The sequence below is a fragment of the Gracilinanus agilis genome, chromosome 3, assembly GCF_016433145.1.
Source record: "Gracilinanus agilis isolate LMUSP501 chromosome 3, AgileGrace, whole genome shotgun sequence".
Lineage (NCBI taxonomy): Eukaryota > Metazoa > Chordata > Mammalia > Didelphimorphia > Didelphidae > Gracilinanus > Gracilinanus agilis.
The window spans coordinates 339,807,038-339,915,045 of record NC_058132.1 but is presented as its reverse complement, the minus strand read 5'-3'; the positions used below and the strand labels follow the sequence as shown (position 1 = coordinate 339,915,045).

At 37.4% G+C, this 108,008-nt stretch overlaps 2 protein-coding genes across 2 annotated transcripts; both read right to left on the bottom strand.

The window, feature by feature from the left end:
• Positions 1-20,196: 20,196 nt before the first annotated feature.
• On the bottom strand, positions 20,197-59,960 carry CCDC14 (coiled-coil domain containing 14). The gene is made up of 13 exons (XM_044669163.1): positions 59,913-59,960; positions 55,389-55,444; positions 53,467-53,542; positions 50,114-50,180; positions 49,880-50,014; positions 46,784-46,984; positions 46,594-46,676; positions 45,045-45,567; positions 43,058-43,199; positions 36,276-36,358; positions 25,276-25,494; positions 25,070-25,202; positions 20,197-21,424 (listed from the first exon to the last, which is right to left on the bottom strand). The coding sequence occupies exons 1-13, from the start codon at positions 59,940-59,942 to the stop codon at positions 20,461-20,463; spliced, it is 2,712 nt and encodes a 903-aa protein (XP_044525098.1). The 5' UTR covers positions 59,943-59,960; the 3' UTR covers positions 20,197-20,460.
• Positions 59,961-67,386: 7,426 nt separating this feature from the next.
• On the bottom strand, positions 67,387-80,881 carry ROPN1 (rhophilin associated tail protein 1). Its single transcript, XM_044666732.1, has 5 exons — positions 80,766-80,881; positions 77,800-77,917; positions 72,206-72,367; positions 67,878-68,053; positions 67,387-67,564 (listed from the first exon to the last, which is right to left on the bottom strand). The coding sequence occupies exons 1-5, from the start codon at positions 80,879-80,881 to the stop codon at positions 67,498-67,500; spliced, it is 639 nt and encodes a 212-aa protein (XP_044522667.1). The 3' UTR covers positions 67,387-67,497.
• Positions 80,882-108,008: the final 27,127 nt, after the last annotated feature.

Below are 108,008 nucleotides of genomic sequence, written 5' to 3'. Positions count from 1 at the left end.
GGCCTCAGCCACTTCCCAGCTGTGTGACCCTGGGCAAGTCACTTGACCCCCATTGCCCACCCTTACCAATCTTCCACCTATGAGACAATACACCGAAGTACAAGGGTTTAAAAAAAAACAAACTCTATCCTATTAATAAAACAAAAAACAAAACTTTTGTAACAAATATCTATAGGCAAACCAAACAAATTTCCACATTGGTCACATCTGAAAATGTTTCATTCTACAACTAAGTCCATCATCTTTCTGGCTGGGATGGGGATAGAAGGTGAGTAATAGGTTTTATTATCTGTCTTGTGGAGTGTTGTTTTATAGATGAGGAGAGGTTCAGATGATAAATGATTTGCTCGGGATCATACAGTCTGGTAAGCCTTTGGAGCTGGATTTGGATCTAGGTCCTCCTGACTCCCAGTCCAGTGAACTATTGACCACACTATGATGCCTTAATAACCTTATGAACATGTGAGAATATGAATGGGGAGCCTTACATATAGAGAGGGGTCCCATGGGTGATAAGGTGGCTATAGGGAAGCAGAAGGAGACTCATTCCTTCCAGGAGGGGAAGCAGGAAGTTGGACCCTTGGGCTACCACTTGAGCTCTCTTCAGGGAGATGGAGTACCAGGCTAGAAGTATATCTATCTGCTCCCTTAAATATTATAAGTCTAGGGCAGTGATGGGCAAACTACAGCTACGGGCCAGATACTGCCCCCCTGAAATATTCTATCTGGCCCCACAACATTATTCCTAATCTGACGAATACAATGAGTAGGATACAATACAATGAAACTTCGAAAGAGCTGCCTTAGAAACAGCATTTCCTTTCCTTTGGCCCCCTCTTTAAAAAGTTTGCCCATCACTGGCCTAGGGAATATGATTGGTTTTGTCTAATTTTTGATTGCTTTGTCATTCTGGTGGGGAAGGGAACCCCAAGCACTATATCCTTCTCCATGAATACCAGTTCTACAATGAGCACAAATAGCAAATAAATCCATTTATACAAATCATAACAAAACAGAAATCAGAGAAGGTAATACACAGGAGAACAGGAAAACAAACCCCATGCTAGACAAAGTGAAGGGACTCTGCAATTGGAAGCAAGGTAAGAGTTCAATCAAGAGAGAGTTCTAGATGTCACCCATGGGGAAACTCCCCACTGTCTGTAGTGTAACAAAAGGGGAATAGCGGCATGATGGGGACCGCTGGGTCCTCTCTTGTTGGCTTTTCCCCAGAATCTTTTTCATCAGCAATCTGAAGCAATCTTTTCCCTCAATGCTAGAAGCCACCTTGACCCTCCATTGGAAGAAGACTCTCTTTTGGAGATCCTCGAAAGGAGATTCCCATTTGAAGGATCCTCCAGGTGTGGACTGCCTGAGAACTGAAGCTCTCCTCATCAACTCTATGCCACCTGTCCTGCAGAGAACATGGCCTTTCTCTCCACCTTACCAATGTCTTTGGGGCAGGAATTACAAATATAATTTATGTGTTTGTTTGTAAATGAGGGATTTCCTCCTTATTAGACTGCATTTTATCCAAAGTCATTCTGGTCTTATGCCACTGTTGTGAAATAACTTCTCGACTTCTTTTCACTATCTTTGCTTCATAAGAGCAAGTCATTGAATCAGTATAGGTGAAGGAGCTTAGTTTTCCAAAGTGGAATTTTACTTTCTTATTTTACTAGCTTTTCTGGCATAGTGAATAGTTGTTGTTCTTGTTCTTCAGTCATTCCAGTTGTGTCTGATTCTTCATGACCCCAGTAGGGATTATTCTTGGCAAAGATACTGAAGTTGGTTTCTAGTTCCTTCTCCAGCTCATTTTACAGATGAGGAGGTAGAGGCAAAGAGAGGTTAAATGAAAAGATCAGGGTCACAAAACTAATAAATGTCTGAGACCAAATTTGAACCCAAGTCCTTTGGACTCCAGGCCCAGCACTCTATCGGATGTACCATCTAGCTGTCAGTGATTGCTAAAATTCTGACTTTAGAAATGAGAGGCAGGATTTAAAACCTAGAGTTCCTGACATGTGTTTGACCTGACACGTATTCTGGACTTCCGTGATCTCATCTGCAAAATGGGAATAATCATATCTGAGAGCTGGTGTGACTACTCTCATCAGATAACTATGAAAAATACTTAATAAACTAGTTATATGACCGCAGTTATCATTTCTTGTTAGGAGCCTGACGTGCCTCAGTTCTTAATCATTTACTTCTGACTTTTTTGAGCTGTGAGCAGATGGCCGTGGTATGTGAGCAACCAATTATGAAGACTGAGCATATGTGAACAGTTTAGCGTTTTAATCAAATGAAACTTACAAGGCTCAATCCAACGTTTAATGAGAGGCTTAATGGTTCTTGTGCTGTTGGTGATAATGCACAAATAGTTAGCAGCTCACGTAAATGATTGCAATTACGGTTAGGTTACATAGTCAAATAGCACTTCTGGGGTCAGCTAAGGAGAAAGGAGGAGCAACCTAAGCCAATCCCTCTGACTGCTTTCGGAGCCTCCAGCTGAGATTTATTGAGGGATCCTTCAGCTCACAATGTGTGTGGGGGCTTAGGACAAGCGAGGCTCGGCCTTACCTCTTGGCTTTTGTTCCTGAAGAGCCATTAGGAAAATAAATACTCAGTATATACGGCATTTGTGCATTTTAGCATCTGCTCCTCATCCTCTTGAATAATCAATAGAGAAAAGGATCATAGATTTAGCACCAAAAGGGACCTTCACATGCCACCCTTTTGTTTTACAGATGGGTAAATAGAGGCTCTGAGAAGGGATTGACTTGCCTTTTATCATATGGGAAGTAAGCAATAAAGGGGAGATATAGGGGCACAGCTAGAAGGACTCATCTTCCTGGCCTCAAATCTGGCCTCAGACACCTACTAGCTGTGTTACCCTGAGCAAGTCGTTCAACTTTGTCTCAGCTTCCCCATCTATTCTTCTGAGCCAATGAGACAAAACCCCATCTCTTTTTATAATGCTCAGCCTTTTTCTGCATCCTCATATATAGAGTGACAATGGACTTGGGGGTTTGGACTAGGAGCTTGGTATAAGGATACACCAAATCAAGGGGAATGATACCTTCTCTGCAGTTTAAGGTTTTGAGAGTTGTCTAGAGCAGTAAGAGGTTAAGTGATCTGTGTGCGATTATTTAAAACAAAACAAAAAACTATGGTTTCTTCTCATTTCCATTTCAAATGTTCTCACTTCAGATATTATTCCCATTTAAATTACATATACAATAATGAATATTTTTCTCATGTCCCACACAGAGCTATAATGTGCCTTTCCAGGTCAGTTGAGTTAGCCAATGTGATAAATTCCAACTAATTTCTTAGAAACGCCTAAAAGGTAGATTATCTTGTGTGATGGTTCAGAATGGAGAGTGGCTTAAAGTAGGTTTCTCGCTGACCTTACTACACTAACTTCAATATTACAGACTAATGAATTGTAAATACACGAATGAGCCTTTGACTAATCTGATAAACCTTGATCGTGGATTTTGGACTATTCAGTCCAATCCCATGACTAACCCTGAGGATAATTTCCTCATCTGTAAAATGAGCTGGAGAAGGAAATGGCAAACCACTCTAATATCTTTGTCAAGAAAACCCCAAATGGGGTCATGCAGAGTCAGACATAACTAAAAGGACTGAACAAGAGTAGGCAATAAAGTTGGGGGCCAAGTCTTCTTTACCGGGTCTTTTCCAGGACTTCAGAGGCTGTTCCTGGATCAAAGGCACCTACCTCCTGTCCCATACTCCCCTGGGCTGTACCTCTGTCTGCTCCAGCTTGTTGGGAGTGGAATCTTCTGGACCTTATAAAACCCCTTGTTGGTTAACATATTTCCACTCTATCAAGATTCTCTCCATCCCAGAAACCACTGGCTGTCATTGCACAAACTCCATTCCTCATTCCCCACTGTGTACTCCTTTAGTGCCATTCCACCCTCCACTCTCCACTCCCCCTCCTCAATTAATTCAGTGTTGGCTCCTGGTCTTCCCTCCTCCCCAACTCTTTCCCTTATCCTAAAGGTTTTCATCACATATAATAGCAGTCCTTCAAGTACCTGAGCCTCCCAGGTGGTCCTTAATTTACTCATTTCCTCTGATCTTCACTCTACCTCAGCTACACATAGAGGTGGTCATACCCTTGATCAGACCATCACCCACAAGTATTCCACTCACACATTCATGAACTCTGCAATTCCTTTACGCCATCACAGACTTTTCTCATCCTATTTCTCCCTCTCTGCCTTATAGTCCCTAATCTTTTTCTTCACCCTAGATATACACTTCAGTCCCTCCAACCCTAGTTCTTTCCTTTGCACTGGCTACATAATCTGAACTGGCTCCTGCCTGGAGCAGTGATCATTTCATACCTCCCCTACTGATTGGCTACTCCCTCAGCACAGTGATTTCCTCCAAACTTTCGACTCTTCAAATCTCTCTCTGGCTCTGGTTCCCCTTTTCTCAGCCAACAGCCTTGCTTGATCCTTCTCTCAAAACTGAGGCAAGGGGATCTGGGTTAAGATGGCGGCAGAGTAAAAAGCAGCGCTTAACCTCTCCTGACCAAAACATACAGGACTTTTCAAGGGGGCATAAAAACAAACCCAGTCGATCAGAGGGATCCCACAACAGGGTGCAACCTGAGAGCAGCAAGATTTAGGACCCCAAAAAGCTGAGGAACGCACACGGACTCTAAGCGCGGACGTGGAGCACAGGCGCAGGTGGAGACGCGGGTGGAGGTGGACACAGGCGGGAGCGAAGGCTCTGAAACCCTGAGTGGGGAACCAGTGCAGACTGGTATACGACTGTGGAAGCAGCGCCCTGAGACTTGTAAAGGAGCCTCCTGCAGAGGATCAAGCAAGAGGGTCCCCCAGGGGGCTTGACCTTGGAAAAAAACAGACTTCAGACCTCAGGAGCCAAAAAACCGCAGACAGACCCTGAGGGCGAGGATAAAGCTGAGAAGCTGCTGGGCTAACAATGGCTACCCAGATCCAGGAAGTCCAGAAGAATGAAAGAAAGATTAACAACAAGAAGAAGAAATCTTTAACACTCGACAACTTTTACACAGAGAAAATCCAGACTACCGAGCAATCAGAAGAGGAGAAAAAACAAGCAATCATATCCGAACCATCCCAAGATAATCAAAACTGGTCACAAGCTCTTGAAATGTTCAAAACTGAGATGATGAGAAAGTTGGAAAAGATTTGATCAGAGAAATGGGAAGTAGCTCAAAAGGAAATCAGGCAAGAAAATAACAGTTTAAAAGGCAGAATTTCACAATTGGAAAGTGAGGCAAGTCAACTGAAGACCAGAAATGACCAGATTGAAAAGGAAAACCAGTCCTTAAAGGCTAGAATTGAACAATTAGAAGCTAATAATCTCTCAAGACAACAAGAACAAATAAAACAAAGTCAAAAGACTGAAAAAATAGAAGGAAACATGAAATATCTCAATGAGGAAGTGACAGACCAAGAAAACCGGTCTAAAAGAGACAATTTGAGAATCATTGGTCTCCCTGAAAAGGGAGAAATTAATAGAAATTTGGACTCCATACTAAAAGAAATTATTGAGCAAAATTTCCCTGAACTTCTACAACAAGAGGGCAATATAGACATTGAAAGGATCCATAGATCACCATCGACATTCGATCCAGACAAGAAAACGCCCAGGAATATAATTGCCAAATTCAAGAGCTTCCAAGTAAAAGAAAAAATCTTACAAGAAGCCAGAAAGAGACAATTCAAATATCAAGGAGCACCAATCAGGATCACACAGGATCTGGCAGCCTCCATGATAAAAGACCACAAAGCTTGGAATATGATATTCAGAAAGGCAAGAGAGCTGGGCCTGCAACCACGGATCAACTACCCATCAAAATTGACTATATACTTCCAGGGGAAAGTATGGGCATTCAACAAAATTGAATATTTCCAGGTATTTGCACAGAAAAGACCAGGGCTAAATGGAAAGTTTGATATCCAACCACAAAAATCGAGAGAAACATGAAAAGGTAAATAAGAAACAGAGGGGAAAGAAAGGAAACTCGTAATTTTTTAAATTTGCCTTTTTAAGGGCCTCAGTAAGATCTAATTATCTGTATTCCTATGTGGAGAAATGCTATGTATAATTCTCTGTAGTGAACTCCATTCACTATTAAGTATTCACTATTATAGTGGTCGAAAGAATGATTTATGGGGAGAGGGTGGAGTGCTGAATGGTCTAAGATGATATGGGGGGTGGGAAAGAGGAGGGTGAATGGAGGGGGACATGAGGAGAAACTTGAGAGAATAAGAAAAATAGGATAATCTATGACACAAAAAGAGGGCATGGGATGGGAAGGGGACAAATACTATTATAAGAAGGAGAGGAAGAGAGCATCAAGAGGTAATTTTTAAACCTTACTCTCAGCATAATCAACACGGAGAGGGAAGAGTAGCTATACTATCCATTGGGATATAAAACTCTATCTAACCCTACTGAGAAAATCAGAAGGGATAAACCAAGGGGAGCAGGGGAGAGGGGAGGTCAAAAAAGGGAGGGGAGAAGAAGGGGGAGGGAATTTATTAGGCCTTCAAAACAAAAATAGGGAATAACAAGGGAGGGGGTAGAAAGGGAAGTCAATCAAGGGAGGGGATAAGGGATAGGGTCTTAATAGCAAACCACTGGTTTAAAAGGAAATAGGTTAAGAAGAAGGGGTAGGAATAGGGGAGAATACAAAAATGTCAGTGAATGCACAGCTGATAATTATAACTCTGATTGTGAATGGGATGAACTCTCACATAAAACTGAAGCAAATAGTAGAGTGGATTAGAAACCAAAATCCCACCATATGTTGTCTATAAGAAACACATATGAGGCAGGTGGACATACACAAGTTTAAAGTTCAGGGCTTGAACAAAATCTTTTGCGCATCAAATAAGAAAAAGAAGGCAGGAGTGGCTATTGTGATTTCTGACAAAGCCAAAGTAAAAATAGATATGATTAAAAAAAACAGGGAAGGTCATTACATCCTGATTAAAGGCAGTATAAACAATGAGGAAATAACACTGCTCAATATGTATGCACCAAGTGGCATAGCATCCAAATTCATAAAGGAGAAACTGGCAGAGCTCAAGAAGGAAATAGATAGTAAAACCGTAATAGTGGGAGATCTAAATATTCCTCTTTCAGATCTAGATAAATCAAACCAAAAAATAAATAAGAAAGAGGTAAGAGAGGTGAATGAAGTCCTAGAAAAATTGGATTTAATTGACATGTGGAGAAAAATAAATAGGGACAAAAAGGAATACACCTTCTTTTCAGCTGCACATGGTACATTTACAAAGATTGACCATATTATAGGGCATAGAATCATTGCAAACAAATGCAAAAGAGCAGAAATAATAAATGTAACCTTCTCAGATCACAATGCAATAAAAATAATAATTGGTAAGGGCACATGGACAGGCAAATCAAAAACTAATTGGAAATTAAATATGATTCTCCAAAACCAATTTGTCAAAGAAGGAATCAACAATTTCATTGAAGAAAATGACAATGATGAGACATCCTACCAAACTCTGTGGGATGCAGCCAAGGCAGTACTCAGGGGAAAATTTATATCCTTGAGTGCATATATTAACAAATTAAGGAGGGCAGAGATCAATGAATTGGGCATGCAACTCAAAAAATTAGAAAGTGAGCAAATTAAAAATCCCCAGATGAAAACTAAATTAGAAATACTAAAAACCAAGGGAGAAATTAATAAAATCGAAAGTAAAAGAACTATTGAATTAATAAATAAGACTAGAAGCTGGTACTTTGAAAAAACAGATAAAATAGACAAAGTACTGGTCAATCTATTAAAAAAAAGGAAAGAAGAAAACCAAATTGACAGTATCAAAGATGAAAAGGGAGACCTCACCTCTAATGAAGGGGAAATTAAGGCAATCATTAAAAACTATTTTGCCCAATTATATGGCAATAAATATAACAATTTAGGAGATATGGATGAATATTTACAAAAACATAAACTGCCTAGATTAACAGCAGAAGAAATAGAATACCTAAATAATCCTATATCAGAAAAAGAAATTGAACAAGCCATCAAAGAACTCCCCAAGAAAAAATCGCCAGGGCCTGATGGATTCACAAGTGAATTCTATCAGACATTCAAAGAGCAACTAATCCCAATACTATACAAATTATTTGATATGATAAGCAAAGAAGGAATCCTACCAAATTCCTTTTATGACACAAATATGGTACTGATTCCAAAGCCAAGGAGATCAAAAACAGAGAAAGAAAACTGCAGACCAATCTCCCTAATGAACATAGATGCAAAAATCTTAAATAGAATACTAGCAAAGAGACTCCAGCATGTAATTAAGAAGATCATCCACCATGATCAGGTGGGATTTATACCAGGAATGCAAAGATGGTTCAACAATAGGAAAACCATCCGCATAATTGACCATATCAATAGTCTATCAAACAAAAATCACATGATTATCTCAATAGATGCTGAAAAAGACTTTGACAAAATACAGCATCCATTCCTATTGAAAACACTGAAAAGTATAGGAATAGAAGGACCTTTCCTAAAAATAATAAACAGTACATACCTAAAACCATCAACAAGCATTATATGCAATGGGGATAAATTAGAAGCCTTCCCAATAAGATCAGGTGTGAAACAAGGATGTCCATTATCACCTCTTTATTCAACATAGTACTAGAAACACTAGCAGTAGCAATTAGAGAAGAAAAAGAAATCAAAGGTATCAAAATAGGCAAGGAGGAGACTAAGCTATCATTCTTTGCAGACAATATGATGGTATACTTAAAAAATCCTAGAGAATCAACTAAGAGGCTTGTAGAAATAATCAAAAACTTTAGCAAAGTTGCAGGATACAAAATAAATGCACATAAATCATCAGCATTTCTATATATTTCCAACACATTAGAGCAGCAAGAGGTAGAAAGAGAAACACCATTTAAAATTACCCTAGACAATATAAAATACTTGGGAATCTATCTACCAAAACAAACACAGCTATTATATGAAAACAACTACAAAACACTTTCCAAACAAATAAAACTGGATCTAAACAACTGGAAAGCCATTGGTTGCTCATGGGTAGGACGAGCTAACATAGTAAAAATGACCATTCTACCCAAATTAATTTACCTATTTAGCACCATACCTATCAAACTACCAAAAAACTTCTTTACTGAATTAGAAAAAACTATAACAAATTTCATTTGGAATAACAAAAGATCAAGAATATCAAGGGAAATAATGAAAAAAAATGTGAAGGAAGGGGGCCTAGCAGTACCAGATATTAAACTATACTATAAAGCAGCAGTCATAAAAACAATATGGTACTGGCTAAGAGACAGAGAGGAGGATCAGTGGAATAGACTTGGGGTAAATGACATCAGCAAGACAGTGTATGATAAACCCACAGAGCTCAACTTTTGGGACCTGAATCCACTATTTGACAAAAATTGCTGGGAAATTTGGAAAACAATATTGGGAGAGATTAAGTTTAGATCAACATCTCACACCCTACACCAAGATAAATTCAGAATGAGTGAATGACTTGAATATAAAGAGGGAAACTATAAATAAGTTAAGTGAACACAGAATAATATACTTATCAGATCTTTGAGAAAGGAAAGAATTTAAAACCAAGCAAGAGTTAGAGAAAATTACAAAATGTAAATTAAATGGTTTTGATTATATTAAACTAAAAAGCTTTTGTATAAACAAAAACAATGTAGTCAAAATCAGAAGGGAAACAACAAATTGGGAAAAATATAACGAAAAACTCTGACAGGGGTCTAATTACTCAAATATACAAGGAGTTAAATCAATTGTATACAAAATCAAGCCATTCTCCAATTGATAAATGGGCAAGAGACATGAATAGGCAATTTTCAGGTAAAGAAATCAAAAGTATCAAAAAGCACATGAGAAAGTGCTCTAAATCTCTAATAATTAGAGAAATGCAAATCAAAACAACTCTGAGGTATCACCTCACACCTAGCAGATTGGCTAAAATGAAAGAAGGGGAGAGTAATGAATGCTGGAGGGGATGTGGCAAAATTGGGACATTAATGCATTGCTGGTGGAGTTGTGAACTGATCCAACCATTCTGGCTGGCAATTTGGAATCATGCTCAAAGGGCTATAAAAGAATGCCTGTCCTTTGATCCAGCTATACCATTGTTGGGTTTGTACCCCAAAGAGATCATAGATAAACAGACTTGTACGAAAATATTTATAGCTGAGCTTTTTGTGGTGGCAAAAAACTGGAAAAAGAGGGTATGCCCTTCAATTGGGGAATGGCTGAACAAATTATGGTATATGCTGGTGATGGAATACTATTGTGCTAAAAGGAATAACAAACTGGAAAAATTCCAGGTGAACTGGAAAGACCTCCAGGAACTGATGCAGAGCGATAGGAGCAGAGCCAAAAGAACATTGTACACAGACACTGATATACTATGGTAAAATCGAACGTAATGGACCTCTGTACCAGCAGCAATACAAAACCCCAGGACAATTCTGAGGGATTTATGGTAAAGATGCTACCCACATCCAGAGGAAGGACTGCAGGAGAGGAAACATATAAGAAAAGCAGCTGCTTGAACGCATGGGCTGGGGTGGACATGATTGGGGATGTAGACTCGAAACTACCACACCAATGCAACTACCAACAATTTGGAAATAGATCTTGATCAAGGACACATGATAAAACCAGTGGAAATGTGTGTCCGCCATGGGTGGGGGGGATGCGGGGGGTGAAGGGGAAAGTAGGAGCATGAATCATGTAACCATGTTAAAAATGAATATTAATAAATGTTTAAAATTAAAAAAAAAACAAAAAAACAAAAAACAAAAACTGAGGCAGAAGCAGCTAGGTAGCTCAGTGGATTGGGAACCAGGCTTAGAGATGGGAGGTTCTAGGTTCAAATCTGGCCTCAGACACCTCCCAGGTATGTGACCCTGGGCAAGTCACTTAACTCCTATTGCCAGCCCTTACTGGTCTTCTGCCTTGGAACCCATAAAAGTGTTAAAAAAAAAAAAATTTGAGGGCATTTGCTGAGAATACCCTCTTATCTCTTCCTTTTCCTTTTTATCTCCCATTATTCAGAGACCACTATCACCTTCTCTTCCCTTCTGTCTCATTCTCTGGTCTGATCCACCTTCCTACCAAGTGCCTTGAATTCCTGTAGCTGGCTCTAGCCTGATGACCACACAAAAAGTGCTCAATCCTGGTCTGGAACTGCCATATCTTGAGAAGCTTCAGCCACTTTGCTTTCTTCACTTCTGGTTTACTCTCTAATCTTCTCCGGCTCCATAATAGCTGCTTTCCTCTTTTCTTTTATGTATCTCTAGTACTTAGCATAATGCCTGGCATATTAAGTGCTTAATAAAGGCTTTCTTTCTCTCTCTTCCCCGCCTCCCTCTCTCTCCTTTTCCTGTCTGTTTTTTGACACCTAGATAGCACAGTGAGGAGATTTCCTGGAGTCAGGTAGACTTGAGTTCAAATATGGCCTTAGATATTTACTAGCTCTGTAACCCTGGGCAATTCACTTAACCCTGTTTGCCTCAGTTTCCTCATCTGTAACATGACATAGAGAAGGAAATGGTAAACCTTTCCAGGATCTTTGCCAGGAATACTTCAAAGGGGGTTATGAAGAGTTGAACACAACTGAAAAACTCTCTTCTCTAATCTAATATTATCCATCTACCATTTATTTTATCTATCTGTCTGTCCATCTGTCCATCCATCTGTCTATCTCTCTGTCTGTCTATATTCCTTTACCTTTGTTTCACAGAAGAGATGGATCTTCTCCTTACCAAGCCACATCTTGTACTCTTGATTCTTCCCATCCTATCTGCAGCAGATTGCTTCTTTATCATTCCATTTTCTCACTAATCTTTAGTCTTTCCCTATGTAATGGCTGCTTCCTTGTTGCCTACATATTCATGTCTCTTTATCCTAAAAAAAACCCTCTTGCTTGATTCATCTATCTGTGCTAGCTATCATCCTATAGCTCTCCTCTCTTTGTGACTAAAGTCATTAAGAAAGCTATCTTCAGTTGGGGACTCTCCTCTCACTAATTTCTCAGTCTTTTGTAGTCTGCTCCCCACCTCATCACTCAATTGAGACTGGTCACTCTAATGTTATCGATGATCTATTAATTGCCAACTTTAATGGCCATACCCTTCAGTCCCTTCAACCACAATTCTTTCCCCTATCATAATTATCATAATTACCTTCTTGTCCTCCAGTTATCAGATCTGTGGTTTTATTTTACCTGAGAATTCTCTCCTCCAGACCTCATCTGGAATATTATGTTCGATTCTGGGTGCCTCAGTTTCAGAAGGACCTTGATAAAGGAGAGAGTTTCCAGAAGAGGACAGCCAGGACAGGGAAAGGCTTTAAGTCCATGTCATATGAAGATATGTCATATGAAGATCAGTCACAGGAATTGAGTATGTATAGCTTGGAAAAGAGAGATTGAGGAAGAATATGATGGTAGCTGCCTTCAGGTGTTTGAAGAACTGTTATGAATGAAATGTTCAAAAACATTTATTAAGCATTTATTATATACCAAGTGCTATGCTAAGCACTAGAGATACAGATACAAAAGCAAAGAGCCTCTGCCCTCAAGGAGATTATATTCTAAGAGGTGAAGACAACACCTAAAAGGGACTAGTGCCAGAGAGGAACATTTTTAAATTACGCTGATGTGCGTTGGCTAAGGGGGGTTAGGGGAAATTGGGAGAGAGGGAAAGAACATTAAATATGTAACTAGGAGAAAATATTCAAAATAAAAAGTAATTAAAATAAAAAATAAAAAAATGACACTGAATAGAGATATAAGGGAGTAGGAGGGCATACCCTTTCCTGCAGCAAAGTTCAAGTTGCTTAGATGATGGTTCCAGAACTGAAGGGGAAGGTAGGGTATATTTAGTGGCAAGTGGATGATAAGATGGCCAGGAAAATGTGGAGTAAAGTGAAGCATGGCTACTGCCTGAAGTAGTGGGACAGGAGAAACACTTACTAATCAGAACAGCAGGGTCCAGGGTAGAAACTCTGGAGATGAAAGGATTAAAACCTCCAGCACATAGTCTCTTGTACCAGCGGTGAGGCATCTTGTGAGAAGATGGCCCTTGGAGTCATGTATGTAGAAGGAAATTAAATCTGTTCTGTTTGGCCTAGAACAGTGATGGTAAACCTTTTAAAGACTGAGTGCCCAAACGACAACCCTCACATTGCATGTGAACTCCCTGCTTTACCCAAGCAGGGGAGGGAGAAAGCACTCCCATTGGGCTGTTGGGTAGAAGGGCAGGTGAGGGGAGAAATGTCATCAGGTGTGCGTGGAGAGGGGGAAGGGAGCAGCCCCCTCAGGCACATGTGCCAGGTTCACCAACATAGGCCTAGAGTATAGAATCATAAGTGATGGGTAGAAATTGCAGAGTCAGATTTGGACTTGAGCTAGCAAAAATGCTCTAACAATTATGGCTGTACAGAAATGGAACAGGCTACCTTGAGAATTGGTGGTGGATTCCTCCTGGGCCCCTGGAGGTCTTCAAGCATAAGCCAGTTAATTAATGTATATTATTGTGAAGATTCCATTTATGCTTGGATTTAACTAGATGGCCACTGAATTCCCTTCTAATTCTCCAATTCTACAATTCTGTGATGTTCACATCAGCCTATCTGCTACAGGTGGCGAAACAATTTTTGGAAAGAATTTTAAAAGTTGAGACCTAAGAATATGGGAGAAAGTGACTTAGTGGAGAATATATTCTCTTTGATACTTCAGTGATTCTGCAATCTCTTACATTTGGGGACTGATTCTTTCTCCTACCACAATTTTGGCAGTCCCTACTATCTACCTTGTGTTTTATTCACATCATCTTGTGAATCCTCTATAGGGGATGTGCTCAACACACTGGAGATTTTTGTTGTTGTTGATAACTATTTAAAACCACTTTTGGTGATTTTTTTTCTTCCCCCCTTTTTTTCTCTCTTCATTTTTAGTTAGGATTTGAACCCCTGTCACTTGATTCTGATAGAGTTCCAAGTCTTGCTTTCTATATTCTATGTGACCTAGTCCTTTCCCCCAAGTCTCTTTAAATCATTAAATCTGTATTATCCCTCCACTCAGGATACAATTATGTCTTCCTGGGTGACTTTTAGCCCTTGGCACAAGTTACTTCCTCTTCACTTCTATACCTCCCATCAACCTCAGTGACTTCAGCAAGCACTTGAAAAACTCTTCAGGCTATTAAGAATTATTTTTTCTTGCACTCAATTGACCTCCTTCTTCATTCTATGTCAAATTGGCTATATCCTAGATATCTATTACAACTCACTACTTTACCTGAGATTTTTTTTTTTTTGGCCCTCCCTATCTTCTAATGTAACACCTTTTCCCTGTCCCTCACCATACCCAGTTTCAATTCATCAAAATTATATTGAGCCTATATGCTAGGTCTGTCAAATAGCTCATTCAACTTTTTGATAGCTCTGATTTTTAGGAAGTCAGGAAGTTGCTCCTCGTTTTGACTTCTGGGGATTAGCAGAATAAATCTTAAACTCCTAAACATAATAGCTCTTCAAAGGTTTGAAGACAGGTATGTGTTTCCCCATAAGGTTCAACACCCCTGGTGACTTCTGTTGTCTATTTCTTCTTAATTTCAATTATATATTTACTACTTACTTCATTTCTATGGTGCCTTTACACATTAATTTAGCTTCCCCACTTATCCTTTCTAACCATGTTTATTTTTACTTTTTCTTTGTCTGAGATGATTATTTCAGCTTTTTTTTGGTTCACTAAAGGCATAATAAATTTTATTCCATATCTTCATTTCAACTATGTGTAAATATTTTTGCTTCAAATGTAATTCTTGCAAACAACATACTGATTAATTCTTCTTTCTAATGCATTCTGCCACCCTACTTCATTTAATGGGTGAGTTAATCTCATTCATGATTATGATTACTACTATAAGTTGTATATCTTAACCTCTATCATTATCTCTTATAATTAATGATTTTGAGCATCAAATTATTTGAATCTTTTATTTTCAGACCCACTTTTCCTAAAAATACCAACATCCTAGATTAAAAATGTATTCGATATTTTCTTATTTAGCCAATAATATTGCAACAGTTTTGTTTTCTAGTTTTCAATACTAATTTATAATGTTTCAACTCTTTATCAGTTAAGCAAGTTTTAAGGGTATCCTGCATATTCATTTATTATTTATAGGTGTTTCTTGGGGAAAAAAACAATTGGCAAAATAAATGTAAGTCGTAATTCACAGAGGCAAGCTTGAAAAATATAAATTGTATGTAACTCACAAAAGAGGTAATATTTTATGACAGAATGTCTGAATATATTCCCTTCTCTCTCCACTTTTACAAACACCATCATAGTTCAGACCCTCATTACCTCTTGCCTGTACTACTGCAACAGTGTTTTGCAGTTGATCTCCTCTCAAATCCCTTTCTACTCCAAACCGTTCTTCATTCAGCTGCCAAAGTGATTCCTGAAGCCCATCTTTGGCATGGAGGAGTTGCAATCTACAATAGCAGAATTAAGTGTTTGACTAACAAAATCACAGACCCTTGAAGTAGGGAAGAAATACATACACATGCATATGTATATGTATATATGTATGTATGTATGTATGTATGTACATACGTACGTACGTAGGGAGCTTATGTGAGACTTTAAAAGTCATTGACAACTTATTTAAAGCTCTTGAATGTTTAAGCTTTAGGTGGTAACAACCTGAGACTATTTTTCTCAGAAGCATAAGTCTATTTAAAAATATTATTCATTTTTATGTCACATATTTTATGACATATTCCTCCCTGTCCCTTATAATATAAAAAGAGAAAAGAAATGCTATTTTCATCAAAACTGACCAATGTATCAACCAAGGTGGGTACTTATGTATTTTTCTAGACTCATAGACTTTTCCTTCTGCAAAGAAAGAAAGGATGAATTTTCAAATCTTTTATTTGAGGCCTGACTTAGTTTCTATAGTTTCATTTAGCATTGAGTTTCAATTGCTATTATTAATCTTTTCATTTACATTTTTGTAATCATTGTGTTTATTGTTTTCCTGGTTCTGACTACTTTACATCAGTTTATAAGTTTTCACATGCTCTTCTGCATGGATCACATTTTTTTTTTTACAATGTGGCAATATTATATACAACTATAAAACACAACTTGTTCAGTCATTTTCCAATTGTTGGGCATCTGCTCTGTTTCCATTTCTTGGCTGCTACAGAAAGTCTTACTATATTTGGTATATATAGTATCTTCTTTTTTCATAATTTATATTTTTATATATTTATAATTTACTTCCAAAGCCTCCCTTTAAATAGTAAACCTTCTAAATTACTCAAAATTGCTACTTGCCTTAAAAAGAAAACCCACAATATTTCTTTATAGGTATATACAGGGTAACTCAAAAATCTTAGTGCATTTTAAAGCCTTAATAGTATGAAGCTGTTCTTTATCCTTTGTTTTTTAAGATCAATAACATCTTGGCTTGCTCAGGAATTGGATTTAAGTGAAACAGAGCTGTAGTGTTGTCAGTCTCACTTTCTTCTAGTCATTTAAGTCTAGTGGCAACACAAAAGTCAGGATGACGGGCAATAGTCCAGGATACAGTAGGTGACCTTGGCATCTTCAGTGTCTGACCAAGTCTAAGTAATCCATAGCACCTTGTTTTTAGCTGCCTTCATGGCCATTGGAAAACATTCTCATTTGCTTCAAGTTCTTAAGACTGCTGGGAGGTCTTCACATGCTTGGGGTAGACATCCATCTAACTCACTGACGGGTTTGAGGCTTGTCTGTTACCCTCAACCTAGTTTAGCTCATCTGCTGGGATGGTTTCATTGGAGTGTCGCCACTGTGCATGTTAGTTTCTTTGAGCCACAGGTAAAAGTTGGACACCAAAGATGGATGAGCATCCCTGAAAAGGGCTTGGAAAGCCCTCACACCAGAGATTCTTGTCCTCCCCAAACACCCCCTCTTATATCGTATACTACTCAAAGAGTTGGAGGTGTTTCTTTTGTAACTAACAAAAAACAGCTTTAGGGTCTGGACTTGAACTACCAAACTTCAAGTCTTTTCCACAGTCCTGCTTAGTTCTAGCTTCTATTCTGATTGCCCTCTCTGATCTGAGCAGGGAGAGCCATTAAAGGGTCTACTTTTGTATTGTCACTTCTGTCTTTCCTTACACACCAATGCTAGGACCTGAATCAAGAGGGAGAAATAGATAAGAAAGTGACAGAGGAGAGAGAGAGAGAGAGAGAGAGAGAGAGAGAGAGAGAGACAGAGAGAGAGAGAGAGAGAGAGAGAGAGAGAGAGAGAGACAGAGACAGAGACAGAGACAGAGAGACAGAGAGAGAGAGAGAGAGAACTATGGAGAGATGGAGAGGTAGATACTGGGCTAATTACTGGAGATGTAAATACAAGCAAATATGTGCTAGCAAAACAGTCCCTGACTTTAAGGAGCTTACTTTCTAATGGAGGGAGACAACGTATATAGGAAAGTGGTGGCCAAAGAAGGGAGTTTTGCTTTGAGAAACCACAGAGATAATTTTAATTTGATTTACTCTGCCTAGAGCATGAGGCAGAAAGGGGATATGAGCATGGCAGCAGAGCATGTGGCAAAGTGAGGATAGCTGGATAGAATATGATGCATTTGAAGCACTCAGATTTAATACTCTAGCTACAAACTGTCATCAATAGAGGAAGTTCAGTCCCAGGGCATGAGCTTCCAAATAAAGTGGGTCAAGTCCTTTGGGAACATGGGATATGGTTTCTAGAGCAGTGCTTAGATCTGTTAGGAAATCTATCCCAATATTCCAATAGTCAGTGACAGTAAAGACCATTACTAAGTGGTAATGGGAAGAGAAGGAATGTATAAGACCTTAAAGGTGAGGAACCAGACAACCTGATTAATACACAAATCTGGTAATGAGTGCATAAAAATGCATTTTTATACGGATTATATGGTATTCCACTTCGTGGATAGCTCACAATGTACTGGAATCTAACCAGCAGGGGGAGTTCAGACCACATACCCTGACTAAAGCAATCAGCTGTTGGTTGTACCTAACAGTCAAAAGGCATTAATGCTCTCTGTATGAATGATTGACCTTAAATCAGAGACTCCCAAATTCTATTATACTGATGGACCAACCTTCTTTTGAAAAATACTAGGCTAAATAAACATTTCACAAAATACATGCCCTGCCTGCCCTTTTATCCAGCCATACCGCTGCTGGTCATAGATCCTAAGGAAAAAGATTTGTACAAAAATATTTATAGCCACGCTCTTTGTGCTGGCAAAAAATTAGAAAACGAGAGAATGCCCTTCGATTGGGGAAGTGGCTGAACAAATTGTGGTATCTTTGGTGATGGAATACTATTGTGCTAAAAGAAATAATGAACTGGAGGAATTCCATGTGAACTGGAAAGACCTCCAGGAATTGATGCAGAGTGAAAGGAGCAGAGCCAGAAGAACATTGTACACAGAGATTATACATTGTGGTACAATCAAATGTAATGGACTTTTCTCCTAGCAGCAATGCAATGATCAAGGACAATTCTGAGGGACTTATGAGAAAGAACGCTACCCACATTCAGAGGAAGAACTGTGGGAGTAGAAACACAGAACCAAATACATGGTATTGATTCTACAACGGGAGGTAAGGGCTTAAAAAAATCTAATCAAATGAGGGGACAAAGGACCAGCCTAGAGCTGGGAATGAATACCTGAGCTCAAATATGACCTCAGACACTTTCCAGCTACATGATCTTGAGCAAGTAATTTAACCCCAATTGCCTAGCTCTTGCTGCTTTTCTTAGAATGGATTCTAAGACAGAAAGTGATGGTTAAAAAAAAATTAATCAAATGTGACAGTGAAAATGACTTTGAAAATCTGGAAGTTCTGTATCCATAGCAATTATTTATATTCTACATGGAATTATTTTAATCAGATCCTAATCAAATAACATCTCAGTAAGGAAAACCTCTTATAAAAAAGATTATGGAAATACAGTATGCATATGTAAAGGTGTCATGGTGGGTGAGCAGTGATGGTGTAGAGAGGTGGGAACACTCAAATGACTCTTTTCTTCAGTTTGATCTAGGGTACTGCTTATTTTTTTCTTCTGGTGGTCCCTTGTCTCATCACTTTTCCCTTTTCTTCTGCCCACCTAAGCTTCTTTTCCACTCTTCAACTAAACATATATTCCACTGTGGAATATTCATTCTGTTCTTCAGTTATGTTCTTCCTCAGAAATGATTGTTTGTAATCATTTCTCCCCTTCTAGTAGTCTACATTGCTCAGTTGTCCTTTGGATACCTGAGCTCCACATCTTATATCTTGCCTTCTTCTTTCTTAGACTACAGAACCAGAGTAGGACTGCATGAGGAGCTCACCCAATTTGATAGCCATGAGTGGGAGAGGAGATGTAGTACAGTGACTGTCCATCATCTGTAGGATTTTACTTAGTACTTTCTTCTTCACCTTACTTTAGATACCCCTCTTTTCTCTTCCCTTCCATCACAACCGTTTGTGGTTTCCTTTGGTAACTTGTAGCCCAATTTCAATTCCATACTACTTTACTTGGAACCCTAGTCAATTGAGTTCTTCCTTTTAAGCTATTTTCTCACACTGTGATGAGTATAACATGTGGCTCCATTTCTATTCATCCTTTATTAATGATGGAGGGTTGGTCAGTTTATATCTTTAAACACTGAAACATGTAAGAGAGGTAGTCTAGAATTGTCACACTCTAAGAGGACGAGTCATTTTACATATGTAGCATTAAACATCTGAACAATGGAAGAATCATTATCAAATTTCCCAGAGGGGCAGTCTTATTTCCATTTCTCTGTCAAATATAAAGACCTGCTATCATTTCCTCACAAGCTCGAACTCTCCTTCACTCTATGAAACCTGGCTGCTACCTCCATCATGACTGAAAGTATATTCTTAAAGGTCACCAATGACATGTGTATCAAGTTCAATGGAATTTTTTCAGTTCTCTTTTTTCTGGGTCTCCCCACACTATCTGATAGCACTAACTATATCCAAATCACAGGGTAAATTTGAATTTAATAATTTAATAGATAAGTGTTGGACACAATTTACAAATCTCTCCTAGATAATTAGGATACTTGTTCCCTTAAATATTAATCCTGGAAGATGACTAGACTTTATAAATTTCAGTGTCAAATTAATACAATAAAAAATTTAGTTTATTCCATTGATAAATTAATTCCACCCATAATTTAAACTAATATAAAACACTCATTATAAAGACACTACATAAACAGGGCACAAAGTATCAAAATATTCTGTAACAAATGAAGAATGGACACACTCAGTTTTGTTTCCTTTTAGATTCATTTCTTCAGCAGACCAGTCTGTAAAGTTTTTTGTAGCCTAGTTATATTGGCATCCAATGCTGCAAGGCCATTTCTGAAGTCTTGTTCATCATGTGAAGTGAATGATGAGAGGGAAGACACACTCCAGCAGTTAGACATTCTTGACATTAAATCGGTATTTAAAAAGCTGTAATCACAGAGAGTACTGTTTTTCAACAGAGAGCTAGCATCTTGATATGTCACGGTACTCTGTTGACCTGAAGGATTATCCCCAAAGTCACTGGGGATCTTACTGATTACCTCCTTTATTTTCATCAGCAGTTGCTCATCATCTGTATTAACTTCCCTCACCTTTTCGGATACAACTTCTGTTTCCCTTTTCAGAGTGGAAGTACCAGGAAACATTTCGAAACCAGCCTTTGTATCATCTGAGGATGCAAATAAAGAGATGGACTTTTCCGAAGCAGAGATTCCATTGTTGTTAGATAGTTTGGAGTTAGCAACATTGTTCTGTGGCAATGGACTTGCTCTTTCAGGAGTGGATTTCTTTTTAGAGGAGCTTACAGCAAAGGGAAGGTAAATTGTCTCATCATTCAGTCTGGATTCATCATCTAGTAACGTGTCAGTCTCACTCCCTGTTTCTGAAAGGGCTTTTGAATGATAAGGTAGAGTCCCTAATTCATGATCTAAATCTAGGAGTTTATGTTTACAGACTTCGGGGTTTAGGAAATTTTCATAAGGTGTAGCTGGCACTCTCCCTTTTCCATCTTCTTTTAAAAATGGTGATTCTGTGTGAGTATAAATTTGGTTGTTTTCTAAACTTTTAAGGTAATTCATGGGAAGTGGAGATGGAGACTGTTCACACTGTAGGTGTTCTTCATGAATGTCTAGAAGGGATCTGGTAAGCATTGTTTCAGGCTTATAAAGAGCATTGTCCACACTGAAGTCTGTGAGGAATTGTGTCATGTTGTTCTGCAAAGTTCTGTTGGGAGAAATTTGGTATATGTGTTAGTTTTTCTGGCCACTGTATATTTTTCTTTTGGCAATAGCTCACTTCCATTTTGAATAAAATGTCACAGATGGCTTAGATTTAATTTTGACCACATGGAATGATTTATACCAGAGATTCCAACCACCTGCACAGGTTAAAAGTATAAAGGAAAACACTGTATTTCTGGAATGTGTTTGACCTTGCTGGAGAAAGTAGTACAGAAAGTGACTTTAAGCCAATAGAACCCCAAATGTAATATTTTCATGTACAAAAAAAAGTTCAGAAAACATTCTTCTGAAAACGTTAACAGAAATTTTATATATTTATTTACTTATATATGTATATTGGGAGAAAGAGTGGGGAGAGGGAGGAAAGAGGGAGAGAGAGGAAGGAGGAAGGAAGGAAGGGGAAAGGAAGAGAAGGAAGAAAGGGAAGAAGGGAGGGACGGTGCAAGCTAGTTAGAAGAGAATCCTTAGAGGTTATCTTGTTCAACCTTCTCCTTTTACACATGAGGAAACAGAAGCTCAGAGAAGTTAATCGATTTGCCCAAGGTCACACAGATGCTAAGTGGCTGGAATGGGATTTAAACTTAGGTCTTGGATTTACAGTTCAGTGACTGGTTTGTAATGACATATTTGGTTAAAATACAGAAAGTGGGAGGCTAGATGACAACTAGTCAGGTATAAGATGGAATTTATGCTTTAGGTAGAGGTACACTAAGGTAGCTTTCACTTCTAGGATACTATATATAGTACTAATTTTTTCACAGCACCTCAAACTGAAAGCGAGTTATTTCTTTCCACTAGAAGTATACATACAAAAAATGTATTGCCCTCTAGTGGTTATTATCAGAACAGCATGGCTAGGGATTATATGCAGGTGGCCATGGTTTTAAGAAACAGATTCCTATAAAAGTTTTTTACAAATCAATCTTATTTAAATTGAAATATTTCCTACTTGGTCTATATTATAATTTCAAAAATGCCTTTTCTTTATTCCTGATCTATTTCTTTTTTTAAAAAAAGCGTTACTTTCCAGCATATAATGAATACTATGTATTGGTTCCAAGGCAGAAGAGTATTAAGGGCTAGGCAATGGGGGTTAAGTGACTTGCCCAGGGTCACACAGCTAGGAAGTGTCTGAGGTCAATTTTGAACCTGGGATCTCCTGTTTCTGGACATGTCTATCTATCCACTGAGCTACCTAGGTGCCTCCCATTTTTAAGTAATAGTAATAATTTTTTTGCTCACCTCACACCAAGTGGTTAAAAAGTTGTAAAAATGTAAATAAATTAGAGAAGCATATCTTTAAGGAACCTTCTAACTAAAAAGGTTGGGAGTTTTGTACTACCCTGCTGGATTTTCTCAAAATAGGAAATGCCTATTGTATATTGCCTACTAGTAGTCAAACAGTGTGAAACGATAGTTTTATAAACTTAAGAATCAGGAAGAGAGCAAGACACAATCCTATCACTGAAAATAATTTATTGAAATAAAATTTAATGGAAATCAGTAAAATTTTCTAATGTGTAAGGTAACAAGAAAGACATTTAAAGTAAAAAAATTCTATGTATTTAAAATGAAAGTCTCTAAATAATTCTAGTGAAGATATTTGTATTTTGATCTACAGAAAAAGCTACAGATTTCTAAATTTAAAACAAACAACAAATGGATAGTGGTCTGGAAAAAAAAAAAAGCTCTTTCCATAATAAATCAATCAAGATCTTCCCTCCCCCACTTATAAGAAGTATTGCCATATAAATATCCACCAACTGGTACAGTATTCAAGTGCTTTGAAGAACACTTTCTATTCCTATTGCTCCATTTCTTATTCCTTTTTGCATAATTTTAAACCACAGATTACATTAAAATCTAAAAAGAGTGACCATTATATCTGTAATCATTCAAAAGGTTATGCAGCATGGGGATGAATGAAATATGAAAAAGTTCATGGCATGTGCCAGCCTTCACAGGTCAGTTTCTGATCACTGCAGACAAAGCTATGTGGTATCGCCCTCTATAGGTTAGTAAAAACAGAACACCTATCTACTTGGGGTCAGTTCTGACCAGAGGGATGAATGGAGGCTCAAGAAAGGGTTTATACACTTATTTTATTTGACATACTTATTGCTGTTGTTCTGCCCATTTTTAATGTCTCTTAATTTCAAAAAGTAAAACTGAAAAAAAAAAAAATCCTGATCATCAGTGTTTAAAAACACTGAATCATATAACCAAGTTAAAAATGAATATTAATAAACGACCAAAAAACAAACAAACAAACAAACAAACAAATAAATAAATAAATAAATAATGAAAATAAATAAACAACTGGGGGTGCGGGTGGGTGGGGGGTTTGCAGTTGGATAGCTCAGTGGATTCAGAGCTAGGCCTAGGGGTGGGAGATCCTGGGCTCAAATATGGCCTTGGACACTTCCTAGCTGTGTGATCCTGGACAAGTCACTTAACCCCCTTGGCCTAGGCCTAGCCCTTACCACTCTTCTGCCTTGAAACCAACACATAGTATTGATTTTAAAGAGGAAGGTAAGGGCTCAAAATAAATAAACAAAAATACAAGTGGGGCCAGTTCCAGGATACTTTGCAATTTTTAAAAAAACAGAGCAAGGGGGCAGCTGGGTAGCTCAGTGGATTGAGAGCCAGGGCCAGAGACAGGAGGTCCTAGATTCAAATCTGTCCTCAGACACTTCCCAGCTGTGTGACCCTGGGCAAGTCACTTAACCCTCATTGCCTCACCATTCTTCTGCCTTGAAACCAATACACAATATTGATTCTAAGGCAGAAGGTAAGGGTTTAAAAAACAAAACAAAAAACTATTTGTAGATTCAAGCCTCTTACCAAGATGACACTATAAAGTCACTTGACAGTGTTTTGAAATTAACATGAATTAACCAAGACTCAAAAACAAAAAAAGCTTCTGAGACCCCAAATAATGACAATACCTGCATTCAGGAACCTATCATTGTACTGGGAGTTGTGCCAAATCCTATGCATACCTGTACCTAAACAGGTCTACCAGTCCCTTTGAGTTATTAAAATGCCCAATTAATCAAATTAACATAGATTAACCTGAAGTCATGAGGTATATTTCATTAAAAGCAAAGTGCAAAGGGTTATTAAATATGAGGAAAAATAATCAAGACAAGCTCTGGAATCTTTTTGAGGTCTTAAAAAACTCACAGGTTGGCTACAGCTCAGGATAGAGTGAGAAGGATAGACAGATGGTGCCAAGATAGTTCTTGTGAAAAGGAAGGCCACTAAAGTGGGAATAAAGCAAGGTTGTCTTTACTAATATTACTTGCTACTCTTATGGGAAAGAAGATTGAGCAGGCAGACACTGATTTAGGAAGAATTCTAGAAGATCTCACCTCCTTTTCTCAATGACAATACATAAAAAATGTAGAGGGCAGATATCAAAAATAACCTTGGATAGACTGAAGAGAAGGGGTAGGAAATAAAATACACGGAATTGAATGACAGAAGGATGCTGGAGATAGGAAAAGATATGCTATAGGTATGAGACAGTCAAGATTTGAGATCCTCCTGAACTCTTAAAATTTTGATATAATTAGTAGACAGGCATCACAACTTTTGGGTTAATTGGAATGTGGATGAAGATTACCTGGTAAGTTCTTTTAGCCGGGTGATTTCAGCATCACGCTGATGTACTGTTAACTCCAAGATTTTATTTTCTTTTCTAGATGTTTCCAGTTTAAAATGGTAGGTTTTCACACTGGCCAAGGCTTCCTCCAATTCTAAAATGTAAAAAGAGTTTTAGTTTTCCTTTTTAACAGAAATATGATCATTTCCTATAGTTTAAATACACACCCATTTTAATTTTTGTGGTCTCCATCTCAAAGTGCTGCTTATTTTCAAGTACTTTTTTATCTTGCTCTTGAAACAGTTTGATACACTTTTTGTACTCTTCCTTCTGGTTTTCAATCACTTTTAAGAGCTTCTCGTTCTTAGTCTTCATTAACTTCTGATTCCTTAATGACTCCTTCAACTGGGTTTGCAGGGACATATTCAGTGACTGAATGGAAATTACTGTAAAGACAGAGACCAAACTGTATTTCTAAAGCTTAAACTACATATAGTTAGATATTTAAGTAGAATCTAAAGTTTTAATCATAACGACCTTATGTTGGGCAATTTTGTATAAACTCACCACATACTGAAAAAAATTTAACAAGTCAAGTCTTTCAATGGCAGATATTTTCAAGTGGTAGTCTTATTAATTTAAAAATAATATATTTCAAGGATGACCAACTTGACTATATGTGGAGATTAGAATTTATATCTTTTCTGGATTTTGCCAAAATTATAATAAAACTTTAATAAAATTGTTTTTATTCTTCACTAGAGGGAACCCTTATATCCTTACTTTTGGTCTTTTAAAATATATAATGCTACTTAAATTAAAAAAGAATCCTTCTACTGATGCCTTTTTTAAATGTCACATTCAGTTCTGAATATATCCTTCCCACACACCAACTTGTTTCCCCTCCCTTGTAATAAAGATTAAAAGCAACTGGTCTGTAAACCAACATCGACCTAGTCTAAATTATTATAAACTTTCTGTATGTTATTCTTTTGGTTCTTACTTTTTTCTGTATTAGTTCATGATTCTTCCCATGTTACTCCAAATTTCCTCAGGTTCATTCTCTTACTGCACAAAAATATTCCAATATATTTATGCACCGCAATTTGTTTTGCTATTCCTCAATCAATAGGCAGATTCTGGTTTGTTTCTAGTTGCTATCACCTGAAATACTAACTTTTAAAAAGATTCCCCCCCCCCCAATAATATGGTTTTAAAAAAAGTTATAGTGAAGGCCTTTTAAAAACCTCAGTCATTTCAAAATATACTCCCATATCACCATCTCTCCAATGAGCCCTTTCTTTTAACAAAGAAAAACAGTTAAGCAAAACAACTGATAAAAGTGACCTTATCTGAGAGCATAGGTGATGTTTCACAGACTTAGCAACCCTCTCCCCAGTCTCCAAAAAGGAGATGCATTTCTTCCAAACTTTTCAAACTTGACAAACAACAAATTAGAATATTTTGATATATAAATAAGAGGATTATATAGAAAACCATGAATCTCCACTATACATGGTTTTAATATATATGTACATATAAAAACATGTATAAACACAAGTCTTGCTTATACGTATCCCATTCTAAACTGCCTTCTGCTCTCATCTGTATATTTTTAATATTTCATTGATGTGCTTCCCTTTTTAAAAAGTGGTCAATATCATTACCTTTCCACTTCCCTCTGCAAATAAAGCTTTTCTTTATAAAGACAAAAAAATAAGTTCACATATTTTTTGTCCAGAAATGTATGTCATATTTTGCACCTCTCATCTATTGTCTATTACCTCTCTGCCAAGAGATTGTAAACATTTCAACAGTCATTTGGAATCCTCATTGGTTATTGCACTGATCAAAGATCTTAAGGCTTTCAAAGTTATTTGATCATTATAATATCATATTATGCATTTATTTATACAAATCTTCCCAGGTTTCTCTGAATTGATATCCCTTTCATCATTTCTGAGAGCAAAAATATCCCAGTATATTTATGTACTATATTGTTCAGTTGTTCCCCAACAAATTTTGTTTCTTTTTTTTTGCTAAAGAAAAAGTGCTGCCTTAATTATTTTGTACATATGGGTCCTTTGCCTTTGACCTTTCTGGAGTGTATGCCTAGTAGTATCTCTGGGTCAAAATGTATGAGTATTTGGTGATAGACTGTTCCATCTCTTCTCAAGGGTGGCTGGTTATTATAAGTATTCAGTGTCTGGCTTTGTCTTTTTATTTACTTTACTGTAGTTCTTGTGTTTTTTATTCTTCTGTTTTATCTTCCTCTGTATCCTTTCATATGAATCTTCCTATGGTTCTCTGATGCCAAAAATTTGTTGTTTCTCATAACATGATAATATTTCATTTCCATTAGTTTATTCATCATTTCCCAATAACCACTGTTTATTTTTTTCTGGTACCACAAAAGTCTATTCTAACTTTTTTTTTTTTTTAAACCCTTGTACTTCGGTGTATTGTCTCATAGGTGGAAGATTGGTAAGGGTGGGCAATGGGGGTCAAGTGACTTGCCCAGGGTCACACAGCTGGGAAGTGGCTGAAAAAAAAAAAAAAAAAAAAAACTCCTGTCTCTAGGCCTGACTCTCACTCCACTGAGCTACCCAGCTGCCCCCTATTCTAACTTTTTTAAGAAACACCTAACAAAAGTTTTATTTTTTTAAATTATGTAAAATAAAGGAAGTGATTATGGATAAATTGGTATTCCTGGAATAAATTCAGGGTTTTTATTGACTACAACATTTATCAACTTTGGGGGGATGTTTTTCATCTGTATTTTTTTAGGACAGAAAAAAATCATATGAAATATGTACTCAAGAGATTAATATATTCAAGTCACACATGGATAGTTATTACCATTAGAATACTTGGATTTCATTTCTTATGAATTGAAGACAATTCTTTTCTTTCAAAATCTTGACTCAGGCTTTAAGTTTGGTCACAGAAGCAATAGCCTTATCCAAACTCTTTTATACTATCCAGGGCTCTACTATAAACAGGCTAGTGAGGATCTTGATACAGATAAGACACAGAAAGCACAGGGGTATTCCCTATAATTCAATATAGTTGGCCAATCACTGCCTAATATTGCCAAGGTATATATAGTATTAAAAGACTAAAAAAAAAAAAAGGAAAATGAGAATATATACACATATGCATACAACTTTGTCCTCAGAAAATTTACAATCTAGTAAAGGAGAAGACACATATGCAAATAACTGTTCAACTGAGAATGTAATAAGTACATAGTAAATGTCAAATAGGCATGAAGGATTTGAGGAAGTGACTTCTGGCTGAAAGAACTAGGTTAACTGGTTCATTGAAGAGGGAGCATTAGGACTAGGCCTTGAAAGAAGGGAATGATTTCAATAGGTAGATATGTGAGGAAGGGGAACAGTGAGCAAGCATAAATGAAAAGGCAGAAGAGTATGTCATGTTTAGGATCAGGAAAGGATAAAAGTTAAGGCCAGCAGCAAAAATTATATAACAGCAGGTAATAAAAAATTGTTTTACTTCAGTCCTGATTTCATTGGTGTGAGGAATTGCTAGTAATGGAAATTCCCTCCACTGATTTAGATCAGCAACCTGTTTGTTTAAACTTACAGACTTGTTTTGGGCCCTGAGAAATTAAGTAATTTGCCGTGGTCACAGAACAAGTATGTATCAAGTATGTATCAAGAAATAGGACTTAAGTTGAGGTTTTCCTCCCTCATTTCTAGTCCTCTATCTTCTATGCCATTAAAAAAAACCTCTCAGACATGATCTTAAAAATAGGAGCAATTTCAAAAATATCTTCTGTTCAAAAATTTATGTAATATTTTATCTAACAAATTATATTTGATTTAATTGTGAACTTAGAAGAGTAAAAATGAGAAGATATGTACAAGTGATGCAATCTATACCATAGCTATATCAAACAAACTGGTTTTGTGAAAAATTAGAAATTAAATAAAACAGATGTCATTAATATTTCCTTAGGAAGTTTAACCCATGTACTACATAACACAGAGAGTGTAAAAACTATCTTAACTAGCATCTATCTCCTTGACAAATGGAGAGAAATGGTAGTCAAAGACAATCTTTTATTTAGAATATAAAATGTCAAATCTTACAGATGGAGAAAGCAGGTGATTATCTGTAGCAACACTTTGTAAAACAGCAAGAAGCAGTAGAAATAATATCAAGAAAGTAAATTAAGGCAGATTGTCCCTTAAGGCATTTAAGATGGAAACTGGGAGGACAATAGAGATAAAATGAAAAATCTGCAGAAATTTTAAATCCTTTGATGGATCTGCCAATAGTAGAGATCCCAACCCATCCATACCTTCTCATTCTGTGTGAGGTTAACACCCAACATCAGGGGGCACAGCGTGGATAGCAAGGGAATAGGCAGACTGTTGGTTGATCACCCTCTGATCTCTATATGTTACTGTAAGATTGAGCCCATTTCCTTTTCCAATTATACAAAATCATTACCTTCTAAGTATGAATTCTAAGACAAAAGAGCAGCAAGGACTAGGTAATTGGAGTTAAATAACTTGCTCAGGGTCACACTGCTAGGGAGTGTCTGACTCCAGGCCTAGTACTCTATCCACTGTGGTACCTACCTACCCATTTAATTATATTCTTTATAACATTGTTCCTGTGTAAATTTTCTGATGGTAGTATGTTATACCCTAATATCCATGTCCACTATGCACTTCTCTATTACCAAATGATTAAAATAATTAAAAATGTGAGAAATATAAATGGGAAAAAAACCTAAGAAGAATAATTAGATTCTGAGAGTCACTGTGAACAGTAGATATTCAAATTTTAGGGCTGTTTTAATAGTTTTGGATCATATGTAAACAAGTGATTCTATTACAAAAAGTGGTTTGCAAGCAACACTTTGGAAATGATAACTATTTGAAAAATGATCCTATTAGCATGGATTAAATATTCAAGTTTGCAAAAGTATTACATCTTAAAATTTAAATAGACAATTCATACCTACAAAGGATTTATCCAAGTGGTTATTTGAATGATAACAACATTGGTTTAATGACTTTTTTCTAAAGAGCCCAAAGGGTGTCAATCATCAGTTACAATTAAATTTCAGTGTTGACATTTGTACTTTCTTTTATATATCGCCCAACTTCTGAGTGGAAAGGAAAGGATATATACCAGTGGTGTGAAAGTTCAAATGACTAGATTCCATAAGAATGTATGGGGTTAGTAAGGGGAGTCAAGGATAACACTGAAGCTGTGCACCTTGGGGACTAGCAGGATGATAGTACCTTTGACAGTAACAGGAAAATTTAGAAGGAATGGCTTGGGAGAAAGAATTTCCAGTTTCTGTCTACTTTTCCAGAATTAATTAAACCAGTTTGTATGCATTTACTTGTAAGAATATATATATATATTCAATTGGGGAATGGCTGAACAAATTGTGGTATATGCTGGTGATGGAATACTATTGCTCAAAGGAATAAGAAACTGGAGGAATTCCATGTGAACTGGAAAGACTTCCAGGAATTGATGCAGAGTGAAAGGAGCAGAGCTGGAAGAACATTGTACACAGAAACTGATACACTGTGGCAAAAATAGAATGTAATGGACTTCTGTACTGGCAGCGAAGCAATGATCCAGGACAATTCTGAGGGATTTATGGAAAAGAACACTATCCACATTCAGAGGAAGAACTGCAGGAGTGGAAACACAGAAGAAAAACAACCGCTTGAACACATGGGTTGATGCAGACATGGTTGGGGATGTAGACACTACAGGACCACACCAATGCAACTATCAAAAATCTGTAAATAAGTCTTGATTGATCACACATGTTAAAACCAGTGGAAATGTGCGTTGGATATGGGGGTGGTGGTGAAGGGGAAAGTAAAAACAAGAATCATGTAACCATGGAAAATTTTTCTAAAAAAATAATTTAAAACCCGGCCTCAGCCACTTCCCAGCTGTGTGACCCTGGGCAAGTCACTTGACCCCCATTGCCCACCCTTACCAATCTTCCACCTATGAGACAATACACCGAAGTACAAGGGTTTAAAAAAAAAAAAAGCAAAAAAAATAATTAAAAAAAAAAAAAGAATACACACACGTATATATGTACTTTGTCCTTATAGAAATGCAAAGGGAAGCAGTGCTGGCCAATGGGTAATAACAAGATATGTTGCTAACACCATTTTTAAAGAAATCTAGAAAAGAAAGCAAGAGTTATTTTGCATTTGCCATAAAAAAGCTATTTTTAGAGGAAAAAAGAAAAACATTTAGTGGTCAATAGATCCCACTAGCCTGTTAGAGTGAAAGACTAATAAATTTGAGGATTTATAATCTTAAAAACTCAGAAATTTGGTGGATGAAATATAATAACCTTAGGGGAACATCTAATATGGGCCTTTGAATATGAGAAGTAAAATTCCACACCTTGGTTAAGTTTTTCTAAACAAGAACTTTCTAATTAAGACAAGCAGAAAGAATATTGTAGGTATGAGTGAAAGCTAGAGGCTTAACTTTATTTGGGAATCATTAATAACAACAATAGTAATAGGTAACATCGATATACTCATTATATAGCAGGCGTTGTTAATCACTTTAAATCTATGATCAAATTTGATTCTCCCAACCACCCTGGGAAGTTAAATATCCCCATTTTACAGATGAGGAAACTGAAGCCAACAGAGGTTAAGTGATTTGCCCAGACAGCTAATGAGTGTCTGAAGCTAAATTTGAATGCAGGTCCTTTTGACTGTGGCTATGTAGTATTCTATCCACTGTTCCACTTCACTGTCATATACACCTATTACTGCAATTATCTTAACTTAGCCTACAATTAATTTTTCTTACATGGATTTTTGGTTTGGATGATAGCATTAGGACATGGTATGTTGTACATGGATGAAAAGAGGACTCAATGCTTAAAGAGGAAAGTCAGAATATGAAAGGATACTGATATCACTTTGCTTACCTTTAGCTGATTGAAATAATATGATTACTGAGAATATAATCGACAATATATACTAATTTTAGCTCCAAATAATCTTCTGATTTGATGGCTTTTTGTTGCAATTAGTAATAGAGGAACATGGAAATTTATTGATCTAAAAAAGAATTTCTCTGAAGAGGGAATTTATGTATTCATAGAACTTTATGTGTTTCTTTTGTTTGTATAGGCCAATGAGATACTATGTATATAGCTCCAATGTACTATTGATTATTGTAAGAGGAATTACCCTTAATGAAATAAAAATTCTTAACACCTAATGAGAATCAAAAGACTATGGAGGGATAGCTAGGTGGCTCAGTAGATTACGAGCTAGACGTAGAGATGAGAGATCCTGGGTTCAAATCTGGTTTCAGACACTTCTTAGCTATGTGACCCTGGGCAAGTCACTTAACCCCAATTGCCTACCCTTTGCCACTCTTCTGCCTTGGAACCAATACTTAGTATTGATTCCAAGATGGAAAGTGAGGGTTTAAAAGGAAATTATGGTAGCAGAGATAGTTATGCTCTGACATTTATCTCCAAGTATCTCCAACGACCTTTATGATATTTGGAATAGAGGGAAATGAAACAAGTGGCCTTGCAAAAACTAGAACACAATCCCTGTTACAAATTTTTACCTTAAAGGTGGGAAACAATAATATTAATGCTGAGTTCAACAGTTTTCACATGATGATAGGGCAAAGAAAGACAATATGGGGAAATGATAGACTATGGAAAATCCATGGTCCAGTCAAGAAACAATGAGGCCTGTTGGAAAGCTACACTCTAAATTTTTTGAGAACAAATGATATTTTAAAAAAAGAATTTTCTTTTTTAATTTTTATTTTTATTAAGGGAAAGCTTAGAAGATTGCACCAACTAGAGCTAGTCATTACTACCATCATTTATATAATGCTTTATGGTTTGCAAAGTGTTTTATATTTATCATTTGAATGTAAACATGACAACCTTGCAAAGGTGAGGCTATTATTTCTATTTTACAGATAAGGAAATTAAGACTAAGACAAGTTAAATGACTTACCCAAAGTCAAACAGCTAGTGTTTTTTGTTTTTTTTTTAAAGAATTCTTACCTTCCCTCTTAAAATCAGTACTGTGTATTGGTTCCAAGGCAGAAGAGTGGTAAGGGCTAGGCAATGGGGGTTAAGTGTCTTGCCCAGGGTCACACAGTTGGAAAGTGTCTGAGGCCAGATTTGAACCCAGGACCTCCTGTCTCTAGGCCTGACTCTCAATCCACTGAGCTACCCAGCTGCCCCCCAGCTAATAAGTATTTTAGGCCAAATTTAGACTTGAGTAAAATCCTGACTCCATGTTTAGCACTCTATTCACTGCCAACTTTACTACATGCATATATTACCTTCATCTCAAAAGCAAATTATACACATACCTCTGCAACTTTTAGGGATGTGTTTTCAGGTCTATTAATTCTTCTTGTTTTAAAACCCTTATTATATATCTCAGAATCAATACTAAGTATCATTTAAAGAAGAGTGTTAAGGGCTAGGCAATTGGGATTAGGTGATTTGTCTATGGTCACATAGCTAAGAAGTATTTGAGGCTAAATTCGAAGCCAGGACTCTCTGACTCCAGGCCTGGCTCTCTAACCATTGAGCCACTTAGCTGCACCCAGGTCTTTTAAATTTTGGGGGCTGTTTGTCACATGATGTCTAGTGAGAAGGGAGCTATAGATCTAGACCTAAGAAAAAGGGATCATACCTCTGATGTGAGACTTAGGTAATTAAAATACTTAAGTAACTATATTCACACATAAGAAAAAGTGTCAATCATGTTTCCTTTCTTCACTAAAAATCGGGACAGAAATATAAGAAATGGGATTTGCCTAGTTTTTGTTTCAAAAAGGTTTCATAGTCTTTAGGTCAATTAAATAAATGTGGGGGAAAAAAGGGAAAAAAATAGGATGGCATGTTTCTTGCATAGTATAAATTTCCTCTTCATTGTTAGCCCTTTTTTCTACTCATAGAGTTATCTTATTAGGTTAGTACTTTGCCTAGATTATGCAATAGTCCCCTAATTGGTCTCTCTGGTTTTAAGTCTCTCCCCACTCCAATTCACTCACTGCATTGCTGTTAAATTGATTTTTCTTAAGTGCAGACCTCTCCAGTGAACTTAAGGGGCTTCCTAATTCCTCTAAGAAAAAACACAAACTTCTCTATTTAACTTTTAAATAGGCCAGGCTTTTACAATCTGGCCCTAGCCTTTTTTCTTTCTTTTTTTGTTTTTTAATGAAAACATTTTCAAGGGAAAAAAAATAATTCACCTTCTCCATCTTTCATTGGGAAGAAAAAAGACAAACAGAACCCTTTAACAAATATGTAAACAAGCAAATATTCTCATTGGCCTCATTCAAAACATGTTTTATTCTTCACCCTAAGTCCATCACTTTTCTGTCAATAGGCAAGTAGCACGTTTTATCCAGAATCCTCTGGAATCGTGGTGGTCAAGAGTTCCTAAAGTTTTACAAAGCTATTTGTCTTCGAACAATGGTTTTTATTTTATTTTTTTTAAACCCTTTCATTCCATCTTAGAATCAATACTGTGTATTGGTTTCAAGCAGAAGATTGGTAAGGGATAGACAATGGGGGTCAAGTGACTTACCCAGGGCCACACAGCTGGGAAGTGTCTGAGGACAGATATGAACCTGAGACCTCCCATCTTTGGGCCTGGCTCTCAATCCACTGAGCCACCTACCTGCCCTCCATGATCTCACTTTTAAAAGCATTTAGATTTGATATCTCTTGAAGGATATGCACGGTTTATTAACTTTTGAGATATAGTTCCAAATTACTTTCCACAGTGACTGGACCAGTGTACACATTTTTCCACAGCCCTTCTAGTATTTTCCATTTTTTGGTCACCTTTGTTAGTCTAATGGGTACAAGGTAAAACCTCAGAATGGCTTAAATTTGCTTCTTCTCTAATTAATGATGTGGAACATTTTTTTCAAATGACTGATACCTTGAATTTCTTCCTCTGAAAATTGACTGTTCATATCCTTTGATCATTTATAAATTGGGGAATATCTTTCATTCTTCTTTATTGGAATCAGTTCTTGGAAATGAGATCTTTATGAGAAATTTGTTGCCAAGATTTTTTTCCAATTTATCTGCTTCCCTCCTAAATTTAGGTGCATTTGGTTTTGCGTGAAGTTTTATATTTTCTGCATTCAAAATTGTCCAATTTCTCTTTGGTCTCAAACTATCTTTTCATCCTAACTATAAATTTTATTTCTACCCTGCAATATAGCCAAACTGGTCTCTTCTCTGTTCTTCACCCCTCACAGGATCTTTCTCTTCAAGACATAACTACTACATGAAACCTTTCCTAATACCTTCTATCTGAATTGCTAGTGCCCTTTCTCCCAAACCATCTGTATTTCACTACTCTGTATTTGTTTTGTTGTCTTTAATTTTACTTTCCATAAAATAGTATGTACTTGCTGTTTCCTTTATGAGAACCTAAGTTTCTTTCAAATGGGCAATGTTTCATTCCTTGTATTTGTATTTCTGGTATTTAGCACAGTGCCTGACACTTATTAGGTACTTTGTAATACTGACTAGTTTCATTTAATCTATTTATAAGGCTGTATGTATATATAGCTGAGTTTTACAAATGATTATTGAAAAATATTCTTCCAACCACTAGCTACATTTTTTTTAATGTTAGGAAGCAATAAAAGTTAAAAATTATATAGTGCTTTAAAGTCTAAAATATGCTTTACATATTACCTCATTTGTTCTTCACAACAACCCTACAAGGCAAATATTATTATTATCCCCATTTTATAGATGAAAAAACCAAAGCACAGAATATTTAAGTGATTTTCCTAATTCCAAATCTGGCATTCTATCTAGTCATACTCCTGATGGTACTGTTAATCTATGTACTACACAACTTTATTTATTACAAATTTTTGCTGAGTGTGGGATATTTTGTAGTAAATATATGATGTAACTTTTGAAATACAATTATACAATCTGCTCTTGTTATTTTGTATCTTCTCAAATTTGGTCAAATAAAACCTACCATTTTATTAAGAAATTAAACATATTCAAAGCACTGAGAAAAGCTACTAAAAGAAGCCATTCCACCCCCCCCCTCCACCCACTTTCTTCCCCTGTAAATGAGGTCACTTTTAATTCTTCAACACATCTAGAGACATACATATATCATTGGACACAATTTCTTAACATCACACCACTTACATTCAAAGTTGCAGTCCAGGCAATTGGATGACTTCATTGTCTTTTCTTGTTCTCTGAGTTGCTGGCTTAAAGCTTTCAATTTTCTAGGTGAAATAATGAAAAAACATTTTTAAGAAGTCTAGGCTGCTTAATGGAATGTATGTATGGAAAGTAAATGGAGAAATGTATTTTTAAAAAAGAAATGAAATACATCTAGGAATATATGCAAGGCTGTATACATCAACCCAGATCTACCTGGTTCGCTTCTAAGTCAGTCAGCCAGCCAACTGGTCAAAAAACAGTCATGGAGGTCCTGATAGATGCTAAGCCCTATGATAAATAATGAGGATACAATGAAAAGCCAAAATAGTCCCTATCTTTGGGGAGATCCCATTCTAAAGGGCATGAAAATATGTGACTACATAGGCATATGTAAGATATATACAGAACCCATAGAAAGTAATCTCAGAAAGAAAGGCACTCACTAGCAGCTCCAGGAAACAGCTACTATGGAGGGTGGGGTCAGAGCTAAAGCTTGAAGGAATTGAAGAAAACTGGGGGCAAAGTGAGAAGGGAGAATGTCTCAAGCTTGGAGGGCAGTGACTGCAAAGGCAAGAGATGGGAGATGGAGGATTGTGTGTAAAGAACACCAAAGTAGCCAGTGTAGCTGCATTAAAGGGAATAAAATTTAAGAAAAGGGGCATGTTAGGAAGAGCTTTAAATGCCAAATGAGAGTAGGCACATAGTAGGTGGTCTAACAATGCTGAAAGTCACCAGAATTTATTGAATTGGAGATGTCAAAGTCATATCTGCATTTTAGAAATGTCTTTAGTACTTGAGAGGAGAGATAGTCAAGGAGAGACCATTTAGGAGATTGCAGAAGTCCAGGCAAGAGGTTCGGAAGGCCTGAGCGAAGGTAGTAGCCATGAAGATGGAGATTGCAGAGGTCCAGGCAAGAGGTGTGGAAGGCCTGAGCGAAGGTGGTAGCCATGAAGATGGAGATTGCAGAGGTCCAGGCAAGAGGTGTGGAAGGCCTGAGCGAAGGTGGTAGCCATGAAGATGGAGAAAAGGGAATATGTAAAAGGTGTTAGGAAGGAAGGTGCAAATAAAAAAATCTCACAGGAGACTGTTGAATGAACATGAGGAGACAAAGATGAGACTAAAGTTGGGAGCCTGAGTGATGAGAGAATGACACTGCCACTCAACAGTAAAAAGAGAATTTTTGGAAGAGGAGAGTTTCAGGGGAAAGAAAATGAGATGTTTTGAACATGCTGAGTTTGAATTACTGGAACATATACTTTGAGATGCTGAAAAGATGCTACAGGCCTGGAGCTCAGAGACAAAAACTTCAGAGAGATCTGAGAATCATATGCACCTTTTGCCTCTTTCTGTATCCTCAGTACAGAAGATACAAAATACACTGTTAGCATAGTGCCTGGCACATGGGTGATATTTAATAAATGTCTACTGATTGATACTTTAATAGGATTATCTCAAAACTTATGTTCTGATAGTATAGCCTTCAAGAAGTTTGGGTCACTTCCAAGGATGAGATATCAAGGGCTTTTGATTCAGAAATCATTGTTATGCAGCAATTCTCCCTATTGGCAGTTTTGCTTTCTAGGGTTTTATTTACCTCAGCATGCTGAGAGGTCAGCCAGAGGTGGCAAGACTCAATCTTTCCCCACTAGTTCTTCTGTTTACACTTTCACTTTTTCAGAAAGGTTTTTCTTTAAGGGGATTAAGGGGGTAGTAAGAAGCTATAGTAGCCAAGGGGGGAGAAGGGGAGAAAGACGGAGAGAGAAAGAGGGGGAGAGAGAGAGAGAGAGAGAGAGAGAGAGAGAGAGAGAGAGAGAGAGAGAAAGAGAGAACACGCACAGTTATATGGGGTCAACAGGTATTTGCTTATATCCAGAGCTTCAGCCATCCATGACAGGTTCCCTCCAGGTATGCTGTATTCAAATGGAAGTTGTTTGAAACTTGCTCCAAAGTATATAATACAAACAGAGGTACTTACTAATTGTTCACTATTTTAAATAAGAATAGTGAATTATTTTAGCTAACATTTATAGAATGCTTTTGAAGATTGCAAAGTGCTTCACAAACTTTTCATTTGATCCTCATGACAACTCTAGGAGGTAGGTGCTATTATCACTTCTATTTTATAGATAAGGAAATTGAGGCAGATGGCAGTTAATCAACTTGTCCCAGAATCACACAACCTGTATATATCTGAGGCAGGCTTTGAACTCAGGTCTTTTTAACTCCAGATCCAGCACTAGATCATTGCTCAACCAAACTCTGGTTTATATTAGGCATGAGAAAAGCACAACTCTCAAGTCTTCTAGAAATGTGTTACTTCTTTTCTGTCTTCCCTTTTGTTTTTCCTTCACCTATCCCTTCTGTTTCTTCCTCCTCTTTTCCCTTTTTCAATACTTCCTTCTCCTGTTTTACTTTTTTTGCTTCTTTCCTCAATATTAGCTTTCTTTTCTTTCCCTTCTTTCTTTTTGCTGTGTTAGTAATTATATTTTATTATGCTCTTTGAAGGCTCATCATTCTTCTATCCCCAATAGCACCACCTCCTGAGCATGGAACATAATTCACATGCTTCATATGTCACAAATAATTCAGAATTCAGACGTGTAACATAGAAGGAAAGAGGACAGGGAACAATGACTCAGACTTTTTACATTTCTTTTCTGAAAAGGAAAGTCATTGCTTAATAACAATATGGTCTTTTAGAACAGAAATACTCTGAATATTCCACTTGAGGAAAAACATAGTACATTTCTCTAGGAATCTTTCCTGAATTACTTATTCCCTGGCAACTTAATTATGTAAGTAAAAGAATTGATGTTTGCTACTGAATTAAACATTTAGCCAAAAGGTCTCTCATATCTGAGAAGTTCTGTTATTCTGTTATAGTTGTTCCTTTTAAAACAAATGCTCCCAAGTATGGCACAGAGAACAGAGACAGTTTTTGGTCAGTGAGTGACCTTGTTTGGTCACTTCATCACTGCTTTTTTTTGTTACTTCTTGAAGAAGTAGGTGTAGGGGAAAGAAAGTTCAACTGGGGATTGAGTTCTAAAGGGCCTCAGACATTTACTAGCTATGTGTCCTTGGGCATGTGACAAATTCTCTGGATCTCAATTTGTCATCTGTAAAAGACAAGGGATTGGTAAAGATGAAGAGTAAGGTCCCTTCCATAGCAGGACCTGTGTGTTTGAACTCTAGCCTTGCCACTTATTATTTGTGTAAAATTATTTTTCTTCTGTTTCCTCATCTCTAAAATGAGAGAAATTGGACTTGATGGCACCTCTGAGGACCCTTCCAGTTCTATATGTCTGATCCTATGGGCCCCAGGAATGGAGGGACAGTATTATCAGCTGAGACCTAGGCTACCTGCTCCCTTAGATTTTTTTCTATTCTAAAATATCTACATGCCAGTTATTCTGGGGTTAATAATTCCTTTGTGACTGGCGATTCCCATTCCTGCTGTGGTTCTTTAAGCTTGAAGCCGCTGGCTACCAGTGAGGTAGAAACAAACCCGGGGCCAAAAGGTCAGAGAATGTTAAATAAAAGAGTCTCCTTTTAACTATATGAATTTCACCATCTTTAAACTTTGGTATCTTACTTTGCTTTATACTTTGGCATGTAAAGTTTTCCAACTTTAGGGTATGTCACCAGGTCAGGCATTTATTGGTGGCAGGAAAGACAGAGTGGTTTCCATGATGCCTCCAGCCTAACCTGGACCTCTCTTCTACTATAGAATAAGCTGCTGCCACCAAAGCCCTAATGCTTCTGCAACAAAACCCCTCAACTCACACCATGGCTATTCCACCTTGTACAAAAGGTTTGGGAATTTGGAGTAAAGGACCGATTAATGCAATTTTAATTACAACATGGATTTTTGTGGATTGTCCTGGGAACTTAAAACTTCATTTATATCCTTAGCTACAAGAAAATGCATTCTAAGTCTCAGATCACCATTTTATAAACAAACTTCTACAATACAACCTAGTTGTTAAATTGGAAAAAACTACTGACAGACTATTCTGAAGTTACTGGTCACAAGACAGCCATTCCATATAACAGCACTTTCACTAAATTGATATGGTGCCTAAACAGTTGTTTTTCATTATGTAAAAAGTTCAAATGAATTATATGCTGCTCTCTATTATTTTTATATTCACATGTAATTGTCTAAAATCTAATGCAATAAAAATTGCTATGCAATGAAATCATAAGACTAGCTATATAAGAAAGCTTGTTTTTAAAAATTTACATATTTGAAAACAGGCTTTCTTTTTGGATTTGACATAATCAAGTTGTATTTTCATGCTCATAAGTTTCCTACCATGGATGAGGTCTAATTATTCCTCCCTTCTCAACTGAATTGTGAATTCTATTTCAATAAGAAGTTAAAAAAAAAAGAAGTCTAATTTGGAAAGCAATGTTAAGAACAAAAAACCAGAGAAGTTGGAGTCAAAGGACTTGAGTTCAAATGCTTGCTCTACCACTTCCCATTGGTGTGATCTTGGCTAAGGAAGTTAACCTTGCTAGGCCTTGGTTTCTCATTTCCTAAAATGAGTGTGGGATAAAATGACCTCTAAGGTTCCTTCCAGTTCTAAATTTGTGATTCTGTAATCCAATAGACAATATATATACATATATATATATACTTGGAATCCACAATTTTATTGGGGAGGGAGGTCCTTTCACCAATGAGACTGCAATACCCTTATGCCTTAGCAAACAATATTTCTGAGTTACCATAATCAAAAAAAATTCATCAACTTGGGTCAAGCCTTTTGGTGATGAACATCTCTGAACTTAGCTATTCCTTGAAGATGGGAGGAAAAAACACATACGTATACAAACACATAAGTGTCTTTGGGCTGATAGTTTGCTTGTCAAACTAAGTATGACCAACTCGAATTTATGTTCCTTTGACACTATTTTTTATTACTTTACTCAGAATGAGAGAATTTGTAAACATAGAATATTAAGAAAAAACTGTTTTAAAGTTTTCAAATATAAGCTCTAGTTCAAACTTCTAATGAATTATTTTTAAGGAGGATTTCTGGAAGTTGGCTTTCTGAATTAGGATTTGTAATTAATAGTATCCACTTGTAATCAATGATTATTCCAGCATCTCAAGTATTTAGGCAAGTTGCATTTGTGTGGTCTTGCCCTCTTGTATCTATAGCTGTATTCTAGCACAGAGTAGAAGAACTGCTATTTATAGAGACCCCCAAGGGCTAACACTTTAAGGAAGACAATTTAATTTTAGACAGTCATAAAAAACACACTCAAAAGTTTTGACACTTAAGTTGTTAACCCTCTGTTTTATTTAACTTTTTTTATAAACTGGCCTATCTAAAGGCACCTCCCAAGGCTAAATAACCAGGGCTTTCTTGCAATGAAGTTCTGACTGCATTCTGGAAACACTAATAAATCACTACAGAAAAAAGTCATCTTTCCTATTACATAATTAAGAAAAGTCTAAATGTGGGTCAATTATTTTGCTAAAAAAATAGGATCTATAGTTTGTTTTACTTAAAAAATTATCATTTCCCATAAACTATAAAAGAAGGGGAAAAAAAACTCTCTTAAATGCAGGTTCTTTATTACTTCAAATGCTCCATTTTAAATTAGTAATGTCAGCTTTAAAGATGGAGAGGCCATTAGTAGAGACCATCAAATCATCCAATGCTAGAAACAGAAGGAAGCCTCTCAAAGAGAATATAATGCAACTCCTAGATTTTAAAGATAGGAAATTTAGTGAGATAAAATCTAGTCACTAAAACCTAATGAGGTAAAGTCACATGTTTAAAATTCCTGATTTTTGGAATTTGGTGGCAAAACTAGGCCTGGTTAGGCCTTACTCTTCTAAGTTTCTTCAATAAAGTCATTAAGTCAACATACATATATTAAGCACCTTCTAAGTGCCAAAGGCAGGAAAGGCCAAGTCCTGGGATTACCAAGGAAGATAAAGGATAGTCCTTGTCCTCAAGGAGCTCACAGTCTGGTGGGGAAGACAATATGCAAACAATTCTGTATAAACAAACCATAGGCTGCGTAAATTGTAAATTTGTACAGTGGAGACACACTCAGAAGAGAGGCACTAAGATGGAGGAGGACTGGCAAAGGCTTTGTGCAGAAGGTAGGATGTTGGCTAAAACAGGAAGGAAGCCAAGAATTAGAAGAGGAGAGAGGGAATTCCAGTCATGGGCAACAGTCAGTGAACATCGCAGAGTTGGAAGCCTTAGAATTTACAGGACACATTCTTTGAATAGTCTCATTAGTTGCAAATCTTTGGCTTTTGAGGGTATTTTCATTTTTATTTTTTAATTTTTAGAAGTAGCCAAAAGAAATATGAAAATCAAGCTAGTGGAAAAGGCAAATCATTAAAATGAGAAATAATTTTTTAAAAGATAAAAAAAGTTAGGTATGACCATAAAGGATTTATTCTATCTGGAATGTTCTTTCCCCATTTCATCTTGTCCAAATTATACTCTTCTTCAAGGCCTAGTTCAAATATGAGCCTTCTGTGATGCCCACAAAAGGAATTTCTTCTTTCTCTGAACACCCATATCATTTTGTTTTTTGATTATAATAATTGCTGTGTGTTGGAATTATCTATATACATTTTATCTCCCCTACTACTTAATGCCCTACTAGGCATTAAGCTCTTTGAGGCAGGGATTATGTTATTGTACTCATCTTTGTGGCTTCCTGTCTCTTCCTCACTACAGTGTTTTATTCAATAAATGTTTGGTGAGTCAAAGAAACCCACTAACCTGCGTAACTGAGTATTTTCATGCCTTAGGGTCTGCAAAGTTAAAGTTATTTCACTTTCCATGTGAGTGTTTTCGGTTATGTCTGGGAGCAGGGATATGCACTCTCCCACTTCTTTAATCAATCTTTGAATTTCAGAATCCCCTATAAAAGAAGTAAAGCAGAAAAAGTAATATTATGCCTACCCTACTAAGATATTTTGAAAATGAGTACTTGTCCCTAAAACAGGACATTTCATAAATATACACAAAAGTGAGATACATAAATGGAACTCAATTATTCCAGGGCTAACTATCCAGGACTACTATTCCCCCTCCCTTTTGGGGCTTATATGTGTCCTCCCATCAGAACTTTTATAAGGTGTTAAGCAGTGTCGGAGGAAGGAGATGACACTTAAATAAATATATCTTGATCTTTGTGATCACCTTAGATAAAAACTATGGTAGGTGTTTCACTGGAAGGGGCCCATTTCTTTTTAAATGGTTTTATTTTGCATTCTTTTATTTTCAGTTTTTCAATAAAACTACTTGGGAAAAAGTCTGGTAGGAAACTTATACTAAACCTTTTCCCATTTACACCTTTGAGAAATGACTATACTGAATAAGGGTCGGAGTATATTTACCTTTACTCTATATTACTGATTCACAAAGCATCCTTCAAATAGTCCACAGTCTAGTCTCTTATACAATTCATAATTATGTCATAATGACAACTTTTGTTTCTGGTATGAATTAATAGTTTACTCTAGATGATCTCAAAGGCCCCTTTTAGCTTTAAAATTCTATGATTCTATGATTTAATAAAAACCAGCCATCACCTCACTGGTATGTCATCAAAAGCAGCACCATTTCCCCCACTAATTCTGTTGCCCTTTTTATTCCAACTCATTCATTATCACCCATGGTATCTGTGAACTGAAAAAATATGAGAGCCGGTACACTAACCATCCAAAGTCTGTTAAGAAGTAGGAAATATATCTTAAGCATCAAACAATTCTGAAAAGCTGAGGGGATTTTACAATAGTCATTCTAAGCAGACACAACTAGATAACTGTGCTATATTAGCAGTACCTACTGGTTGCTTCAGTTTAAGAGAAATATGAACTGATATAATTTTGCCACACTGCAACATGCAGAGATTATAGACATTATTCTGTGTTTTCTGAGATCATGATTGTTAGCACTAAGCAAAAAGGACTATCTGAGAAAAAAAACAAAAGAACTAAACATACGACAGCAACTGAACACAGCCTCATTGAAATAACAAATCTCTCTAAGCCCAACCTCATTAGATGTGAATGAAAAATATTTAAAAAGATATTTTAGGTGAGGAAGTCCTTTTGGCACCAGAATTCAATAAACAACTTCTGGGACTTAAAAATAGCATAGAGAACAAACTAGTTTTGTCTGGGAGATAGCGGCAGAAATTCTTCCTTTATCAAATTTTTTTGGAAGGGGGCCTGAGAGTTTTTAAAGTTATGGAATCATAGAATTTAAGAACTGTAAGAGAAGAATCATTAGGTACCTAATAAGTATTTGTTGATGAATCATATAATTCTAAATGCTATGTGGTCCTAAAACATTTGAAATTAGTAGAAATAATATTAAGATTTAATTTCTTTAAAAATAAAAGTTTCTGTGATACTGTATAACATATCTTGTCATGATGGCTAAAGACATATTTCTACCAATATCTTATTCAGAGTTAATCATTTTAACTTTAAATAATTACTAATGCTAACAACAACATGAAACTGACATTTAGCCTTGTATATGCTGTACCTGTTGCCTTAGAATTATACTAAGTTATCAGTTCCAAGGCAGAAGAATGGTCAGGGCTAGACAACTGGGGTTAAATGACTTGGCCAGGGTCATGCATCTGAAGCCAATTTGAACCCAGGTCCTCCAGACTCTAGCCCTGATGCTCTAACCATTATGCCACTTCACTGTCCCTTGAACAATAAAGTTCTAAAAGAAAGGCAGTACCTACCTTGTTCTGCTACCAGTGCCTTGAGTTCTCCCAACAAGTACTTGAGCATTCTAAATTTTGGTGATGCTTCTTCTAGACTCATACTTTTTGCTTTCTGCATGTTCTTGACAGAGCTTAGGTCTTGCTTGGTTGCTAATTCAACCATTTTTAAATCTTCATCATCACTTAGAGATTCCCAAATATGTTCTGCAAAGTCTTCTTCAGTGGTCCAGACTGTAGGTTTCTCTATAGGGTCAAGGTTTTGGTGTCCTTCGTGTGCTTTTATTTTTTGAGTATGTAACTGATCCAGGTATGTCTGGATACACTTTAGCAAATTTATTTCCTTACCCAATTGCTGAGAGATTCCTTGTGCTGCTAGAATTCCATTATCATGGATTAATGGCTGAACTACTGGAACAGCTGGGTTATTTTCCCCAGCTGTTGGGAGATAAGATGTATGAGAAGAATTAGTGGTGATGGTTTGCACTGGAACATTAGTAGTGGTCACAGAAACTGCTCCACTTTGTGGGGGAACCTGAACCTCCTAAGTGAAGGGGGAAAAAAAGACTTTTATAAATAAAGCTTTCAAAAATTAAAAGCAAATTATAATTGCCTACAGGAAGTCATTGAAATGAATCCAAATCAGAATTATTAGAAACTACCTCTCTGTGATTTACTTAAAGAGATAGTTCATGCTTTACATAAATCTGCATTTCATATATTCAGCATTCAAATGTAAACCATTCTGAAAGAAATCTGCATTCTTAAAAAATTTTACTATATGGTACGGTATTCTTTCTCTCCACTCCTGCCCCTCTGCTTGGCATTCCATGACCTTCCATTCTCCCACCAAAAAAATCCCTAAAAACAAAAAACCCTATTGCCACCGAAGGATTGGGGGCTTAACTTGAGACCTCTAATGCTGAGAAATCTTCACCCCACTCACCCTCTCCTGTGTCTGTCTTCTCTTTATCTGCATTAGGGTAATGTGTGTCTGCCCCTAACTCCCACATGTCACTTGTCCTCACATATCTGTGTCTATATCTGGCCCCCATGTGTTCTTCCTCTTGGATTGAGTCAGGCCCTGAGATGGCTGGCCCCAGTCCTCACTTGTTCCTCCTCTTCCTGATCTTGCTTCTCATCCCTAGCCCCAACAAGGCTCTGAACTGTGAGCTACCCTCTCCCGACATGGATGTGAAACCCCATTCCTGCCTCCCTCACTTTTCCGCATTCATGCACAAATTTATTTATGTAAAAATTGCTTTATGTAAAGGTCTGCAGAAAGGTCCACTTATATAAAATGAGTACTGTCTGTATAAGCACATGTGCAAAAGCTGGATTTTTTTTATGGCACAAGAAGTAATAATTTGGATATATTTGGCTCTTTACACACTATAAAATTATAAAACTGATAGAAATAGAAAATCTATAAACACCTTTCATAGTTTGAAAGTATCAAGGGCTTATTATTAAGACACAAGCTCATGAAATCCAATTTAATTTTCCCTGTAGGGCAAGTGCTATCTATAAACAGACAATTGATGTTTATGATAAAATGAACAGTACTTACAGATTGAACATCAGAAGGTAGAGTTGGATCATGAGAAGAGAGAATTGGTGTGGAGGATATGCCATGAATAAAGCCTGGAGGCCCTTGACATTTTAAAAGACAAAAAGGAAGGGAAAAAATACTTATACTGTTTTTAGAATTAAGAAGACAGTTTAATTATAGTTCTTAAAAATGTGTCACTCATACTAACCAGAATCAGAAACGCCGTGAGAACTCTGGGCATTGATCAGAGACATCTGCGTCTGCACATGCTCATAGAAGGTTTTGTACATCGTGGAGAAGTCAAAGTTGGAAGGTTCCTGGGCTGGCTGAATCTCTTTCGTGCTGGAAGGATCTTTTTCATTTTCAATAGAAACTCTATTAGGTGGGTGTTTCTTAGGACCTGAAGACACTGATGGAAAAGGAAACAAATAATTCTTCTAAACAAAGATTATGCCAGTTTTTGATACCATTTGATTCTAAGGTTAGATGGGAACTCTAATAATCATTTGTTCCAAAGTTGGAGAGGATATGGAAAAATAGGTTTAATTTTGGCTGAACAAGTTTTACAGGATTGTGATGAAATAAGATTGTACTCTAAGAAATTGTGAAGGGGATAGTTTCAGAAAAACTTGGCAAGTCCTATATGAACTGATGCAAAGGGAAATGAGCAGAACCAGGAAAACAATGTTCTCAGTAATAGCAATATATATATATATATATATATTTTAAACCCTTACCTTCTGTCTTAGAGCCAATACTGTGTAAGTGGTAAGGGTAGGCAATGGGGGTCAAGTGACTTGCCCAGGGTCACACAGCTGGGAAGTGTCTGAGGCCATATTTGAACCTAGGACCTCCAGTCTCTAGGCCTGAATAGCAATATTTTAACAATGATAAACTGTGAAAGATTTAGCAATTCTGATCAAGATAGTGATCCATGACAATACCAAAGGACTTCTCATGGAAAAATACGACCTATCCCTAGAGAGTACAGATTGAAGTATATCAGTTTTTCACTTTATTTCTTACTTTTTTTTTTCAAACATAGCAAAAACAGAAATGTTTTACATGGCTTCACTTGCAAAATGTATATTATAGGGGGCAGCTGGGTAGCTCAGTGGAATGAGAGTCAGGCCTAGAGACAGGAGGTCCTAGGTTCAAATATGGCCTCAGACACTTCTCAGCTGTGTGACCCTGGGCAAGTCACTTGACCCCCATTGCCTACCCTTACCACTCTTCTGCCTTGGAGCCAATTGGCTCCAAGACAGAAGGTAAGGGTTTAAAAAAAAATGTATATTATATCTCTTGCTTTCTCAAATGCTTGGAGAGGAACTAGATGGAAGAAGAGAATTTGGAACTCAAAATGAAAAAAATTTAAGTATCCATAGAATACTTAAAAAAAAAAAATCTGTTCCAATCTCCTGGTTTGTAAACTCTTTAATATCTCCAACAAAAGAAATTCTACAATTTCCTACTGATATATCTTGTTATATCATCACACTTAAAAATTAGTTTTTTAAATCCTTTATGGTTCCCATTTTTCCAGAATGGGAATATATAGAGTATCCCCAAAGTCTTAGTCTTAGTGCAGTTTTAGGACAGATGACACAGACATGGACACACACAAGGGGAGACACATATATACATACATACACACACACACACACACACACGCACACGCGCACGCGCACATACGCTTATTGTGTGTCAAGAACTATACTGCCCTCAAGGAACTTATGTCCATATAAGGCAAAAAAACAAATAGAGAACTAGAACCCTGCTCTCAAGAAGCAGTTAGTTAAGCATCAGTCTTGCTGATGGTATTTCCTGTCTTATTATTCAAACGTCTCTAACCTTATTCTTTGCTTGAATCCCTTTTCTGGGCATTCTTGATCTTTTCTTTAATTCATTTCCTAGTCTTTACCACTTATCTGTCCCTAAAGTACCTGTTCCTTTAGCTGACTTTTTCACTTTGACTTCAGTCTAACTCCACCTAATTATCCTCCACCCCAATCTCTTGTTCAGGGTAATTCCCATTTGGGCTTGCCCTGTCCTGTCATTAGATTATGCTAGCTTGATATAGGTACATTATTTCACTAAGTAAATTCAACAAATATTAAGAGTTATCTAACTAATCATGCATTTAGCCAGATAAAATGTTTTAAAAATCTGCCTGAACCCAATGCCAATCAGTGGCAGGCCCTCTTTCCCTAGAAAGTTTATTTAGATACAATTCTTCTCTTCTCTGTTTCATGTACTTTCTCTATAGTTCATTTAGCCATGTTTAATGAAAGTACATTTTTTGGTGGATGTATCATTAATAGAAGGGAATTTGGGTAGAAAGGAATGTGTTTATGTAGTTAAAGCAAATTTAAGAATATTTATAAAAATAGTGGCTAGAGGAAAAAGGAAAACTGAAATCTAGATATCCTCAAATCTCATTTTTGTCTTGCTGCCAACTAAAAACATTTTTAATCAGAGCTGTTTTTATAGTAGTTATACTGGACATATTTTATTTGAGGTATGTGTGTGTGTGTGTGTAGAAACATGCTAGTTAATAAGCATAGAATAGTGAAGAGTTGGGAAGCAAGACAGAGAAAGAAAAGAACCACTACTCCTACTCTCCAACTTTGAGAATACTAGTTATAGAATGCATTATATGTATATATAACATCATCAAATAAAAAAGGGATTTTATATGCTAATAAGTAAAACCTCAGATATATGCTTTCTATTTAAGTCAGGTGTGAAAATTCAATACCAGATTGTACCCTTTCTTTGGCACCCCAAAATGAACTTTGGATTTTAAAAGGTTTAAGATTAATACAAGTTACAACTCTGCTCCTTAGCCCCCACTCTGGTTGAATAAGAATGAAGACAAAGCCTTTTGTTTATCAGTAAAGCAGCCTCTTAAGATAGTGAGGTAGAGGAATAATAGTGGGGTACAGAAAAAGGAACATGCACACTCTGCACCTATTCTAAAGGTCTCCAGGCTTCCCGGTGACTGAAAGACCTGCCTCTTGCCCAGAGTAAGGTCAGAACTCTCCAATCAGAGGGGCTTTGAAAAGGGACAACATGAAGAGCATAAATTGGAGTACCAAGAGGAAGTGGGGGCTTTATTCTGGGAATCCAGAGTACTTTATACACAGCTCTCAGAGAAGAATTGCTATGGGAATGGCTGTCCACACAGGACTAGATGCCATTCCTTTCTTTGGCCTGTTTTTTAGTATTTAATAAATAATTATAAATTAAGATACAGTCTCCAGAGAATTTTAATCTCAAACACAGGAAAAAGAAAGGTGCTTACAAATTTCTTTACGGACACATGGAGGAACGGCATTTTTGGGGTGCCCTTTCTTTTTTGGTTTATATCCTTTGTTTTCCAAAGGTCTGGATCCAAGCTTCCCAGAAGATCCTTTTCCTGGATTCCCACAGATTGCCTCTGAAGATTAATTTAAACCAAAGGTCATTAAAATACACAAAACAACTTATGCAACAAAAAATGATCATTAATTAAGCATTATAAAAATAAAATCTGAACCTCCATTCTGCAAAATTTCCTGGAGTAAAGATGTGCAGCGTTCAAGCCCCTGGGGTACTGTTCCAACCTGTAAGGAGACTATCTTTTAGAATAAGGCTGATATAGGTTTCTAGTTAAAGAAAATAGACACATAAGACAGAGGTCGGCAACGTATGTCTCTAGAACCATATCTGGCTCTTTTGAGGGCCAGATATGGCTCTTTCTGCAGGAGCCATAAAGTCAATTTGTTTTCAGGTGCTGTTACAGGAGCGCGCACTGTGAGCACTGTACGGCTCTCACGAAATTACATTTTAAAAAATGTGGTGTTTATGGCTCTCACGGCCAAAAAGGTTGCTGACCCCTGCATAAGAGGATAGTGAGTACAATGACAAAGACAGTGGAGCTGCCAGGTACTTATTATATGCTAAGAAGGCAAAAAAAAAAAAAAAGGCAAAAACAGTTCTTGTCCTCAAGAAATATCCATTCTAATGGAGGAAGAGAATATATAAATAACTAGGTATACACAAGACACACACACACACACACACACACACACACACAAGCATGCACACATGAACGCAGTAGATGGAAAGCAATCTTAATGGGGAAGGTACTATCAGTTATAAAGGAAGGGCCAAGAAGGGCTTTAAATGCCAGAGGATTTTACATTTGATCCTCAGTGTAATGGGGAAAAAACTGGTGCTCATTGAACAAGGGGGGAGGAGTGTGTGTGTATGGTGTGTGACAGACCTACACTTTATAAAATTACCTTGGCAGCTGAGTGGAATATGGACTAGAGAGGGGAGGGGCTTGCCCAAGGAGATCAATTAGAAGGTTACTACAGTAGTCCAAGGGAAATTTGATGAAGGCACAGTGTAGAATTGTGGCAATGTGAGAGGAGAGAAGGGAACATGTGTCCTAGAAACATGAGGAAGGTAGAATTGACAACTTTTTAGTAACAGATTGGATATGTGCAGTACTAATAAGGATGATACTAAGGCTGTGAATCTGCAAAAATGACAATCTCCCGTGTAAAGGAAATTTACTTTTCTGGGGTCGCACACTTGATCTCAGTTCCTGCCAAATATATGACCTGAGGGGGCAGCTGGGTAGCTCAGTGGATTGAGAGCCAGGCCTAGAGATAGGAGGTCCTAGGTTCGAATCCGGCCTCAGACACTTCCCAGCTGTGTGACCCTGGGCAAGTCACTTGACCCCCATTGCCTACCCTTACCAATCTTCCACCTATAAATCAATACACAGAAGTTAAGGGTTTAAAAAATTTAAAAAAAAAGAAGACAAATATATGACCTGAAAGTCAGGATGGGGTGAGAGAAATCACTGGGTAAAATAGGTCACTTGAGTCTAAGTCAATGTGCGTGAGTTTATGCCATCTATGTCACCAGGTGTGGGTCACAGGATGGTGACCCATGCACTTGACCCGGACATGATTCTGAAAACTGATCTGGGTGTAAAGAGAAGGAATAAAAGAGGGGATCCAGGCGTGCTCTCTCTCTATCTTAGATGACCACGTGGTGGAAACTCCTGTAGTGGCCAGGCTGAGATCACTCACATGGGAGTTTAGATTAGGCTGTTTTACTTTTATCCTTTTACCCAATTCTGATCGTTACCTATCCAAGTAATTCTAATAAACTTTATAAAATTCTAAGGACCCAAGTCTTTTAAATTTAACTCTTACAGTCCTTAACAATTATAAAATAGCTGGGGAAAGGGGAGGGTTTTTAGGGGAAAGATAATGAATTCTGTTCTATATGTTGAAATGCTCTCAGGACATCCAGTTAGATATCTAAGAAGCAATTGGTGATGCATTCTTCAAGAGAGACTAGAGTCTCTCTAGAATACATAAAGAATAGAGAATATATTAAAAATATAGAGAAATATATAGAGAATATACAAAATTCTGGGAATCATTTGTATAATAATGAAAATCGAATCCATGGGAGCTGATGAAATTACTAAATGAAATAGTAGCATAAAGTGAGAAGTGAAGAGGGTCTATGATAGGGCCTTAAAGAAAACCAAGAGTTAGTAGGCACAACATGGATAAAGAGCCATCAAAAAAACTGAGAAGAAGGGGGCAGCTGGGTAGCTCAGTGGATTGAGAGCTAGGCCTAGAGATGGGAGGTTCTAGATTCAAATCTGCCCTGAGAAGAATCAGTCAGATAGATAGGAGAAGAAGGAAGAAGCAATGTCAGAAAAACCTAGCATGGAGAGAGCAGACGTATCTGTGCAAGGATAATTCTTCATGCTGGCCCAAATTGTACTGGTGTCTTGTCTTGTTGAAGTCTAGGAGCACTCTTTAAAAAAGAGGCAATAAGATCAATTTTGGTATATTTTAGAGTGGGCCTTAAAATTGCATGACTTCCAAGTAATACACAGCAAGGAAAGAGGAAGAGTCAGAAAAGAGACTATAAGCTTTAAAGTACAAGTTACTCGGCCTAGCCTATGTGGCCATTCTTCCTTCTGTACATGTTGTGATGTCTTTTGGGAATATTTTATGTTCTGAGGAGCTGATGCAGAAATGTAGACTCTGCTTCTTTAAGGATGTCTCCTGTATCTAGGTAGCAAAGTAAACAGAGAGCCAGGTCTAGAGTCAGGAAGACTCATCTTCCCCGAGTTCAAATCTGGTCTTAGACACTTATTAGCTGTGTGACCCTGGGCAAATTACTTAACCCTGTTTGCCTGCCTCAGTCTCCTCACCTGTAAAATGAGCTGGAGAAGGAAATGGCAAACCACTACAGTATCTTTGCCAAAAAAATCCCAAATGGGGTCATGGAGTCAGATATGACTGAAAAACAACTGTGTCTTGAGTCAAGTTGCTGTACTGCCCTGAGGATTAAGTACAGTAAACACCATTAAAGATTTGGTTTGTAACAATTTTGAACTGTCAAGAATCAGGATAAGCTGTTTATTTATCATTATTTTAAAAATTTAAACCCTTATCTTCTGCCTTGGAGCCAATGGCAGCAATGGAGCTCCAAGGCAGAAGAGTGGTAAGGGCTAGGCAATGGGGGTCAAGTGACTTGCTCAGGGTCACACAGCTAGGAAGTGTCTGAGGCCAGATTTGAACCTAGGACCTCCCATCTCTAGGCCTGGCTCTCAATCCACCGAGTTACCAAGCTGCCCCCTAGGATAAGCTATTTATATGAGGACTAACTTTTTTGACCATCTACTTTTTGGGACATGTTTGGTAATTACTAATAATAAGAAACAAATCAAAAAGAAGCAATCATGTTTCCTAGTTATCAACTAATATTCATATGTTATTATTTCTATTTATTAGGATTTACAGATGGACAAATTAAATGAACTTTTGTATCTACCACGACAGAATTATTTTTATTTTTAATTCTTACCTGCTCATCAGAATCAGTAGAATAAAGTGAATAACCAGAATCTGCATCAGCTCGGGCTATTTTTCTCATATGAATCCTAGAAAAACAAGGGCATTAGTTTTCTGGGTTTCTTTAATCAAATTTAAAAAACATATTTTTTATCCCCAAAAGTCATAAAGAACAAATGCTGATTTGCTTAATTTTACAATAGATTAACCTTGCTATCTTAGCCATCTTTAAAATCTCTTTGAAGGTTTTAAATCATTAAAACTTAAAAAAAAATTAAAGAGAACTGGGAAAAGCTAGCCTATGGATTTTTAGCTTACACTCAAAGAAATCTAGACAAGTCAAGAGGGGAAAATGAGGAAGGAGAACATTCTAGGCATGGGAGAAGCTAGTGAAAATGTCCAGAGGTAAAAGATGGAATGTCTTGTTTCAAGAAACAGCAAGGAGGCTGCCCTTTGACCCAGCCATACATTACTGGGTCTGCACTCGAAAGAGATAATAAGGAAAAATACTTGTACAAAAATATTTATAGCTGCACTCTTTGTAGTGGCAAAAAATTGGAAAATGAGGAGATGCCCTTTGATTGGGGAATGGCTGAACAAATTGTGGTATCTGTTGGTGATGGAATACTATTGTGCTAAAAGGAATAATGAAGTGGAGGAATTCCATGTGAACTGGAAACACCTCCAGGAATTGATGCAGAGTGAAAGGAGAACCAGAACATTGTACACAGAGACAGATACACTGTGGCACAATGGAATGTAATGGACTTCTCTACTAGCAGCAATGCAATGACCCAGGACAATGCTGAGGGACTTATGAGAAAGAACACTATCCGCATTCAGAGAAAGAACTGTGGGAGTGGAAACAGAAGAAAACCATTTCCTTGATTATATGGTTCGATGGGGATATGACTGGGGATGTAGACTCTAAAGCAAATATTAATAATATGGAAGTAGGTCTTGATCAATGACACATGTAAAAACCCAGTGGAATTGCTTGTTAGCTATGGGAGAAGGGAGGGAATAGGGGAGGGAAAGAATACAAATCATGTAACCATGGGAAAACATTCTAAATTAATTAAATAAATCTAAAAAAATAAATAGCAAGGAGGCCAACATCTTTGGATATAGATGGATTTACTGGATACTATCAGTACTATATGGATACATTACATACTAGCTTGGAACCTCACAAAATCTTTATACTAAAACTAAACAGTGTTAAAAAATTTCTATTTACTACCCTTTCAAATTCAAAGGTAATTGATGACTGAGTACGTTATGAATCTGTACTCTGTTGGATGTAAATCATTATTGCTTACTGTAATTTAAAGGTGTTTGAGACTATCTTTCTCTGACAAATACTGTAAGTTAACCTGAAAAGATGCAAGTAAAATTAGCATTTTAATGTCTGAGAGGACGTGGACAAACTTTTTACAGCAGGCAAAATTTACAAAATTTTATAAAATTTACTAGAGACATTATTTTGGACCCCCAACTGAAAATATAGCAAGGAAAACTCAGAGCCAGTCCAGAATGTAGTTTCGATTAGAGGCTATGAGAGGAAAAACTAATGTAATCTGATCCCATACTACGAAAAGGAGAAGGCCAAAATAGTTTAGTAATAATATTTCAATCTGTTAGTGGGTTATGAAAAGAGTGACAATAGCCACAATGCTGCTTTTTTAGGACTAGATATGAAAAAATGCATTTACAATGTAGCAAAGAGTTTTCAGATAAGATACTTATATGCACTGATTATAAAGCTTGTGAAACAATGAAATATATTAACAACAAGGTCTATGGAACCTTCTGAAACAGAGGTTTTTAATGAAAGGAAAGCCATCTTTTTGAAGGAATTTGATTTTAGTCTTTGCCAGAGACTAGATAACCTATTAAGAACCCTTGAAGTCTTTTAATTATGTAAGTTCTTACCCTTTCTTTCCATTTGTTGATTTTGTTGATGCAGTTTGTCTCCCAGATGTTATCTGCTAAATATTAAAATAATTGTCCAAATATTTCTTATCATAGCACATTAATAACATTACTAATTACTTTTAAATGAATTAAATCCACCCCAAAATTTGTAGTTTTCACATATATGTAAATAATCTTTTAAGTCAAAATATTATAATAAAAACTTTTGTTCTGTATGAGAAAACTTTAAACTTATATTTTTCCTTTTAGAATCAATACTATGTTTTGGTTCTAGGACAGAAGGGCTAGGCAAATGTAGTTAAGTGACTTGCCCAGGGTCACATAGCTAGGAAATGTTTGAGGTCATATTTGAACCCAGGACATCCCAACTCCAAGCCTGGCTGAGTCACCTAGTTGCCACCTGTACATGAAAACTTTTAACCACAACTGTGCATTCTGTAATGTACCATTGTCCTCTAGCAAGCCATGCTGTTCATAATTGAGAAAAGAAGGCTCTGAAGAAGTCTCATCTTTTCCCCTCAACATTTACCTAAATTACTTGCTCTCTTAATTTATGAAACATCAATCTGGATGTTGTAACACTTTATAAAAGCTTATTTCCCATTTTAGAACCGAGAATCATCTCTACACTTTGATAAAGAATGATGGCAGAATTTTAGTACAAGCGGGGAGGGGGGGGGAAGCTGGGTAGCTCAGTGGATTGAGAGTCAGGCCTAGAAACTGGAGGTCCTAGGTTCAAATCCGGTCTCAGACACTTCCCAGCTGTGTGACCCTGGGCAAGTCACTTGACCCCCACTGCCCACCCTTACCACTCTTTCACCTAGGAGCCAATACACAGAAGTTAAGGGTTTAAAAATGTAAAAAAAAAAAAAAAAAAAGAATTTTAGTACAAGACTACAATAAAACCCTTTTTTGTTGTTGTTAATAAGAATGTAAAATAATACACACAATTTCTACTGCAACAGATCATGTATCCAAGGGGATCAGTTAATAAAAATTAAGTGTCTAGCTAGGTAGAATAGTGGATAGAGCATTGCACTGAAGTCAGGAAGACCTGAGTTCAAATCTAGTCCCAGACATTTAGTAGCTGTCTTACTCTGGAGAAAACAAATTTAACTCTTTGCCTCAGTTTGCTCTTTTGTATAATGGGCATAACAATAGCACTGATCTCTCAGGCTGTGGTGAGGCTCAAATGAGGTAATATTTGTAAAGCATTCAGCAAAGTGGTGGGCACTATATAAATACTTACTACTACTATTACCACAACTTGGAATACAAAGATAGGTAAAAAAGCCTGCACTCCCAAGGATATCAAAGTCTAAAGGGGGAGATGCTGTGCAAAATCTATGATATTTGAGCTATATACAAGATAATTGAGAAATAATCATTAAGAGGGAATGAACCTGAATGAAATGGGTTTAGGAAAGATTTCCTATGAGATGTTAGTTCACACCTGAAGAAAACTAGGGTAAGTCTGGAGACAGAGATGAAGAAGTGTGGGACACAAAAATCCAATCTACAAAAAAAGAAACCCAGGCAGAACTCCAAGCACAATGAATTTGTTAAACAGACTGGTGGTCTCTTAGCAATTGAATCCAAGATGTTTCCTAGTCAAAGAACCCTCTGCTTCTGAGCTGAGCACTTTGATGGATAGTGGAGATACCAAAAATAGACTTTCACTCCAAGAAAACAAGAAAATACAGAAACCTTCAAATAAACAAGTATGATCAAACCAACCCCTACAATAGATGTGTTAAAAAAAAAAGTATGTTTCAATTTGCACTGAGTCTATCACCTTTATATCAGTTGAGTAGCATATTTCACTATAGGTCATCTTGAATTGTAGATAGTCATTGCAGGGCATTGATCATTATTCTCAAGTTTTTCAAAATTGTTTATCTTTACAAGATTTTTATTCCTGGTTCTGCTCACTTCCCTCTGTATCGTTCATATTTCTTCCCATATTTTTTCTTAAAACCATGTCCTTTGTCATTTCTTATAAAACAATCATATTCCATTCCATTTACATACTATAACCTATTTAAGGAAGTATTCCCCAATTGACAGGAACTCCTTTAGTTTCTGGTTCTTTACCACCATAAAAAGATGTTATAAGCATTTTTTAATATATAGGTCCTTTTCCTCTTTCTTTGATTTTTTGTGGGTTACAGACTTAGTACTCTTATCACTGGGTCAAATGATACGTATAATTTCATAGCTTTTGGGGTATAATTCAAATGAACAAGTCATTCTGATGTAAAAAGTAGAGAGCCTCCTAGCTAAGGCAAATGGCTCAACAGTCACTGAAAAACAAATTCTGATTTGATTTTTCTTAAATAGGGTATTATTAATGGACCCTATACAAGCAATCGTAAGTTTAGGATGTTTAGTTTTGAATGGAATATAGACAACTAATAAGGAACAAAATATAAGTAAAATAAAATTGTAGAGTGAAGTTGTTTTAGAAACACTTCCTGAAAGAGAAATTCTTGAGTATGCTCTGTAAGATTTGTAGCATTCAGTGGCAGCTGGGTAGTTCAGTGGATTGAGAGTCAGGCCTAGAGACGGAAGGTCCTAGGTTCGAATCCGGCCTCAAGACACTTCCCAGCTGTGTGACCCTGGGCAAGTCATTTGACCCCCATTGCCCACACTTACCACTCTTCCACCTAGGAGCCAATACACAGAAGTTAAGGGTTTAAAAATGTAAAAAAAAAAAAAAAGATTTGTAGCATTCAGACAAATGAAGAAGAGGGGGGAATTTTGGGTAAGAAGAATTGAAAATAGAATCAGGAAAATGCAGGTAGAGCTATTTTAGGAGATAAAAGAATTGGTCTACTTGGAATTAAAGAAACTTTCTGAGGAATAATGAGAGCTAAGTTAATGTTTTATATAAAAAGGGGAACCAATTATTTAAGGACCCTGTGTGCAAGGCAGAGAGGGGTTTGTATTTGATATAGTAGGGAGCCATTGTAGGTTCCTGACCAAGGAGAAATATTATGAAAATGTAATTTTAAGAGGTTCAATCTGGTAGAACAGAGCAGAGTGGAGAAGGCCCAGAGGAAGAGATCAATTTAAAAAATCAATAATAATACATAGGTGATTAGACTAAAATGAAGGTGGTGACTGAAAATGGAAAGAAACAAATTCTGGAAAATAATCAATAAAATATAATAAGAAATTTGATGGGAGCTGGTAGAGGGAGAAACTAAAGATAACTAAGATATAAGGCTAAACCAGGTGAATGGTAGCACCACTGACAGAAATGAGTCCACTGGTAAGGAGAACAATTTTTAATAGGAAGATAACTTCGGTCTTAAACTGAGTTTGATAAAAAGAGGCAAATGAAAATGTTTTGTAGGCTATTGAAGTTATAGGAGTTAAGAGCAAATGAGAAGTCAGAGATGGAAATGTAGATTTCGGAATCATTAAAAATGATGACTGTTGAAGACCTTTATAATTTGGGAATGGAAAGATGGACTCTCTAAGGACATATGTAAAGAGAAAGGAAAGATGAGAGTCCATCATAATGCTGGGAAGCGGAAGGAGAATCGTTTCAAGAAAGACTCATAAGAAAAGTCATAAAAAGTAAGGGAAGAAAGTTTCAAGTAGAGGGTCACTTTGTGTCCAAGCAGCAGAAAGTCTGTAGAGGAAGAGGACTAAGGGGAAAAAAGTGACAGAGGATTTAATATTTGATTCTTGAAATGATAGGAAACCAGAGGAGTTTGAGTAAGGGGGAGGCAACATGTTAGATCTCTGTGTTAAGGAGATTACTTTTACAGAGGAGTAAAGGTTGGACTCCAGTGGGGAGAGACGGGAGTCTATTGATATACACATACACACAATGCATATGTGTGTGTGTATATATATATATTTCTATATGTGTGTGTAAATGTCTAAACATATGTATGCATATACACACATTCTTTTCAAGGAGTTTAGTCACAAAGGGCAAAAGAAATGTGATAATAACATAAAAAGGGCTTTTTTGAGGATGAGGAGATGAGGGTATGTTTGTAGTTTGAAGAGAAGCATACAGTTAAGAGAGAGAGACTGAAAATAAGTGAGGCATGTATAGCTGATATATTGCTTGCCTTCTCAATTGGGGAGGGGGGAGAGGGAGAATCAGGAGGGAGAATTTGGAACTCAATATTGAAGAAAAAAATGTTAAAAAAAAAAGGCCTATTAAAAAAAAGGCCAATTTTTTTAAAAAGTAAAAGTGAGAAGGGGACATGATGGAATTGAAATGGTTGACACTTGAATAAAATAAAACTAGGTGGTGGGTGTTTCAACCTCGGCAACTCCCAAAGCCGTTACAAGATGCCAACGATCAACTGAGAAATCATGGATTCTGTCGGAGTCATCATTACCTCGGTGAAAAACAACTATCCCTCCACATGGTCACTATCCGGGCTGACACGGTGGGCCCAGGCTGAAAGCCGGGTTTCCTGACTACCAGACCGGGGTCAGATCTTTGCTCTCAAGTTGCTGAGTGTTAGGCCCGACCGAGCCCCGTCCCCTCACCTGAGCAAGCCGAGGCCCAGGCCTCACCATCTCTCGGGCCTTGAGGCGTCCATCTATCCTCCGGCCAGAAGGCAAGCGGTTGATCGCGTTAACGGCCATGGGAACAGCGAACCTCTCCTACTGACTTCCTTTGCTCTAAGGACTTCCGCTTCCGGTTTGGTTCCCGCGAAAGCTGCACTTCGATTTTTCAGCTATTAACCAATCCAGTCTTCGCCCTTCACGGCTTGTGCGCAGGCGTGAAGCTGAGGGCATGCGCAGTTAGTCCCGGCTCTACGTGTTACTTCTGTCAGGAGCTGAGGTAGTTCGTAGAGGTGAGAAGACCCTGGGTTTCTAATGAGTTTCTCTCTGAGGAGAGGGGCAAAATGGTATGGATGTCACTGAAGGTCGGCAGGCATCCACTGAGAATCTGGGTTCGAATTCAGATTACTTCTCTGGGCCTCAGCTTCCTTTTCAGCAGAATAAGGGTGCTGGACTCAATGAAATCTGATTCTTTCCTGCCCCAGATCTACAATTTTCAGATCGTATTGAACCTCCCAAGCAGAAAGACACCTTTCACCTTGGTCATTTACTCTGTTATCAAGTGAAATGACATAGGTAATGCAGGTTGCAAACCTTAAGGCGAGATATAAATGTTAGTCATTGTTTTTGTGGACCAAAGAAAGTTCTGATCTATCTGGTATTCCAAGCTCTACAGTCAGACACCGTCTTACCTTTCTAGCCTTATCTTCTGGTGCTCACTTTGCCCTCTAGCCTTGGACCCAGGTTTTTTTTTTTTTTTTAATGGCTTAGAAGTTTTTTGTTTTTAATGGAGGCCAGTTCTCTTTTTGGGCAACAGTGGATAGAATCCTGGACTTGGAATCACGAAGACCTGAGGCTAAATCTTGCCCTTATTAGATTTATGGCCTTGGGAAAGTCTTTTAATCTCAAGCTTCCTCTATAAAATTGGTGGAGGAGGAATAATAGCACTTAACTTACAGGGTTGTTGTGAGGATCAAATGAGATAATACTTGTAAACTTCTGCAAACTTAAAAAATATATGAACACTTGCTTTTATTATATACCAAGTATTAACTCCATTTTATAGGTGAGATAATTCAGACTAAGAGAGATTATCAGTTGCTGGATTGCAGAGTACTTGGATGTACTGTAGAAAATGAAAACTGAAAAACAAATTTAAATAGTTCTTATTTTTCCCCAGTTTTTATACTTCATCTCTCAAGTGTTAGACCTGTTGACCATGCCCTCCTGCACGTTCTTTTTCCTCTGGGTTTTAAGGACACCGTTTGTTCTTTACTTGTAGGTGTGATCTCTTTGTCTTTGTAATTTCATTATTTCAGTCCTCTTATGCATGGGTGTATCCTAGGATTCTCAGTCCTAGACTCTCTTAGGAGTCTATACTAAGATTCTTATAGTATCTCTAGATGCTGTGTTCCCCATGAATGCAGCTCTGCAGATGACTCCCAAATCTACACATCCAGCTTTTATTTCTAAATTTTAATCCTCTATCTCTGAAATGCTTGCTCAACATCTCCATTAAACTCAAAATGTCTAAAATAGAACAACAATCTTTTTCCCTAAACTTGTCACTTCTCATAACTTTCTTTGTTCTCTGTTGAAGGTACTATTATTTTTCCAGTCACCCAGGTTCACAATTTGGAAGTATTCCTTAACCCTTTTTTTCCACTCATCCTCCCTTCCCATAGCCAATTAGTTTCTAAACTTCCCTGGCAACTGTTCTCTTTTTTCTATTGGTCCTTTATCTCTTCTCACATGCCTAGTCTCCTAATTGGTCCCCATATGTTCATTCCCTTCTCTAATTTAACCTCTACACAGCTGCCAGATTAGTATTCTAAACGAATAGCTCTGTCAGGGCAACTAGGTAGTTCATTGATTAGAGTGCCACACCTAGGTTCAGGTGTAGCCTCAAACACATTAGCTGTGTGACTAAGGACAAGACTCTTAACACCAATTGCCTAGCCCTTATCTTTCTTCTGCCTTGGAAGCAGTACTTAGTATTTTCTAAGACAGAAGGTAAGGGTTAAAAAAATAGGTCCATGTCAGAAGCTATAGAAGCTCAATATTGTTTTTGGGATAAAATACAGGCTCCCTTTAGCATTTAAAGTTTGATTCTAACCCACTTTTCTAGACTGATGCCTTATTTCATCTCAAGCTCTCAGCATTCCACATAGGCATAGGTATACCTCAGCTACCTGCTTTTCCTCCTCATGAGACATTCCCTTTCCTATCTATTTGTCTTTTCACTGCCTGACCCTTCTGGAAAGTTCTCCCTCCTTACTTCCCCCTCCTGGAACTCCTAAATTTCTTGAAGACTCCCTTGGCAGCTGTGTGCCTCAGTGCATAGATTGTGAGACTTAGCCCAGAACACCCGAGTTCAAATCCCACTTTACTAATTTATTACCTGTCTCTTGATCTTTCTCGGCCTCAGTTTCCTCATCTGTAAAGTAGGAATGTTAATAGTACCCACCTTGCAGAGTTTTGAAGATCAAGTGAAATGGTATAACTTCAAAAACCTTAAAAATCATATTTTTTATTAAAGCTTAAGCATACTTCCTTTCATGTGAAATATGTTCTTGGTATTTTTAGATAAGCCAATGATATAGGTTTGAAATATATCCTGAGAAAATTGCTGTCAGATTACTTCACTTTTGTCAATTTCATCTTTGTAATATCTCACATGTGCCCCCTCTGACATTACCTCCCCTTGAGTACAGGCCCTCAACACCTCATGTCTGGGTAATTGAAATTGCCTGCTGGTGAGTCTGCTTGCCACAAGACTCCCACTCAGATCCATTCTCCATTTAGCCACTAAAATGATTTTCCTAGGGGGCCACTGAGTAGCTCATTGAATTGAGAGCCAGGCCTAGAGATGGGAGGTCCTAGGTTCAAATCTGACCTCAGACACTTCCCAGCTGTGTGACCCTGGACAAGTCACTTGACCTCCATTGCAAAATGATTTTCCTAAAGGGCAAGTCTGATCATGTTACCTGCCTATTCAATAAACTCCAGTGTCTTCCTATTACTTCCAGGATCAAATACAAAATGTTCTGCTTGGCATCAATCTTTCATAGTTAGCTCTTTCCTACTTTTCCCAAGTCTTCTTATACCTTACACTCTGATACACATGCTTCAGTCCAGAGACACCAGCCTCCTAACTATTCAACTAACAAGACACTATCTCTTGGTTCCTAGGCATTTTTTCTAGCTATCTCCCAAACTTAAAATGCTCTCCTTCCTCCACTCCAACCACTGATATACTAGGCTTCCGTTAAGTCCCAACTAAAATCCTAACTTCTACAGGAAGTCTTCCCCATCCCCTGTGTCAACATGGAATCTAGAAGTCCCCCAAATTGTAACCTAGTAAGAGTTAATGACCCCCAATTTACTTAGCTTGAAGGTGAAAGCCCTGGGTTTGACTTTGTCACAAGAGAGTTTCTCCCGGAGGGAAAGTCCAACTTCACTAGTCTCAGACTAACAATAGACCTTAAAATAGTTTAAGTGGGGATGGCTAATCCCATCAGGTGTTAAATATCTCTTTTGTCCCAATGGTTTCTTCCCCTTAGGCCAAAATCCTTTACCCGTGTGGCCCAGCCCTTGGCTGGGTCTTTCCCTTTTGTGTCCATTGTGTCCTGCACAGTTATTCCCATTGGGAACTCCTTGTTTTCCTTTGTTGCCATTGTAAAGTCAATCAGCTATCCCTTTCATCCTTTGTTCCCATGTTCCACAGAGAGGTATTTAAGCTAACCAATTTTAATGGTTCCTCCTAGCAGGGTTGGCCTTCCCATGAGTGTGACTAGAGCCACCAGAGTTCCTTGAACTCTGCTTGGGAGTGTGGTGTGAAGCTCTATGTGGAGGCCTAATTTAGCACTGTACCCCTTTAATTAAAGTGGTTTTTCTGACTATTTAATAATTCTGTGTTTTTTTCCCACTCAATATCTTTTAATCCCAGTTCTTTCTCTCTGGTAGTTATTTCCTTTTTTTAAAAACTCTTTTCTTCTGTCTTATTAAGGAAAACAAAGATCAGTAGAAAGACAAGAGCAGTAAGGGTTAAGCAATTGCGGTTAAGTGACTTGCTAAGGGTCATTCATCTAGGAAGTATCTGAGGAAAGATTTGAATCCCAGATCCTTCCAACTCCAGGCCTTGCACTCTTATTTACTGGTCTACCTACCTGCCCCTATTTATCCTTTATAATATAGTTTGCTTGTATATATTTGTTTGTGTATCATCTTTTCTATTAGATTGTAAGATTCTTGAGGACAAATCTTTTTGTATCCCCAGTGCTTAGCATGGTGCCTAGCACCCAAAAGGTGTTTAATAAATGTTGTGTCCACGTGGAATCTGGAAGCCCCCAAACTTGTAGCCTAGAAAGATTCAATGAACCCGTTTAGTTAGCTCAAAGGTGAAAGTACTGGGTTTGACCTTGTGATGCTTCTTCCCTAAGGGAAAGTCTAATTTCACTAATCTCAAACTAACAATAAGCCTTCCAGAAATTTAGGTGGGGATAGCTAATCCCCAGAAAAGGTATCTCTTTTGTCCCAAAGACTTCTCCCCTTAGCCCAGGGTCCTTTTCCAAGGTGGCCCAGCCCTTGGCTGGGTTTTTCCCTTTTGTGTCCATTGTACAGGCATCAGCCCTCACTATTATTCCTTTTGAGAACTCCTCATTTTCCTTTGTTACCAATGTAAAGTCTATCAACTCTGGTCCCTCTGGTCCTTAGTCCCCGGGATCCCCTAGAAAGGTATTTAAGCTTCCCAACTTCAATGGATGCCCAGAGTCGTCTTCTAGCGCTGTGGCTCTCCCAAGGGCCAGGGACCAGAGCATCCTGAATTCAATCCTCTTATAGGCCTGTAGCCCACAGCTCTGTGTAGGGGCCTATTCAGCCCTGTGACCCCTTCCTTAATTAAAGAGTGGTTTTTCTGACTAATAGTTCTGTGCTGTTTCCAAGTCAACAGTTGATTGATCACAGGGCTAATAATGTTTAGTGCTGCAGTGTCTGAGAATTGAATTCAGTTTCAGATTTCAGATTCCATCTCTTATTTGCTGAGTGTTCCAGGACCCAGATCTGTTATCTTTTAATGTTTATAATCACATAATCATAGAATATTGTAGAGTGGGAAGAGACCTCAGTAAACATCTAATTCATTGGAAAAGGAATCCTCTTACGATATACCTAGTCATCCAGGCTCTTAGAATTGTTGAAAGTTTTTCCAGACATCAGCCTTAGACTTGGCTTCTTAAATCCATTTGTTCCTAGCTTTTTCCTTTTGGACCAAGTAAAACAAGGCCCAACACTTCAAACACCTGAAGACAGTTATGTCTTCTTGGCTAAATATCCCCTTTTCCTTCCATTAATCCTTTTTGACATGGACTCAAGCCCCTTTACTATCCTGGTTATCTTTGTCTGGACATGTTTCACCTTATGAATGTCCCTTCTAAATTGTTTTCCAGAACTAAACAGAATTAAAGTGTTTTTCAGGCATGAACAGTCCAGCAGAACTATCATCTCCTTATTCCTGGAGGCTATTCTTTTTTTTTTAAATTGCATTATCAAATTTTTTCACTCACCTCAAATCCCCACATTGAACATGCCCCAAAATCTATATCTCATTCTGCCTGTTAGTCTATTTCCTCTCTGTCAAGATTTTGGTAGCATGTTTCATTGTCCCCTTGAATTCTATTTGATCATGTGATAAATCCATACATCTTTCAAAATTGTTTTACAATGTTAATGCTATAATAGAAATTGTTTTCCAAATTCTGCTCACTTCACTCAGAATGGCAAGTTTATATAAGAATTCCTAGATTTCTTTTTCATCAGTTCTTAGAGCACAATAGTATTATGTTACAGTTATTTACCATACTTTGGTTCAGCCCTTAGGGCATCCTCTCCTTTACAAAAGGAGCTGTATTATTTTTGTACACATGTCTTTTTCTTCATTTGATCTTTTTAGAGGCATAGGCCTAGATATGATTTCACTGGGTCAAAGGGTATATGCATGGTTTAATAGCTTTTGGAGCTTAGTTCCAAATTGCTTTCCAGCATGGTCATACCAATTCACAGGGACATCAGTGTATCAATATGCTTGTTTTCTCATAGCTTGCTGTATCACTGATCATTTTCTTTTTCTTTTTTTTTTTTTTTTTGGCCAGGATTAACAGTCCAATGTGTGTAAGATAACCCGTCAGTTATCTTAATTTACATTTATCTATAAGTGTTTTGGAGCATTTAAAAAATATATAGGTTATAGTTTGGAATTCTTAGAAAATTGCCAGTTCAATTGTCTCAAAGTCTTTTAAATTTTAATCAATTCTTTATGTATATTTTGGAAATGAGACCTTCATCAAATAAACTTGCAGCCACGTTTTTCCCCACCTGTTTCCTTTTTAATCTTAGCTGCATTGGACCTATTTACTGAAGTAAATTTTAAAAAATTTTTATATAATCAAAATTGTCCATTTTTATCTAGTGTGAACTTTTAAATCTCTTTTTTGGGTCTATCCATAGATCTGCAAGGTAATTTCTTGTTTTTCTAATTTATCTATGATGTGACCTTTTCTCAGTCATATGTCTATTTAGAGCTTGTCTTGGCAAGTGGTAAGTGATATTGGTTTGTATGTCTTAATGGAGATTAAAAATCTCATTCACTTTTTTGGACACACTGTTGACTCATTGACCTTTCAAGCCACTGAAAACCCCAATTTTTTTTTCTTCAGAAAAATTGCCACCTTCCAGCTTTATGAAGTTGTTTTTGTGTGTGTGTGTGTGTGTGTGTGTGTGTGTGTGTGTGTGTGTGTGTTTTTATGACCAAGTGTAAAATTTGACCTTATTAGATTCAACCTAGTGCTTTGGAATCTAAAGATTTGGACCCTTGACTATCATTATCCAGTGTCCTAGTTATTTTTAGGATCCAAAGAGTTGATAAATATACCATCTTTGCCTTTTTTTTTAATCATTGAGATGAAAATGTTAAATAGTAGTGAACCTCCTTACCAAAATAACATTTAGCCAGTTCTGAATCCATCCAGTTATATTATCATCTAATTCATGTTCCTACACCTTTTCTATAAGGTATATAAAGGTTAATAAAATTGTCAACATTATAGATAGTGGAAAAGTAATCAAATGAGAAGATAAGCTAAAAATTGTGTTTGATGTCAAAAAATGTCACATGTCATGTTGATACAACTTAATAAAAATCATGCACATCATTAAAAGTGTCAAATAAATATTCCTTCTTTTATGAAATCTAACATTCTACTCTCATGGTATTTTTCCAGTCCTGGCCTTATTATCTGTTTGTTGACCTGGTCAAAGCTGGGCACTCCTGTACCCACCCCCAGCCCTTTTTCACCTGAAAACAAAAAACAAAACAAAAAAAATTCACATCAATATTCATGTGAGAACTTCTTAAATTCACATACATTTGTAGCTAGCATGTTTGCCTAATTGTTTATTAGTGTACCAGTTGTACAAGAAAATTGACATTGGATGTTGTATGGGGTGCAGTCATTATGAAGCACAATTATCTCTGTATCTTCCTTCCTTTAAAATTGCTGGAGTTGCATTTTTATTCCAGCCGTACCCTGGGATTTTGGGTAAAGTCATTCACCTTGATTAAACCATCGGGACCGATTCTGTTTGGACCAAAAACATAATCTTAGTTCATTTAATAGACTCATTCTTTTACCAAGAAGCATAACATTTTAAATACTTGTCTCATTTCAACATGATCCCTCTAACCTACTTATTTCTAATTCTTGAACACCTTTTATTTTCGATCACTTGCTATTTTTCCTTTGCTAATCTATTCTTCCTATTTTTGTTCTCCATGATATTCCTTATTTTTATAGCAAAACTTAATTTACTATGTGTTTCCATCATGAATCAAAGACCTGATACAATCTCTTTTCCATTATCCTTCCGCTCATCTTATGAAAATGTACTTACACTTCTTGTTCAATGTAGTTCAGCATTCGACTGACGTGGGATGCTGAAATCTCCCCATCCACTTCAGCAATATATGTGTAAAGAAACTGAAAAGTGCTAAAAGGGATTCGGGGAGGTCCGCCATCATGTTCAGATGATAAAACTTCACACACAATCTTGAGGGTTTTGGCTATGGTCTATAAAAGTAAGATAAAAATAGGTGGTTAGATTTTGAGACCAGCTTAGAAAGGTAATGACAAATAGTATCACTTCTATCAAATTGTATGGGAAGGAAATCACAAACTTGAGCAGAAGTTCTTAACCTTTTTTGTGGCATGGACCCCTTTGGCAGTCTGGTGAAACCTGTGGACCTTTTCTCAGAATAAATTTTTTTAGATGAATAAATCAAATACATAGATTCACAAAGGAAACCAATTATATTGAAATAATGTTAATAAAAAAAAATTTAAGTACACAGACCCCAGGTTAGGAACCCCCTATTCTAGAAAGATTATAATCCTGATATCTGAAATAGTTTCATTCCATTTTCACAATTATTTAAAAATATACTTCTTTATTGGCATTCTGGAAATGTTTACAATTACAAATAATAAATTGTATTATAATTATATTTCATATATTTTAAAAGCATACCCTAGATACTATTGTTAAATCAGTCATGTACCAGTTGTACAAGAAAAGGGTATTACCCTTCTGTGTTGCCAAGATTCAATCACAAAACAATTGGAGAGGCAGCCCATTAAAACAAATACCCCATTATTAGTACTTCAGACTTGGACAAGAATTACAATGAACTGATTTCAAAATTGAATAGGAGGTGGAGAGAATGAGCTAGATTGCATTTGGAAAAATTACACATTTATTCCAAGCTAATCCCTCACACAAAAATCACTTTTAAAAAACCCTACCAATATTCTGACCATGCCAATTATATACACATTGGTAAGATCACTGATCTATTAAAGCATCTTATTTGCCATAGGGAGGAACAGGGATGAACTTTTCCCTGAATTCCCACTTCAGTGCTTTCTTACTCATTTCTTTCTTACCTTAGCCAAAAGAAAATGCCATGAAGAGAGATAAAGGGATCAGGTACAAAGCACATAATATTTATAAATATTTCATTCATTATACAGCTGAGCCAGTATGCTTGCAAATGATACTCAATGTCACTATTGAGTCATCTGTGACAGAAAGATTACTTTTCCAGGGGATAAGAGCTAACCCTTAAATAATGCTAAAAATTAGGATACAACTCAATAGGGGTACTATGTACTAATTTAGTAATAGCATTTATAACCAATTATTTCTTCAGTATTTTTAGTAAATATAAACTATGAATATAAATGCTACCCAATGAGATTCTGTGCCAAGTTGTATAACTGGGAGGAAAAACCTAATAGGAAATGATTTTGCCAGAATGAATGGTTACATTTCCATAAATGGTTAAATGAATAGTTGTTATATTAAGAGTAAAACTTTTTTTCAGGTTGATTTTTTAAAAAAACTTTTTTCTTAAAGAAAAAATTTTAAGCCTGTACAGAGTTTGGACTATTACTGTATATTTATCTTTTTAGGCAAACCTAGTGCAGGTCAGACTATAGACTCAATCTCCAGCCCAAGAAAGCTGTGCACTGGGGTCTCTCAAAGGACCAAGGTCACAGATTCAACTCTCAAATAGTTTTCCTACTAGGCTAGTGATACTAGATGGCCCTAAGCAGATCCTTGAAAGAAGAATTAAATAAATAAACAGAAGATAAAGAGCTATTATGAGGCCAATGATACATTAGGCACAAACCCAGAAAAAGAGAGAAATCCTCAAACACCCACAAATAATGCATCTAAAAAAAATCAGTTCACTCAAAAGACCAACTAGAGGTTTTAGAAGAAATGATATAAGTGTTAAAATGGTATTATAAATGACATGAGAGAAATAGAGGAAAGAAATGAAAAAAAAATGAGAGCTATGGAGGAGAGAGACTTGGAATGAGAATGATCAGCAAGGCACACTAGATGTATGAAATGTTATTCAAGTAATAGATTTCCTGAAAATTAGGATGAATCACATAGAAGTGTTGTTGTTTATGACTTAAGACCTCAAAAGATTGAAAAAATAAAACAAATTATCACATATTAAAAAATAAATGTCTAGGAAACATATTAAGGGAAAATAATCACTGGGCTTCCCCCCAAATCTACAAACACTACCACTACTACCACCCCCAAATTTTAAAAAGCCTGGATATCATTTTATAAGAACTCATGAAAGAAAAGTGGCTGAACCTCTTAGAATCAGGAGACAAAATGAAAATAGAATCTACTGCTTACCTTCTAATAATAATAACAGCAAACACTTATATAGTGTTGTTTAAAGGCTGACAAAGTACTTTACAAATATTACCTCATTTTATTCTCATAACAACCCTAGTAGGTAGGTGATATCTCTATTTTACAGATAAGGAAACTGAGGCAGGCAGCGGCTAAGTGACTTACATATGGTCATATAGCTAGTGAGGCCAGATTTGAATTCATTTCTTTACTCCAAATCCAACACTACTATACTACCTACACCTGCCTCAAAGAAATGAAATGAAAATTCCTAGGAATATCATAACCAAAATCCAGAGTTTCCAAGTCAAAGGGGGAAAAAAGTACTACATAAAGCTGCTAGAAAGAGTTTAAGTTCTGAGAAAGAGTTTAAGTACTGAAAAACTACAGTCAGAATCTCATAAGGTTAAGCAAATTGTGGTAAACATGGAGTAAGCATTCCAAAAGGAAAGATAGTCTTATGACCAAGAATACTTTACCCAGGAAAACAATGTAGTTTTATTTGGGGGGAAGGGAGGAAGGGCAGTATGAACTTTTAGTGAAATAGAGGATTTCCAAACATTTCTGATGGAAAGACTAAAGCTTCATAGAAATTTTGATATACAAACACAGGAATCAAGAGAAATATAAAAAGGTAAAATACAAGTTTGTACTTGAAAAATATAAGGATGAAATGTTTGCATTCTGGTAGGAGTTAGTGGAGTGATACAAGCATCCTCCAAGAACCATGATGTCAGTAGAAATCATAGATTTAAATAAGATGAGGATTCTGGGAGTGATTTTTGTTATGTTTATGTGATCTTAAAAGAAAAAAAAAGGGGGGGAGTGGGGTGGGGAGGTGATGGGCCCTACCAGAGAAAAGAAGAATGGGGAACTTCTATAATGGGGAGCACAAGTAGAAGATTATATTTCTTGAAAGGTAGTTTTTAAATCTAGAAGTGTTCAGAAAATTAAAGAGAATAAAAGTTCTTTGGGGGTGGGGATTATAGGACAAGAATGGCATATCTTTGAATAGAAAGGGGTGAGATTTACTTACCACAGTTACCTCTAATATTATTTTAAGCCTATAAAGGTGAAATTAGGCATTTTAAAACTAGGAGCTATATGGAATAAATTTTCTTTTGCAGGATATTTTACACTTGGCATTATACTCTAAAAAAATTATTTTCACTATCTTTTTCACTGGTGTGCTTGGCATGGCATGTTACATTTTCCAAAGATTGAACTGGGAATCATATGTGCTATAAGAATTTAGTGTAGGATGATTTTGTAAATACTTATATGAATCACCAATGAACACACCATTTTTATTCCTATAGTGTCAAGCATAATCATTGACTGTTGAGACAAACCTGGTACCAAAGACACTGTTAAGAAGACTTAGTCTAGCACATGGTAAGCACTCAAATACTTTAAAAAATTCATTCATTTCATGACACAGGAACATAAGAGCTCCTATTCCAATCATAATAATCATAGGATCATTGATTTAGAATTGGAAGAGGCCACAGAAGGCATCAAAATAAGTTCCCTCTTTTCATATGAGGAAACCGAGGCGGAGAGAAGTTGTAACTTGCCTAGGTTATGTAGCTATTAAGTATCCAAAGCAAGATTTGAACCTAGGTCTTCTTAATGTCAAATCCCTCATTGGAGTTGTGCTTGGTTTTAAGGTACCACCAATAGACAATAGTTCAATCTTGGATGGCCACTTAAAATTTTCATAACAATAGCCTTGTTTTCAAGTTTCTTCCCTTTTTCCCCTTCTGGTTGAGCTGAGCACAGAAACAAGCTAGAAATAGGAGCTATAGTACCTGGATAAATCAGATTGCAGCAGTAGCCTCTAGTTGGAAGATCAGGAACTGAGAGGATATACAGAAAATATTAAGCCTCAAGCCTCTGCCTTCTTTTCCTATCTTTCCCCTGCCCTCTAAACCTTCCTGGAATCACCCAGAGAGGAAGTTCCCACCTCTCCAACAAATAAAAGGCTAAAGGTAACTTACAACTCCAAGAGAACTGCAAGCCAGAGCTAAAAACTTGAGCCATTCAATCTCTTCAGTGAAGCGTCCGACATTCATCACACTGTTAAATAGATCTGTTGGGAGACTCAGCACCTTCCACATCTGGGCCAGTTCATCAGCATGTATGATCAGCCTTCCGGCCACCTGTGGGGAAGAATAACATATACAGAGAATGAGGCAGGTTTCCAAGTCTAAGATCCACTGGCTTGGAGATGCTGTGCCTCAGTCCTATACCCCTCACCTCCCCCCGCCCCCTCCCCAAGCTGTCTTCCTGCCTTTCATCAAGTTGAGGATTCAGGGTTGGTAGTCTGGGCCTCTGCATATCAGGAAAGAAGGAAGAGAATGCCTTACTGGACACTTTGGTGTAGCCCGGTGAAGAGAAAGCTGGGTGATGACTTAATAATGGTGTCTAGACATGGTTAGAAATGTTTTGAAGCTTTTCTCCCTCTCAGACTACAGAAGGGAGATGGACTTGGCAGCAAGAACTTCCTAAAAGGATATGAAGTCTTGGACTTCATGGGAGGAGGAGGGCTGGGAGAGCCCTCTTGGGGGTGATTAGTCATAGAGAAGCTTATTCATCATAGATATTTCAAGTGGGTTTCAGAGCTCAGGCAAAGGAAAGTAGCCTGTAAAACAATCTGAAAGCTGCTTGAAATTCTGTCAAAATATCACCTCATGGATGCTAGCAACCCCTGGGGAAAACTGGGGTATCCTTTACTTAACTGTTTCTGTGTATGTAACTTTGAGTAGCAGGTTAACATGAAAGAACAGAGTGGGGATGTTTTCCAGCCCGTAGGCAGGTGGGCTGCTTTCCCAACATAGGTTTATTGGAGTTTTTTCTGTTTGATTTTTAGGTCAGGTGTGTGTGTGTGTGTGTGTGTGTGTGTGTGTTTTGGGGGGGTGTTTGATGAGTGTTAGTGGGTGAATCTGCCAGGATACTAAGAATTCAGGAGAGGTAGCTTCATAAAAGCTTCTACCTTTTGGAAGCTGAGGTTCTGTTGTGGTCTGTTAGTAAAGAAAGTAGTACTTTTAGACAATTTTTATACTATATAAAATTGTATTCTCAAATGAAGACAGTGTGACATACTTAGCCAAAGGGATCTAAGTTGTCATACATTATGACCTGGCTTAATTGGTATGGATGTTGAACAAAGCATTCTATTTGAATAAATTTTCTAGATAACTGAAGCTTGAAACACAAGAACTTTTTACAAATTCTAATCATTTTGAGGGAAACTTTCTTAAATACATTACCCACTTACATTTTTAAACAGAATTTATGTAACGTTTTATTTCTTGATGAATCAAGGAGCTAGGATTATAAATATTTGTATTGTGAATTAACACTTCTATTTGTACTTTTTAATCTCCTCCCTTTATTGTGCTTTTTAAAAATAGAATCACCTTCCTTATCTTACCTCCTATTATGGACTGGGAGACCAGATAACCAAATTGCTAATTATACATCTTGAACTGGGTAACTTCATCTTTACAAAAAAAAACCCAAAAAAAACAAACAAACCAAAAAAATCTTCCCTATTACTGTTGAGGGCACTGTTACCTCCCAGTCTCCCAGGCAAGAAATCTAGGTGTCACCTTCAACTTCTCACTCTTTTCTCAACCTCTCCCTAATGCTACTTAGTTTGTTGCTAAGGACAATTGAGTTTACCTTGATAACATCTTTCTCATACTATCATTTTTCTTCTCTGACACTTGCCATTCTTGATGTTGAAAATCATCACATCATACCTGGACTATTGAAATAGCCTGCTGGATGTTCTCTCTGTCCATAAGTGCCTCCCTCCTCCAGCCCATCCTCCACTCAGATGGAGGTTTGATGGTGCAATGAAACCCCATAAACTCCAATAGCTCCCTACTGCCTCTAGTATAACAAATACAATTCTCTTGTATTCAAAATCTCTTTCTAATCGGTTCTCCCCATCTTTCCTGTCTTATACCTTATTACCTTCCCCTCCTCCACCCAATATATTCTGTGATGCAATGGCACTGGCTCTTGAACAAGACATTCCATCTCCTAACTTCAGGCATTTTCAATGGCTGATCCCCATACAGGGAATGTTCTATCTTCTCATCTCTCTCTCTTGACTTCCTTGGTTTCTTTCAAGTTTTGTCAATTTTATCTTCACAACATCTCTTGTTCATTTGCCCCCTTTTCTACTCTAACACTCCTTAAACTGTGATGTAGTCCCTCATCACCTCATATTTGAATCTTTGAAAAAGCCTATCCTGCCCCAAGCTTTTCCCTGCTATAGTTCCTGTGCCTTAACTGTCAAAGTAGTCTTTCTGAAGCTCAGGTTTGACTCTATTATTCACCCCCTATTCATTAAACTTCGGTGATCTCATGCTGTTTCCAGGATCAAATATAAAATCCAGTTTGGCTTTTAAAACCCTTTATATCCAACCTAGTCTTCTATTTTTATTCTTTCTCACCTCACTCTATTTATTGTACTTTGTTATCCAGTGACACTGGCCTTCCTGTTTTTCTCATAAGACAATTCATCTCATGACTTTAGGCATTTTGACTAAATATCCCCCAAGTCTAGAATTTTCCCCTTTCTCATTTTTGCCTCCTGGCTTTCTTGATTTCTTTGAAATTTCAGTGAAAATGCTACTTTTTGCAAGAAGCCCTAGCTGGTTCCCCTTAATGCTAGTGTCTTCTTTTTGAGATCATCTCCAATTGTTTCTATATGTATCTTGTTTCTACATGGACATTTGCATATTTTTGCTGCTATTAGATCATAAGCACTTTGAGAGCAGAGGCTGTTTTTGTCTTTCTTTGTAAGTGCTTAACACAGTGTCTTACTCATTATAAACACCTGAGAAATGCTTTTTGACATTTCTTCATTCTATGGACAGTCAATATCCAAATGTCTATCAATGTCTTTTCAAAAACAAGATATATAAAGAGCTGAACATGCTATTTCACATGAGGACTGCCCAAGACAAAGCAGGCCTTGGACACAAACAGCAAATCTCTTAATGCAGCCTGAGATCACAGGACTATTTTTTCTGGCTATCCTATCCTTTTGTTAATGCATACTGAGTTTGCAGTCTACTAAAATCCCTTGATCTCTTTTTATATGGACTGCTGTCTTGCCATAACCTACATCTTTTACTTGTGAAATATATTTTCTGAACTTGAGTGTAAGATTTTATCCCCATTAAATTTCATCAGTTTAAATTCAGCCCTATTTTCTAGCCCAGTGATGGTGAACCTATGGCACAGGTACCAGAGATGGCACACAGAACGCTCTCTATGGACACACGGTTCACCCTTCTCCTGCCCAGAGTTTGTTACTAGAAAGGCACAGGGCCTCCAGCAGAGCTGCTTTCCTCCCCCTCTCCACTATGTCTGATGACATTTTTTCACATCCCCAACCCCTCTGCCCAACAGCCAATGGGAGCGCACAGGGGGTAAGGTAAGTAACTCACAGGCAGCAGAGCTGGTGGGGAGCAGAGCATTCAGGCCATTCCCTCCCCCTCTGTACATTCTCCGAGTACATTCCTTATTCCACCTGCCTAGCAGCCCAATGGGATGAGTCGGACTCTTCTGAACAATGGACTCTTTTACTATTTCCCTATTTATTTGCCTTGCTACTGACTCCACATTGGCCATTTTGCTCTCCTAATTCAAGTCCAAAAATAATTTCCCTTTTTTCTAGAGGAAACAAGCAAAATAAGAGTAGAATTAATCCTGCTGTATGTCATCTAATGTTCTATTCAATTCAACAAACATTCATATATGTCTTCCAGGTACTGGGGATACAAAGGCATAAATAAATAGACCATGACATCATTCCTACCCATCCTGATCAGGAGTCCTAGATCTTTCCCTTTTTTTCACTCACATATGATTTATTAATTTAAAAAAAATTAATTAAAATTAATTTAAAAACCCTTATCTTAGGGGCACAGCTGGGTGGCTCAGTGGATTGAGAGCCAGGCCTAGGATGGGAGGTCCTAGGTTCACATCTGGCCTCAGACACTTCCCAGCTGTGTGACCCTGGGCAAGTCACTTAACCCCCCCCCAACTGCCTAAGATGGAAGGTAAGGGTTTAAAAAAACAAACAAACAAACAAACAAAAAACAAAAACCTTATCTTCTTTCTAAGAAATTGATCGTAAGTTATCAGTTCCAAGGCAGGAGAGCAAGAAGGGCTGGGCAATTGGGGTTAAGTGATTTGTCCAGGGTCACACTGCTAAGAAGTGTCAGATTCATATTTGAACTCAGGACTTCCCATCTCCAGGCCTGGATCTCTATCTAGTAACCCACCTAACTATCCCATATATAGTTTATTTTTAAAGCGCCCCTTTTAGTTGTCTTCAGTTTTTCCTGGTTAACCTGAGCTCATTTTGAACAGTTATGTTCTAAATTAATGATCTTGTTCTTGTATGCATTTGTGATCACATTCTATTACTTGCCCTCATTTCTGGCTTCTGTGTTTGCCTTTTGGAAGTATAGTTTGGCTGAAGTTGATGAGTTCTCTGTACATTCATATCAGACTCTTTAGAGAACTTTCCCTTTTCCTCAATAGAACTGTTTTTCTTTGTTTTCACAAAATGTCATTCTTGAGAACTTGCCACCTTCCTGAACTGACTTCCTCTTTAAAGTTTTACTTCATAAGATACTGCTCATCCTTTCTCTGAATTTTTTGAAATTTCTCTTTAAACTAGGGTGCCTGTCAGACTATCTAGTTTTTTTCTTCATCAAAAATTTTTAAGATTGAACTTTTATTTTCTCCCAAGATTCTCTTCATTTTTACCTCCTAAATCAGTTCCCCCCTTGATGGTGCTAATATGATCTAGAATATGATTTTCCTTCATTTGTTCTTCTTGTCTTTTAAATGATGAAATGATTATTATTGTAAACCTAGAATTTATTAGCTGCCTTGCTTTGGAGAAGAAAGAGTTTCAGATGATGTCTATATAATTGAAAGATTCTCCTTACTACCATATCACATCTCTGTGCCAGGTTTGTGATTTGTTTTCCAAATTCATTTGTTTCCTCTTTCTGCCCAGGTGGTTTGTAGTATATTCTAATGACAATTTTTCTTTTGTTTTTGTTCCCATTGTCTTTACTCAATTTATTTTCATCTTGCTTCCCCAATTTGCTTCCTATTTTTCCTCAGAAGTACAACTTTATAAGATATGATGTGTGTGTGTTCAGAGACCTAGGGAGTAATATACAGAAATTTTGTACTTTTTTTTTGTTGTTGTTGTAGGAATGGAAGGTAAGGAGAGGGGAAGCATGTTGGAGGAGGGAAACCATAGTTGGATCAGCTTCTGGGCAAGCTAACCCAATGACTTACATCATGGAAAAGTGCCTAGCCTGCTCTCACCTTATTCATGAATATCAATAGCTTGGAACAGAGAACCATAGCACTGCTATGCCATCAATTTCTGTTTTTAACATTCCCATTTGTTGAGGCAGGATTTAGTCATAGCTTATGGTCACAATTTTAGAATTGTGATTTACTGGTCCAGGTTGTTCTTGGACCAGCACAGCTTTTAGACAGTTGATAAATTTCCCTTCCCATGGTGTTAGGGACCTCTTACCCGAGAATGAAGGATCTTTAGCAGTTCAGGTGTGAGTTCGGCCCAGTTAGACAATGGGATTCGCTCAGATCGCTCTCTCACTGGAGGAATCTCTCCTCGGGACATGGCTCCAAAATAGCTATGGTGAAAAAAAACAAGCATTCCTTACTTCAGTGACTGTTAATTACTTTAGGAACCTATTAAGTTTAATATACAAAAGGACTGGCTGGCTCTAGGGATAGAAGGATGGAGCCAGAGTTTGTTTAGAACTCACTGGTGCATATAGACATGATTTTAGCCAGCCCTACCTACTTTCCTTAAGACTTGCTTTTGTTATTTAGAAGGCACTTTTCCCTGCAGAAAATTTCCTTATTGGTTAATCAGGGGTCCAAAACATTTGCTCTCTTATTTTAATTTATATTATTTGGCTCTCTGTGATAAGTAATACTACTATAGAGAGAAGGAAAAAACATTCTCCACTCCAACCCCTCAAAAAAATCTTGAGGACCAAGCAAGAAAGGAATAAAGTCCTAGAATAAAGACACTAAAAACTGAAATAGAGATTGATACAGGGATAGAACACACAACGCAGACATCTAGGGGCACTGCCCCATTTAGGAAAGTACCCTTTCCTCTACCTTTGCATGTGGTATATGTACAATGGGGAATGCTTGCTTGCAATAAATGAAATGAAAATGTTTAGGAAAATATTTTGAAATTTGGCAATTTCAAAAAATTGTATATCGTCTAAAGTACCCCAGGTCTTTAAGTAAAAATTAATCACTTCTAAAGTATTTTTCACTTTTTACATGTCAATAGAGTTCCATTCTCTTTTGTCATGTTTAAAGTACACATTGATTTCCAGAAAATCTCAAGCAGCCAAAATATGTGATGTAGTACAAATCAAACTGGCTACAACAGAGGAACAATTTCTGCTGTAAATGTCAGAGACAAAAGGAGGAATGCAATTTTTATTATAGAATAGTAACGCAGGCAAAATAGAGTATAAAGCTACTATATAATATATAACAAATATTTTCTGATTATGCCAGGGAAAATTTGTTTCCTGGAGCTAAAAGTTCCAACTTCAGTTATCAATTTAAGTTGGGAAAACTAAATAGTATGTTATTATCAGATGAGGCCTCCTGAGAAAATATTATTGGCTAACTTCAGTTTTATTTGGAGAAACCTGGTGCTAACCCAGGAACATAAGACCTATTGGAGCACTTTGAGGTAGTGGCCCAAAGAATCCCCAAGGTTCCTCAAAGGTACTTTAACAGCACCATTCTTCCCCTAGCCAGCACTGCCCAATTCTTCCTCCCACTCCAAATATATTCACACTCCTATACCTAATGGAGCCCCCACTCACAAATTAGGCTACCCCTACCCCACACCTGCCAGTCCCTCTATATCTCCTAATAAAACTAATAAGGCATGCACAACCTCTGGATCTTTCCTTCCATAATATTTTCTCATATCTGTCAATAATAAAACACTACAAAAATATTCCCATTAGGCATCAAAAACAGTCAAAGTGTTCCAGGAAACAAAATCCTCCTAGTATACTCAAAACATTTACTACCAGACTCAGCCTCATAACTGAGTCTAAGAAGCACTTATTTCAGAATAGTGATGACTTCTTTATGAAGCTATGTCTACAATAGCTATTGTACCTGATAAGCTATCTGAGATACCTCTGGTGGTCTCTCCCTGAAAGAAGCTGAGTGGTGTGTTCATAGGATCAGAGAATTTAAAGATCAACTATAAAACTCCTTATTTGAAGATAAAAAAAATTGAGAGAGGTAGTAAGTGAATTTCCTAATGCTATACAGGTCAGGAGGAGAGTCAGGTTTTGATTCTGGTTCCTCCAAATCTAGTCACTGCTCTTTTCATATCATCATGATGCCTTAAAAGTGTTCTGCTCGGGGGCAGCTGGGTAGCTCAGTGGAGTGAGAGTCAGGCCTAGAGACAGGAGGTCCTAGGTTTAAACCTGGCCTCAGCCACTTCCCAGCTGTGTGACCCTGGGCAAGTCACTTGACCCCCATTGCCCAATTGCCCACCCTTACCAATCTTCCACCTATGAGATAATACACCGAAGTATAAGGGTAAAAAAAAAAAAAAGTGTTCTGCTCTTGGTATGGCCTTTGGCTCAAATATAATCAATTTTGCTGTCTAAGCCCAAACTAGGTTACATGCTGTTTGGGTATGTGATATAGGATCAAATCATGATTAAGAATTATCAAAATGAGTTTAAAAAACCCAAACAAAACAAAACAAAAAAATCTCTTTCCCTCATCTCTTGATTATAGACATAAGTATGAGTTGCAGTTGAAGTAGAGAGAATGCCTGGTTGGGATAAGAGGAATATACTGGACTATTCTTTGCTCCTCCCACAATCAGTTTTCCTATTCCCTACTGGCATTCAGTGATGAATACATTCATCCCAATACTCTCTTCTGGTGTAAAGTTGTTAGATATTGCGGGTGCATAGGGAGAATAAATTCATGATGAAAATGAAAGTCTTTTAAATGAAGGTACTCAACATAGCTGTAAAGCTCAAGAGGCATTTCCATCCATGTAAGTTACTCTCCCCTCCCCTCTTCAAGAACTGACAGAAACTTGTAGAGGTAGCCTGAACTTTTCTGTAGGAAAATGAAATAACAGTGGTGGCCTAAGCTTTTGGAAAAGCCTCATAGCTTAGCATCTGGAAGTTATCCCTGTATCTCATATCATATATACCCACCATAAGCAGCTGGCTTCAGAGGGTGCCCCACCACACTCATCTTGATACTGCTTTCTTTAATTTTTAAAGGTTCAGACATATCTGAAAGCCATGAAGATTGTGGTAATGAATGTTGCCCAACTACTGAATTTCCAGTCCCTGCTGACCTGCACCCCCTCTCAGAAGTTGCCCATAATCTCCAGTTTTAGACCCCGATGTAACAGATGACTGATAGGATAGGGTCTATCAGAGAACAAAAACCTACTCAGCAGCCCATTGGATCAGATCCGTAGGCTGGGTCCGGATGGCAGCTTTGGTAAACTGCTTCAGCAATTCTGGAAGCTCCGGAGGGATGCATATTTGCTTGTCTGTCTGAGGCATGGTTAACTTGACCTATTAGAGAGAAACAGTTAATCAATGGAAATACATTGAATCTATATTTAAAAATCCATTTGGTATGAATAGAGAGTTAATTGGTACTTTCTGAAATACCTTTTTGAAATTAGGGAGCAGTTGTTTAAATTTACTCAGTGGGAAAGTCTCATTCATTTAACCAACATATGCCAAGTAACTACTAGGCTCTGGGGACCCAAAGATAGAAAATAATCACAATATATGACAAGATAAAATATGGCCATAGTTTGTGATGAGTTTAGGAATGAAATCCAAAGAACTCAGAAAACTTGCAGTTAGCATACAAATTCAGCATGCAGGTGATGTTTCTGACAATGCTGACTGATTATTACTTCTTTGAGGTGGGAAATTCCAATTTCAGTTTTCTAGCAAACAGAAGTTCCTCATTTCTTCTCATGTTGGCTGCATATATCTTGATTGGGAGGAGTAGTGGTATCTGTTTTCTTGTTATTTTGCAGTCATTTAATTTCTTCCTATTCTGAGATCTCATAGAACTTCATGTAATGATCAGCCCCTCATGAGGGCCTATATAAACTAGTTCTAAGCATGTCCAGATTAGCCCAGATTACATTTAATAAAGTAGAGAAAGAAAGAAGGCAATGAACAAAGGAAAATGTGGAGACCTCCATAATGATGTGTTATGAAATTTTAGATTGTCAAAACTGGAAAGTACCTTAGAGATCCTCTCATTGAGCTTGTTTTACATTTGCACAAACTGAGGTTCTATATATAACTGATTTCATAAAATCACTTAGCAAATTAGTAGCAGAGCCAGTACCAGAACCCAGATCTCCTGATCCTTAGAGTTCGGTGTTTTTTTTCCCACTACAATCCTGATGCTCTCACTTGTGCTCCAGGCCCATCTTTTCTGCAACTTAGAACCTCCCTCCAAGACACTGAGGAGGTAGTATCATATTGTGGAGAGAATAATAGATTAGGAGTCAGAAAACCTAGATTAGAATCTAGGCACCTGTGACCTTGGGCAAGTGATTTCACTTCTCTGATTTCCTTTCAGTTTCCTCACCTGTAAGATGAGAGAATGCTACAAGATGACTTCTAAGTGCCTTGCAATAAGCTTATAATTATATTGTCTAAATTTCAATGCCTTATTTATACTTGGGATATCCAAATCCAAACTTATCTCCTCCACAAGTGAATTTTCCATCATAAATTTCTCATTTGTCTTAAGGATAATTGTTTCAGTTACTATGGCTATTTTTTTTTTTGCTTAGAAATCTGAAAAGATTTCTCATATTCCTTTAACCAAATCTGTCATAAAATTCTAAATATTTCTCCTTCAAAAAAGATATTAGATTCCTCCCTTTCTTTCAATTCCCATTCATATCACCTATTTAAGTCCTTGATCCTCTTGACTTCAAATCTGTATTTCCACTTAGTATACCGCTTCCTGTCCTCCCCCAGCCCATCTCTCAATCTCCAGCTGTTTTACTCTCTGAACTTCATCATCCTGATTAGCCAAAGTCCTGACAACTATCAAACTAATTGTCCTAAAACTCTGCTTCAATCATATCTCTGTTCTGCTCAATAGCTGCTAGTGCTTTTTTATGTTCAGGAAAGGGTAAATTAAATACCAAGTCAAAACACTTTTACTTGGTTTTCAAAAACGTTATGGATATGACTTATCCAAACTACTTTCTTAATGCTGGGTAACATATACCCTTTTCCCCAAGTGGTCAGTCCACTGAATACATCATATTCATTCCATTTTCCCTCTATGTTTTTGTTTATACTGTTCCTCCTGAGAATTTCTTTTCCATTCCCATGCATCTATACAATTTCTATCCTTTAAAGAATTATTGCCCTCATGAAACTTCCTCAGCCAAATCTTCACTCCTTTTCTGACCTTCAAAAAATATCTATTATCTGTATCATAGATTTGGGCCCTTAATTAGATTCCATGTTGTTTTGTTCGCTAAAGTTTCACGTAAGTGGGCTTTGTCTCCCTGTGGTGAAGACACTTTATCCCTGTTTAAAAAAGAAATCCACCCAAAAAAAGCCTTGTTAAATCCCATTTAAATGTTGTTTTTTAAAAGCTTGTTCTGGAAACTGGCCCTTTGAGAAAAGAGTTTCTGCTATAAGCTGAAATTATGTAACTCCAAAGCACTCTTTATCAGAAAGGAGGCTGTAAAAGTACTGGTTGCTAAGGGAACAATTAAATTCAAATTTCAGTCCACATTAGACACAGTAAAAGTATTGATCAGAAGGGAGGAAGAAAGCCTTGAAGCAAGTTAGAAAAGCAGCTGAAAACTTATTTTGGTTGCAAAAAAAGGAGCAACCATGGAGTTTCAAACAGAATACATAGTGGCATCCTGGTGCTAAGTAATTTTCCTCTTTCAGGAGGAAACAAGAGCTGAGAGTTTGATAAGAAAAGAAGCCTAACTCCTGGCAGGAAGGAGCCTTAGAAAAGCTAAACCAATGCCTGCCTTTTTATTAGTTCACATGCAGATAGTTAAATCTCATTTAATGGATGAGTTATAGAGGCTGGTTTGCCCAAGAAATAATACTAACTCACATTTGCATAGCACTTTACTGTATTCAAAGGCTAAAAAAGGCCTCTGAAATCTGGGAGAATTATGGGGCTATAGAGGTCCTAGGGAAGTTTTTTTGCTCTTAAGAAAAACAAACTGAATGAAAAAGAAAGGATTTTCTTAAGAGAAAGGAATTAGGTTAAACTATTTTAATAAATATTATGAAAGGTGTCAAATTATACCTGTGTCAATTAAAAAAAACTTCCTCCAATTTAAATTTTTTCTTCTAAATAGTGAGTTTTCTTGTGCTCTCTTCCTTCTTTCCTTCCTCCCTTCTTCCTTCCTTCCCCCATTGGCTTCCATGCCATTCTCTAGTTGTAGCTCTTTCTCACTGTCTATTTTTCTCTTCTCTTCCTCCTCCATTGCAAAACGATTTAGAATTTCCCTACATGTTTTGAGCTACTTCAAAGGGACACATACTAATTGCCTAGCAATCCTTTTATTTATATTTTATTAATGGATTCTTGAAAATAACTGTTCCTGACAATTTTTCAGGCATCAGTTTTTTTCCTCTCTTTGGCCTTACTCTTGACTGATGCCTTCTCTTTTTCATTGAGATCAGAGCTATGTGGCATGTACTTCTGCATGTACTTTTGTCCTCATTTTGCTACATCTGTGTCCAAAGGCTTAGGCCACCACTGGTATTTCATTTTCCTACAGAAAAGTTCAGGCTACCTCTACAAGTTTCTGTCAGTTCTTGAAGAGGGGAGGGGAGAGTAACACATGGATAGAAATGCCTCTTGAGCTTTACAGCTCTGTGTTGAGCACCTTCATTTAAAAGACTTTCATTTTCACCATGACATCCTATCCACCAGCAATATCTAGCAACTTTACACCAGAAGAAAGTATTGGGAAGAATGTATTCATTACTGAATGCCAGTAGGGAATAGGAAAATTGATTGTGGGAGTAGCAAAGAATAGTCCAGTATATTCCTCTTATCCCAACCAGGCATTCTCTGTACTTCAGCTACAACTCATATTTATGTCTATAATAAAGACGTGGGGAAAAGAGTTTTTTTGTTTTGTTTTGTTTGGATTTTTAAAATTCATTTTGATAATTCTTTGATCAATAATTGATTTGATCCCATATCACATACCCAAACAGCATGTAACCTAGTTTGGGCTTAGACAGCAAAATTGATTAGATTTGACAGAGTCCCTTCTATTCCTATTTCCTAAATACTCTCCTTCCACCAGGTCATTCCTTTTCAACCTAGCTTCCATCCCCACCAACCTATTGAAGCTACTCTCTTAAAGGTCATCCATGAGTGATTCCTTACCACTAAATTCAATTGCTTTTGCTCAGCCCCATTTCCCTTGACTTCTCTGCTGCATTTGGTGTTAACTGTGCTTCAAGAAACTCTTCCTCAGCTTTTCTGACTCTATATTCATCTTTTTCCCCTTTTACTTCTTGAACTACTATTTCTTGGTTCTTTCTTCTTTTGGTATTGGTTTTCTCATCTTCTTCCTACTCTGTAACCGTGAGCTTTCCTTAAGGCTCAATCAATAAAGTCCTATCTATGCCTTTACTTGCACTCACCATGACATTGACTTCATCATCTTACCCATCTGTTTTAGCTTCCTCTTTCAAATTCCTTATCCCTATTAACTAGTATAATTTTTAAAATAATTTATTCGTAAAACCTTGGAATAATCTTTGATTCAACCCTTTCTTTCATCCCCCATGTTTAGTTGGTCACAGAATCCCATTAACTTTTCCTTTGAAATATTCTGTTTCACTCCATTTTCACTGCCACCTACTTGATCTGGGCCCTCTTCATCTTATTTTCACATTAATACAAGAGTCTATTAGCTGTGGTCCTCTTTTTTTCTAATTGCAGAATTATACATTCTAGACTGTAAGAGCCTAAGAGAGCATCTAATCCAGTGTAACCCAACTCAACCAGCTTAATCCAGTAGTACCTATGAAAGCTTTATCTGATAATAGGTCTCTAAGCAGTTCATACTACACCCTGTCCCCTCAGTGATGTGCTAGGTGGGGAGCAATGGCCACCAGTAATCTTCATCTTCCTCCACCCCAACAAATACATATTGATTCAGAGACTTTGCTATTGTTTCCATTTCTGTTTTCCATGCCATCAACTCAAGGCTTTAGGGAAATGAAAAGTAATTCCTCCTGATCAAAAAAAAAAAAAAAAAAAAAAAAAAAGTGAGTTGAACTTCAATCCCCATGTCTAGCATGAAACCTTTCCAAATTATTTCACTCCTTGTTCTATACAATGTAGCACATTGTTATAGAATCAGAGAATGTTTAATTTGAAAAGGACTTTTAAAGATCTCTCTCTAGACCACCTTTTAAGTTTATGATCTGTTGCTCTGTATCACTGGATGTTTCAATTCAATGCAATAAACATTTATTAAATTTCTACTATGTGTAAGACAAGGTGCTAGAAGGTGGAGGTACAGTGATAAAATTGAAAACATTTTTGCCCTCAAGGCATTTACATTCTACTTGGAGGTTAGGTGGGAATATAACATTTAAACAAATATAATTTGATGAGGAAAGAGAAAACTAACATCTAGAAAGATTTAATGGCATGGTGGACTGGGCACTGGACTTGGAATCAAGAAGATCCAGGTTCAAATCTTACTGAAGACACTAACTTGATTGTGACTCTGGAATAGTTATTTAAACTCTCTGTGCCTCAGTTTTCCAATCTGCAGACCCACAAACAATAAGCACAGGATGATATGAACTGTCACCTGGTCCATATTTGGTGGCTTTTTCATCTTGTTAGGACCTTTAAGAACTTGCCTTTCTCTGACATTCCCTTTTTCAAGCCTAGAGTCACTTCTACTACCTAGTGAGGCATCAGATTAAGACTCCAGTGGAGGCCTGGGAAGGTATAAAGACCAAATAAAATAGGCAGTCATTATATACTGTATACATTGTATGGCAAAATACATTTGACTAGGATTCAAGGAGTCTAGCTTCCATTTTTTTCTGTTACTAATATCTAGTTAACTCTGGGCAGGTCATTGAATGTCAATGCTTTAATTTCTTCATCTGAAAATGTAATTCTCTACCTATTTCATAGAATTATGTAAGGATCAAATGAATATATGTGTATATATATAAATATATATATATATATATATATATATATATATATATATATATATATATGGAAATGGTCAAAATGAATAAATTATTTTGCTTGTGGAATTTGGGTTCAAATTTTTGGCACTGCTACCAGTCCCAAATTTAAGGAGACTATTTTCCCACTGATCTCTGGGCATGATGTAGCAAGAATTGTTGAAAACATTGTTGGGCCAGACATGACCAAATTCATACCAGGGGACAAAGCTAACCCTACTTCACATACTTCACTGTGAGAAATGCAAGTTTTTTTCTGAGCCTTTGCTTGAATCTCTGTGTAAAAATCAGGAGGAAAGAGAAACATTTCATGACTCAGAAGTAAAAGGGAAATTAAAACTCCTATTTCTGGATCAAGGTCTAAAGACAGAACTAGCAGGTTTACATATAAAGAAAAACCAATTTACTGTTTCATAGGGAGTAGATTCTTTCCCCCTGAGACACCTTGGTGACTGATTCTAATCTTGTTAAAAAAGATCAGAATGAGATTTGGCAAAAGTTTGTCTGATTGGATGTGGGGTTTCAATAGGCTGTGAAGCTTTGAGTACTACTTGCCAAGGTTGTACACATCAATACAATTCTTCACTGTCAAAAATTGAGTCAGTTGTTTATAAAAACTACAGAGCATTGATGTTTTTAAAACTATAGGACATACTGATTTATTAGCCAGTACACTTTGCAATAGGGCCCTAGCCAATATTTTCACCTCTAACTGCTTAACCCTTCTAAATCAATCAGTACACTGCTGCCTGATTTTTTTTTTTTTTTGACCAGTCTTGTAATTTCTTGTTTCCAAGGTGAAAACTCATCTACCAATACTGATTAGCACCTAAACTCTACAATTCATAGTCTTCATTGTCTGGAGTACTAGAGATTAATGTCTTGCACAGGATCTTACAGGCAGTGAGTCTATCAGAGTTTGGGCTTGAGCACAGATGACTAGCTCCTTTTCCCTGTCTTTCTAAACAGGGCTAACTGATCGAAATTTCTCCTGACAGATTTAATCTTCCTTAGTGCAAAACTTTGGTGATATCCTTCTTTTCTACCAAGCCTCAGCCTGACCATTTTACTATCAGACATATATTCCTAGGGTTGTTTAGACAATTTGGAACTGAGATGAGACAAGATGCCTGATTTGTAGTCTTGAAACTGGTTTATGTTTTTATGAGATTTATGTGTCAACATCATAGCAGACCTTAAAGGTAGTTATAAATTATTGAATGCATTTCAAGTTATTCTATTAATACTCACTGTGATTTTTTTTTGTGGCTAGCATTTCTTTTATATGTAGAAATAAATTACTTTTCTTATATCTGACTTATGTTGTGTGTTGAGTAATATTCTCTTACTTTTCTCTCTTGGGAAAACTCTAGATGTGAACATAACCCTAAACTATAAGTAAATTTGCCTGGGGCACCAGGTTGTTGGTACTTAATGAGCCAAAAAATGTGTGAAAATTTAATTTCATCTCTCCTTAGAAGCTTTCTAGGACTAATCCCAGTTCAAATTTCATGACTGGTAATAGAGTAGGTAGGTAGTGAACAAAGTACCCTCACCACTGTGTGCCCAGTGGCAGTTCCTCAAAGTTAGGTAGGCACATATCTTATCTAACATTTCCCTTAAAAAGCACATTTCATGTTCCATTTTGTTTCTGCTTTTAATCTTATCACTTCAGCATTATCATTAGAAAGATCATCATTATCACTAGAAAGCATTAATTAAGCAACTATTTTTGGTATAGCATTGAATTAGCTTTTTAATTTTACAGTGGGAATTAAAGAAGCAAAGATCTAGTTATAATACCTTTCCTTAACACCCCATGGACCTGAGTTTACCTTTAAAACATGAGAAAATTGAGCTCAATCTTTTTTTACTTAAATACCACATACTTAAGTATATCTTCGGGGCACTATCTATGATACAGAGCCCACATATCTACATATGTTATTCCTATTTGCAAAATGTGCCCATTGGCACTTTGGAATGCTAGTTAAATGTACTAAAATTTAGAGGAAAATATACTCAAAGATAATTAAAGCATTAACACTGAAAAAGCAATGAGTTAGCATTAAATTAGCTGACCCATTCTAAATAAAATAATGAGCCCATTAGAGAAGAGTACCTTAAGAAATTATGTATATAGTTATTTTTTTTTAAATATTGTTTCCCTTCACCTCCAATAGAATATAAACTTAAGGGAAGGACTGACTGGTTTTGACTTTTTTAGACAACATCTAACATGTTATATGCTATATAGATCTTGTTGGACAGGACTGGATTAGATTGGGTCATATTCATATTGAGCACAAGGGTGATAGATGAAATTTGTGGGATTATTTCAAGGACAATAAGATGAAATCCTCAATAACAATGATCCCAAACCCTCCAAAGTTATAAAATTACAGGATACACTTGGAAAATGAATATATTTCTTCTAGGTCAGTAGTTATCACACCTTCTAGCCCTTCACCATAACCTCATGGCTGATCTTGGTTCTAAATCTGACTCTTCCCACCTCCCTTTTTTCTTTCATGTGGTTTCAATTTGTTTGTATTTCATTTCCCATACCAGATACCTTAGTTTGGTTGGATTATTTTACTTCTGGGCAAGATGACCATTCAGTTCAGACAACTAAATGGAATCAGGGGAGCTCTTCCTCAAATTTAAAGATCTCCAGATTCCATGCCCTTACCTAGTCCTTTATTACAGTGCTTAGCAGTTCTCAAATCAATCCTTTAAAATCAATACATTCTCTCAAATCTAATCCATGTCCCTTCTCACTGCAGTCTATAACAACAGATATTTACTGATACTGCTATGTATCAGGTGGTTAGCAAATTTAGACTGTTCTCTACACAAAACTGACCTGTTTACAAACTCTCCTTTAGCCTAGGAGATGAGTTCTTTGTGTTTATGTGTAAGTAAAGACTTCTAGCAACACAACCAAAGAAAGAAAAACAGAGCCACAGAGTAGGCTAGGCTCTTCAGGTGGCTATTGGAGATAATGGAACCTAGCAATGTTCATCTGATATGTAGGACAAATTTTCCCAAGACATCCTGTGCAGAGATGGGGGTGGGCACTAGCTCCTGTCTGCAGAAACTATGAAAAGCCAGGCCAATTGCTGGGGAAGCATGTATTGGTGCAGAGTCCAGGTTGGGGCAAGGCCAAGGAGGAACTCATCTTTGGTGTTGTTGGTAGTGGTAGGGGGTGTGGTATGGGAGGGAGGGGATGATGAAGTAAGGGGAGAGAAAGAGCTGTGTAATCTGGTAGCTTCCTATTTCACTTAATTGTTCTTACTAATGTATTTCATGGATTGCCATGACCAACCTCCCACCCCAAACCCCCAAAGATTAAAATGGGATCAAGAGTAGAAGATGTCATTAAAGAATTATATAAGAACAGTGATGACAGATGGGCAGAGTTCATCACTTTCTTATTGTGTCAAGAGAAAGAGAGGAAGGCCTCTGGCACATTAGGTGGGCTCTCTTAACCTCATACTTTCAGGAAGACTTGGATAAGAGTCTCACACAGAATGAATTGTGATCTGCACTGTAAAAGTGACCTTCTCAACAATGAGGTCACAGGGCCATTGAACTAACTTTACTAAATGAATGCTAAGCCCAGTTGTTTCTAACTACTGAAAGTACCAGAGTACCAGTTCACACTTTTCAAATTTTAGTACCTTGGGGCAAGATCTAATTATAACTCTGGGGGTTATATCATATAGATGATAATGTCTCTGTGTGTTTAGGTCTGGAAGAATTGAGTAAGAGCCATAAAATATGTAGAGAACATATGGTATTCTCCCATCTAAAAGACAGCAAAATAGTTATGGTGAATATGTTTGATATATAAGTTTGTCTAGCTGTAGACAGTCCAGGCTAATGAAAGGTATTGGTAGATTGGATGATTCAGAACACTAATCTCTAAATGATGTAGTGTCTTAAATGACTGCTTATTCTCTGCCTCATTGATTGGCTCCTCTCTTTCCTGCCATCCTCTAAATATAGGAACTCAGCAAGGTCTGATCCTTGTTTGATATTCTCTCCCTGCTGATATCATCCATTCTTATTGCAATTCAGATGATTTCCAAAATCTTATCTCCAATCCCTATATTTTCCTGAGATTCAGAACCCATATTTACTCATATTTTCAACTGTCTGCTACATATACTGACACCTGGATGTCCCATTGACACCCCAAACTTAAATATCCCAAGCTGAGTTTTTATTCCCCCTCCAAAATGTTTCACTTCCTTTAAACTTCAGTTACCTTTTAGTTCAACCTTTTTATGTTTCCCATGTAATAGTGTTACCAAGTCTCACTGATTCTAACTCTGCAATCTTTTTCTTCTGTCCTCTCCTTTTTTCCCACATGACTCTAGTTAAAGCCCTGTACCTGATGGCCTACTGTTACATTTTTCTTATTCCTGCTTCCAGTCTCACCTCTGTCTTTGCAATATGTATTACATGATGCTATGAGATTAATCTTCCTAATGAACATCTCTGGTAACAATACCCCACTCAGCTCAAAAACATTCAATTGCAACAAATTACATATAGAAAAAAAATTCTAAATTCCTCATCCTGGAATTTATATTATCATTCCTATTCAATGTTTTGTATATAGTACGTGCCTAATGTTTGTTCAATTGAATTTGAATCTGTAATGGTTATGTCTATCCACTACGTAAAATATGTTATTAAATAATAACCTTTGGCTCTGCTTGATGTAAATGAATTTGCACTAAGTAGCTCAGGAAGAAAGATGATGACTAAGAATAAATGTTGGCCATGGAGAGGAACAAAGTAATATGGAGATTACTATGTTTGACCATTTATAGGGAGAGGTAGGATTTTCATCACTGCTATCAATAAAAGGCAAAGACATCAGATGAAAGAGACAGATTTGGGAAATAAGCCTGGTGCCTAAGATTGGAGATGTAGTAAAAAACTAGGAATGATGTGTCTTTATACTAATGAAGACTGGTGCTATTTTTGCCTAGTTTTAAAAAATCTAATAAAAATGGTTTTAAACCAAAAAGAAAGAACAAGAAAACTGCCTACATTTATATCTGCTGAGCTAGATATTGTAGAGAGTAGCTACTTTGTAGAAAGATAATCAGTAACTCACAGGACAGACAATTCAAGAAAAAATCCTGCCATAAAATCCATGGCCTCAGAGAGTTATAGACAAAGTATAGATAACAAGTAAGGTGAACTAAAGGTCTTAATGCAAGTAGGTAAACTTGAACTCAAAGTTATCATTAACACGTAGTAAGATGTCACCCACTGCTCTGGAAGACTGTATCTTGTACAAAAACAATGGAAAAGATAAAGTACTCTGAAGCTAGGGATGGAAATGAAGCAAGAAGAGGAGTGGCATTATTAAGAAGATATGCTTGTGAAGAAATCTAGGAACCAGAGTAGAAGAAAAGTGGTGAAGAAAATTTAGTTAAAGGTCAAAGTAGAAGATATTGTTATGAGAGATTGCTAGAGTGAACCCAGACAAGAAAAGGTAAAGAGGTGAAGAATTTTGGGAAAAAATAAATCTGGTATGGAACTATATTATAGTAGTAATGGAGGATTTCAATTATTTGAACCCCCAAAACAAAGTGCAATTCACTGTATTCTGTTTGGAGATTTCCAGGAATCTGCCTTTGGTTCTGTGCTGTCTAGCATTTTTATCAATTCTTTGGAGATAGAAGACAGGCACCGTGTAGCATATGGTTAGAGAGCCAGCCCAGAAGCTAGGAAGACCTGTGTTCAAGTCCCACCTCTGGGATTTACTGGCTTTGTAACCCTTGTGGAAAATCAGTTAACCTCTCAGGGCTTCCGTAAACTTCTTTAAAAAGTCACTCTTTAAGACTAAGTTGCTTAGGGGGCAGTTGGGTGACTTAGTGGACTGAGAGCCAGGCCTAGAGATGGGAGATCCTAGATTCAAATCTGACCTTAGACACTTCCTAACTATGTGACCCTGGGCAAGTCACTTAACCCTCATTGCCTAGCCCTTACTGCTCTTCTACCTTAGAACCAATACATAATATTGATTCTAAAACAGAAGGTAAGGGTTAAAAAAAAAAAAAAAGACTAAGTTGCCTAGAAGGAATAATTAATACTTATAATGGCTAAGACAGTACTGGGAGGGATAACTGTCAGATTGGATGCTAGTCAACTTACATATTAGCTATTCTTCCCAGAATTGTATATTAATTGATTGGAACTTAGTAGCATTATAATAGGGACTAATAATATAGTCTTACATTGGGTTAAAAAAAAATCAACTTCTTAAGTACAAGACAAAGGGAGGCAAGGCTTGATAGCAGTTTGCCTGGAAAGATCTGAGGTTTTTGAGGACTGTAGCAACAATATGATTTAACAGTGTGATATGACAACCAAAAATGTTAATGTAAATTTAAGTTCCAATGAGAGATAGTTTCCAGGATCAGGAAAGTGAGAATACTGCTGTAGTTTGCTCTCTGGTCCAACACTGCCTGGGACACTTCATTGTAAGGGCCACATTTTAGGAAGTGTGTTTGATGACCTGGAGAAAGTCCAGAGGACAGTAACCAGGTGAAGGATTTTGAGATTATGTTTGGGCACTGATTAGAGCAAGATATAAGAGGTAGAAGTTATAAAGTAGATTTAGATTCAGTAGAAGGAAAGACTTCTGAATCATTACAGTCATACAGAAGTGAGTAGGGCTGACTTAGGGTATTTCCTTAATTAAGGTATTTCCAATTTCCCTTCACTAAAGGTTTTCAAGCTGTATATCAGTTAGGTACAATGTAGAGGGGATTCTTTTACAGATGTGTGTGTGTGTGGGATTGGGTAGGTGGGGTCATTTTAGATTACAAGTTCTTAACCTTGGATTCATGGCCCTCCATGAAGTCTATAGATAGATTTCAGAAAATCTAATTTCAGAAAATAAAGATGTATTTTTTTTATCATCCAAGTTCACAAACCTTAAGTGGGAAAAACACATCTTTAATTTACTATCCCTTAATTGAAATTTAGCATTTCATTCAACTAAATTAGTTAAAAACATCATTTTAGAAATGTGTCCATAGACTTCACTAGACCGCCTCTCTCTCATTTACACACACACACAAAATCTCTGTTCTGGATGGCCTCTCAAATTCCTTGCAAGTCTGAGATTGTCTCGTCCTGAGCTGTTTCTGAGTTTGTAAAGGGGCTGACTGTGAATTTAACATGTGAAAAGAGGAATGGATGAAAGGACCAGTATGACCAATGGGATGTAGATCATGTTTTGGAGCAAAGAGCAGTTCATTTTAGGGAGGGTATAGACTAAAGTATGAAGAGGAAGTAAATGAAAAAGGCTGAAAAAGATAGTGTGGTGACATTATGGAGGGTCTTAAAGGCATTTTAACCTTACTTGGAAGAGAGTAGGGAGTCACTGAAATTTCTGAGTAAGACATGACCATATTTACAATGAAGAAAGCTTATCATTGAAGTGGTAAGTCTATCCTGCAGTGGTGGTATGAAGACTTGATTGGAGGATAGAGATTGTAGACGTTGACCCTATTAAAAGTTTGTTGAAATTGTTCAGATAGGTGGCTAGATTTGTTGTTCAGTAGTTTTTAGTCATGTCCAATTCTTCATGACCCCAGTTTGGGGTTTTCTTGGCAAAAATACTGGAGTGGTTTGCCTTTTCCTTCACCAGCTCTTTTTACAGATGAGGAAACTGAGGCAAACAGCGTGAAGTGATTCACATAGCTAGTGTCTGAGACCAGATTTGAACCCATGAAGATGAGTCTTTCTGACTGCAGGACTGACACTCTATCCACCCAGCCCCTTTGGTAATGGGATTGTTAGGTTAATTGGGAAGAGAGAGGGAGTGAGGGGTTGTCTAAGAAGTCGAAAAGGAAGAATTGACAGTATTTGCGAAGTTTTGTACATGAGAAAAGAGGGACAGAGAAGAGCCACGGATAACCCCGAGGTTTCCAACATGGAAGTCAGTGAATGGCATACTGATAGTGGAGAAATCCCAAAGGCGGGAAAGGAGCATTAGGGATAAGTTGAATTGGAGTGCTGGTGCCACATCCGGGTGGAGATATCCAGTTGGTGGTTGGAGATTCTGGCCTGGAGCTCAGGAGAGAGGTCAAAACAATAGAAAATTAGTATTTAAAAAAATCACAATCATCGGACACTCTTTCGAGCTATGCCTTCTGTCCTACCAACTAGGCTTGGCTTGGGGACCTTCTCCCCAGAACTCATCCCCGGGTGCGCAAGCCCACAAGTAGATCTTGATCTTGCAGTCTCCTTCAGCAGCTCGGTCCACCGAATAGGCGCTCCGACGTACCTGGGGCCTGCCGGGAAGCTGCCGCCCACGCCCACCCCCGGCCCTCCTCGGGGTAGCTCTACCTGAGGCTTGCTCCCAGACGGGCTCAGTCTCGCTCCTGGCGGCACGGGCGCCAAGCCACGGGCGGGGTGGGGGGAGGGGAGAGACAGGCGCCTCGCACCCAAGGCGGAAGGAGAGCAGCAGGACCTTAGAGGGAAGGGTGGCGCAGATGGGGGTGGGGCGGGGAGGCACCCCTTTGTTTGCGCCTCTAGTTTGCTTGACAACCAAGCGTGGGGGTTCGTCTGTCTTAGCAACCAGTGGGGGAGGGTCGAGGTCTGTCGGAGCAAACGTCACAAACACCCCAGACGTCGGGCAGGGCTCTGATAGGTTCAAGGGAAGAGGGGGGAAAATGGAGGATGCCCTCGAACTCTCGTCCAAAGAGGGAGGGTTGGAGGTAGGGGAGCCTGGAAACCACCTAAGGGTTCCCGCAGGGAAAAAAAGTTGGGCTGGTTAGTCAAATGGAAGGGTTTAGGGGAGTCTAAAAACTGTCCTCAGGGGTTTGTGGCTGGAAAGGACCAAAATACGACCGAGCGCAAGGGCCGAATCTGGCCAAGGGAGATCTTCCGGGAGGGGCAGAGAGCCCAAAGATCTGCAAACGGATCCCTGGCTTTAGGGGAAGGAGGGCGGGGGAGAGGTAATAGTTTTCTGAGGTTTGTGAGGAAGGGGAGTGAACCTAGAGGAAGGGAGTCACCTGCTTAAAGGTGAGAGGGTCAGTGGTTAGGGGCGGACAGGCTGCCCTGGATGGCTTCTGAGCCCCCACTGCCTCAGAGATTCCACGAATCTGAATTCTCAGAGCGTAGATAAGAATCCAACTGTCAGAGGTCAGATAAAGGGACCCACGGGGCTGCCAAGGGCGTACTGGTAAATGTTTAACAATCGTCTCTCTGGGGATTTAAAAAAACACAGAACTACCCTCCTGACACACTTTTAAATTTAATCCAAATTCCTAACACTTACCTTTTGGCAATCGACACAATATATATTAACTTAGGTTGCCTTGGAAATTAAAACGACGGGGTTAGAGCCACCTTCAGTATGATCATGGCCAATTGGCATGGAGGCAGGAGAACCGAGGACAGGATGTATGGCAAGCCCAGGGCCTTTTAAACTGTTTAAATGGAAATGGATAAAAATTTATTCAGCATTTTCTACATGTTAAAACATCCGGACAAATAGAAAATCCTGCTCTCGAGGAGCTCACAGTTTAGAGTATGTTGAAGGTTGTGGGTAAATATGATAAGAGTTAAGGGGTAGGGTGGTAATGGGTGATAGCACACAGGCCTGGACATAGGCAAGATATCCTCAGGCTATCTTTTCCCCCTTCCCTCCAATCCATTTTTAAAGAGGATGTGTTTTCTCCTTCCTCCTCTCCAGCTGTCCCTGCTCAAATTGGCTTTCAAGTCATTTATACCTTCGTTTGAATTTAGTGGAAATCCATTTCTATTTTACCCCAGAGTATTTTATATTTTAAGACTCTTCTCTGATGTGGAGTTTTTATTCTTTTTGGACCTTTGTGGCAGGAAGGATTTAGGCTTAGATCTAAGTAAATTTCTTGTCAGGAATATGAGAAGTTGAACTAAGCTGGTCATCCCTAGACTATCACAGGTTTTGAGGGGGAAGAGATGATTCTTGATCAGTTTTCAATGAACAAGGGTTTATTTAATGCCTACTGTGTGCCCATATTGCTCATCCACATGAATTTATTGAGCAGTCCCTGGAAAGGCTAATTGAATTTACAGTTTTGATAAATAGCATTGAAATGGGAGTTATGACCAGGTCATTATATCTCATTTAATACTATGTTTATTAGAAATTAGGTTTGCCAGGTCATAGGATCATAAATTTACAGCTAAAGGGACTTTAGCAGAATCATCCTTTCTTTCTTTCCCCATCCCACCTGCATGTTACACATAAAGAAACAGACTTAGAAAGTACTGAAGTGTCACAGTTAATAAGTAGCAGGTATGAAACTTGAAATAGCTCTCCGACCCTAAATATAGTCTTATTTCCACTATACCAAGAGACCCTCATCTGAATAATAATTTTTGAATTTTCTTTTAAGTGCTTCAGCCTTTCTTTGTTCCTTCCATTGTCTTCTCCTGATTCTTAATATGTGGGTATTCCTTAAAGTTATCTGTTCTCAGTCTCTTCTCCTTTGACACTTTCTAGTCTAAGATTTCATCTAATTCAACTGTCATTTCTTTATAAATTTACTCCTACATCCAGAGGTAACTCTGAGCTTTAGCTTTAATTTCTTACTGCTTCATAGGATCATAAATTTAGAGAAAGAGGAAACTTTATAGGTCACATAGTCTAATTTGTGTATATTAAGATGAGGAACTGAAGACCAAAGAGTAATTTAATTTGCTCAAGGTCACATAGGTAATTGGTAGCAAAGTCAGGATTTGGATCAGTCATCTGATTACAAATTTCCTGCTTTTTTCACAATATCAGTCTTTCCAACTTGTTGTCCTGCCATTGCCTCAAAGTAAACATGTCTAAAAGCAAACTTATCTGTCTTTTCCCCTAGATCAGCTCCAAACTTCCTTGTTTCTGTCACTGTTGTTATAGTTTCCCAGTTACCTAGGCTTAAAGTCTTAGAATCAACTTTTAGCTCTCTGTTTTTCTCTTCCTAGTCTAATATAAAGTTCTAATTTTACCTCTATCTCATCTTCTCATAGCCATCACTTGGTGGTACAGCCTCTTACGACCTTATTCCTGAACTATTACTTTAACCTCCTAAAGACCTTCTATCCTTTATTAACATGTATTCATTAAATACCTACTATGTGTCAGGCATTGTGCTAAGTGCTGGGAATATGTAACAATGGTGAATTGGTCTCTGCCATCAAGGAACTTGTAATATTCCAATTCATTATTCTACCTGCCAGATTAGGAAACACAATTTAATGGTTTACATTGTCTATTCCTTCTACATTTCCCACCAAGAATTACAATTAGTCAAGCATTTATTAAACACCTACTGGTAAGGCATTTTTCTAGGTGCTGGAGATATACAGATAAACACGAAGCAGTAGCTATCCTAAAGAAATTTATACTATATTGAGTATATATACTGAGATACAACTTGTACACAGATAAACTTAAATTATATACAAAGAAAAATTTGGGGGCAGGGAAAGGGAAGTAAATAACAACTGGGAATATTAAGAAAGGCTTCAATAGCTTCCCATTAATACACAATTAACTGAAAACTCGAGCCTGGCATTCAAGAGAATTTCAACTACTCCCAGATCTTGTCTTCTACCTTTTTCCTATACAAACAGTTGAACACCTATACATTATTCCTGAATAGATCATTCAAATTTCTGTCTCTGCTTTTTGGTTTCTAGTCTTCTTGGCCTAGACTGTCTTCTTTCCCAGCTATTAAAAAATTTTTTTTCTCTTATGTTTAAATCTCTCCATTGAAGTCCTAAACTTAAATATCACCTTCTCTAAGAAGTCTTCTAGGATCAGCCACTTACTTCCCCCTTCCCCCCAATTAGTGACCATACTCTCTTCTAAGTTTCTAATCTTTAATGTCAATTTTTACTACTCTTGGCACTTAGCATATGCTAACTACCTTGTGTTATGCTTTATCTGCTTGTGGACTGGATGCCACAGACTCGAAGCATCTGAGCAAAGAGATTAGATGAATCTTCTTTCCTTAACTATATGCTTTAACTATCAGAGAAAACAAAGTCTCAGCACTCTGCCACCAAGAGTTAGCACCACCACGGATGGATCTCCTTGAAGGTTTCAATGGAGAGGAACATGGTTCTGAGCATTCACAATGTTTCCTTCTTAACCATGTGAGCTTTTTGACTACCATTACTATTGATCTCTCCTATTCTGGACAGTTGAGCTATTCTGATCAATTTATATTCACTTTATCCTATGAATAGCAAGTTCCCCAACCCGATCCCCTAAATCTGGTATTTCAGGGGCACTATCTGCCAAAGTATAGACCCCTTTCCATGGTACATCTATCTTGCTTCCATCTTGTTTGGTACTACCCTTGCCAAATCCCTGTCTTTGTCTACCTTCCCTTCCATTGTGCCTTCTGAAACCCCAAGGATATCCTTAATAAATTCCTCCTTAGGGCTCTTCTTATATTCTATCTTGAGCATATAGAAACCTAGGTTTCTCTAGATAATAACTGCTTACCTTCTCTATTTCTGGTTGCTCCTTCTCTTAGGTGCTCTAACACAATAGTCCAAGAAGAATAATGGGTATACTCTTTCCTCCCTACTGTCACTTCAAGGCTCTTCCTTTGTCACTCATAGCCAATAACTATTCTCCTTTTAGAATCTAAAATTTAGATGAATTCCATCTATAGCATCTTATCCATATTCTTTGTGCTTACCTTTATGAACATCTATGTCTCTTATTTCTTTTTCTTTTGAGGTATCAGTCACAGTCTTTCTAACCCCAACACTTTATTTGTGTTTAGGGACTTCAGTATTTACATTGTGACTGCAAGCACCCTGGCCTCCAAACTAATAGTCTCCTTGTATCTTTTGAACTTCATCTTTACTCCACATCAGCCACCCACTGGAGTTTAGACTTACCTTTACCCAAATGAAGACAGAGGCAGTGTAGCATGGGAGATGGAATATTAGGTTCAGAATAAGGAAGATCTATAGTCGAGTCCTACCTCAGATGCTTATTAACTGTGTGACCTTGGGCAATCTCAGTATCCTCATCTATAAAATGGGGATGATGTTTCAACCTACTCTATAGGGTTGTTAAGTTATCAAATAAATAATATATGTAGAGCTCTACTTAAACTTTAAAATACTATGTAAATGTGAATCACTGCTGCTATTTCTGTCTCTCACTATACCAGTTCTGTTATTTGAAAACCGGAAATGCACTACAATGATCATAATAGCCTGTCCCTCCACCTCTCCACCTTACTTTTCCTAAAACTAATTTTCCTCAGTGCTGTGGTCTCCAGTTCTTCTAATCTGATGCCCCTCCCCGGGCTCACTTTTCTTCAAAAATCTTTACTCTGTAGAACTGAACTGTATTTTATCCTGCTGTTGTACACACAGAACAGGTCACCATCAATCTGCCTCTTATCTCCTATTTCTCAGCTGCTGAATACTACTGAAAGAAATCACAGACTCATGTTGGTTGGGCCCATTAGAAGTTCATTTCATTTAATCTCAATGGGGCTCTCACTGTTGTACAGCAATCCTTTTATATTTCCCTGATTGACCATCATACTACTGGTAGTAGCTATCTCAAAATTTCACTTTTTTGAAGGTTTCAATGCTAGCCTCTAATCCCTTCTCTCAATGGTAGTTGAGAAAAATCAAGGCCATCTTTCTCAGACTATCTAATTTCCTCTGGGCTACATCTCAGTACACCTTTAAATTTTTACTTGTCCCATTCCTTCTTGTTTCCTTTGTACTCTCTCTTTCTGGCTCTGTTTCTATCTTTCTCTAATTATCTCACTTTTCTCTAATTATTTCTTTGTCTTTTTGTTTCTCTAACTCTGTTTCTGTTTCTCTTTGTCTCTCTGTGTCTGCCTCTATCTCTGTTTCTCTGGCTCTCTCTATGTCTGTTTCTGCTTGCTTGTCTGTATGCCTGGCTTTTTCATCTTACCCTGCTTAAAGTTGTTTCTCCTGAGGCCTACAGTTCTTCCCAAGCCTTAAAAGTCATCATGTGATTGTGACATCCTCTAAAGCTATATTTCTTTCACTGATAAGCTCCTAGAAAGAATTATCTTTACTCATTGTCTCAATGTCATTTTCATAGTCATCTATCCATTTTATCAATCCCTTGCAATCTGATGTTTCAGTCCTTTTACCAAACTGAAATTATTGTTTGTGTTTTTTCATCATCTCTTAATTGTTCAATCTAATAGCCATTAAAAAAAGCCCTTACACTCTGTCTTAGGATAGATTCAAAGGCAGAAGACCAATAAGGGTGAGGCAATTGAAGTTAAGTGACTTGTCTAGGGTCACAGAGCTAGGAAATGTCAGAGGTCAGATTTTAACCCAGGTCATCCTGACTTCAGGTCTGGTGCTTTGTGCATTGTGCTACCTAGTGGTACCCAATAGCCTTTTTTTTTTCTTTGCCCTAATTGATGTTTTATCAGCTTTTGCCTATTCTTCCTGTATACTCTCTCTTCCCTCAGCTTACTTGACTGATTTCTTCTTGTTCTTTCCCCTACCTTTCTGAAAATTCTAAGCTTTTTTTTCTTGATTCTTATCCATTTCTTTTTACTCTCAAAGTTTTATTCCTAGCCCCCTTCTCTACATTTTTTCCCATGGGAATCTTATCTGCTTTCATAAATTTAATGCTCTCTATACTTAAAATTCCCAAATCTAGATGTATGATCCATATTTCTCATTGGAATAACACTCTAGGACTGCCACTACTTGCTAGTCATATCCTTCTGCTCACTCCATCAGTATCTCGAACACAACATATCAAGATGAAACTCAATGTCTTTCTTTCTTTTAAATCTGTGCTACCTCCCAAACTTTCATACTTTTATAAGTACCATCATCCTTTGAACTACTGAGGTAATCTTGGAGTCATTCTAGTATTTCCCCTTGTGCCTCATCCTCCTCATCAAATAAGTTAAAAAAAAAGACATATATAACCTATTACCTGGACTATTGGAGTAGATGTCTAAATGGTCTTTCCAAGGGTAGTGTCTATCAACTGTCAAAATAATTTTCCTATGGCCTAAGTATGACCAAATAACTACCTTACCCAAAAATCTTCAGTAATTTTCCCTTATTTGGGAGATAAAATGAAAATTCCTAGACTTGATACTTAAGGCTCTTTACCATGTGGCTTCAACCTACTTTCCTATATATATTTTTTTATTAATCCCTTTTACAAACTCTACATCCCTGTCTTGGAAAATTTGATGTCTTCCAAACATTTCCTGTCTCCTTTAGAAAAAGACTGTTTAGGCTGTTTCCATATCTGGAATACTGCCTCTCCCCATATTCATCTTTCATAATTTTTCCTTCAAGGCTTAGCATAAGTACAAAAGCCACTTTCTTTGTAAAGTCCTTCCAGATCCCTATTTTCCTACTTCCCAATCTCCCTCAAATATTTTACACTAATTTGTATTCATTCAGCAGAATATATACTCCTTGAGGGCAGGGATGTTTTTTTCCCCCCATTTTTGTCTTTGTATTCTTAGCACAAGTTTCTTTCTATACTCTCACCCTAGCCCCACCCCTCATGTCCTCTCTTAGCTAGTATTTCCAGTTTCTTTATAATCTTTGAATGACAGCAAGTTCCTTCTCTATTTCTACTCAGGAAGTACTCTAGTTTGTTCCTTAAATGTGGTACCTTGACTTGAACAAAATAGATGAGAACTGACCAGGGCAGAGAACAAGTGGTATTTTAATCTCCTTTATTCTTTTTTTTTTTTTAAACCCTTACCTTCCGTCTTGGAGTCAGTACTGTGTATTGAGTCCAAGGCAGAAGAGTGGTAAGGGCTAGGTAATGGGTTAAGTGACTTGCCCAGGGTCACACAGTTAGAAAGTGTCTGAGGCCAGATTTGAACCTAGGACCTCCTGTCTCTTGGCCTGGCTCTTAATCCACTGAGCCACCCAGCTGCCTCCTCCTTTATTCTTTTTTTTTTTTTTTTTTAAACCCTTAACTTCTGTGTATTAGTTCCTTGGTGGAAGATTGGTAAGGGTAGGCAATGGGGGTCAAGTGACTTGCCCAGGGTCACACAGCTGGGAAGTGTCTGAGGCTGGATTTGAACCTAGGACCTCCTGTCTCTAGGCCTGGCTCTCACTCCACTGAGCTACCCAGCTGCCCCCCTCCTTTATTCTTAACATCATGTCTCAATTCAGCAAAAGATCACAATGACTTTTTTTGTCTGCAGAATAACACTAATGGTTCACACTGAGCTGCAGTTGATTGAAACTCTCAAATCTTCCCCACATAAACTATTGTTTAGTCATGTCTTCCCTGTATTTCAAGTACAAGTCAAATTTTAAAAATACTCAATTATAGGAGGATTCATTATCCCTATTTTTACTAGATTCGGCATTCCATTCTAGTCTTCCAAGGTGGTTTTTAAAATACATATATTGTTATTAGGTTTCCTGTTTAGCTTTATGGCATCAAATATTTGATAAGCATACTATTTATGTCTTTATCTAAAACGCTGATAAAAATATGGAACAAAGTAAGACCAAGCATAGATCCTTGTGATTCATTAAGAGATTTTCCTTCTGGTTTACCTTGATTTATTTTTCAGTATTTCTTTGGGTCTGACCAGGCAGGTTTTTTAAAACACATTTTTTTTATTGATTTCTTTTTAAATCTTATAAATTCTCCCATGTAGCCTTCCTTTTCCTCCCATCTTAGAGAACTATCTCTTATAACAAATAATTGAAAAAGAAGTTTGGAAAAAATTCAGCAAAATGAATTAACTCATGGAAAAAAAACCCAATATGTGAAATTTTCCACACCCTGGCTTTTACCTCTGCAAAGGAAGTGTCTTCTCATGTCTTTTCTTTGGGGGCAAATATCCAGTCAATTCTGAATTCACTGCTTTATCTAATATAGGCTATAGCTGCCTACCTTGCCCATATGGATATCCTGATATATGCCCATAAGGATAAAATTCAGACTTATTATCTAGGGCATTCCACTTATCCACAAGTCCAGTAACTATGTTTCACAATCTAAAAGACCTGGAAGAGAAGCCTTCTGGTCTAACTCTTATCTGAACATCAATCCCTCTAGAATATCTTCTCTGACAAGTGGGCATCCACTTTTTGCTTGAAAACATCTACCTCCGATGGCAGCCCCATCACACTTTTGTGTAGTCATAATTGATAAGAAGTATATATCAAGCTGAAATCCACCTCTCAGAAAAGTACAAAAATGAGTGAAAATTCACTGTTTCAAGTGTTGCCATGCATAAGAGCAAGCTTTTTTGATGTGATAGACATTCAAATACTTGAAGATGACTCTTATCTTTTTCAGAACAAACATTCCCAGATCCTTAAACTGATCCTTGAATGATGTTTTCAAGGTCTCTCACTATTGTAGCTGTCTTTCTAGTTCCATTTCACCTCAATTATTTTCTTCCTAAAATATGGTGCCCAGAACTAAACAGAATACATCAATGGGGTTTTGATAAGGATAAGTACAATAGAGAGATTATAATTACTGTCCTCATTCTAGCCTCTCAGTGCATATCAGGGTTATTATTTTATGCTTCTTTATATCTGGCAACACTTAGCACTATACTCTCTGCTTTAGATAAATAATGTGTATGTATTTGTTGTTGAGGATAACAAAATTTATTACCCATTTTTCCTGCCTTAAACAAAATTTTTGAATATTATGGGCCTGTATCTTTAAATCACTAGGCTGTTTTTATGAGCACCAACTGAATCAGTTGCAAATCCTGTCAATTTTGCCTTTGTAATATCTCTGTCATACATCCTCCCAGCTCTCTGACACTGCCACCATGAGGGAATTGAGGGAATCAACACAGCAAGTGTTTACTTGTGGGAATTGAGGGTTCCACACTGATTCCATCTTGTGACTCAATTCTGGAATTAGTTCAGTTCCTTTTCTATTCAATTCTGAGTCTAGTCCAAATTCTGTCTAGTGAGAAAACTTGATTCATTTATGGGAATTGGGAGACAATCTTATTTCACTGGTTGAACCTAGTCCTGGTGGCAGGGAAATTGGATCACCTCTACCTGCTGTTTAGAGATCTTTAACTAAGGATCTAGGTTATATTGACCAGAAACCCAGCCAGATCTGAAGATTGATGTAAGGAGTTTTCTCACAATTGTACATCTCAAGCAATTCATATTTCTTATCTGAAAACTGATCCTATATCGATCAATCAGTTATTGTTTTCATTTTCCTTCGATTGTTTACTGACACTTAGGGGGCTTTTTCTGATTTCTGGGAATTGTACTTGTTCATGTATCTTCTCTTCCTAACTTGGAAAGTCTCTAATCTTTCCTCCAATAAGAAATCAGATTCCCAAATGTTCTATTGTTTCCTTTTAATTAGTTGGCTTTATTTGATTGTTTTTAGTATGTCTCCCCCTATATTTGGGATCCAGCCCTAAGGTGAGAAAGGGGCCTAGTTTAAATTTGTTAGCAATTGTATATATGGCTTAATAAATCAAAGTGCTTAGAAAGCTCAAATCTGTTTCCTCAGTTATTTCATCTTTCTCCCACCACACCACTTGGGCATAGGTTCTAATTCCCTAATTCCTGAGCTATTATAATAGCCTTCTAGTTGGTCTTTCTGCGTTTATAATAGCCTTCTAGTTGGTCTTTCTGCCTTAAGCCTTTACCCATTTCATCCTCTACTCAGCTAAAGTGATCTTTCTAAAATTTAGATCTGCCCATATCACATATTCAGTGAACTCTAGTGGCTCCCTATTGCCTCCAGGATCAAATATAAAGTCCTGTGTTTGGCTTTTAAAACCCTTCACATTCTGTTCTCTTACTAACTTGACAGTATTCTTACACTTTATTCCCCTCTTCACACTTTCCAATCCAGTGATACTGGCCATTTTCATGTTTCTCAAATATGACACTCCATCCCCCAGCTCTGTTCATTTCCATTGGCTGTCTTACCTGTCTGGAACTCTTTCTCTCTCTTCTCATCTGTCTCCTGGCTTCCCTGGCTTCCTTCAAGTTTCAGCTAAAGTCACTTTCTGAAAGAAGTAAGTCTTCCTTAAATTTAGCACCTTCCTTTTGAGATGATCTCTAATTTATTTTGTATATGTTTTGTACATATTTAATTGTTTGTATGTTGTTTCCCCGTTCCTCCCTGCCCCATTAGACTATAAGTGCCTTGAGAACAATGACTATTTTTGCTTTTCTTTATATGTCCCTGGCACCTTTTAGGCACCTAAAAATGCTTGTTGGTTTGTTGATTTGTACTATGTAACACAGCAGTGATCCCAGAGGCTATTGAGATAAGCTATCTCATGAGATACATAGATAAGTTTCCCCTTTATGTTAAATGACTGTTGACTCCTGTATTCTTAGAATTCTTATGCCTGCTTTTAAATTTTAAGTTCTTTGAGAGCAGAAACCCATCCAAAGCACATAGCAAAATAGTAGATTGTTCTCTTGTATCTGACTCTTCATGACCTCATGCCAACCTGAGAGGCTCATCTTCTGATGTCATGTCTTTTACCATTTTTTAATACTGTTCATGGGGTTTTCTTGGCAGATTTTCCATTTCCTTCTCTAATTCTATGCAGGCAGCTGTTAAGTGACTTGCCCAGGTTCACACAGCTAGTAAGTGTCTGAGATTGATTTGAGCTCTGGTCTGTCTGACTTTAGGCCCAATACTCTATCTATTGTGCCACCTGGCTGCCCCCAAAATAGTATGTACCCAATGTTGGTCAAATGGAAAATTGGTTTTTCTTTTTCTTCCTTGCTATTAGCTGTTCTCACTACCCATATTTAATAATTTACCTCTTCTTCCCACCTTGGGTCCTTTTAAATTGCTATGTGGTTAGATATCAGATAACCAAACTTTTAGGACTGAGTCTCAGGATCTGAAAGGGCGGGAAAGGCTGTCCTAGGAACAAAAGGACTGGATTTTGGCATCACTTTTTTAGATGTTGCAAGAATTTTCCCCTCTAGGTCATTTTCTGGGTAATGGTAGAGCTATAGGTACCCTATTATAGTTATGACTGTGACTTCTCATTAAGTGAAGTGTTACAATGGTCGATTTTACCACAGTGTATCAGTCTCTGTGCAGAATGCTCTCCTGGTTCTGCTCCTTTCACTCTGCATCAGTTCCTGGAGGTTGTTCCAGTTCACATGGAATTCCTCCAGTTCATTATTCCTTTGAGCACAATAGTATTCCATCACCAACAGATACCACAATTTGTTCAGCCATTCCCCAATCAAAGGGCATCCCTTCATTTTCCAATTTTTTGCCACCACAAAGAGCATAGCTGTAAACATTTTTGTACAAGTCTTTTTTCCCTATTATCTCTTTGGGGTATAAACCCAGCAGTGGTATAACTGGATCAAAGATAAGCCCTGGTTCTTTACTTCGCATATGTCCTTTAGTTTTAGATGATGGATATTGGAAGATAGAGTCTTGAGAGTTTTGAAAGGTCAGGAGAGCTAGTTCACCAGGAGGTCTGGGAGTAGAGTACATGCTGGAGTTTGTAGCCATCCAGCTTTAAGGTCCCCTGGATCAGGGACCCAGCTTATTAGTATCTGAGATAGAGATTCATCCAACAGTGGTGCTGCCTTTATTTGTATGTGAACTTGTTAGGAAAAATGCTACACAGAAAATTTAAGTCCATTTCCATTCTCTTCAGAGACTGAGAAGTAGTATAGAGGAGAGTATGCTGCTGAGGTGTTAGAAAGAATGTTTATACATTTGTTCTTGCAATATCTACAAAGTAAATATCACTTGGTATAAAAGCTAATTGGGGTCAGTTGGTTAAATGGAACTGGGGTACTAGTCATTGGTAGTTACTAGTAGGGGGAACCACACTGGAATCAGCTTAAACTGATAGGCTTGGTTAGGTAAAAGACACAATCCCTCAGGAGCACTCCTAGAACTCTTAGGAGCAGATAGAGTTGATCTTGCTCTGATTGAGTAAGACTAGAATTCTTAGTATACGTTCAGTTTAGAAAGTTGGAATCCTCATTTTGGTCACTGAAACTTTAATATGAAAGGAGAAAGGAAAGGAGGAAAAAAGGCCATTTTATTTTCTTTCTAGTTGTTAGTGTTTGTATTTGAAAGAAAAATCTCTTTTCCTTGAACCTTAGTATTTCTCATCTTTCCTGAATACCTGGTTAACCCTTTAGTTCCAGCCTGGTGTTACTGGCTCTAGTTTCTTCTCTATCAAAAAATCAACACCAATATTATTATCTCTAATCTGGGCTGGGTGGAGAAGACTAGTAGAGGCCCCAGGGGATAGCACATTTTGCAGAATAGACTACAGTACTGCCAAAGGTTGGTCTGATAATGTGGAATTGGTGAAACTTAGATGAACTAATGAAAAATAGGGTGTAGCTATAGATTTTTTAAGTATATATATATATATATATATAT

What these genes read in the sequence shown, in the direction of transcription:
- CCDC14 (XM_044669163.1), bottom strand. Translation starts at nt 59,942, where the DNA reads ATGGTGAGGCCTGGGCCTCGGCTTGCTCAG. An exon ending in TCAACAAATGGAAAGAAAGG is followed by an intron (nt 53,543 to 55,388) that starts GTAAGAACTTAC and finishes TTGTTTTTCTAG; the next exon opens with GATTCATATGAGAAAAATAG. An exon ending in TCACGGCGTTTCTGATTCTG is followed by an intron (nt 46,677 to 46,783) that starts GTTAGTATGAGT and finishes TAAAATGTCAAG; the next exon opens with GGCCTCCAGGCTTTATTCAT.
- ROPN1 (XM_044666732.1), bottom strand. Translation starts at nt 80,881, where the DNA reads ATGCCTCAGACAGACAAGCAAATATGCATCCCTCCGGAGCTTCCAGAA. An exon ending in CTTGCAGTTCTCTTGGAGTT is followed by an intron (nt 68,054 to 72,205) that starts GTAAGTTACCTT and finishes TTACTTTTATAG; the next exon opens with ACCATAGCCAAAACCCTCAA. An exon ending in AACTACATTGAACAAGAAGT is followed by an intron (nt 67,565 to 67,877) that starts GTAAGTACATTT and finishes TGGTCCAAACAG; the next exon opens with AATCGGTCCCGATGGTTTAA.